We start from the raw sequence: 144,179 nt of genomic DNA, 5'->3' as shown, positions 1-144,179 counted from the left end.
ACGCGACACGGATAGTCTGTAGTAGTAAGTAGTAAGGGTTTCCCCCTTCATTCCACCATCATTTCAAGGACTTGCCAGTGTATGTGGGTAGACTTACCCAAGTAACACACAAAACAAGTTAGAAAATAATATTCGTGGAAATTAGTCGCTTAAGCGTACTATAAACGTACTTTGAAAACATATGTCGTTATTATTAAGGTTTTGAGATGTTTTGGGATAACATGAATTTATTTGACAGCTCATATCTAATGTATAATGTTTGTTTTGTCAACATGTCAACATGAAGTTTTTATTACGTCACCATTACTAAATTTAAACTACTGGAAGAACAAGTTGTAGCTTATGCTATAATAACGTTTTAAATTGGTATGAAATAACCTGATACATACTTCTTTCAATTCTTGTTTCATTAGACTTAGTTTTTTGCGCTTTTCAGGTAATAGAGAAGTTCTGATATATGTAATATTATACTATTCGATAACAAGCTGTGTTGCTTGGGTACAGTAGATCCAAATTTGATTATCATATGAATATCACACTAATGCTGTTATAGAAGGACTAAAAGGGGTTGGGCGGACCCACAAGCAGAGACACTTGTGCGCATTCCGGGGTTTTAAGATTTTCCTTCCAGTATTAGGATCCTTCCATGTAATAATCAATTTCGCTGCACCAGCTTTAACCCACGTGATGGTTTGTTTGTGAGAAGAAGAACTTGGCATAACTGTTCTAGACCTTAAGGACTCTGGTTGGCAATCCGCTCCATCACCAGCCTTCCACAATTATGCTGTTCATGGTAATGATATTTATATTATAGTATATAGTAACGTTATAATAATATTCTGGTAATAGTTCAATGTCATACCTTCATGTTTGAGTTTTACCTACATCCCGTTAAGTAACTTCCCCTTTTGTAGTCCTCTATGGCCCTCATCCTCATCATAGTTCTTTCCACTCCACTTGAGCTAAGCACTAATCTTACAGAATTCCGAACGCGACAGAACGCGAGAACGCGACACAGATAGTCTGGGACTCTTATTCTATGGAGCGCTGCTGCGATGGCTTCCCAGCTGGCGCTGTTGAATGCATTCTTAACATCGATAGTGACCACTGCGCAGTAGCGGTTTCCTCTACGTTTCTGCATGGACGCCTTCTGTGCTGTCTCGACGACAGTCGACGATGCGATCCGTATCTAGTGTGGACCTTACCTTCCGGAACCCAAACTGCCTTTGTGTCAGTCCGTACTTGCCCTCCGTGTATATGGAAAGCCTGTTCAGGATAATCCTTTCTAGCAGCTTTCCCAGTGTGTCCAGCAGGCAGATTGGTCGATATGATGCTGGATCCCCCGGCGGTTTTCCTGGTTTTGGCAACAATACCAACTTCTGGATTTTCCACGTGTCTGGAAAGTGTCCCTCGTTAAGACAGTTTTGCATCACCGTGCGGAATATGTCTGGAAATGCATGAATTGCCTGCTTAAGAGCTGCATTGGGGATCCGGGCCCGGCGCCTTCTTCATCTTCAGGTCTTTCACGATTCTAACAAGTTCGTCATTGGAGACTCTTCTCTCGTCAGCGTTCTCATTCTCTAGCGCCCGGTAAGGGGTAGGGGCCAGGACGTTGGCTCGTGTTCCGGGTAGAGCCCTTTAATTATCATTTTTAGCTTATCTGGGCATCCTTCGGCTGGTATTGCTCTTGAGGAGATCGGCATACGTCGTCTTCTCGCCCTTCACTCCAACAATCAGAGCTCTGCTCCGGATCCGGCGAGGTTGGGGTCCCTCCCTATTCTTCGCCTTTTTTCTTTCATCTTTTTCTTTTTCTCACTCTCCTCCTTCTGCTTAGTTATTTATATATTCGTCAAGCATTTGTAGACTACATACAATAATATTAGGAATGGTTCGCCAGCCGCTAGCCTCACCCTGCTCCGTGTCGCACTCCTCCTCCGCTCTGTTTTCATTTTGCTCTTCGTGATCGCCGTTCAGCTCATCCTTCCGCTTTTTTTGAGCTTACCTTATCTCCTGGCGATTCCGGATCACGCTTTTCTGTGCGCGGGGCTCTCGACGCCACCAGTTCCAGGGTCGTCGCTGCCAGGGCCTCCTCCGCAATTACAGGCCTCCCTGTTAAGGCCGCATGCTTCACCTCCTTCTCAGCCAGGGCCTCCTCGGCGACTACAGCCCTCTTAATTAAGGCCTCCTGCTCCACTTCTGCCTCTATTACCGCCGTTAAGGTCCGTGCCGCTTGCTTCTTGATCTCACCATGGATGTTACTTCTCTCCTTCATGAACTCAAGCAGTTTCAGAAGTTTTTCTTTGGCAGCTCGCAGCTTGTTCGTCTATTGGCTGTCCTCCTTTGACTTCGAGGTGGGCGTAGTGAAGTTTAGCATGGAGCCTTGCCCTTTTGGGTTTTTTGTATGCCAGAAGAGCATTGGGTTAAAAGGCCACTGCGACAGTCTTAATGATCGTCTTTTGTGGCAGGTCCCGATTGCTGTACACAGTTTACGGACCGCTTATACCCATTGATGGAGTTGAGCGGGATAGTTGTAATCCTGTGCCCCAATTCGGTACTACATGGTTTATAAAGCCAATGACCGTTTTGGGATTTAGGCTCCATAGCTGATATGGAGTAAGAAGGAAACTTCCTAAGAAGTTGTGCCTTGATAATGCAAGAGCTCCACAATTGCAGAGCAGATACGCTGAACTTTCAGGTACAGAGTTACAAAAACGGCAGGTGTCGAATGATACCTTGCCGATATTCTTTAAATGATAAAGAGCGGGGCTGTGTCCTGTTAGGTGTCCCGAGATTGTGCGTAGTTCACTACGAGTTAAATGGAGTAGTTTTTTAGCTACTGCAGAGTTTGCGTAGATAAACTGTTTGGCTTGTCTACAACCCTGTGTTTGATTCCAACGGGATGCTATTTCTAGCTTTTCCCATGTCATCAGTTCGCCTTTCACGGCGGATGTGGAGGTGCCCAGAAACGGTTCAGGACCAATAAATTGCTGAGCTGATCCTTGTCTTGCTAGGTTGTCAGCAAATTCATTGCCCTCGATTCCGCAGTGACCGGGCACCCAAAGTAATAAAACTTTGTTTTGGCGGGAGAGCTCCCTCAATGCTGTGCTGCTCTCCCAAACTAATTTGGACACGCATTTGGCGGACTTGAGTACCAGTAGTGCTGCTTGCCTGTCCGTGAAGCTACCGATTTTTGCATGCCTGTACTTTCGTTTCAAGCATATTGTTGCACAGATGTATATTGCATATACTTCTACTTGAAAAACGGTGGGCCACTTTCCTAATGAGATAGTTTCCCTGATGCCGGGTCCATAGACTCTGGAGCCTGTGCAGGCCCCCATTTTTGAACCATCTGTAAAAAAGCAGATAGTTCCAGATGGAAGATCACACCCTCCATTATTCCACATTGAGCGATCTGTTTCAATCACCTCATATGGAACGTCCATATTGGACCTGGCTTCCATGCAGTCAGAGACTGAAGTTACTAAGGGTGTCAGATTGAACTCCCGAAGTATGCGAAGATGGCCGATTTGGTCACCTTCGAGAATAGTTTTACTCCTTTGCAACCGTAGTGCGCCGAGCTCTGCTTCCTTCTTCACATGAAGATGCAAAGGCAGTAAGCATAGCATTGCCCCCATGGCTGCAGTAGGTGTTGTACGCATGGTACTGGTAACTGTAAGACAGGCCAGGCGCTGAACTTTTTTTAAGTTTGGTTTGGGCTGTCACCTTATTCACCTTTGGCCACCATACGACTGCAGTATAGGTTATCCTAGGCCGTGCAATAGTAGTATATGACCAAAAGGCTAGTTGAGGTTTCAATCCCCAGGTTTTGCCAAACAGTGAGCTGCATGCCCAGATAGCCGAAGTTGCTTTCTTAACAGCATAATCTAGGTGGGAAGCCCAGTTCAGTTTTTCATCGAGAATTATTCCGACGTGTTTGACTTCATTACTGAAGCCCAATCTGACACCATTCAGAATAGGGGGAGTAATGGTATGTTTCCTTCGCCTAGTGAATGGTATAACGACTGTTTTGGTGGGGTTAATATTAAGTCCCTCTTGTGAGCATAACATGGTGGTGTTTAGAGCTCCTTGCAAGCGACTTGACAATACTGCGTCAAACTTTCCTCTGACTATATGTACATCGTCGTCGGCGTAAGCAATGGTCTCATAACCAAGCTGTGATAGCTTGTGAAGGAGTGCGTCGGCCACCAGTGACCAGAGCAGGGGAGAGAGAACTCCTCCCTGTAGACATCCTTTGATCACCGAAATCGTGACCGACGTATCTCCCAATGATGCTGCAATTTGTCTACTCGAGAGCATTGCTTGAATCCACCTCATTATAGTGTGTCGATTCTCTTTTGACAGAGAGCCGTATTAATTGACGCGAAGGACGTGTTATCGAAAGCGCCTTCAATATCAAGAAAAGCACAAAGTGCCGTCTCTTCTCTTGATATTTGAGCGATTTTTCAATTAACGTCACTAAGCAGTGCAGTGCGGTTTCCGTAGATTTACCGTGTTGGTATGCATTTTGATTTACATGTAACGGAGAGTTTTTAAAAAACTCATTGCGGATATAGTTATCCGTGATTTTCTCCATCAGCTTAAGAAGCGTTGAAGTCAGACTTATCGGTCTGAAAGCCTTAGGCATGGTTTTGTCTTTTTCTCCAGCCTTAGTAGGTATGAACACCACCCTTACTTTCCGCCAATTCTCCGGGATATACCCCAAAGTGAAACTGGCTCAAATGAGGTTGATGAGCTCGGCCATTATAACACCGTCCGTTTTTTGTAAGAAAATGGGTAGAATACCATCCGGACCTGGAGATTTCATTGGTTCAAAAGAACTGAGTGCCCAATTGATCGAAGCCTCCGTAAACAACCGGCGTGCAAGTAGAACCGAATTATTTGGCACATTGTGTAATGACCCATTCCACTGTTGCCCGCCTATGGTGCGTGCCTATGGACCAGGGAAGTGCGTGTTCATCAGAACTTCCAGAGTTTCCCTGGTGGCAGCAGTGAGACTCCCATCCTCTTTTTTCAATTGCCCTAGACCATTGCAATGGTCCTTAGACATCGCTTTCTGCAGACGCGTAGCCTCTGGCAGAGTTTGAATGCTTTCACAAAATTTAACTCGTGATTTCCTTTTGGCTTTGCATGGCTCAGCGTTGTATTTGGTAAGGGGGAGCTCTGTAGTCTTCCCAGTTAGACGTGATTTTGACCCTGTTGAATAGACGCCTTGCCTTCCGACGGAGATTGCTAAGCATCTCATTCCACCAGGGCACATCACGGCAAACTGTTCGCGTGTTTACGGGACAGTTTCTGTTATACGCGTCTGTGATCCTACATTGCAGGTCACTAACGGCGATATCCAGCTCAACTGCAGTTCGTATATTATTGTGACAGGAATTACGTGAGGCAATCAGATGATCCCTAAAGGAACTCCAATTGGTTTTCCTCGGATTCCTGAATTGTTCTCTCTTTAGAGGATTAGCCTCGATGTCGAAAATGATATGTCTGTGGTCTGATAAACTTGGTTTATCAGAGACATGCCAATTATTGACTTTCTCAACTATAGTGGCGCTACATAGAGTAAGGTCTACTTAGGACCTCTTGTCTGATAGCGTTTATAAAGGTGGGGTCATTTCCTACATTGATTACATTGACATCGTTAGAAGTAAGATATTCAAGTAAGTATCACCCCTGTTATTTGTGTCCGAGCTGCTCCATATCGTGTGGTGCGCATTTGCGTCGCAGCCTATCACGCACGGCTTGTAGACTGCCATGCAGTACCGCACAACTCCAGCAACCTCGGGCCCTTTTGGGGTTATCTGCTGCTGTGTGTTGCCGCTAAACATTTGTGCGACTACCTCCTTCAATATTGGCGATCTACACAGCTTCTCCTTCCTATCGAACATGTTGGCATCGCTGGTCTGCGTATCCATCGCGCAATCGCTATCTTCTCCTGTATTTAATTTTGTATTTAATTCTTGAAAACTCATTTTGGATCCCACGAGCAGCTAGGGAAATATGTAGTCCGCTGCGCCAGTGCCCTGCCGTAACGCAGTAAGGGCTTCGAACTGGTCGGATGCGCCCCGGTGTCCTACAGGCTCCGTTCGCGGTGAGGTAATTTTGATTTTGACCCCCCTCACCATGCATCCCTCGACACGGGTCGCATCACATCTTGGATTCGAGGTCCGTAGTGATGTTTATGTATCATCCTCATGAAGAACGTGGGTGGCTATACCAGATAGCGCCGAAGCGGGGGACGAAGGGTCCCATTCTTCTACCCCTATGTATGTATGAATGCATGTATGTATGTTTTTTTACGAGTTGGGAAATCTGCTGAGCACCTTAGAAGATACGGTACTATCAGACACCTGAGAAGACAACTCAGGGAGTGGGGTTTAGGTATCCCGACCCCCCTAATGGGGCGTGAGGATCCAGACCCACTAAAACCCTACTCGAGTCTCCAGCCTCAATCCCTCCTGGCACCACCTTATCGGTATTACTTCAGGGAGGGGCTATTGTGCTTAACGCACTCACTTAGATAACTACTGGACTATAGTAGTTAGGCTGTTTATACACCGTTGATCGGCTCTCCAGCGGTTTTGTAGCTCAAGTACAATCTGGGTAGCAGCCGCATTGACCGCACCCCAGACATCCGAGCTGGAACACATCCTTTGGACTAAGTTATCCGGGGTAGTGTCCTGTTCGCTCACTGCCATCATGCTGCCTCTAGCGCCCGCGAAACGAGGGCATAGGAAGAAAGCATGTTCTGCAGTTTCCTCATCATCCACGCATTCGGGACACGCGGGGGACTCCGCATGCCCAAACTTGTGCAGATACCGTCTGAAACAACCATGCCCTGACAGAATCGTGGCAGGTGGAAGTTGACTTCGCCGTGACGCCTGTTGACCCGCCCGGATAGTTCCGGGATAACTCGATGTGTCCACCAACCTTTTGTGGAATCAGACCATGCCCGCTGTCATGTGGTCATCGAGGTCGATCTTGTGGTACTCCGTATGCCTCTAGTTTCACGTTGGTTGAAGCACTCTACGTCTTCGCTGATGATGATGCCAATAGACATCATACCTGCTAAGACGCAGATTGCGTCATGTAAAACTGTGCGATACGCACTCGCCACTCTTAAGCACATGAGACGATAGGTGCTTTCCAACGTGATAGATGGCTAGATAGCTTTTGGTACCTAACGCCGATGACCACACCGGTCCGCCATACCTAAGTATGGACTGGACCACGTTGGCTAATAGCCTTCGCTTTCTGCCATGTACCGCAGAGCTATCAGACATCATACTAGACAATGTCGGAATAGCTGTGGAAGCCTTCTTGCAGGCATAGTCGACGTGGCTCCCGAACTTGAGCTTGTCGTCGACCATGACTCCCAGAAGTTTTAAGGACCGCGTTGACGAAATAGTGGAGTCCCCGACGCTGATATTTGCTTGCTGTACCGACTTGCGGTTGTTCACCACGATAACCTCCGTTTTATGATGCGCTAGCTCCAGTTTCCTGGATCGCATCCAATCTTCAACAATGCCTATAGATTGGCAGCCGTCAACTCAACCTCTCTGATAGATTCACCATAGACTTCCAAGGTTATATCGTCCGCAAAGCCAACTATCACCACCCCTACCGGGAACCGTCATACATGACGTTCCACAACACCGGGCCCAGTATGGAACCTTGCGGGACCCCTGCGGTGATTGGAACGCACTTCTGACCCTCCTCCGTGTTGTAGCATAGCACACACACGGACCGGCACTTGGACGTTCCGAAGCGAGTTGGCTATGGAGTCCCAGCTAGCGCTATTAAACGCATTTCTCACGTCAAGCGTGACAACTGTGCAATAGCGGATACCTATCCTCTTGCGCTGGATTGCCACCTCGGCTGTCTTAGTGACAGACAAGATGGCATCCACCGTAGATGTGCCTTTTCGGAAGCCGAATTGGTTCCTTGACAGACCGTTTGTAGCCTCAGTGTACTGTACGAGTCTGTTAAGGATAACCCTTTCCAGCACCTTGCCGGCAGTATCGAGCAGACAGATCGGCCTATATGACGAGGGGACACCCGGAGGTTTTCCCGGCTTCGGCAATAGGACCAGGTTCTGTCACTTCCATCTGTCCGGGAAGTGGCCAGCTTCCAGGCATCTATTCATTACTGCCCCGAATAACTCGGGAGCCTCTAACATAGCCGCTTTAATGGCCATATTCGGGATTCCGTCTGGCCCCGGTGCTTTGCGCACCTTTAGGGATTTAGCGATTTCAATGAGTGCCTCGTTCGTAACCGTCACTTCGTCCCCGACCGCCAAATCGCCGTCGCCCACGTTACTTTGGATGTTCGGCTGGGAGGCCGGCCATCCTACGCTATGGTCTGAGATACTGGAACGTCGGCCGTGGGACGACTCAGCGGCCTGGGACCAAGGCCTTGGCTCGTGGCGCGGCCCTCGATGATCCGCTCCATCATCTCTGGCGATTGCTCTGTGGGCGCCATCACTCCCTTGGTTTTTGCCATTATGACCCTGTAGGCATCACCCCACAGGTTCGCATTGGCACTAGCACATAACCTTTCAAAGCAGGCTCGTTTACTAGCTTTTATCCCGCTCTTAAGCGCTGCGCGTGCAGCAACACGTGCTACTCGACATTCAGCCCTGCCTTCATCCGAACGAGCTCTTTGCATAATTCTCCTCGCACGAAAGCACGCTCCGCGGAGTTCCGCAATTTCATCTGTCCACCAGTAAGCCGGTGACCTGCCATACCTAGGTCGACCTTTCCTAGGCATGGTAGCGCCACATGCTCGCGACAGTACATCAACCAAATAATCAGCGTTCGGATTGGGCATACCACGATCACCGCACTCTCTTCGGATTGCTTCCACAAATACTTCGGGATCGAAGTATGATGTCTTCCATCCACGGGTGGTTGGAGTGTCGGCTCTACTCGCCGCCTGCCGCCTCGTTATCTGACCGACACCATAGCGGACCGCCTGATGGTGACTGTGAGTGTAGCCATTGTCTACCCTCTAGTCTCCTATCAGACCAGGACTGCCGAATGCCACGTCGATGATAGACTCCGCACTCTGCTCTGCGACTCTGCTGGGCCGCGTGGCAGTGGTTCAAGTTCAGTTGCGTTACCTGCACTATGCCCGTGTTTTAGTCGCAGGCGCGCCTGCCGGGCACTTCGGGCCTCCTGTTGTGTGCTTAGCGTCCCGTTGGCCGGTACATATCAGGCACTTGGGTGGCGCAGTACAGTCCCTCGCTATATGGCCCGTACCGCCACATCTCCTACACAAGAGGCTTCAGTCTGGTTCCTTACAGCTCCAGGACCTGTGCCTTCTTTCAAAGCATCGGAAGGAGGCCTCCGGCTGCTGGAACACGCTCAGTGGGCATACGGACCATCCCACCTTCAGCTTAGCCACTTTTAGGGCTGCATTTCGTCTACCAGTGGAAGTCTTATAGTTGCTACCTGGGTTCCCGCCGGTCCCTTACGCAGACGAACTGCCTCGGTAGTCACCACCACTTTACATTGCTCGTTGAGAGCTCGTACTAGTTCGCCCGCCAGGTTTTTAAGCTGGAGAGTCATCTTGGGCGTTAGTGCGCGGATCTGCACGCTGTCGCCAAGGACCTTTTCAGCCAGCACTTTGTAAGCAGAACCCTTTTCAGTGGCATTCTTTTTGAATTCAAGGATCATGTCGTCTGTGCGAGAGCGGCGGATACTCCGCACATACGCGCCAACACCCTTCAGCTGATCATGCCCTCTCATAGCCTTTAAAACTTCCAAATATTTCGGCCCCTCAGTTTTGAGGATAAGGGCATCGCCTTTGCTCCTCTTTTTCCTGACCACTTTCGGTGGAGCTCGATTCTCCTCTTTCTTCCTGGCCTTCTTCTTTTTGACCAACTCCCACTGGTTGTCGGACGCTAACAGCGTCTTGTTACCCTCAATGGGTTCTTCGGTTGGCTTACGACCCTCTGCTATCAGGCGCTTCTTCGGACCCGTGGGGGTTTCTTCCCCTGGGTACTGCCTTGCGCGTTTGGCGGATGCCTTGTCGTTAGACTGCTCCGTAGTCGCGAGTGCCACGGAATGGTCAGCCATTGACGGGCAGGCATCCGTTTGTGCAGACCTTGATACAAGCGTCTTCTCTTTCTCTGCCACTTTTACTAGCGCTTCTAGTTTGCTGTGCTCCTTCGTCGCAGCACGCATGGTGCTCCGAAGCATGAGCAGACTTTGTTTCAGGTCCTTCGCTAAGGTGATGCGACCTGCCACGAACTCGATAATGGCATCAAGTTGATGAGACGCCGCTACCACTCTTGGTAGCATGTCTCTCTTGCCTGCCACTGCTTTTATTAGCGACGGGCCGTTCATTGCCGCGTCCGGCGTAGATGCAGTTGGAGCAACAGGTGTGCCGTTTCCCTTTCCGCTTACGCTGGCGCTTCTACTGGTATCCATCGGCGGAGACCTCTGGATACCACTTCTTGCGAACGGATTATCTAATCCGTCTAATCCGCTCATTGAAGTTAATGTTTTATTTTGATTGTTCATATAGAATCCCACGAGTTGAGGGGAAAGAAGAGTCCGCCGGGCTGATTACTGTTGAGGGCGCTCTGGTACTCCACAGGCTCCGTTTGAGGCTGAGTATTTATGGACCCCCCCCCACCATTCATATCCCTCTGCACGGGTCGCATGACACCTTGGATTAAGGGTTTATCCATTCTTGTTTTTACTTTTAGCCATGGATAACAGCTATTAAAACCATCCTCCTTTGGGGGCTTTGGACCCTCTGCTCAGGTTCTCAGTATTTTCAGGTTCATCGAACATGCTTCTACCGAGATCCGTCATTTGCAGGCGAAGAGTTTACACTCAACCTTCGCATGAGTACCCCCTTCTCTGTCCGCATACGACCCTAGTTTCCACCGGTTGTCCGATTTCCACTAAGGAACGTATCCCGGATGGTACCACGAGGAAGTAGAGATAGGAGTTGCTAAATATGAGGCTGCGGAGCTTCGTGGTAGCTCTGGAGCGCATTATTCAACCATTTACCATCCTGTATGTATGCATGTATGTATGTATGTTTTAACGAGTAGGGAAATCTGCTATCAGACACCTGAGAAGACAACTCAGGGAGTTGGGTTTGGTATCCCGACCCCCCTACTGGGGCGTGAGGATCCAGACCCACTAAAACCCTACTCGAGTCTCCAGCCTCAATCCCCCCTGGAACCACCTTATCGGTATTACTTCAGGGAGGGGCTATTGTGCTTAACGCACACTCTTAGATAACTACTGGACTATGATAGTTTGGCTGTTTATTCGCTGTTGATCGGCTTTCCAGCGGTTTTGTAGCTCAAGTACGATCTGGGTAGCAGCCGCATTGACCGCACCCCAGACGTTCGAGCTAGAACACATCCTTTGGACTAAGTTATCCGGAGTAGTGTCCTGTCCGCTAACTGCCATCATGTTGCTTCTCACGCTCGCGAAACGAGGGCATATGAAGAAAGCATGTTCTGCAGTTTCCTCAACGTCCACGCATTCGGGACACTCGGGAGACTCCGCATGCCCAAACTTGTGAAGATACTGTCTAAAACAGCCATGCCCTGACAGAATCTGTGTCAGGTGGAAGTTGACTTCGCCGTGGCGCCTGTTGACCCATCCGGATAGTTCCGGGATAAGTCGATGTGTCCACCGGCCTTTTGTGGAATCAGACCATGCCCGCTGCCATGTGGCCATCGAGGCCGATCTTGTGGTACTCCGTATGCCTCTAGTTCCACGTTGATTGATGCACTCCACGTCCTCGCTGATGATGATACCAATAGGCATCATACCTGCTAAGACGCAGATTGCATCATGTGAAAATGCGCGATACGCACTCGCCACTCTTAAGCACATGAGACGATAGGTGCTTTCCAGCTTGGCTAGATGGCTTGGGTCGACGTAGCTCTCCAACTTGAGATTGTCGTCGACCTTAGCTCTCAGAAGTTTCAAGAACCGCGTTGACGAAATAGTGCAGTCCCCGACGCTGATATTTGCTTGCTGCACCGACTTGCGTTTGTTAACCACGATAACCTCCGATTTATGATGCGCTAGCTCCAGTTCCCTGGATCGCATCCAATCTTCAACAATGCGTATAGAGTGGGCAGCCGTCAACTCAACCTCTCTGATAGATTCAGCATAGGCTTCCAAGGTGATGTCATCCGCAAAGCCGACTATCACCACCCCTACCGGGAGCCTTAGCTTCAACACCTCGTCATGCATGACGTTCCACAACACCGGGCCCAGCATGGAACCTTGCGGAACCCCTGCGGTGATTGGAATGCACTTCTGACTCCTCTGTGTTGTAGCATAGCACACGATTCTGGGAAGTGGCCAGCTTCCAGGCATCTCCTCATTACTGCCCCGAATAACTCGGGCGCCTTGAACATAGCCGCTTTAATGGCCATTCCGTCTGGCCCCGGTGCTTTGCTCACCTTTAGGGATTTAGCGATCTCAATGAGTTCCTCGTTCGTAACCGTCACTTCCTTCCCGACCTCTAAACCGCCGTCGCCCACGTTACTTTGGATGTTCGGCTGGGAGGCCGGCCATCCTACGCTATGGTCTGAGATACTGGAACGTCGGCCGTGGGACGACTCAGCGGTCGGGGGCTAGGGCAATAGCACATAACCTTTCAAAGCAGGCTCGTTTACTAGCTTTTATTCCAATCTTAAGCGCTGCGCATGCAGCAGCAAGTGCTACTTGACATTCAGTCCTGCCTTCGACCGAACGAGCTCTTTGCATAATTCTCCTCGTACGAAAGCACGCTCCGCGGATTTCCGCAATTGCATCTGTCCACCAGTAAGCCGGTGACCTGCCATACCTTGGACGACCGTTCCAAGGCATGGTAGCGTCACATGCTCGCTACAATACCTCAACCAAATGATCAGCGTTCGGATCGGGCATACGGCGATCACCGCAGTCTTTTCGGATCGCTACCACAAATACTTCGGGATCGAAGTATGATGTCTTCCGTCCACGGGTGGTTGGAGTGTCGGCGCGACTCGCCGCCTGCCGCCTCGTCATCTGACCGACACCATAGCGGACCGCCTGATGGTCACTGTGAGTGTAGCCATTGTCTACCCTCCTCAGTCTCCTATCAGACCAGGACTGCCGAATGTCACGTCGATTATAGACTCCGCACCGTTCCTACTGAAGGTACTTGTGGTGCCGACGTTGGCCAGATCTACGTTGAGCTTTGCCAGAGCTTCAAGCAGAATCCGACCCCTATGGTTCGTGCGACGACTTCCCCACTCTACCGCCCAAGCGTTAAAGTCGCCCGCCACAACCAACGGCCTTAAACCAGTCAGTACAACTGATAAGGCCCAGACACAATGAATACGGATTTTACTACTTTGCGGATATTTGACAGAAAACCCATGGAAAAACTGTCAAATTGCTGCAACCTAGTAAAATCCGTAGGCATTGTGTTTGGACCTATACTCGGTCTACCATCCGCGTAAACTGCTCGATAGACCAACTCGGCGGAGCATAACAACTGCAGTAGAACACTCCACCCACTTTGGCAACCGCAAATCCCTTGTCTGCAGTTGACACAACCTCTTGAACCGGGAACCTCCTTGTCGTCCATATAGCCGCCGTCCCGGACCTCTCCGACACCCAGTTGTCGTTTCCGGCAGGAATGCGGTATGGGTCCGAACTTATTGCAATGTCCGTCAACGACTCAGTAACTGCTTGGTACAACAGCTGCCGGGCCGCGTAGCAGTGATTCAAGTTCAGTTGCGTTACCTGCACTACGCCCGTGTTTTAGTCGCCGGCGCGCCTGCCGAGCACTTCGGGCCAGGTTTTTAAGCTGGAGAGTCATCTCGGGCGTTAGTGCGCGGATCTGTACGCTATCACCAAGGACCTTTTCTGCCAGCACTTTGTAAGCAGAACCCTTTTCAGTGGCATTCTTTTTGACGTAGGACGTCTTTGTTTACTATACTGGGATTGGGTAGCACTTTGTGAAAACGAAAATAGAAGTGTAACGTTTAAATGAAAGATTTCAAATGCTAATAACTACTAAACTACTGAATGAAACAGAACAATTTATATGTCGTTGGATAGATAAAATGGTCAGCAATTTTATTAAGGGGAATAGAGAGCAATTTTATGAAGGACGTAAGAGAGGGGGCTCCCATACAAATAACACACAAATTTCCACAAAATTCGAGAACGAATCAAGCAAATGGAACCAAATTTGACATGTGAGAGTTTCAGAAGGCAAGAACTTCCCTCTTTAGGAGGAGGGCTCCCATACAAATAATACACATATTTCCACATAACTCGAGAACTAATCAAGCAAATGGAACCAAATTTGGCAGATGGGGTTTTTGGAGGCATGAATTTATTTTATGATGGTTTGAGACCCCTCATCGCTGTGGTAGGAGGATGAGGACTCTCATACAAATAAAATAGAAATTTTTGCGTATTTGCCATATTTTCTGCTATGTAACAAGTGGTAAGCTGTGAAAGTAAACTAGTGAAACCTTCTCGGAGCAAAAGGCGGTGAATCGACGTCGCTAACTTACGTGCCTGTTGCCATTCATATTCATAGTTTGCATTAGTCTTTACTCTAATGATCTGACATAGTCCTACGTCACCCTTTCGTACAACCCTTAGGGCTGTATGCCTTGTAGTTTTGAGTTCAAGGATCATGTCGCCTGTGCGAGAGCGACGGATACTCCGCGCATCCGCGCCAAAACCCTTTAGCTGATCATGCCCTCTCATAGCCTTTAAAACTTCCAAATATTTCGGCCCCACAGTTTTGAGGATAAGGGCATCGTCTTTGCTCCTCTTTTTCCTGGCCACTTTTGGTGGAGCTCGATCCTTCTCTTTCTTCCTGGCCTTCTTCTTTCTAACCAACCCACTGGTTGTCGGACGCTAACAGCGTCGTGTATGTAGGTATGTATGTATGTATGATGTATGTGTGTACAATTAGCAGTTTTGTAATTTGCATTGAAATACAGGAAAAGTGATGAAGTGCGATTCCAGCTCAACTAACAAAACAGTATAATCAATATATATAGAATGCCATGGCAGTGTCGCTGCAGTGCGCGTGGTAAACATCATACATATTCAGATAATGTATTTACATTATATATGCATATGTGTGTGTGCCTGAGATTCATCAAAAGGGGAATCTCATTATCAAACTTTGACAACCAGCTTAAAATTTCGAATATGGCTGCCAAGTAATGTGATTGTAAACTTCGCTTGCTTCAAATTTCTGAAAAAATCGGTGCAAAAGGGCGCAGTTGTGGGATTCTATTCATCCGGACGAAAAGAAAAAGAACGTTTAAAACCATTTCACTGGCATAAAAACACAGCGGAGAACGCACTAATGACAGCACCAACCAGCGCACAGATATAGAACAGATATATAACAATGAGCAACTTTGACAACGAAGTTCCCGATTCACAGACTCATATAGGACAATGAGTCCTATAGAAAAACAGCGACACTGGAATTCTATATATATATTGATTCTACTGTTTACCACCATAAGTCCTGTAGAAAAACAGCGACACTGGCATTCTATATATATATTGATTCTACTTGTTTACCACAATGAGCCCTGTAGAAAAACAGCGACACTGGCATTATATATTGTGCATTGCAAGAAATCTTTTCATTCTCGGAAAGTTCATAGCAAGCTGTCAAAATAATTCTGTATTGAGCGAAGCTGACGAATTTTCGTTATTTGAATATCGATATTTTTCACATATCGATACGTATACTCAGCTGAAAGCATAATCAGCTAAATTGCTCGCATCACGTGACGATCTGCATTTTACATTTATTTTTAACACTCCGTATAACGTGTTAACATTTACAAAGCTGTTATATGCATGCCGAAATTAACTATTTCGAAAAAAAACTATATCGAGATTTCGTCCACGAATATCGATACCAGTTATATCGATACATTATCACCCAATGCTGACCTCGCCAAATATTGAAGGATGTGCTTTTGTCCAGAGCTGCCATACAAATAGATTAATTTTTATTGTTTAGATATTTGCAACCCCTTTCCGTACTTCTTAAATTGTGTTACTATTTACACATATTTTTATACTTATGATATTCAATGGATTTATATAATACATATTTTTGAATGTAAAAGGTTAAAAGACGTTTTTTTTATGTATTTTTAGTTGCTAAAGCATCAGTAACAATTGCACATATAAACCAAAAAATATTTGGCCACCTTTCCTTGTTCTCTTTGCGGTGATTGACGATGCGGGTTACCGCCGCAACAGGATGAAAATTTATGTAAATAACCGCAATATATATATTGATTCTACTAACAAAACGGTTTGATTCGACTATTGACGATTGAAATGAAATTTTTCTGATTACCACGCAAGTATTCATTTTCCATGAAACATATTTTTTTCCGTCAAGCGTAATTTTTCAAACGGACGTATTTTGAAATGAGGTTATTATGTTTTTAAAAATTCGTATCTCTAAACTTACTTGTTCAAAATGACGTCAAAGAAAAAAATGTCGAAAATTAAGTGTATTTTCAATAAAAAATTACACTGAATGAAAAAACCTCAAAATTTCATGAAAAACCATGATAAAAATCATAAAATGAGAATTATCTCAAAACATGTTCCTTCAGATTTGTCTCATATTTTTTTAAAGAAGCCTAAATTATACTCTAAAATCTGGTGAAGAGCTATCGAAAAGAAATTTGGTTTTCAAATCGAAATAAAAAGTATTTCTAGATAGAATTAACAAAAGGGCGAATGTCGCAAATGTAAACAAAACGGGTGAGAGTTATTTTTTGCTGGACCATCATTCGCGTTGACGGCATTAAACGATCTCTTGCACCCTCATAAAAATGCCCGTTCGATTAATCGAATTATTGCAAAAAATATTCGAATATTTCTAATCGAATACCACTAGCACGTATAGTTGAATTAATCGATTAGTGCAGACAACGCTCGCCGATTAATCGGTAAATTGAAAATTTTGGACATCACTACTCTTGCGCTCTTTAAGAAATTCCTATTCCGCTTCACCCCTACAGTAAACTTTTGGAGGTGGCAGCAGCTTACGTTCGTCAACGCGAATAGGAAAATCAACCCTCACTCGGTTTGTTTACGCTTGCGACATTCGCCCTTTTGTTAATTCTATTGTGCATTTACTTGATCGATGGATTCCGAGGGGAGTTCAGGTACTGTTTCAAACGTTCCAAAGGTAAAAAAATGACTAAATTGGCAACACAGTTCGTAATGTTTTATCGCCATAACTGGCAACACAGGCTCATTGCGTTTCTGTCGCAACCACCCCATCGGAAGGCAACCATGTTTTCGCCGCCAACATCTCGTGTGTGCGAAAATGAGATAGCATGTCATCATTGCGTTTCACTCAACTGCCAGCAATCTGATTTGGGCCCGCTGTCAAATTTTGAGCCCAGGACATGCTGTCGCTGACGTTCACTGCAGCTCTATATAGAGATGTCGATGGGCTGGTCGCAACCTTAATCGTGACTTCGTGTTAATCATACACGGAGAATAAAAATGTAGTTTCAACCATATTTATGGTTGTTTTACGCACAAACAAAAATTTCGTTTTGTTTCAAACTGAAATGTATGATTGAAATGAAAATATTTATTGTCACATCAATGTCAACTTCAAAATTGAAAATACTTTACTTTTAATTCAAAACTGTTATTTAATTGATTCAAACAGAATCTCGTTTGGAAACAACAATATTTTCAGGTTGTTATAAAAATATTTTATTGAGGCTTAAAACAACAATCATTTTGTTTGAAACAAACTGGAGCTTTTTCGCTCCGTGTACAAAAGCATTAAACAAATTGTTTCCGAATACGAACGTTATTGCTTTGTTATTGTTTGTTTGGATAATGAAGGATAAACTACGCTTTATTCACTATGAAATTTCGGCAAACCGGCGTTGAAAATACAAATTCATTTCATGCTGAATTTCAATTCCGTTTCTTCTGATAGAACGGTAATTCCTAGGTTTATTTACTTTGCTCGATTGGTTCCAATAATGAAACAGCGATGATGACACAATTTGACATTTTATCTGTCAAAAGCTAAAAACGACCCTTTTTACGACCGTTCAGAAACACGACTGTTTCAACCGTCGTGTCCAGTAAGGGAATGCGCGCACAATTGGCCTTGCCAGCGTTGCTGATATTGTTCAGGGTTTTGCGTGAGAAAAAAAGAAAGGGAAGTATTTTTGCTTTTGTCAACACTCACGCGTTGACAGTTCGGCACGAGATTTCCTGTAAGTGCGAGCAGCCTACGAAATCTCTTTCAACGCTGGCAATGCCAATATCTTCATTTGGTAGCTGTAGACTGACTATATACAGAGTGGCGACAAGTCATCCCAAATGTATGCAATGCGGTTTTTCCAAGGTTTTGACGTAGGACTACGTCTTACGGCAAGTTTTGAGATAGGGTGTCATTCCAAAAAATCAAAAAATGCGAGCGTCACGAAAAATGAAAGGTTTTGAGCGCTAATAGCTCAGCGGTTTTCCGACCGATTTTCAATATTCTTACACCAATCGATCGGAAAATCTACTAAGAATTGACCCAAATGAAGAATAGTATAAATTCTTGATGTTGAACTATTGAAAAATTGAAAATAATGAACCTATGTTTTACCAGAATTCTCGCTTTGTGATTGGTTGGAAGATTCTTTACGATGATCTAAACCTATACCAATTTGATATCTGTGCTTGGGAAGTAAGCCAAAACAAGTGACAAAGTTTCCTCATTTAGCATTGGGCGATACTGTATCTGTATCGAAAAAATCGATACTTTTGGGCCGATACATCGATATTTTTGATCGATACTGAGCGTCCCGATACCGGCCAGTATCGATGCTAAAACGCCGATATTTGTATCGATACCTTTATATAGTAAAAGCTAGAGAAACTAAAATACTTATCCTAATTAATAACCTTGCTTATCCTAATGCAATGTCCATTAGGATTTCACCTGCATAACAATGTTCCGCCAACAAACTCGGTCCATGGCTGCCCGTCTCCAATTTCTCGAATGTCCCACACTTTCCAGGACTTGCTCCATTAAATGGAGTCCATTTGGTCTAACCGTCGAGCACGCTGCGTACCTCTGCGCCTGGAACCAATCGAATTCGAGGCAAACATCATTTTTACGGGATTGTTTTCCGGCATGTCTCGCCCATTGTACCCTTCCAGCCTCAGCAACTTTCTGAATACTGGGTTCGCCGAAAAGCTGCGCCAGCTTGTGGTTTGTTTTTTCTCCATACACCGTACTCACATACACCACCAAAGATGATCCTAAGCACACAACGTCCAAACGTTGCCATGGCCGTTGCAGCGCTTTCAAGTCTCCGTCGAGCATTGTCCACATTTCGTGCCCGTAGACTATCGGTCTTATTTGCGCTTTGTACATGGTACATTTGATACAGGGTTGAAGTTGGTCAAATTTTATGGTCTTGTAGAATCCGTAGTAAGCACGACTTCCGGCAAGAATGGTGAGGTGTGTTTCTCTGCTGCAGTTGTTATCCGACGTCATCAACGACCCGAAGTATATAAACTAGTTTACCACCTCGAACTCGTAGAAATTAAAATATGAGGTGTACCTAATTAAAAGTACGGCGGCTATTTTTATCGATAAATATACTAACGCTGCAAAAATAGATGCATTCCTAGTTCCAGTCTTAAATCAAATTTTAAATAAAACTTTAATTTCAATTTGAAATCCAATTTCAAGTCGGATTTCTTGGGCGATGTAAAAATTAAATTAAATTTCAAATCCTATTTCAAGTCCAATTCGAAGTTCCTTTTTAAGTCCGATTTAACTCCAATTTCTGGCGAAGTTGTAAGTAAATTTTCTAGTATAATTTTACATCCAATTCAGGTTAGTTTCAAGTTAAATTTCAAGTTCAATTTCATGTCTCATTAAGTCCTATTTCATGTGTAATTTCAAGTCCTATTTATATATTCTAGTCTGAATTAGTCCAAACTTAAGTTTAACTTCGCGTCCAATTTTAAGTGTAATTTGAAGTCCAAATTCAAGTTCCACTTTTAGTTTAATTTTAAGGACAATTTAAAGTCTTACTTCCAGCTCAATTTAAAGTAAATATTTAAGTTGAAATTGATTCAAACTGTCCAATATCATTTGATCATCAATATCAATTTAAAGTTCAATTTTTAGCATAATGCCATGCTTAATTCTAAGTTAAATTTCATTTTCTATTTCAAGTTCAATTTTTAGTAAAATTTCAAGTGCAATTCCAGCTCCGATTTTAAAATAATCTTCAAATGCGATCATTTAGACAGCTCGCAAGTTGCTGAGAACTACGCTCACTTGCTGAGTGAAGCTTTGCTTTCCTCAATGGAGCTAGCTGTCTTGCCACTCGAAAATTTATGTGGTTGGATACGCTAGGCCGTCAATGAGGCCGCAACCGCGTTGTTAAGTGAAGAAACCCTGCATGGAATGACTTTTGACGGAGATGAACTGGAAGGGGTTGAACTGGAATTTATAAATTAGGGATCTCTGGCAACCGCCGTCAATAATACGAGTAAGCAGATTCAACGACACATTCTAGCTATGTCAGGTCTACTTTTGCCTTCGTAAGTGATTTCGATCAAGGAGCATAAACCGTACGCAAAATTTAAGTGCATTTGCCGTATTTGAACGCAAGGTGTTGGTAACTGGAAGCAGAGAGCGGTCCAGGCATATAAACCGCGAGCTGCAGGCACTACTTTGAAAGATTCCCATCGTACACGCATTGGCGTAGCTAGAGGGGGTGCCTGGGGTACCAGGCCCCCTCCAGAATTTTGCAGGCCCCCTCCAGAAATTTTCCCCATTGTAATTGAAAAACCGGAAAAACATTCAGTGTATATATTCCCACCGCGTTGATGTTTTCCTTTTTTGCTAGGTATCGCAAACGCGTAGTTGTTGTCATCGTTAGTAGCCGTCAGTAACCTGATAGCCACCCCGGCTCATGCTGTTATAAACAGTCGTCTCCATTCAACTCGATCTTGGGCCACTCGTCGCCAATTTTCCAGTCTCAGAAGTCTCAAATCATTTTCGACTTGGTCGTGCCATCTTCGCACGTTAAGCCTCCCTGTTCCTGGTGCTGATGTAGCTGTTGAAAAGAGCTGTTTCCGTCACACTGCCGTCCGGTATCTTTACGAAATGTCCGGCCCACGATAGCCTACTGACTTTCGCCAGATGACAATGAGAATCTCTCCAAACAGTTTCTGTAGCTCGTGATTCATTCGTCTCTGCCACTCTCCGCTTTCAGTTTGTTCTCCGCCAAATATTGTCCGGTGTGCCTCCCGCTTCCGGCAAGCGACGCTGTGAACAGTTACCGTCCGTGTGAGGCACGTGTTTGATTTATCGAGCCTCTTTCTTTCATGTATTTGGGCTTCGACGCACTTACGTTTAACCCAATCCTCCTAGACTTCGCTTACGTCGGACCACCCCCTCAAGAGCGAAGTTGAATAGTATGTAAAAAGGATTCGAAAGTGTTCCCGAGTTACACACGAAATACATCTCTCGATACAATGTAGCTCTGATCATTTGCCCCAGTTTATCCGGAAAACCGTGCTCTTGCATTATCTGTCATAGCTAGCCTCGATCGAGTGCATCGTATCTGCTTTGAAATTAATAAAGATGTGGTGCATGAGCACGTTGTACTCCCGATATTTCTGCAAGATCTGTCGGATGATAAACATCTGGTCCGTAATTGCGCAGGCTCTCATGAAGCCCGTCTGGTATTTCCCTACAAAACCCTGTGCTATCGCTGACAGCCGGCGTAACTGGATCATAATGAAATTTTTTTTCGGAAGGCACCCCCTGGGCCCCCTCCAGGGAAATTACCTAGCTACGCCAATGTGTACACGGCTGGCATGTTGTACGAATGCACCATTGGCACCAGGATGAAACTGACTTGGGAGTTCTTGATATAGCACAATCCACCCCGGGTCGCTACAACGTAGCATTTTTTTTCTTGTCTCTCTTGCTGATAGCGCCATCACTGGTCTGCAACATGCATTCAACCAAATTTCAGCAGTGTTTGACTTTCATCTGTCTCAGCAAGTGTTACGCTCTACAGTTATTTCAATGTTTCGATGTTTACTGTATTAGGTGTTAAGGGCCATTAGGAGCATTGTTACCTGTTGGTGTTACCACTTGTAGAGCAAAGTGTTTAATTTAGTTATCTGTATGATTGTAGAGGTACATTCTCACGGTCATCATTATTGTTCAGTTTTGTAGCGTAAACAGAGGTGGAAGGGGGTTAAATTAATTGGTTTGTCGAATCTAAATCTTCATCCGCATGTTTGGGCAGAAAATGTTCTGATTTTTCAGTTCGACCGATATGGTCACCTCGCTTTTATTCATAGGTTCCATTTCTAGCATTTTTGTCTGTAAGGTTGCTGAGTGCTCGATTTATGGCCGGCCCGGCCGGTTTTTCACTTGCAAAGCTGGTGACCGGTCAATCTGGCAAAAAGTCGGTTTACCGACTTAAGAAAACGGATTTGCTGAAAAAACGGATGAAAATTAAGCTAAATAATAAACAAAAGTATGGTTTTCGTTGTGGTTGCGTACACCCTGTCAGTGTACCGATACCGATATCGATACTACTGGTATCGATACTTGCTGCCCGATATTTCAGCCGGATCGATACTTTTAAAAAATTTGTATCGATATTCGAATATCGATGCTTCTCGCAGTATCGCCCAATGCTATCCTCATTTCAACAAAATTTCTTAACACCGCGGTTCAACCTAGACCATTTTGATGTCCTTGCTTGGGAAGTACGCCAGAGAGAGTGACAAAGCCCCCTCGTGCCAACAGATTTCTTACGAACGCGATTAAACCTAGTCCAATCTGATGTCTGTGTTAGGGAAGTGTGCCAGAAAAAAATGACACAAGCTCGTTGTCCCAACAGATCGCAAATTCTTTACTGCGTGACGATTAAACCTCGGCGAATTTGATATCTGTGTTGGAAAAATGTGCTACAGCTGTACACTGAGAAAACTTTTCGTATAGTTTCTATGTGCCCCACACATAGATTTTTGCAATGTGCCCAGTTAATGAACTTTATATGCCAAACAGTTATAATTTATGGGTACGCGAAACTTTTGCACATACTATTCATATGCGTATATTTTTTATGTGTATAATTGCACATACTATTCATACCCGTATAATTTTTATGTGTATTTCTAGGCGGATTGTGCTTATATGTGGCACATGATAATTATCTGGAATTTTATATGGAAATTTACCATTAGTTATGTGCAGAATATTTTGAGTGTAGTGTTCGGTTATAATACGGCTCTGTATGAATACGCATGCTTGCCGTTTCATTAGAAGTGTAGTGAAAAGATGTGCTGTTGATAAAATAGGATTGAATTGGTAAAATCCTTTCATCGTGGGAAACCATGGATAATAAAAACAATCTTTAATTTCAGTAAGGTAGCAGGAAAGCAATAGTTTGTGTTCTTGATTTTGTTAAATTGTTTTCAAATGCACAATATTTTGAGAATTGAACGTATGCAATGTTACTACTTTGATAAATGTTACATACAACGCATGTAGCATGTATATATGTTGCATATAGCATGTATACATGAAGAATCGAATGATTACAAGCATGAATACATGCTACTACCGTGGACCCCCGTTCGTTTGACCGTTTTTAATCTGAACACTTTTTAATTTGAACCCCGCTGGTTTGCACGACGTGTAAATTAAAAATGGTTCAAATGTCATTCTCAACATGGCATCATTTGCCTTCGCAGATAATGCACATAAACACGATTTGTTTGTACTGATCTAGTGTTTTAATCCTAGTTTAATCAGTTTCACATTTCGTTTCCCAACGATTACGATAGAAATCCGATCGGAGAATAACATATTCGCTGCTTGCAACTAGCAACTAAACGAGACTAAAGCAAACCACTAAAACAATAACAAAGAGCAGGGCGGCCAGTTCTTACAAGTTTCAGCATATTTAGGGTTGCTAGTTGTTCAAATTAAAAACGAACCCCGTTAGTTTGCATGAGGAATCGTTCAAACGAACGGGGGTCCTCTGTATCGCTACAAAGAGACTTACGTAGTCCTGCGTCACCTATATATGCGGTCGTGTCTTGTACACAACCCCTCTGATTTTTTCTTTCTCTTTCCTGCATACGCGTTGGATAGGTCGTCTGCTCGATTGGAATGACACTGACAGATAATTATCATTCCAATTTTGACATTGTCGCCACTCTGTATATAGTCACTCTACCATCAGTAAATATCAGTAAATATATCCTTCGCAGTTCTCTGTGGTCAAAGTACTTTTAACAACAGGTAATGCGCTACACACTAAAAGAGTTCTATGTAATAGAGTGACTATATACAGAGTGGCGACAATGTCAAAATTGGAATGATAATTATCTGTCAGTGTCATTCCAATCGAGCAGACAACCTATCCAACTTAAACCATTTACGTTTAAAACCGTTTACGGGTTAACAGCCATTGCTCTTGCAATTCAGCTACCGTTGTTACTTGGGGCAATAACGGTCGTATTCGAAAACAATTTGTTTAATGCTTTTGTATGATAAACATGAAGTCACGATTAAGGTTGCGACAGAAACGCGATGAGCCTGTGTTGCCAGTTATGGCGATAAAACATTACGAACTGTGTTGCCAATTTAGTCATTTTTTTACCTTTGGAACGTTTGAAACAGTACCTGAACTCCCCTCGGAATCCATCGATCAAGTAAATGCACAATACTCATTCCAACTAAATGGAAAGGGTAAATGGTGCTCCTTATAACTGCGTTCAATTTTGCCAGGAGCTCCATTTTTCATCACTCTTCTCAAAAGATTGACGTTCTTGCGCTCATTTCTAAGCTAAACAAGAATTTAAAAGTATTTTATACAATAAATTGAGCATTTCTTAGTACAACACAAATTTATTGCGTATTTGCAACATTTTTTTTCGGAAATTTCCGGAGTTTATGTCTGGATGTAAACAACACGACATCTCAAAACACCGCTGACGTTAGTTTGACTGCCGGATTATCGAGTCAAAATTCGTTAATCCGGCCATGAATTTGTCGGATTAGCGGGGCGGTACTGTACAAAAGTAATCTCTGATTACTACGCACTTATACGCCTTACTGGAAACCCCTTGAGTTTCCAACAGCAATGATTACTATACGCACCTTTGAAAAAAATCAGAGGGGTTGTGTACAAGACACGACCGCATATATAGGCGACGCAGGACTACGTAAGTCTCTTTGTAGTGATAGTGGCATGTATTCATGCTTGTAGTCATGTTTCGATTCTTCATGTATACATGCTATATGCAACATATATACATGCTACATGCGTTGTATGTAACATTTATCAAAGTAGTAACATTGCATACGTTCAATTCTCAAAAGATTGTGCATTTGAAAACAATTTAACAAAATCAAGAACACAAACTATTGCTTCCCTGCTACCTTACTGAAATTAAAGATTGTTTTTATTACCCATGGTTTCCCACGTTGAAGGGATTTTACCACTTCAATCCTATTTTATCAACAGCACATCTTTCCACTACACTTCTAATAAAACGGCAAACATGCGTATTCATACAGAGTCGTATTATTGCAAATTGCATTGAAAATGCGAAATGCAAAAATCTTGTGAACAGTTTACAAGTAAAATGCCTGCAGCTAGCTGTCAAATATTTATGTTAACTTATTGCGCGTGTCAATCCCAATAAATTGACATGAATAATTGATAGCTCGCTGCTGGGATTTGGCTTGCAAAATGTCTGCAAGTTTCTTGCATTTCGCGTTTTTGATGCAATTTGCAATATAACCGAACACTACAGCTGTAGCACATTTTTCCAATACTGATATCAAGCTCGCCGAGGTTTAATCGTCTCGCAGTAAAAAATTTGCGATCTGTTGGGACAACGAACTTGTCATTTTTTCTGGCCCACTTCCCTAACACAGACATCAAAATGGTCTAGGTTTAATCGCGGTCGCGGTGTTAAGAAATCTTGTTGAAATGGGGAAACTATGTCTCTTGTTTTGGCTTACTTCCCAAGCACAGATATCAAGTTGGTATAGGTTTAGATCATCGTAAAGAATCTTCCAACCAATCACGAAGCGAGAATTCTGGTAAAACATAAGTTCATTATTTTCAATTTTTCAATAGTTCAACATCAAGAATCCATACTTTTCTTCATTTGGGTCAATTCTTAGAAGATTTTCCGATCGATTGGTGTAAGAATATTGAAAATCGAGCGGAAAACCGCTGAGCTATTAGCGCTCAAAACCTTTCATTTTTCGTGACGCTCGCATTTTTCGATTTTTTGGAATGACACCCTATCTCAAAACTTGCCGTAAGACGTAGTCCTACGTCAAAAGTTACTTTGAGATTGATTACTGGCAAGGGCATGGTGTGTTGCTATCTCTTTCTCATGTAGGAGTGAAGATAGCAACTTTCAAATGTTCCACGGTAACGGGGAATTCCCAGCAAATTTTTTGGTTCCTGTCAAGATTAACATTTTGGTACCTATGCGTGAGACATCGAAAATGTATGAATTTGACAGCCACTTCACCCCGTAGATTACTGGTACAGCACTCGTGCGCTAATTGCACGTCTTCTAACTGCACCGTCTTTTAATTGCACGTTCGCTAATTGCACGATCGTGCAACTAAAAAACAGTTATCTGACAAACTACACGTGGTTTTCCAGGTGGTTGCTATGAACAAAAATGCAGCGTTGCCGAATGCAAACTCTCTATCTCTGCATTACGTAGATACATTACAAACAAATTCATGCAAATTTGACTAAACTTTGACTAATTGAAACACATATTCATGAAGCTTTTAGTTCGTTTGTAAAAATTTAGATGTTCTTCCCAAAATTTAGCGTACGTGTGAATGCATGTGAAGAGTTCTTTACAGTGATAACGCATCACGTTTTACAATAAATATTGGCAACTATCGTGCAATTAAAAAACGAAATTCGCTAATCGCATCGCCTCATTCGTGCAATTAGCGAACGAGTGCTGTAATCAGAGGTACCTTGTACCACAGAGAACAGACATCCAAGCTAGAACAAATTTTTCGTAATTTTCTGTGTAAAAATTCAAACGAAAAACCGTTAAAATTACAACAGTTATCAAACGCCGCCTAGCCTACGAATCGCCAAACTAAATTGACTGTCAATCACCGTCAAGTATTTCCGTCAATTAACGATGAGAGATAACACTTGAAATAACTATCGATATTACGGGGCTATTTATCGATGATTTGACGGATACTATTTCGAACAAAACTAGTCAAACATCAACAGAAATAATAATGATAATTAGCATAACAATACGATAACATCAGAAGGAGACGGAATTTTGCCACGTGAGTATCACAAATCGCAAATCATTTCTAACAATGAAGTTTGACGATACTATCGATACCACACTATAGTTTCGATAGTATCAACAAACCTTTGTACCATTCCCATCGTTCGGTTTGTTTACTGATGATCTTTTAATGTTTTTTGGTTTTTGCATAAGTAAAAAAGGGAAAGAAATATATTGGATTTCAGTTTTGACAGATGCTTGCGGGTGGCGCCGCCATCAAACGAATCGCCAAACTAACAAATGTGAGGGGTAACTTCGGGTAACTTTAACGTGAACGAGGGGTTATTTCGAAATGGCCGTTACAAAAATTTACCACTACCTACTACCAGGTAATTGACAAAAAGTGATGTGTAAAGGGTTTTTATCAAGGGTAAGTCGCTTAGAACATTGAGGCAGGCTCAATTTAGGGAACAGCTGACCTCATTGATTGCAATTGCGGTACACTCATTTCACAGTTTATGGCACACTGTGGCCCACATTTTTGACATTTAAATTTTGAAATGTTAGAAATTGGCAGCCCTGCCAATGTTTGTTAATGTCAAAACGATCAAACGGTCAATCTGAGCGCTGGCGAATTTGACAGGTTTCACATGATCAGCACCTCGGCAGCACAGTAAGGCACAGACTGAACAAAATTTCCATGAAAGAGGTGAACGGAATGTTCTCAGTGACTTACCCTTGGTTTTTATGTAATCTACAAGTAATCCTTCAATAGAGCACCCCTCGAGCAGTAAGTGGCAAACTAAATCTTGATCACAGAGAACAGACTACCAGGTAATTGACAAAAAGTGTGTAAAATGTTTTTATGTAATCTACGAGTAATCCTTCAATAGAGCACCCCTCGAGCAGTAAGTGGCAAACTAAATCTTGATGTCGCTGCCATCGCTACTATGTAACTCCAGCACAAAGAATTATTGATAAAGGTACATGAATATTTTTTGATGCGTTTGGCAAACTATAGCCCCAAACACAATGCATACGGATTTTACTACGTTGCGGCAATTTGGCAGTTTTTCCATGGGTTTTCTGTCAAATTTCCGCAACGTAGTAAAATCCGTATGCATTGTGTCTGGGCCTTATTTCTGGAGGGCGCTACCGACAGATTTTACACACAAAAAATCGATTACTTCCTTCGAGCCTGTTAATCTGTTCTCTGTGCTTGTACCCCCGTTGGTATGACCTTCTTTAATCTGAACAGTTTTAATGATACAACAAAAATGTTACTTGGGCGGTGGAATGAATGCGTTCACATTAAAAACCGATCGAGCGTCATACACAATTGACGTTAAAGTTGACCGGGTAAATTGAAAAAAAAGCAAAAAATCTTAATGCGTTTCCTCTTGCTCAAGAGCTTTGGCAATATTGCTCATATGGAACTACCTCTCTCCAGCACTTAAAATAGACCATTTTAGTCGAAACTGCCGAGTCAATTACCTCTTCTACAAACCCGACGTTTAGAATTCGCGCATGTTTGAAATGTTTTCAAAACGTTTGTTTTCGTCAAATCAAAACAACAAGTTCACAGGGTGCGCGTATGTGAAAGTAAATAGAGTTTCCAAATATTCAGATTAAAAATAAACTAGCCCAATCTGAACGAGATGCTTTTTATATAAGGTTTTGCAGGGTGACGTCACGAATGAACCGGAATGAACGCAATTCACCCATTTGACATCCACTCGTGGTTTGTTTACTATTTGTTAGGTGAACGCGATATGCATAAATTGAAGTTAAACGCTTTAAAAACGTATTATCCAGCAGTGTCGCCCTCCAAACTACTCGGAATGGCAGTTTTTGTGCTTTTCTGACTTGCCATTAAGGCCTTAAGCAACATTCACTTTCAACATGTTAACCCACGTTCTAAGTACATGTAAACAAACCACTGCACAGTGGTTCAAACAGCGAAATACGTGATCGTGTGTAATTGTGCCGAAACGTGAAGTTTTTCGCATGTAGTGTCTTTAGGAACATTTCTCGGTATAACAGGCCCCTTCTTGTGAGAGAAATCTTTGGGTGATTAATTCCCTTAAAAGTGAGATACGAAATTTATTTTCCCGTATATTCGGGATACAGGTGTGGTACTTTCGGCAAAGTTGTAGTAAATATTATTACAAACAACTTTGTCAAAGACACCATACTTGTATCTCTTCATGGAAATTATCTATTAAGCGTTATTCGTGGACAAACCCTTTAAAACAGTTTTTAATCCCCAACTTATTCTGGTCAATTTTTACGTGTTCATAGTGTTATAGAAAGTTGTTTATCTTGCTAAAATCAACGTTTCTGTAGAACATTATTATATGTTATTTTCCAAAGTTTCGGAGATTTTGAGCTTTTTTGGTGAAAAATAGCACTTCTTTGAGCTTAAATATTTCCCAAGGTGGCAAATGGTGGCAGATCAAACAACTCCTACCTAAAAGTACAACAAAAAACCTATAAAAACAAGTGTCAACTGACTGTATCTGTTTGTATCCAAAAAAGTTATTGTGCTTCCCGAGAAAATATTTCGTTTTCCAGTTTAATATAGTTGTGCGCAAAGGTAAATCATATATTATTGACAGTGTAAGCACGTGTAAGTTTTTTATGTTTATGCTCTTATTCTTTGCTTAGATAACATTTGTTTTGTCCTATTACGTACAGACATACAAACAACACAGTTACAATGTCTTACGTTAACCGAAAATGATAAAATTTAAATGCTGATTGCGTTTGTGAAAAATTTGTCCATGTTTGAACGGGCAAACACGAAGCAAGCTACCCTAGCATTCAGCTGATGAGCGAGAGAGAAATATTGTTGTTTTTCTCATCACTCTTGCGTTGACAGTTTCTTACGAGATTTCGTAAGAGTGTAAAAGAGATACTTTGACTGCGAGCAACCAGAACAGAGCTGCGCGCAACTGTTAGGCGCACAACTAAACCGACGAAAGAAAAATTTTAGATAATAATCGCAATATAGTTGTTTTAAAAATCCATCTCAGTCATGTTTACCTAACAATTAAACTGTACTTCGGATGCAATAAACGCCATTTTGTTTACGTTGACAATCTCTTTCTAACAAGTTAAGTTACCAGCCATTTTTCGCCTATTTTCGAGTCGAAAATGAATGTAGACTTAAAATTATTTAACGCAATTAATAAGAGAAAAGCTTCCAAATAACTTACTTATGCCTATTTTGTTTAATTCCTTCGATTGATGTCTTTTCAAAAGAACACACTCTGGCTGGTACCGAATGGCCAAAACATAAATGGTCGAATCACGAATGGCTGAAATCCAAATGACTAACTTTCAACAACAGTCACAAAAGGCCGAGTCAAGAAAGACCGAATTTTCTCAGAATGACTAAGTAAGCAGTACGTCATATATAGTTAATTATGTTAAATAAAGGTGTAGGTGAGATAACTGGCAGATATTGACGCCCTTGTTTACAAACAGACCGCAGAATCCAAAAAAGTTTCAGCTGTTAAACGGCAAGTTTGTTGTTTTAAACAGCATTAGGATAAATTTAAAACGCCATTATGCCTTTAAAATGTTAAAACACACGATACATTCGCTATAAACGAAAAGGAAAATTTTCCAAAATGTAAACAAGGGCGTCAGTATATGTCAATTGACGGTATGATGATTTGGTCTATTTCTGGAGGGCGCCACCGACAGATTTTACACACAAAAAATCGATTACTTCCTTCAAGCCTGTTAATCTGTTCTGTGCAAGGGTAAGTCGCTTAGAACATTGAGGCAGGCTCAATTTAGGGAACAGCTGACCTCATTGATTGCAATTGCGGTACACTCATTTCACAGTTTATGGCACACTGTGGCCCACATTTTTGACATTTAAATTTTGAAATGTTAGAAATTGGCAGCCCTGCCAATGTTTGTTAATGTCAAAACGATCAAACGGTCAATCTGAGCGCTGGCGAATTTGACAGGTTTCACATGATCAGCACCTCGGCAGCACAGTAAGGCACAGACTGAACAAAATTTCCATGAAAGAGGTGAACGGAATGTTCTCAGTGACTTACCCTTGGTTCTGTGTGATTAGTTCGTAAGTGATTACAAAAATAATCTCTGATTACTACGCACTTTTACGCCTTACTGGACACCCCTTGCGAATTGATTACTTTCATCATTTTACTCAGTTTAAAGTAAAAATTAATAAGCATGTAGATAGATGCTAAAAAGATTTTGAAGTCTTCTCGCACTTCCATGAAATTTCCCAAGAAACTGTCAATATGTGCGTGATAACAAAAGCAAAAAAAATATTAATATTCATTTTTCTCCAAACAGTCCTGAATTGCTTTGTACACAAATTTTTTGTTATCAAAATCATCATAAAGTTATAAAAAAGCAATTTTCTATTATATCTAAGTGTTGCAGTTACACTTTTTAATATAGTTATCAACTGTTGAGTACAGCCTGCACTATTAGCTAAGAATCGCTAATGTTAATATTGTTTTGGCTAAACTGCAATGTGCAAAACAAATAATGGCAAAGGAAGTAACTGCAGAGAAAGTTAATCAAGGAATTTTAGGTAATCGTAAAAAATACGTAAAGAAATCAAAACCATTAATTTAAATTTCATACAGCAACCGAAAAAGTGCATACAGATTTCGACCAATTGTTGCAGCAAATAGACGACCAAATTAAGCAGTTTGCTGGAGCTGACGCTGGTAAATAGTATACAGCGCATATTCTACTACAACTTTTAAAATGCAATTTTTCTTCCAGTCCTGATTGGAAACTGTCCCGATACAACTACCAAAAAAGATTTGGATGGTTTTTTTCATGGATTTGCCACGATTGTTAAATTGCTCAAAATAGATTGCGCTCTTATAAAAACAACACTGTTTGTCGCCAAGTTTGATTCCGTAGAATCGGCGTCACGCTCAAAAGTTTTGCACACGCTATCATTAAACGGAAAGAAAATTTTGCTGGTCAAGGCTGATGAAAAGCAGTTATTTGATAAAAATAATGTAGTTGAGCTCAACGGACTTCAAGGTTAGTCAATCTCCCTGTATCTTTTGTTTGAGGCTACCTGTTATTACATAATTATGCATATAATTGGCTTCATATCTATGCTTATGCGCTCGAGTCGATAGTCCTAGTGTTCCAACAGTTTAGTGCATTAAGGTTCTATTGTAATTGAGTTCAAACATGCAAAATGTGATACACATACTAAGTAAAGCCTTAGATTTAGTTTGAGCAAACCGAATTCGCTTTTCATCTTATGTTTGCAATTTACGAATCCCTAATCAAATTCCATTTGATTACGACGCCTAGGTAATTTCAATTTTTTGATGTAAGGATTAATATTTTATTTTTAATGCTTTTTACTAAATTTGGGAATTTTTCCGAAAATCTTTTGTGATTCCTTAAGATCGTGGTCATATGTAACTTGATCCAAGGGATTTTCCGATGTTGCTTGGGGGACCGTAACATGACTTTGAGATAATGTGAAACTTTTGAAAGTTGTTTGAAATATGCTGAATTATCAAATTATTCATCATCGGCTGTGTCACTTAGCTTGCTGCCGTTTGGAATCCGGACTGACTTATAATCCAAGGTAATCTAGCGGGGGGGGCCGTAGCCGCAAGGTTACCGAGTCTGCTTTGACAAGCGCGTGGTCGTGACTTTCGTGAGTTCGAATCTTAGTAGAATCAAGCCATTCGATGTCAAGTGACTTTAGCATGGGTTTATTCTCAAGCCCCTCCACATACCCTTCCTTCATGCTGAATTCTATATATTTACCCACTGAAGCCTCCTGACAGTGCAAATGTCCCTCCTATAGTTAAGTGTACTGGTCAGAGGTATACAAATGAGTCCTCGCCAGGGACGGCTATAATATGGGATAGTGCTGGCAGCGACGAATAAGTGGGTAAAGTAGATCAAGCTTTGAAGGAAGGGTAAACCCCAATACACACAAGCACGCATAAATTTAATAAGCATATCGCTCACTCAATAGCGATTATAGCAAGAAGAAATGCAGTGCAGGTCATACAGCAAACACCCGGGCGATATTACAATAGATCAACTATACTGGTCGCAGTAATGAGTTTACACATGAAAAAAAGGTAATATGGCCGATTTTGGGTCTCTGAATAGTTTCAAATTTAGGTATATCCAATTGAATGGTATTATTTAAGCGTTAGCTCACGCGATTGTGTAGGTGAAAGTTTTTGTTAAAAAAATTAGGGAGGAAGCATCACCTACAAAGTACAAATCTACAATTAGTACAATTAGCTTAAAAGTTCTACTTTGTATTGCAATAGCTAAATATGTTCTAGGAAAAGTAGTTTGCTATATTTGTAGATATTACGCCACCCTATTTGAAGCAGAATATCAGTTGAATGTTTACTTACTCGTAATACAATATACAGATATGTCTTTAAAAAACCGAAATACTTCTAAATGGCCTTGTAGGGTAGGACTGCGTAAAGTGTGTCGTGAAGTTTTCTATGACCTAAGACATTATTCCAAATTTGAAATATTTTTCTGTCAAATATCTTAGCAATAAGGACATCTGCCGCAGGTAAGTACTAATTTTGTTTTCGATCCATAAAACTTAAGCGACAGGTAATGATACCAATGTGGCAATGTTTATTTAACCGTCTACTCAGTATAAAGTATAAAAATGCACAAAACATGTTGTAAACAACTTCAACTTAGTGATGAATGACCCCCTTGGTTAAAACCACTCTAATAAAAAAACTTATATAGCAGTTTTCAATCATAAAAATGGATAAAACGCTGCAAAAAAAATTTCGACCTGCAAAAATTTGGATTTCTTAACTTGCAGGCTGACTGTGCTCAGCCCATATTAACATAACAACTTTTTATTACTTCACAATCAATTCCGCCGTGACGTTCCAACGTTTTGACTCTTTTTTGCACAGCATTTGTGATTTGGCTTGAAAAATCATTGAGGAATCCTCAATATTAGGCCTATAGCGGCCGACAACCCATCTGGCGGGCCAACGAATCTGAAATATACTTACCTTGATGGTCAACCACGTTGATTGACCAACGCATAGCACCAATCAGACGCCCGATCAGATGGGCATCCTAGAACAGATTTCAATATCAAACCGCTATCAAACGGCGATCAGATAGATCGCTTTGTCTATTACTTGCTATAAAATTCATCCGATCAGGCGATTTCCCATTTGGGGAGACACAATAAGACACCCAACAATCGAATCAATAGTCTATTGTCAAAAACTATTAGGCTGTGTGCTGTACGTTATTCGGCAGCACGAATCTGTTGGGATTTGCACACGGCACTACAATAAGCTGACCTATAAATAAGGCCAGCAGTTCGATCCCGAGGATCAGTATTGGAGATAATCTCCCGCGTTTTTCTAATCGTTATTTTGAACCACGTGGTTCACGCGAAAACAATATTACATATTTGGAAAGAGCATAAAATTTTTATGGAGTCAGTTCCGGTGTAGTGGCTAGCATTCACGCCTCTCACGCAGAAGACCCGGGTTCAAATCCCAACCCCGCTGAAGTCACGAATGACCCAAAACTGGTTAACCGTTATGTGTTCGGCTGGGTACCCGGGCACCTTTTCAGACTTATTGCCCAGGAAAACAAGGTTTAGCTCAACTCAGCCAGCTAAAACTCAAAGAATGCTCCTAACTAGTGGAAATAAACCATTTGCCATCATCAGAGCGCTTGTAGCAGCAAGAGGGGTCGAATGGGGGAGCTTCGAATTTTTTTACCCCATAAGTGTTCGGATGGGTACCCGGGTACCAATCGAAATGAAATGCTTCTAACTTAATCAATTCTTGACCGATTTTGGATCTTGAACTGTCAAAAGATGGGAAAATTTGTCTATCTTTAGAATGCAAGACATACCAGGCTTGAGACCACGTCTGGTTCCCGTAAATCCGGATCTCCGGGACCATGTTCCAGATCCAAGACAAATTTGTACAATTGTCAATAAAACCACACAATATTGGTATCAGATTTCATGAAATTACTCCAGGAGTTGATGTTTATCCATTTTGAGTCCATTCAACGAGTTGTCTTCGGAATGGCCACTCCAGAGCAGGTTCCTGTGGGGCCCTGTGAGACCGGTAACATGCTTGGATGAAAAACCCTAGCAATATGTATATCAAAATTCGTGAAATCACTCTAGAACTTGAGTTTTAACCATTTTGAGTCCATTTGATGATATGTCCTCAGAATGGCCGTTCCGCAGCAGGTTCCTGTGGGGCCCTATGACACTTAACCCTCCGGAGCAGATTCCCATTTGGTCCTATAAGGCCACTAGCATGTTTGGATAGAAACCCTAGCAATATGTATGTCAAAATTCATGAAATCACGCCAGGAGTTCATGTTTATCCATTTTGAGTCCATCTGACAAGTTGTCCCCGGAGTGGCCATTTCGAGGACAAATGGACTCAAAATGGATAAAAATCAACTTTTGGAGTGACTTCATGAAGTTATATTACATACATATTACATACATGTTACATACATATTGCCGAGCTTTCTTTTTATATCAAACAAGTTAGGGGCCATATCGGGCCCCTCGGGAACTTACTCCGGAATGGTTATTCCTAGGACAACTCGTTAAATCGACCTAAAATAGATAAAAATCAATTCCTGGAGGGATTTCATGAATTTTGACGTGCATATTGCTGAGGTTTCTGCCCAAACATGTTAGTGGCCTGATATGGCCCCACGGGAATCTGTTCCGGAGTGATCATTCCAGGGACAACTCATCGAATGCACTCATAACAGATAAAAATCGACTCCTGCAGTGATTTCACGGATTTTGACATACATATTGCTGGGGTTTCTGCCGAAACATAGTTTGTGGTCATATAGGGCCCCACGGGAATCTGCTCCGGACTGGCCATTCCGGGAACAACTTACAAAATGTACTGAAAATGGATAAAAATCAACTCCTGGAGTGATTTCATAAAGTCTGACATACATACTGCTGGGGTTTCTATCTAAACATGTTCATGTTAAAACTCAACTCCCAGAGTGATTTCGTCAATTTTGATATACATATTGCTAGGGTTTCTATCCAAACATGTTAATGGTCTCATATGGCCCCACAGGAACCTGCTGCGGAGTGGCCATTCCGAAGACTACTCGTTGAATGGACTCAAAATGGATGATAATAGACTCCTGGAGTGATTTCTTGAATTTTGATACCAATATTGTGTGGTTTTATTGACAATTGTACAAATTTGTCTTGGATCTGGGAGATGGTCCCGGAGATCCAGATTTACGGAAACCAGACGTAGTCCCAGGCCTGGTATGCATCGCATTCTAAAAATAGACAAATTTTCCAATCTTTTGACGGTACAAGATCCAAAATCGGTCAAGAATTGATAAAGTTACAAGCATTTCATTTCGGTGGGTACCCGGGTACCCATCCGAACACTTATGGGTGTTAAATTTCCCGTACACATAACGGTTAAAGTGACTATAATCTAAAACAAAAAAAATTAAATTTTTGTATTAAAGGTGAATTTTGTAGATGCAACAAAAAAACGACATTTTCCGAAATTATAATACGCGTTTATTTCGCGTGACGCGATTAAAATTTTCCTGCAATAACAATTTGCCACTAATTTATGTAATAGAACAATTTTATGAGAACTTACATTTGTGCGCTTTTAGCGTTTACTATACAGTGGACTCTCGGAAAAGTTGACTCTCCAAAAAACTAATTGTTCAGAAAAGTTAAGCGTATATCAGCTCTCATGAAACACTCTAAAAGTTAATTTTTGCCCTAACTTTTCCGAGAGTTTGAATTTATTGGTTGTCCAAGCCTTTCTTCACACACGTGTGTTTACCTTCTATCCTTATTTATCATTTTTCGGTTTATTGTCGCCTTTCCACAGTTTCACACAGAGTCGTATCATAACTGGGATCAAATTAAACTCTTGTAGCGGACTCGTGTCCTTCCAGTTGACCTCGAGGTATGACGCTGGTCTAATAAGCCAGTCGCCGTATGCATATTACATACATGTTACATACATATTGCCGAGCTTTCTTTTTATATCAAACAAGTTAGGGGCCATATCGGGCCCCTCGGGAACTTACTCCGGAATGGTTATTCCTAGGACAACTCGTTAAATCGACCTAAAATAGATAAAAATTAATTCCTGGAGGTATTTCATGAATTTTGACGTGCATATTGCTGAGGTTTCTGCCCAAACATGTTAGTGGCCTGATATGGCCCCACGAGAATCTGTTCCGGAGTGACCATTCCAGGGACAACTCATCGAATGCACTGATAACAGATAAAAATCGACTCCTGGAGTTATTTCACGGATTTTGACATACATATTGCTGGGGTTTCTGCCGAAACATAGTTTGTGGTCATATAGGGCCCCACGGGAATCTGCTCCGGACTGGCCATTCCGGGAACAACTTACAAAATGTACTGAAAATGGATAAAAATCAACTCCTGGAGTGATTTCATAAAGTCTGACATACATACTGCTGGGGTTTCTATCTAAACATGTTCATGTTCTCATGGGGCCCCACAGGAACCTGCTGTGGAATGGGCATTCTGAGGACATATCATCAAATGGACTCAAAATGGTTAAAACTCAACTCCCAGAGTGATTTCGTCAATTTTGATATACATATTGCTAGGGTTTCTATCCAAACATGTTAATGGTCTCATATGGCCCCACAGGAACCTGCTGCGGAGTGGCCATTCCGAAGACTACTCGTTGAATGGACTCAAAATGGATGATAATAGACTCCTGGAGTGATTTCTTGAATTTTGATACCCATATTGTGTGGTTTTATTGACAATTGTACAAATTTGTCTTGGATCTGGGAGATGGTCCCGGAGATCCAGATTTACGGAAACCAGACGTAGTCCCAGGCCTGGTATGCATCGCATTCTAAAAATAGACCAATTTTCCAATCTTTTGACGGTACAAGATCCAAAATCGGTCAAGAATTGATAAAGTTACAAGCATTTCATTTCGGTGGGTACCCGGGTACCCATCCGAACACTTATGGGTGTTAAATTTCCCGTACACATAACGGTTAAAGTGACTATAATCTAAAACAAAAAAAATTAAATTTTTGTATTAAAGGTGAATTTTGTAGATGCAACAAAAAAACGACATTTTCCGAAATTATAATACGCGTTTATTTCGCGTGACGCGATTAAAATTTTCCTGCAATAACAATTTGCCACTAATTTATGTAATAGAACAATTTTGTGAGAACTTACATTTGTGCGCTTTTAGCGTTTACTATACAGTGGACTCTCGGAAAAGTTAACTCTCCAAAAAACTAATTGTTCAGAAAAGTTAAGCGTATATCAGCTCTCATGAAACACTCTAAAAGTTAATTTTTGCCCTAACTTTTCCGAGAGTTTGAATTTATTGGTTGTCCAAGCGTTTCTTCACATACGTGTGTTTACCTTCTATCCTTATTTATCATTTTACGGTTTATTGTCGCCTTTCCACAGTTTCACACAGAGTCGTATCATAACTGGTGTTATGATAGCTTATACCAATACATACATACATCTGAAATATTACCACCTGTTTATATACATGATCTTGATGTTGGTCAATAAAAGTAAATAACTTGACGTTGTAAGCACGCGACTCGTCTACTTATTACAACTGGGATTAAATTAAACTCTTGTAGCGGACTCGTGTCCTTCCAGTTGACCTCGAGGTATGACGCTGGTCTAATAAGCCAGTCGCCGTATGTTCGAATCCCGACTGGGAGAAGCTGTTTGAGTCAACAGGATCGTAGCAACTGGCCCTGCAATTGTACTGCACTCTAACAGCTGGCTTATCGAAGTCTGTCGTACAAAAACAGAAGGTCAAGCTTCGATAGCGGAATGTAGCACCTTGGCTTTGCTTTGTTACGGGACAGTTGCAACAATAGTTCAATACGGGCATATAGTTATAGTACTTCAGGATTTTTAATAACATACTGGAAAAGCGCAAACTCAGGTTATATTTTAAATGCAAAAGAACTCTTTCAATGTTGGCATATACTAAACCCAAGTTGAATCGAAGTCATTTTTTTTTTGATTCACGTTCAACTCAAACTTGCCTCATCGCAGCGTTTAAAGTTTTTTGCGGACCGCATACTCTGATCAAATGGTTCACACTTTGGTACGATACATTGGTAACATCATGCGATGTTACCAATGGTTTAAAGGTCCGCGACTCTTGTTTGCTGACGACCTCAAGTTATACTCAAAAGTCGAAAATCTATCCGACGCCGCTGTCCTTCAGGAGGAACTATCGACCTTTGACAAATGGTGTGTCGACAACCGAATGCTGCTTAACCCCAACAAGTGTGAAGTCATCACGTTTTCCAGAAAGCTGAGCCCGTTCGCTTTTGACTACAAGCTGTCAAATACGCCATTACGTCGTGAAAACTGCGTCAAGGATCTGGGGATACTGCTCGACTCTAAACTTACATTCAAACAGCACAGCAAACTGTGCTCCAGTTTGGAGCCCATACTATCAAAATGGAGTTAGCCGAATCGAGTCTGTGCAGCGGAGATTCATTCGTTTTGCTCTTCGGAAACTTCCGTGGAATAACTCTTTCCAGCTGCCAAGCTACGAACAACGCTGTAGGCTCATCGACCTAGACCCCCTTCATGTTCGTCGCGATGTAAATAGAGCAACAATTGTCTCCGATTTATTGACCTCACGGGTGGATTGCCCGTATATTTTGCAAAACCTTGATATTCACGTCCGGAGTCGTACATTACGCAATAGCCACTTTTTACAAGTGCCGAATCGACGGACTAACTACAGCAACTTCAGCACGATTATCGGTCTCCAACGCCAATTTAACCGCTTTTACTCCAGCTTCGAATTTGACGTCAGCCGTAACGTGCTGAAAAATCGCTTTTTTCAATAGCGCGTAGTTTTTAGGTTAAATTATCATTTTATATCATCATAACTTCGATATAAAGTATTCGATATAACGCAATTTTTGCTTCGATATAACATAACTTGTTTAGAAAGTCTGAAAATTAATAAACAAAAACTAAAATAGTCCCTCTTGCGATGTGCCCCACCTTTCTACTGGGCAACAAGCATTACTTTGTTTTAAATTTTCAAGTATACGCTATAATGGTGTGTAACTTCGTTATTTAGATTTTCAATTTAATTAACAAAATCTTCACACAATGCTAAGAAGCGAAGGCGTCGGTGTTAAGTCGGTCGGTGTTAAGTCAGACCAAACCAAGTGACAAAATTATGATTTCAAGAAAAACGCGTTCAAATTTTGCTACTCTGTATGGTCAATAGCTATTAATCGTTCGAACTCATCTAATAACTCTGTGTTTTCCAACATTTATGTAATCTGATTAGAGTAAAATGTAGCTTAGAAAATTCTTGTTCGTTAGCTGTCATTAATTCATTTTTTAAATTTTGCGACTTGGTCCGCTCTGATTAACACCGACCATTTAGGATTCAATATTAAATCATTAAGCTATACCCTGTGCTTGGCATAACCTTGATTAAAGGCACGGCTGATCAATATCTTTACACAAATGAAAGATGCACACTAGTGATGCCAAATGTATGAAGTATTTTTAAGGTGAAATTAGCAGTCATCGATTCTGCCAATTTCAAAAGCAGTTTTTTTTTGTTTGAAACAAAAATTCTGTTTATAAAAATATATTCGCTGTGTTCAGATTGGCAAGAAGGATGCAGTATTTACAATTTTACAAACAGAACCCCGCTTTTGGGCCCAAAAACTGCTTCCGAAATTGGGTTCTCCGACGAAAAGGTAATGATTACTAATTTCCCGTTAAATCCATTCAATGTAGCAAAGCTTTTAAAGATTCGACTTATGAATCATGATTTAATTCTTTTCTATTTATTCAGGGCTTTGGGTTAAAAGGCCACTCCGACAGTTTTAATGATTGTCTGTTGTGGCAAGCCATGGTTGCTGTACACAGTTTATGGACTGCTAATACCTATTGATGGAGTTGAGCCGGATAGTTGTAATCCTGTGCTCCAATCGGGTACTACATGGTTAATAAAGCCAATGGCCATTTTGGGACTTAGGCTCCATACTTGATCATGCGAGAGCCCCGCAATTGCAGAGCAGATGCGCTGAACTTTCACGTTCACAGTTACAAAAGCTGCAGATGTCGGATGTTACCTTGCTAATATTCTTCATATGATAAAGAGCGAGGCTATGTCCTGTTAGGAGTCTCGAGATTGTGCGTAGTTTACTACGAGTCTAATTCAGTAGTTTTTTAGCTACTGCACAATTTGGGTAGATAAAGTGTTTTGCTTGTCTACAGTCCTGTGTTTCATTCCAACGGGATGCTATTTCTAGCTTTTCCCGTGTCAGTAATTCGCCTTTTACGGCTTTAGTTTTTTAAGATAGTTCATCTCCGTTTCTCGAATTAGCATAAGCATAAACATAGGATACCGCCCGTGTGCTGCTACTACTTGGGTTGTACTTGGTACAGTACAGTATTCCTCATTGTGCAACCTTATCAGATCTCTGCATGCTTATCAATACCGACGTCGGTCACGTCCGAATGCGGGTCCTAGTAGGAAGGAATGTTAGTTCAATAATATGTTCGTATTAGCTGGGGGTCGCGTTTTCGAATTGGCTAGCTGCATTAGTGTAGTGATTTTTTTGACCAACATTACTAATTCTGGTTTTATTGATGGTGTTTTGGTCATCTGGTTACTAGTAAACTAGTTTGTAGTTTATTTGCTGTCTAGGCCAACGTTTCAAGGATTTATTTCCTCTTCATCAGGGCAACTACGAAAATACAGTTTACAATTATTTGAGTTACAAAATCAATTTTTCACACGTAACACCGTACTGTGTGTGTACAGGAATGGACTATGTAAGTTGCTCGTTGGTTTTCAAATTTAAATGTTCAAAGTTAGACCAACCTAGTTGTTTATAATAAATTGTAATGTTTCTTTATAGTGTAGTTCGACTAATACAAGAAAAACCCACCTAAACAAACTTGACAAAAATTAGTTTAAAATATTTGTAGGTGTTACGTGTGAAAAATTGATTTTTAACTCAATGTAATTGTAAACTGTATTTTCGTAGTTTCTAATTTGTTTGCGTAACTGTCGTTTCGGCTGCTAGAACACGTTGGCATTCATCATTCAGCATTGCTTCAAACTGATCCTCTTGCGCAATTTAATGTGTCTCGCTCCTATCTACTTGTGTTATCATTACCGGAGAGCTCTTAATGATATTCCAAATGTTGGCGACTTTCAAGATATACCGCCATCCGGGGTGAGATTGTGCCACGGGGGTGAGATTGGGCCAAAAACCAAAAATGTTTATTTGTGAAAATTTATTATATCTATAGAAACTGGTGACCTAAATTCAAACTGATGATGAACATAACATATTTATTCATAACTTAGAGTGGAACACAGATAATATCAGCAAACTATTTAGCCCAAACAGGGCTTCAAAGTTCGCGAATAAAAATACTCGGAAATAACGCTTGTAAAAAATGTCCCCCATAAACCAACCCAAACAAGAATTCGCATCAACTTGCTATTTTGAAGGTATATAAACTAATCATTTACATTGTATTGAAAGGTTATTATGCGTTGGATAAGTTTTGATTACGAAAATAATATTTTTCGAAACTGTACTTTTCGAGCTTCATGGGGGTGAGATTGTGCCAAGCCATAATGATCGATCCTTTTTGTGGATTTCACATACACAACAAAAATACGTCAGTATACACCAGTACACTCACATTCCTTACAATTAAGCACAATATTTTGACAGATTAGATTGCATCATCCATTTTCTGCTATGTCTGCTGAATAATTTAAACTAATTTTTACTTTTTCTCTGGAAATTTCAGATACTTTGAATAAACACTCTAATATAAGACGAATATATTATACCGTGTATAAACTGCAAATTTTAAGGAGGGGGAGGGGCGTGGGATGTTGTGCGGCTGCGGGTTCTCGAACGAAGTAATGGTTACTGTTGTTAAATGATCAAATAGGTATGCCCCCTTGGGATACACCCCTTCATATATCTCCCCTTTGATAACCCTCGAAACGCTACTGGCTATATAAAGGCTGTCCATTGAGTACGAACTCATTTTTAGTTATTTCAGACCTCCCCGGGTTATTTTCGTTCATACTTTTTGTATGATGCGTTGTTTTTGGCCGACCCCCTGCCCCTAATAGTTCGCTTAGTTCATGGACGGTCCCATATGAACTACTTTATACTGATATTTATGTGTATTGTTTATAAACATGCTAATGTTCACTGTTTAGATTTTTAGCCTAACTTTATCTTTTTGGCACAATGTCACCCCCTAGAAGGGGTGAGATTGTGCCAAAGTTCCCTACGATAAAACTGAACCTTGTCGTGGTGTAGGGCTTTTTAACTAATCAGTAAATGAACAGCGGTCACGTTTACTTCTGAATGTGGGTATATATCAAAATACTTTTGTGATTTCAAGTGGGACTCGGGGTAAAAATTTACCAAATGTGATTGTTGCGTTGTTCAGAAAGTGCTTTTATTCCGTTTAAGAATAAGGCCAGTATGGGGATCTCTGACAATAGATGAAGTTTTCTGGGATTCATCCCTATTTATCACAACTGTCACAAATCTCCGAAAAATGTTGGATTGATTGAGTTGGTCGGGGGCTTAGGGTTAACAAGGGTATGTAAGCGGGATACCAGATCCGATTGGATGCCGAAGGACCACTCTGTAATGATTACGGGTAATAGCACTTTTTTTGGTAGCAGATGGGAAAATTAAGTCAATTCGTGTCGCGTGTTCGAGTTTCGGCTAGGCTGTGCTGCTAGATAGAGTAGGATTTTTGCACTGGCCTCGTGGCTGTCCTGAGCTCTGATGGCCGCTGTTTAAGCCCAGAGCTTTACAGCACTTTGGTCTCGAGGGTTGGAAGGCGGGCGAGTCTCTATATTTTGAAGCTTCTGTCGACTACCGCGAACGTCCAGCTTGTGCTGCGCTCAATTTGCTTTGTATCGTGGGAATGCACTGTGAATGCTAAGGGGATGAAAGATTAAATTTGCCCTGATAAGTTGATAACCACTAATGCTCCGAAATTTGTCTTACCTATTGGTTCATTTGTGGTTGTTTGTGTTGGAAAACTGAAAGCGGGCGCGCGGTTGAAGACCGGTGTCAGGCGGGGCTGACGAATCCTCCACTTCTTCACTATACCACATATTGCAATTCGAGTAGTACAAAAAGTCCAAAGCACATTTACAAATTCGATCTACTATTTTTCTTATCATCATCATTATCATCATCATCATTATCATCATCATCGTCATCATCATCATTATATTTAAAATATGACATTCCGGCCTTTGGCAGAGAGATCTTAGAGTCAGTTCGTGGAGTCCGCGCAGGGCCGAAACGCCTCCGCCTGCGGGTATAGGCGTGACGGCTATGCTTGGGGCTCTACCTGTGTTTTAGTGGGCGCCAGTGCCTGTCTCGTCAGGTAGAACTGATGTTTGAGGTCTCCCTGACACTTTGTTGACATCACAAAAGGGCCCAGCGCAGAGTTTTATACGCTATTAAGCGACCAGTTGGATAACCCGAAAAAAAGGAAAAAAAACTTTATCTTTTTGGCACAATGTCACCCCCTAGAAGGGGTGAGATTGTGCCAAAGTTCATGCACTTCCAGTAAAATAAGGTTTCATTGTAACTAAACCATCTCTACGGTAGTTGTTAATTGAACAATTTAGTGTAATTCGACAGGTTTGAAATCAACTTAGTTCCTAAATTGCGTGTATACTGAGCTAAAGAACAAAAACATATGCTTTTTTGGCACAATCTCGCCCCGGATGACGGTACTCCTATAGAAAACATCTAAAAAAGTTACAATCAAATCGTGATAAAACCATATTCTGCAGAAATAAATATACCTAGTTAATCAATTTTCATCTGTACCATAGGCAGGCAGGTTTTGCTTGCAATGCCTGCTGTTTCGATTTTCACAGCGCGCATCCAGTCCGACCGTCAAACATCGCCTGATTCATCGCAAACATACCGTGAAAGCACCAGTCGCCGCGCACTTAGTACGTTGGTTGATACATAAATGCATGTATAAAAATATTTCTTTTACATATTTTTATGCAATATTCATTTTCGGTTAGTGTTTTTATTACGCTTTCAGACAAAAATATTAAAAACGTCGTTTTGTTGCCTCTAACCAGCGAAACACGGCTTCGAGTGCATCATGTACATGTACCAATCCCCGCGCACATAATTTTGCTCCGTTTCCATTGCAGTGAACCAATGGTTCAATCGCCGCGGACTTTTCGTACTCATTTATTTCAATAAACATTTATATTATATTCAACTGCTAATATGTTGTTATAAATTTTACTATCTTAAACATGTTTTTCAATAGTTCTTTTCTATTATTTGTCTTTTAAAGCAAAATCATATAAAATATATGAAAAATACTTCTATATACATCTTCTTCTTCAGCAGCATAGAGCCGGGGTGGCTCGTGCTGTTTCAAGCACTCGTCTCCATTCAACTCGGTCTTGGGCCACTCGTCGCCAATTTCCTAGTCGTCTCAGAAGTCGCAAATCGCTTTCGACCTGGTCGAGCCATCGTGCACGTTGGGCCCCCCTGTTCCTGGTGCCGGTGGGGTTGTTGAAGAGAACCGTTTTCGTCGCACTGTCGTCCGGCATCCTTAGGACGTGTCCGGCCCACCGTAGCCTGCTAACTTTCGCTAGATGTACGATGGGAGCCTCCCCAAGCAGTGCCTGTAGCTCGTGATTCATACGCCTCCGCCACTCTCCGCTTGCAGTTTGTACTCCGCCAAATATCGTCCGCAGCACTTTCCGCTCAAACACGGCAAGGGCGCGTATGTCCTCCGTAAGCAGCGTCACGGCTTCAAGTCCATAAAGAACTACCGGTCTAATAATGGTTTTGTACATTGTTAGCTTCGTGCGGCGGCGTATGCTTCCTGATCGCAGCGTTTTACGAAGGGCAAAGTAGGCCCGATTTCCCGCTTGGATGCGCCGCTGGATCTCCTTACTAGTGTTGTTGTCCGCGGTCACCAGCGATCCCAAATACACGAACTCTTCTACCACTTCTAGTTCGTCGCCGTCAACGGTTACCGTCCGTGGGAGGCGCGCATTTGTTTCCTTTGAGCCTCTTCCTTTCATGTATTTGGTCTTCGACGCATTTATTTTTAGCACAATTCTCCTAGACTCCGCTTTGATATCGAAGTCATCTGCAAAGCCTAGAAGTTGGCTACTCTTGATAAAAATCGTGCCTCTCGTTTCAATGCCCGCTCGTCGGATCACCCCCTCAAGAGCGATGTTGAACAGCATGCAGGATAGACCGTCACCTTGTCTCAACCCTCGTCGCGTCTCGAAGGGACTCGAGAGTGTCCCAGAGATGCGTACGAAACACATCACTCGATCCAATGTAGCTCTGATCAGTCGCGTCAGTTTGTCCGGAAAACCGTATTCGTGCATTATCTGCCATAGCTTGTCTCGATCGACTGTATCGTATGCTGCTTTGAAATCGATAAAGATGTGATGCGTGGGCACGTTGTACTCCCGACATTTCTGCAAGATCTGTCGGATAGTAAACATTTGGTCCGTAGTTGCGCGAGCCCCCATGAAACCCGCCTGATAATTCCCTACGAAACCTTGTGCTATCGGTGACAGCCGGCGTAACAGGATCTGGAAGAGTACCTTGTAGGCGGCGTTTACCAGCGTAATACCACGATAGTTGCAGCAGTCTAGCCGATCACCCTTTTTGTAGATGGGACAAACCACTCCTTCCATCCATTCCTCCGGTAGCTTTTCCTCCTCCCAAATCCTCGAAATAACCCAGTGTAGAGCCTTTGCTAGCGTTTCCCCGCCATGTTTATAAAGCTCTGCCGGTAGGCGGTCCTTCCCAGCGGCTTTATTGGTCTTCAGCAGCCTGATTTCTCGTTTGACTTCTTGGAGATCAGGTGCTAGGACATCACTATCTTCCATGGGCGCTCCTAGGTTAATTTCCGTTCCGCCTCCTTCTGCGACTTCGCCATTGAGGTGTTCATCGAAGAACTGCTTCCACCTGTCGACCACCTCGCGCTCGTTTGTAATTAGATTCCCTCCCTCGTCCCTACACATGTCAGGTTTCGGTGTGTAGCCCTTCCGAGTTTGGTTCACCTTCTCATAAAACTCGCGCGTGTCATTAGCTCGGAATAGTTGCTCTAATTCTTCACGATCTCTGTCCTCCTTTTGGCGCTTTTTTCTCCTCAGGATCGTGGTCAACTGGTTCCTAGCTCGTCGGTACTTGGCCAGGTTCTCTCTAGTGGCAATACTTAGATAATTTTTCCAAGCATTTTTTTTCTCCTCCACCGCTTGTTGGCATTCCCCATCAAACCAATCATTTTGTGTACTCCGAGGCTCAATACCTAGTGCCGCGGTAGCGGCCTCTCCGATGGCCGAGCGTATTCTGCCCCAACCGTCTTCGAGGTTTGAAGCACCTAACTCCTCGGAAGAAGGCAGTGCCTCATTCAGTACTCGCGCGTAGTTCTCGGCAGCTTGTGGGTTATCTAGCTGCCTGATGTTCAGCCGAGGAGGGCGGCTTTGACGTGTCCGGTATACGGTGGACAGCTTTGAGCGCACATGTACTGCTACTAGGTAATGGTCAGAATCAATATCCGCACCCCGACGGGAGCGTACGTTCGTGATGTTAGAGAAGAACCGGCCCTCTATGAGAACGTGGTCAATTTGGTTCATTGTACGTTGGTCAAGTGATCTCCAGGTGGCTTTGTGGATATCCTTGCGCGGGAAAAAGGTACTTCGGATCACCAGGCCTCGGGAAGCTGCGAAGTTTATACATCGTTGGCCGTTATCGTTTGTGTCGGTGTGCAGGCTATGGGGTCCTACCACCGGTCTATACATTTCTTCCCTACCGACCTGGGCGTTCATATCCCCGATGACGATCTTGATGTCCCGTGACGAGCAGCTGTCGTACGTTGCCTCCAGCCTCGCGTAGAACGCTTCTTTCTCATCGTCGGGTCTACCTTCGTGCGGGCAGTGCACGTTAATGAAGCTATAATTGAAGAAACGGCCCTTTATCCTCAATACACACATTCTCTCGTTGATCGCCTTCCAATCTATCACGCGATCCTGCATTCCGCCCAGCACTACAAAGCCCGTTCCCAGTTCGTTGGTAGCGCCACCGCTCTGGTAAAACTGGGCCTTTCCGCCACGGATCTTCCATACCTTCTCTCCTTTGCGACAGATTTCCTGCAGAGCTACGATGCCGAGTTTGCGGGGTTCCAGCTGTTCAATCAGCACCCGCTCGCAACCTGCGAAATTTAGCGATCTGCAGTTCCAAGTCCCGAGTCTCCATTCGTCGTCCTTATTTCGTCGCCTAGGTCGATGCCGAATATTCCGCTCCGAATATGCTTGAATGTTGTTAGTTTAAGTTTAGTTTAGGTGTGTAGCCGTACTGGGGCAACACTACCGAGTCTCGCGATGGGGCTGCCATCTCATAGTGCCGAGACGCACTATACCTCCTTCCCGGTTAGTATACGACCTTAGTTTCCACCGGGGTTGGTTACCCGATCTCCGCTAAGGTTGCTCGTATTCCGGCTGGTACCACGAGGAGGTCGGGATCGGAGTTGCTGGATAAGAGGCTAACGACCACTATGGGGTCTATATTCCGCATTATCTAGCCGTTTACCAAATCTATATACATCCATATGCAAAACAATCCCTCTCTTTAGAAAAACTGTTGTACAATAGAACATTCTCCATAATCTTTTCCTGGTTCTATAAGTAGATGCTATCTTCCAAAGACCCATGCGCGGCGATAGGATAAGGTAATATTTTAGCTGTACCAATGGCCGCACACTCGAAAATATTAGCAAAAATGCAACAACGATCAAAATATGCAGCATTTCATATGAAGAAATGTTTAGTTCACTTCTCGTTTCCGTTTTTGTGGAATATTTTTGCTACGCGTCCCAAGAAACTCCTGAATTCAAGAATGCACTTTTTTAGTTTGTCAGCTAATCAATTTGCAAAGATGGCGTCTTGTAGGTGCTTGTAGTATCACTCGCTTGAATTTATTTTTTCTTTGCTTCTTCAAGCGTCGCCTGGTTGTCTATTTTGCTTTAACATACACAGAAAAAGTGTAACAGCAGAACTGTATGCATAAAATTATATGTTTTCATCTTAATTTTATGTAATTAATGAAAATATGGCCGGGTGTGCGGCCATTGGAACTGCGCGGCGATTGATGCTTTCACGGTATACCAAGTACGAATCGATGCGCAGGATCCGCACACAAAACTTACAAATGAGTTCGGGCACAGCCTGTTAGGTTTTGGCACAACCTCAGAATGAAAGTTCAAGCATTCTTGTAAACTTGCTTGGATGCGTATGCAGAGTCACACTGCAAACATTGCTTATTTTCAATCAAAACATAATCGCAGATTACGAAAAATAAAAGTAAACTAGTGTAACCGACTATTTTAAACTTACTGAAAGGAACTAAGTATTATTTCATGAAGATCTTGCTACATATTTCTTTCCATTACAACTTCCAAATACATAAAAATGTGTATCTTATATCCCGGAATGCATTCTTCGCTTTTGTATTTATCATTTTCAATTATTTTTAGGACTAGGTACTCGGAAAAGTTAATATTTCGGAAAAGTTAATCGACCCATTTTTTTTTTTTTTTTTTTTTTTCCTGTATGGACTCATCACTGCGACCAGTAAGTTAGATCTATTGTGATATCGCCCGGGTGTTTGTTGTATAACCCGCACTGCATTTATTTTAGCTATAGTCGCTATTGAGTGAGCGATATGCTTATTGAATTTCTTTTTTTTTTTTTTTTATGCGTGCTTGTGTGTAATTGGGTACCCTTCTTTCAATGCTTTACTCTACTTTATCCACCTCGTTCCACATGACAGCGCACAGTCCCCAATTATAGTCATCCCTGGCGTAGCAAACCAGTGCATTTTTACTATAAGGGTCTCATTTTTGCACTGTCAATAGGCCATATCGGGATAATATAGAACTCAGCATGAAGGAAGGGCGATGAGGGGCCTGAGAATAAACCCATGCTAAAGTCACTTTGACATCGAATGGCCTGATTCTACTAAGATTCGAACCCATGACCATTCGCTTGTCAAAGCAGACTCGGTAACCTTGCGGCTACAGAGCCCCCCAAGCGACCCATTCCCTAATCGATTAACTTTTCCGAGAGTCTACTGTATTTGATCGTTGTGGAGCAGCGTAGAGTAAGACTGTAGCAATATCTAGTTTATAAGCATCAATATGATTATTTTTTAATTTAGCATGTAGTTTAATTGCCTTACGTATAGAGTAGACTAAGTTAGTTTTAATCCTTTCCGTTCAAATTTTCTTTCAAACTTTCTAGGTTAGCTGTATAAATTCAAGTTAAGCACTCCATAGCACGTAAGTTCAATTTAGTTTTAAGTATATAAGAACTAAGCTTTTAAGTGTAATTTTAGCTAAATTAAGTTTAATCACAATTTCGCCTCTGATGACACGTTTTGCTCGATCCGTGATTTGTTTTATATTTTCTCGGTGACAAACTGGCACTGACAAGCTAACCGTCTCTGACAGCACGGTTAAGCGCCGCGTTATCAACGTAATGTATGCGCAGGTGCGGCATAGCACGGAGGGCGTGCGCAATAGTCTCCCCCCCCCCAGTAGTTGGACCCTGGTCCGGCTCACTCCCATTCGTACCTACGTCCAACACGACAAGCTTGGTTGCAGGTCTCTCGTATAATTTCGTAACAGTCTGGACGATTGCGGAGCGCACTTGTCCATCTGCGGACATCTTCACCAACATCACCCGACCTTTGGGCCAACAATTCTTTGGTAAACTCGGATCGACGAGGATGACGATCTCTCCTACCGCAATTGGTCGTACCGGGTAGAACCATTTGGTTCGACGGGTAAGCGTGGGCAGGTATTCCGTTACCAACCGCTTCCAAAATAAGTTGGCAAGAGCCTGTGATGCCTTTCACGAGCGCTGCAGCAATGCCAATGCACAGTGGGGAATCGCTGGCCAGCAGCCAAAAAATGAAAGTTCATTTCGACTCCGTTGTATTTTTCCTGTGATTCTATACTATTGAAGTGTTCAAATCCAAAATTTTAGATCAATATGACAAAATTTGAATTTTCTATGAATCTTGAAAGTATGCTTTCAAGCATGTTATATCAGCATGTTTTAGCGTTTTTTTGAAAAATAACCCAATATTTCAAAACATGCTAGAGGTCTAATGGTAGCTAAGATTTCAACGGTGTCTAAGGAAAAGTTCTTCAAAAAATAGTACTGAATAAAGCCCATTAATTGAGTATGCAGTAATTTTATCATAGTATGCCACAATTTTAATTTTCATTAAAAAAGTGCCATATTTTCGCGTAAAACACGCTTAAAAATTTTGAAGCCAAGGTTCGCCACTATTGACACTACCGGTAAAAGTTAGCGTAAAATATGAGCTTTCAAATGGATATAGTCTCATTTAGCGCAGAGTAGCGCAGAGCACAGATGTTACGCTTGTAAGGCTACTATATCAGTCAAAGTAAACGTAGTACGTAGGATATCTTAATTATGGGATATCTCCTTTACATGGTTGGATAAGCTGCTTCGAATGTATGGTCCATATTGCATAATGACTAGATTTTAGAGGTTGGAGGAAATCTGGAGGATACAGCGATAGTAATGACGGAAATACAGCTGGAAGATCTTATGCCAATCCTGATATTAGTTCTGAAATCACGGGTATAGATATGAAATTAATTAAAAGGTTGAGAAATTTTCTTATAGCAAGTTCTTGAATTGAACATTATTTCAAAAAAAATCGAAACTTATTGTTTGTATACCAAAAACCTTTATGTCAGGGTATAGTCCTCATATAATACGTCCACTGCAATGCAAAGAATTTGAACTCGCGGTCATAAATGAATCTAGACAACTATATTGCTGACAGGACGAATGACAGACGAAGCACAAAAATAAGTTTTTTTGTTTAATTATAGTCACTTTAACAACTCGGGTCATTCGTGACTTCTGCGGTGTTGGGAATAGAACTATGGTCCTCGGTGTGAGAGGCGTGAATGCTAGCCACTACATCGGCATTGATCCTCACGAAAATAAGGTGATTGCCTTATGCTAAAAATAGTGATAAATATACAAGACAATATTTTGCATGCAAAAATGAGTATGAAAATACAAATCGTGATAGAATTATTCGTCTTCTTATTTATCCGGATAAAGCTAATAGCTTCTTCGAAACGGAAAAAAGTAATTCGAAAAATCTTTCTGAGAACGCTATATGTATTACTATTGAAGACGAAACGTGAAACGAGTGATTCTGCAGAAGGAGAAGAAGAAGAAGAAAAAGAAAAACCTGATTTAATCCACCTAGTGGTGAAAGGAACCTTTGTTATACGATCTTACTTGCTATTTGAGATAGAAATCGACACGTTTGGCTTACATGAAATTTTTGGAAATTGAATAAGTTTACAAAATTAGAACCAAATAGAAGCACTTATACATTTTGATAGTTCCTTTTCTCATGAAATTGCTGAGTAAGTTGTTACTAATGAGGGTAAGTCCAAGTAAAAGTGAGTTGTAAGATGAAATATTATTCTTTAACATATGCATTGCGTAGTAAAGGTCTAGTTTATAAGTTTTTGAACTATGCATAATTTCCTGTAATGCCATTCTATTTGATTCACAACAATAAAGTTTTCTTGAATAAATTTCATCAATTTTTATTAACCTTCGGTTACTCACGCTGTTGTATTTTGTACAACATGTGTAGGTTTTTGAATGCCATATTGTTATAAAGTTACAAATCGTATATTACGTATATACTAACGTATATTCTTCAGTAAACTTGTTATGATCAAAACGTCAGAATTATTCAATGCATTAAGGGGGCATAGTACTTTTTCAATTTAAAAAAATCGAAATTTTTTTTATTGATTATTTCGAAAGATTAACATTTTGACCATATGTGTTTCAAGTCATTTCGATGAATTCCAAAAATTGACAAAGTTACAGCTATTTGTACCGCGCATGTCTGGAGCGATTACACAGCGAATAAAAACTTCAACGTCGTTTTTCTCGAAACCAGGTTTTGAAAGTCGGTACCATGAATATCTCAAGAACGGCTGAAGCAATTCTCATGATTCTTTTTTTGTTTCAAAGCTAACAAAATTATCTAGTGTTTGACCCATCCTTTTTTCGATATTACAATTTTTGTATTTTTTAGAAATGTTTAAAGTCAATTTTTTCGGCTAAAAACCTTACTTTTATGTTTGAATGTCCGCCATTTTATTATGCGTTCGAATTTTAAATAAAGGATGGGTCAAACACGAGATAATTTAATATTCTTTCATGTGGTTTTGGAATTTTTCAATTCGGATAAGCCCCCCAGCGCCAATCCATGGTACCGCAAATCATGTTTTTTTCGAATGATCATGTTCAAGGAGCCGTAGGGGAGAGGGGAAGAGGTTCACATATGCAAACAAAACTGCAAATGTTAGTATAAAGTGCAATGTATAGCAAGCAATAAACCCGAATCGATTCGCTTTTCGCGTTATCGAGAAAAAAATATTTGAAATAAGGCAAAAAATATGGTGTAAAAAGTACTATGCCCCCTTAATACTTTAAATTGTTAGGAAACAAGATTAGCATAAACCGAGATCACAGAAACGAAGCAAGTAGCATGTGAGGTGTACCGCAATTGGCCCCAACTGGAATTTTCTTTCGTTTCTTCATATGGAAAAATGGTGTCTGTGTGCAGCAAAACTACCAGCAAATGTAAAATGTTTAAAATGTATCCGTCTGTTGGTAGTCGAGTAATTCGGGGTCAAAATCAGGGTATTTTTTATAATCAAAGTTCTACAGTTCGTGAACAAGGAAACATAAAGGTATACTATGTTCAGCAAAGTTGTGTATTTTTATTATTTATACATATTACAATTACAAAAAGAGCTAAAATAGAAAAACTGATTTTTCAAATTCATATACAATAAATAAGATCTCTTCGTTGAAGAGATAGAAGGTTACTGTCTTCAGCAAAATTTCTTATAATAATATGCTCTAAAACTTTGCAGAACACATCAATGTGTTATATTGGAACTGAAGGAAAATAATTTTTTTATTTCACTTTTAGGGGGATTAATCAAAATTCAAATTCTACCAGACGATAGAGCATTCAATTTCAAGAAACTCTTCCAAAGGTTCGATAAACTTAAAACCAAGTTTTCCTAGTCAAAATTCTAGTGCGCACGTTTTCTTTGGTTTTGGGCTATTGTGCGCGCGAATAACTGTGTTTTAAAAGTTGGCGCGAGTGTTCGAGGGTTAATATCTTTTGACCGGTAAAACCAATTCTTATGAAATTTTGCATATATATTCGTAGTGTGAAAACCTCTCGTTTGATATTAAAATAATTGAAATTAGGTTATTTTTCTTGGTTAAAATCATTATAAATTATTGTTAATTTTGGTGTGGTGTATTGAATTACTCATAACTTTCAAATTAAACGTCCAATCAAAAAACCATTCAATAGTGATCTATCCGGCTATATTACCTGCCAAATGAAACTAATAGCACGTAAATCGGTTTGGGCATCTCTGAGAAACAGGCGATCATTTGAACCTTGTCAAAACTGGTTTTTTAAGCATAACTTTTAAACCACTTGTTTGTTTTCAATAAAAATTGGTGTGAACTTTAGCAATAGTAAGAGCTTTTATTTGGTACTAAGATCGATGAAATCGGTTATGTGGTTCCGGAGAAAATCGTGTCACGTAATTTTCACATTTTTGCTTATAACTTTTAAACTAAAAGTCAGACCACGAAACCATTTAATAGTGATATACTAGGTAAAAATACCTTTCAAATAAAAGTTATAGTAGACGAATCGGTTCAGCCATCTCCGAGAAATAGGCGATTGAAAATTGAAGCGCACACACATACACACATACACACACACACACACACACAGACATTGCTCATTCGTCGAACCTGACCGATTGGTATATGTGACACGGCCCTCCGGGCCTCAGATCGACTTCGTGTTTTTCGACCAATTCCTAAACCTTTGTTATATTGTATAACAAAGGTAAAAAGGTGGAGATAAAGAAGATTAAAAAAACTAATAAGGGGAAAAGTTTTGATTTTTGATTAATATTAACTTATATGGATTTTGTGTTGATTATTAAAGATCATACTTGCTTTTTATTGTTTTATACAATTTATACAATATTACAGGGTTATAATACAAATGACCCTCATTTCTTATACGTCATTATACTTAAAAAATACTTGAAAAATAGTTGAAAATTCTCCCTGACACAAAAAATATACGTTCTAATGCAAAATAAACCTGAAATTCGGGCTCAACACCCCAAAATTACTTAAGGACCACATATTATCCTTCATTTAAAGAGATTTTTTTGCTTGGCCAGCATTTGTATGGAGTCGCCCCACTGTGCGCCGGTTTCAATCCTAGTCAGTGTAGCAAATATAAATTTTTATCTTTACTGTAGAAAAAAAAGTAAAAGGGAATAGATAACCCGGCAAACTCTCCAGCATAATATTCAACACATAAAAACTTGTATTTTTCCATTCTTGATGCTAATTTTGTGTTATATTCAAAGCCAGGAATTTTTTTAAATCGACCAGGAAAACCGGGAAAAACCAGGAATTTGAAATCACAGATTGAGTTGCCACCCTGCAAACAGTACGGTACCGAAAAACGAAATATAGTCGCACAACTGAGACAGTGAAGATAAAACTAAAATAAAAGTCTAAGCTGAGTGTATGTAGCTACGTATCATCAGAAATTCTTAGTGAATGACCGCAACAAATACACAAAGTTTTAAAGGTAGACTAAAAAGACGTGCGAAAAGAAGCAAACAACAGGTATAGCTATCAGAGAATTCTTACGGCATATTCCCGACCATGATCGCTCCAAAACTCGACGCTAAACAAACCATCTCGCTCTTAGGACCCCTGAGTTTTCTGCGTTTACCTGACGGTTACCAACGTGATCCGAAACTGTACCTAAGTTGTACCGAATTTGGTCCTCACGTCCGACCACATCCGTCAATCCTGAAGCTGAAGGAGCGTTCCTGCCAACGACGCCATCGCAGTCACGCCGCGTCGTAGTCGCCTTCGCGCTTATTTAGCGCCCCAAATGCGCCCGCAGTCGGAACGCCAGGAGTAGGCCATCAAGCTCCGTGCCAAAAGTCATCGACCTGACCGCAAACGGATCCCGGTCAGCATATCCGCCGGAAGTGAAACCCGTAGATACCAAAAGGTAGGAGTTACCGAGGGAAATCCGTTAATAAAAGGAACAGTTTAAGCAGATGGTTTTCAGGTGTTTTCTTGACAACAAGTCGTGAACGTTTGCAGTCCCTGGGGCTTGTTTTAGGTCGTAAGTGCTGGGTAGTTACGACCCCATCAGTTACAACTCGGAGTTTTCGGAATACGAGTACTAAGAACGATCTTCGGCGGCGTACAGGAAAACGGAGTATGGAGATGGAGGATGAGCAATGGATGAATGATGAACCATCAACCAATCGATGAACTTTCACAGCTCTATGGCGAATCCAATATGTCAAAAGGTGGCTAAAGCTGGACGGATACGATAGGCAGGGCATACTGCAAGAATGCCGGACAACGACCCTGCAAAGATGTACCAGGTAAGACCTGGTTCACCATTAACAGCCCTATACCAGCTAACGACTGTGCATTGATGAGGGAGAGTGTATTTAAATGTTTCGCGAACGTGCTCGTAGGCTTTCGCCGAATATAAATTGAGTGTAGTGGCAAATTTCTTCATTGCGTAACTATATGGCCTTCCATGCCGTCCGTAGAGAAGTTCTTTAGAAAGTTCGTCTTTATTATTAAGCCTAAAGTTGTTTAAAATAAAAAGGACAATTATGGTTTATCAACTCATCATGTGTACCTCACGTGCCATTTTGTTTATTGCAGTTAGTTCCTTCAGCTTTGCCTTAATGGCTGAAAAATCGGACAATCTGTTCTGGAGCCGCAAGTTCTGTTTTCTTAACCGTGCTTCTCGCTTTTTGGTTCGACGTAGCTGATTTTGCGTTATGGAAAGTGCTCGCAGTGCTTGCTCTGGAGACAATGATGACACATTTTTTACATCTCCTGCATATCTGATCCTGAAAGCAAATTGCTAAGATCAGTAAACACCCGGATAACACAAGATCGTAATCGAAAGTTCACATGAAATCGGATGCATGTCAATTTTACATTAGAATTGTACAATGATTAGTGTAAGTCAAAACAAAGTGAACAATAAGTTGTTTTGCAGTCGTACGTGTCATCGTATACATCTCATGACTGTGAATTATAAAACAGTATAGTTGATTGTAATATTTAGTTATATCTTAATATATTCATATATATTCAGGAGTATTAAGTTGCGTGTTCTAAAACCACGCAAGATAGAATTACAAACGGTTGCCAAAATTTTCGCATGAATATTGCCTCCACTTTGGTACATATATGTTCTTATGTGATGTGAAATATGAGTTGCAATCGAGATATACAAACTAAATTGTTTACTGGGGCAGAAACAATATTAAAGAACCACACCAACCGTTGAGTTATTGGCAAAGCTTTGTCAATTTGCACTACGGAATCTAAATTCGAATTCGATCCATTATTTGCCTCGTGCGTGACTTCTGGATTTTTTCCAATAGACGTCGTTGGAGCTAACAGACCAGCCTCACTCGAGCAAACTGGCACAGCAAGCTCAGCATCAAATCCGCGTTCACCTTTCACTTTGCGAGGATCTCGAATGGCACTGGTGGGAAGGAATTCTCTGAACCTCAAATTGCTCAAATCAAATTGCTAAAATGAATAAACGCTAACTAAATAAAAAATCGTACAAACCGTTTAGCTTCGAACAGTTTATCACAGGATCTACAGGATCTAAAACCATATTCGACCCGGCACTTATCTCAAGCGTCTCCAAAGTTTTTTCTCCAGTTGATGTCATTGGAGCTTTCAGACCAGGCTGACTCGGACAACCTGACTCACCAAGAACAGCATTAAATCCGCGTTCACTTTCTACTTTGCGATCTCGAATGTAACTGACGAAAAGGTACTCTCTGACCCTGATGCGAATTACTGATATCAGTACGCGTAAGCTAACTAAAAAATCGTACAAACCGTTTAGCTTCGAACAGCTCATCGTTTGTCTCTACGGGACTCAAAGACGTATTCAATTCCACACTTGTCTCGTGCGTGACCTTCAAATTTTTCTCAGCCGACGTCATTGGAGCTAACAGACCAACCAGACTCGGGTAACCTGACTTAGCAAGCGCCCCAAGTAACCAGTGAGCACATGAGCAGAAATCTAACTTTTTATTAGCCTATGGTGCACACCATATCGTGCAGCACTGATCTATATGCTTATAAAACGCTATTAAGGGGACATGAACGACCAAAAATTTTGAAAAAATCATTCTTTTTTTCAGATTTTGATTCTGCAGTCTTTTCCGCTTATTTTGATACCAAATTTGTAATGATCCGGCCACGGGAAGTGGCTGAAAAACGATCATACACATAAGCATTCCAGTGCGGCGGGGACAACTTCGGCGGAATAAACCGCCGCTCCTGGAAAACCACGATTTTTAAACTCTATGTACCTTTTTCTCAGAAACTACACAACGTATTGGAACAAACTTTTTTTGTTTTGTTGATAGTAGCTTGGCAAAGACTTTTATAACTTTTGATTTTCGTAAACAAAACACAGCTTGAGAAAAACGAAAAAGAAGAAAAGATGCCTGAAAAAATAAAATTTTGTCTTCTTTTTCTTTTTTCTCTGGCTGTGTTTCGTACCCTTTTTTTTAACGAGTAGGGAAATTTGCTATCAGACACCTGAGAAGACAACTCAGGGAGTGGGGTTTGGTATCCCGACCCCCCTACTGGGGCGTGAGGATCCAGACCCACTAAAACCCTACTCGAATCTCCAGCCTCAATCTCCCCTGGCACCACCTTATCGGTATTACTTCAGGGAGGGGCTATTGTGCTTAACGCACACTCTTAGTTAACTACTGGTCTATGGTAGTTAGACTGTTTATTCGCCGTTGATCGGCTTTCCAGCGGTTTTGTAGCTCAAGTAAGATCTGGGTAACAGCCGCATTGACCGCTCCCCAGACTTCCGAGCTAGAACACATCCTTTGGACTAAGTTATCCGGCGTAGTGTCCTGTCTGCTCACTGCCATCATGCTGCTTCTCACGCCCACGAAACGAGGGCATATGAAGAAAGCATGTTCTGCAGTTTCCTCAACTTCCACGCATTCGGGACACGCGGGGGACTCCGTATGCCCAAACTTGTGCAGATACTGTCTAAAACAACCATGCTCTGACAGAATTTGTGTCAGGTGGAAGTTGACTTCGCCGTGGCGCCTGTTGACCCACCCGGATAGTTCCGGGATAAATCGATGTATCCACCGGCCTTTTGTGGAATTAGACTATGCCCGCTGCCATGTGGTCATCGAGGTCGATCTTGTGGTACTCCGTATGCCTCTAGTTCCACGTTGGTGGAAGCACTCTACGTCCTTGCTGATGATGATACCAATCACACTTAGTTTTTATTCAGATCTTCGGTAATTTATTTTGCGGATTAAATCAGCACATTTGGAAAAATGCTGAGCAATTCGGTAATTTTTCAAGGAATGCTGAGTATCGTCACTACTTGACATTTCTTAATACAGATCTTCATCAGCCGGTGGCGAGTTCGTTAATATTTTTCGCTGTATTTTTTCGCAAAGCGATTCCATTTCGTAACTGTCAATAGTTCAGCAATTGTTTAACGAACTATCAGTATTTATTACGGGATAGCCCGCAAAAGCTATGCTGAGATCAGAAAAAATTGCGGAAGTTGTCATCAAGCATTTATTAGCTGTCAAAATGACACGCAATCAAGAAAATACTTTATTGCGTGTTTAAAGTGTGTGGAAATTGTTCAAAATATGAACAATTATAGTTCTTCTTAAGATATGAGTGGCGCATAGCAGAGCTTCGCTACGTTATTTAACCTTCTTTATATAAGGTATGCCAATTTATTATGTAATTTGTGTTTTAAATATATATCCCTCCATCTCTCATTCAGTTAATATTGATTTAAATTGTAAATCTTCATTTTCCTTCTCATTCAAAATTTTGTCATCAGAAAACAAAGCAGCAAATGCTAATTAGTGCTTCGGTGCAGACTTCGCAGGTAGCTGCAGAACTAGATGACGGTTGCGGGGCTGGTGCTACAGATAGGTTAACTCGGAACAACCTCTTTTAGTCCAGATTCGAACATGCGGCGGCTGGCAGAGCCATACCTCGAGACCAAGTTAGAACCATATCTGTGCATCATCGATTCTATATAATTAATTGTATTTATTTTTAAGACATGATTTCAATAAAAATATTTTTTTAATTTATGACGACAATTCAGTACACATTACCGAAGTATCAGCACTATAATTACGGCTTTCAGCAATGATTTTTGCTGAGAGATTTGTTAATTTATACTGAACAGTCCGCAAGTTTTGACATTTCATAAAAATATTTTCATTGCCGAGTGTTCGTCAAGCAAATTAATTACCGAACTGACCACCGAACGTTCAGCAGTTCTAATTTCGTCAAAAAATTACGGTGTTCGGTAAATTTTTTTAAGTGTGATAGGCATCATACCCGCTAAGACGCAGATTGCGTCATGTGAAACTGTGCGATACGCACTCGCCACTCTTAAGCACATGAGACAATAGGTGCTTTCCAGCTTGGCTAGATAACTTTTGGTACCTAACGCCGATGACCAAACCGGCCCACCATACCTGAGTATGGACTGGACCACGTTGGCTAATAGCCTTCGCTTGCTGCCATATACCGCAGAGCTGTTAGACATCATACGAGACAATGCCAAAATAGCTGTGGAAGCCTTCTTGCAGGCATAGTCAACGTGGCTACCGAACTTGAGCTTGTCATCGACCATGACTCCCAGGAGTTTTAAGGACCGCGTTGACGAAATAATGCAGTCCCCGACGCTGATGTTTGCTTGCTGCATCGACTTGCGGTTATTCACCACGATAACCTCCGTTTTATGATGCGCTAGGTCCAGTTTCCTGGATCGCATCCAATCTTCAACAATGCTTATAGAGTGGGCAGCCGTCAACTCTACCTCTCTGATAGATTCACCATAGACTTTCAAGGTGATGTCATCCGCAAAGCCGACAATCACCACCCCTACCGGGAACTTTAGCTTCAACACCTCGTCATACATGACGTTCCACAACACCGGGCCCAATATGGAACCTTGCGGAACCCCTGCGGTGTTTGGAACGCACTTCTGACCCTCCTCCGTGCTGTAGCATAGCACACGATTCTGGAAATAATTTTCCAGGATCCTGTACAGCGACACCGACACTTGGACGTTCCGAAGCGAGTTGGCTATGGAGTCCCAGCTAGCGCTATTAAACGCATGTCTCACGTCGAGCGTGACAACTGCGCAATAGCGAATACCTGTCCTCTTGCGCTGGATCACCATCTCAGCTGTCTTAGTGACAGACAAGATGGCATCCACCGTAGATTTGCCTTTTCGGAAGCCGAATTGGTTCCTTGACAGACCGTTTGTAGCCTCAGTGTACTGTACGAGTCTGTTAAGGATAACCCTTTCCAGCACCTTGCCGGCAGTATCGAGCAGACAGATCGGCCTATATGACGAGGGGACACCCGGAGGTTTTCCCGGCTTCGGCAATAGGACCAGGTTCTGTCACTTCCATCTGTCCGGGAAGTGGCCAGCTTCCAGATATCTACTCATTACTGCCCCGAATAATTCGGGAGCCTCCAGAATAGCCGCTTTAATTGCCATATTCGGGATTCCGTCCGGTCCCGGCGCCTTGCTTACCTTTAGGGATTTAGCGATCTCAATGAGTTCCTCGTTCGTAACCGTTACTTCCTCCCCGACCTCTAAACCGCCGTCGCCCACGTTACTTTGGATGTTCGGCACGGAGGCCGACCATCCTACGCTATGGTCTGAGATACTGGAACGTCGGCCGTGGGACGACTCAGCGGCCTGAGGCCAGGGCCTTGGCTCGTGGCGCGTAAAGAGGCCCTCTATGATCCGCTCCAGCATCTCTGGCGATCGCTCTGTGGGCGCCGTCACGCTCTTCGTCTTTGCCATTACGACCCTGTAGGCATCACCCCACGGGTTCGCATTAGCACTGGCACACAACCTTTCAAAGCAGGCTCGCTTGCTAGCTATTATCCCACTCTTAAGCGCTGCGCGTGCAGCAACTGGTGCTACTCGACATTGTGCTCTGCCCTCGTCCGAACGAGCTCTTTGCATAATTCTCCTTGCACGAAAGCAGGCTCCGCGGAGTTCCGCAATTTCTTCTGTCCACCAGTAAACCGGTGACCTACCATACCTAGGTCGGCTTTTCCTAGGCATGGTGGCGTCACACGCTCGCGACAGCACCTCAACCAAATGATCAGCGTTCGGATCGGGCATATCGCGATCACCGCACTCTCTTCGGATCGCTTCCACAAATACTTCGGGATCGAAGTATGATGTCTTCCATCCACGAGTGGTTGGAGTGTTGGCTCTACCCGTCGCCTGCCGCCTCGTTATCTGACCAACACCATAGCGGCCATAGTGAAAGAGCAGACGAGTTAGCCACATCTGGATCTGCAATGGAATTTATAGGTCCCGAAGCTTTCTGTGGGGTATCCAATAGTACGTGCAAGATGGAACTGAAAAAATCAGGTCATATTGAACTAGAATAATACTCTATCAGCCCGTCATGCAAAACGGTTTATTAAGCCAAATGCCTCAATCACGCAAAAGCTATTGAATCTTTCAAAAAAAGATTTGAGTACTTTTAGCGGAGTGGTTACTGGTCATTGTCCAAGCAAATATCATCTGAAGGTAATAGGAAAGCTTAATGATGATAGATGTCGTTTCTGCAATCTAGAGTGTGAAAGTGCTCATCATATACTGTGCGAATGCATTATTCAATAAAAGGCGCAAATTTCTTGATAAAGGACTGTTGGAGCCTTCGGAAATATGGGCTAGTTCTCCTCAGAAAGTAATACAATTTATTCTCAACATATTACCGTATTGGGATGATGCCTTCAATTAAAATAACAATTACTAAACAACATAGTAGCTGTTCATAAGTAAAGGCATACAGCAAAAGAGGACACACCACAATAGATCAAAGAACTGGTCGCAGTGGTCCAAGGTCCCCAACAAGGAAAAAAAACACCATAGCGGACTGTCTGATGGTCACTGTGAGTGTAGCCATTGTCTGCCCTCCAGTCTCCTATCAGACCAGGACTGCCAAATGTTACGTCGATGATAGACTCTGCACCATTCCTACTGAAGGTACTTGTGGTGCCGACGTTGGCCCGATCTACGTTGAGCTTTGCCAGAGCTTCAAGCAGAATCCGATCCCTATGGTTCGTGCGACGACTTCCCTACTCTACCGCCCAAGCGTTAAAGTCGCCCGCCACAACCACCGGCTTTAGACCAGTCAGCACAACTGATACTCGGTCTACCATCCGCGTAAACTGCTCGATCGACCAACCCGGCGGAGCATAACAGATGCAGTAGAACATTCCACCCACTTTGGCAACCGCAAATCCCTCGTCTGCAGTCGACACAACCTCGTGAACCGGGAACCTGCTTGTCGTCCATATAGCCGCCATCCCGGACCTATCCGAGACCCAGTTACCGTTTCCGGCAGGGATGCGGTATGGGTCCGAGATGATGGCAATGCTTGGTATAACACTGCTGGGCCGCGTGGCAGTGGTTCAAGTTTAGTTGCGTTATCTGCACTACGCCCGTGTTTTAGTCGCCGGCGTAACTGCCGGCCACGTTGGCCCTCCTGTTATGTGCTTAGCGTCCCGTTGGCCTGTACATATCAGGCACTTGGGCGGCGCAGAACAGTCCTTCGCTATATGGACCGCACCGCCACATCTTCTACACAGGTGGCTTCTGTCAGGCCCCTTACAGCTCCAGGACTTGTGCCCTCGCTCAAAGCACCGGAACCAAGCCCCCGGCTGCTGGAACACGCTCAGTGGGCATACGGACCATCCCACCTTCAGCTTGGCCGCCTTGTGTTTCGTACCTCAAAAGCTATAAAAGTCACAAACCTCATATAGTTATAAAAGTCTTTGCCTAGCTACTACCAACAAAAAAAAAAGTTTGTTCCAATATGTTGTGTAGTTTCTGAGAAAAAGGTACATAAAGTTTGAAAATCGTGGTTGTCCAGAAGCGGCGTTTTATTTCGCCGAAGTTGTTCCACGCCGCACAGGAATGCTTATGTGAGCTTGGAGTGACAGGAACTAGTTGCAAGTGGTTTAGAAATTTCCTCAGTAATCGTAAACAATATCTTTGTGATAAAGGTATTAGTAGCTCTCAATATGTTATTGACTTTGGAGTCGTGCAAGGTAGTACCTTAGGTCCAACGTTGTTTAACTGCTATGTAAATAACCTGAAAGATCTCCCGCTGCGTGGAGTGCTGTACATGTATGCTGATGACATAGTGCTCATAGTGACATTGATTATCTTTCATAAGTGGATGAATCAGCATAAACTTACGGTAAACATCTCGAAAACCAAATATATGCTGTTCAATATACCGAAAACAAGTAGCATCGTGGTTTCTTATGATGGCAATATTATTGAAAGAGTAGCGTTATACAAATATTTGGGAATGTTCCTAGATGAACAACTCAAATGGTATGAGCACATCAGCAAGTTGAGCTCGAAACTTGCTCAGGTCGCTGGCGTTTTCAGAAGGATTTTGGATCTCGTCCCTGAAGAAACGAAGAGGAATCTATATTTCACTTTGTTTCATAGTCATCTTACATACGATATGGCAGTATGGGGAACAGCTAGTACTACACCAATGAAGTCCTTGCAAACAATCCAGAATAAGGCAATCAAGAACCTATTTGGCTCTCATCGGAGAACATCTACTGCGTTCATACACTCGAAGCATAAAATCCTGTCCGTTAAAAGTATGTATGCTTGTGCAGCATGCACACACATGCATCGCATTCTACAAGGTACTGTTCATACAAACACAACACTCAATCGATCATATGAGCAACATAATCATAATACAAGAGGAAGGGATCATTTGGTATCCTACAAACGATATACAAAGACATTTGGTCAGAATTCTGCAATTAATAGAGCAACTGCTCTATACAACAATCTCCATCACGAAATAACAGTGCTTCCAGAAAATAGTTTTAAAATTAAATTAAAAGCTTTGCTACTATCTGAACAGTTTAGTCTTTTGCGCATAAATATGTTTCTACCATCATATGTTGTCTGTTTGCTGAAAGTAATGTTTTATGTTTCTTGTACTTTTATAATGTAAATTAAAATCTACGATTATGTTTAGTTTTAGTTAGTCTCTAAGAGCAATATGCTCAAAGACAAATGAATAAATTTTAAATTTTAAAAAAGATTAAATTATGTGTATGATCATTACAAATTTAGTATCAAAATAAGTGGAACAGACTGCAGAATCAAAATCTGAAATAAAAAAATTATGATTTTTTCAAAATTTTTAGTCGTTCATGTCCCGTTAAAAAGCCGGTTTGGCGAAATATCGGGCTGCATTACTGCTTGGAGACTTACAATTGTTATTATAAAACGTAACGCCTGTTGCGTAACGATAAATCGTTCAACATAAAAAATGGGAAAAATATATGTTATATTTATCCTCTGTAAGGTTTTGCACGGGCGAGCATAACCTCACTTCTTTGACGTCTATCAATGGTTTGTTTACATGGACTTAGAACATGCGTTAACTAGAGTGACTATATACAGAGTGGCGACATGTCATCCCAAATGTATGCAATGCGGTTTTCCAAGGTTTTTCTTTCTCTTTCCTGCATACGCGATGGATAGGTCGTCTGCTCGATTGGAATGACACTGACAGATAATTATCATTCCAATTTTGACATTGTCGCACTCTGTATACAGTCACTCTAGGGTTAACATGTTAAAACTGAATAGTGCTTAAAGGCCTTAACGGCGGTCAGAAAAGCACAAAAACTGCCATTCCGAGTAGTTTGGAGGGGACGCTGCTGGATAATACGCTTTTGAAACATTTAACTTCAATTTATGCAAATCGCGTTCGTCTAACAAATAGTAAACAAACCAGGGGGGATCTATTGCTGTCAAATTCCATACATGTGTGCGTTACCGCAGATGGTGTTTGGTCCATGACGTTTGTACTGTCATGGACCAAACGACGTGTGATTGATTTCGAGCCAAGGGACTCGCAACTCTATTTTTGTCTGCTGCAGTTGACAGAAACTCAAGCCCAAACACGCAGCGCAGTTGTCGTTTGTATTGTTTTGATCCCGATAATGCATTTATCTGATTTTTAGCGTAAATAAAACAAACTAAGAAACTTTTCGGAAGCTACATATGCAGGCAAGAGCAGCAAATCGGTGAGAAAAAAAGTAGCAAGAGCGGCATTGAAAATTATGGTCGCCTGCCTGCCCCTTCAAATGGGAGTTTCACAATTCCTTACCGATAGATCCCCCCTGAAACAAACCACGAGTGGATGTCAAATGGGTGAATTGCGTTCATTCCGGTTCATTTGTGACGTCACCTTGCAAAACCTTGTTGACGTTTTAATATTGTTTTTTTATAACATTTACCTTCATCGGTGAGAATATTGAACCCGCCGCCAGCCGCTATAGATCATTACACGGGAGCTCCTAACCACACTTTTTTGACAGAACTTGGTGGTTTGTTTACATGGTGTTAAAGTTTGAATTGAGTTTTCTATCTTTGACCGGCAGATAATAATAAAAAATTATAGTTTTTATTTAAGTGAAAGCACCTTACATGTATTTTAAAGCACCTGATGCAGTAATCCTTCACGAAATTTCAAATTGAAACCGCTGGATGTGACAAAAAACATGTAAACAAACCACCAAGTGGTGTAATTTGACGGCAAAATGACGTCATCGCAAAATTATCTATAGACCAAATCAAGGTGACGTCATCTGGCAGATACTGGCGCCCTTGTTTACAAACAGACCGCAGAGTCCAAAAAAGTTTCAGCTCTTAAACGGCAAGTTTGTTGTTTTAAACAGCATTAGGATAAATTTAAAACGCCATTATGCCTTTAAAATGTTAAAACAAACGCTACATTCGCTATAAACGAAAAGGAAAATTTTCCAAAATGTAAACAAGGGTGCCAGTATCTGTCAATTGACGGTATGATGATTTGGTCTATAGATAATTTTGCGATGACGTCATTTTGCCGTCAAATGACACCACTTGGTGGTTTGTTTACATGTTTTTGTCACATCCAGCAGTTTCGATTTGAAATTTCGTGAAGGATTACTGCATCAATTTCTGTAAAATGCATGTAAGGCACTTTCTCTTCAATAAAAACTATAAATTTCTATCATTATCTGCCGGACAAAGATAGAAAACTCAATTCAAAATTTAACACCACGTAAACAAACCACCAAGTGCTGTCAAAAAAGTGTTGTTAGGAGCTCCCGTGTAATGATCTATAGGTAAAAAAAAGCTTCATTCGACAAGTAGTTGGCGCCGCGGTAAAAATGATGATATTGTTATTTCAAGCTGTCAAAACACATATAAAACTAAAATCTTCAGAAGCGAATTTGAATTTTTTTAAAATACGCGCTTGGAATCAATCAAATGTTATGGTTGGGTTAGAAAGTAACATATATACTTACTATAATTTTTATTTGCCTGCATTTTATTTAAAACTATTGAAATTTTATTACACAATTGTTGCAGCCGAAAGAAAGGCAATTTATTTGGTAGCAAATTGTGTAATAGGCTTCAAATCTGTAGATATTAATTACATTACATTTTATCATCGTTTGTATAATAGTTGCTTACTTTTTAGTGTCCTTTATGCCTGTCGGGCTGCTCTAGCACGTTACTGCGCGCTGCACGTGGTGCACTGTATTCTAGGTTAGGCATGGATATTAGAATAGGTAAGTGTAAGCAATAGGCTAGTATTAATATTAAGCTTTACCTGGATAAGAAACTAGTTTTAAGTATAATCTAATCTAGTTTAGTTTCTCTTTAGTTTTAACTAGGGTTTGGGTGGGTATTTCCAGCCCATTAAGCGGTAGCCTGAACAATATTCAGGAACTACGTTGAAACGATATTTATTCGAGACAAGATTTTTAAACCAGCTGATAGAATAATATTTACTGAATATCGGCGTGTATTTTGGTCTTAATAAACTTACTTATGTGTCCATTGTCCATGTCCGCCGGTCCGGCAGAACAAAGGGATGAAATCAGAGATCTCCACTGCTGACGGTTACCCGCCATGGCTTTTACCTGTCGCCAGGACAGGTTCTCGTCTACAGCCCGGATGTCGTTGGCTAAGCTCCGTCTCCATGAGCCTCTGGGTCTGCCTCTTCTACGCTGTCCTTGTGGATTCCAGTCGAGTGTTGCTCTGCAAACCTCGTTCGCTCCTTTCCTCAAGGTGTGTCCGATCCACTTCCACCTACGCTCACGAATTTCTGTGGCTATCGGCCGTTGATGACACCGACGATGGAGTTCCTCATTGGATATCCAATTATCAGGCCACCAGGCACGAATAATATATCGCAGGCACCGGTTAATGAATACCTGCAGTTTTTGCGTTGTCTCCGCTGAGACGCACCACGTTTCGCAGGCATACAGCAGTACGGATTTAACGTTTGAATTAAAGATTCGGGTTTTCGTATGTAGAGTGATCTGGTTTGAGCGCCAAATGTTTCGCAGACCTGCAAAGGCACCCCTGGCCTTCCTGATCCGTGTGGTTATATCAGTCTTGGTACCACCATCGGGCGTTGTTTGGCTACCAAGATATTGAAAGACGGCTACCTGCTCAACTTGTTGTTCCGCTACTGTAAAGTTGGTGGAATTGTCAGTGTTCACTACCATAGACTTAGTTTTCGCTACATTGACTGTGAGACCTGCTGCCTGGGAGCTCTCGGAGAGGTCGTCTAACTTGCTCTGCATATCGTTTCGGCGTTGTGCGAGCAAGACAATGTCATCGGCTAGGTCGAGGTCATTTAGCTGCTCCATCGTTAGAGGATTCCAAGGCAATCCTCGATTTGGTCTACTGTCAATTGCTCCAACTAATATCTCATCCATAACGATGAGAAACAGAAGCGGTGATAAAATGCAGCCATGTCTCACGCCAGCACCCAGGTAACCAATAAGCATTAAAATAAGCAGTAAATCAGTCGTTTATTAGCATCCCTGGCGTTTTATACTGCAGGTTGTTGTTTATCAGCTTTTTGACTGCATAACTGTTGTAAATTGGCATCCACAATTCTATTTAAATTCTTCTTGTTGGAAACTAGCTGCAAATAAGCATTGTCAGCACTATAAGAGGGCTAGCAGTAAAGTAGCCGCATATTTTGCCAAAATAGCATTTAAGTAGCATTTATGGCAACTTAAATGCTTATTGGTTTGCTTTTAAATTGCATTGGAAATGCTTATTGGTTACCTGGGCAGTAACCCTTATGGGGTCGGACAAGACGCCGTCGTGCAAAACCTTGCACGAGAACGCCTCGTACTGAGCCTCGATGAGATGGACTAGCTTATCTGGAACTCCTCTACGCCTAAGTGCGCCCCAGATGTTTTCGTGATTGAGTCGGTCGAACGTCTTTTCGAAGTCAACGAACATCAGCAGAAGAGAGTCCTGGAATTCGTTGATCTGCTTCAGTATAATGCGGAGCGTTGTGATATGGTCTACACATGATCGGCCAGCACGGAATCCAGCTTGCTGCCGCCGGAGAGTAGCGTCGATCTTCTCCTGGATCCGGTTGAGGATTACCTTACAGAGTACTTTGAGAGTAATACAGAGCAACGTGATGCCACGCCAGTTACCGCATTCCGTTAGGTCTCCTTTCTTAGGGACTTTGACCAATATGCCCTGCATCCAGTCCACCGGAAAAGTTGCGGTTTCCCAAATATTGCTGAAAAGCTGATGCATCATCTGGGCTGACAAAGATGGGTCAGCTTTGAGCATTTCGGCTGAAATACGATCGATCCCTGGCGCTCTATTGGATTTCATACTCTTGATGGCTGCTACAATTTCATCCAGCGATGGCGCCTCCGAGTTCACGCGATTTATTCGACGAACTGTAGGCGTCGTACGCTGCTGGTTTTGTTGGTCTCTGACATTTGAAACTCGGAAGAGTTGTTCAAAATGTTCAGTCCATCGCTTAAGCTGTTCTGTACGGTCAGTCAATAGCTGACCAGCTTTGTCCTTTAGCGGCATCTTTGTATTCATCCTGGCACCACTAAGGCGGCGAGAAATATCGTACAACAAACGGATATCACCATTGGCGGCGGCGGTTTCTCCTTGTTCGGCTAGGGAGGTAGTCCAGGCTCTCTTGTCCCGCCTACAAGCACGTTTAACAGCCCTCTCCAGTTCGGCGTATCGTTGACGGGCAGCTGTCTTAGCCGATCTGGTCCGCGCTCGCTCAATGCCGGCTTTCGCCTCTCTCCGCTCGTCGATCTTCCTCCAAGTTTCATCCGAAATCCACTCCCTCCGCCCACTGCGCGCTTTGCCGAGGGTTTCATCACTGGTCGTGATGAAGGCGTTCTTGATGCCGGTCCATTGCTCTTCGACGGTTCCACCAGATGACAACTCCGAGGCTCGAGATTCAAGTTGTTCAACAAAGGCCCTTTTCACCTCAGGATTCTCCAATCGGCGGACGTCGTAGCGGCACCCAACTTTCTCCTCCCGTCGTTGGACACGTGCGACGCGCAGACGTATCTCAGCGATAACAAGATGATGGTCGGATGCAATGTCAGCGCTGCGTTTGTTGCGTACATCAAGAAGGCTCCTTCTCCATTTCCGGCTGATGCAGATGTGGTCGATTTGGTTTTCTGTTCGGCCGTCGCGGGAAACCCACGTGACTTTATGTACTGGTCTATAGGGGAAGAGCGATCCACCAATGACCATGTCGTTATTACCACAGAATTCTGTAAACAGCTCCCCGTTTTCGCTCATCTCTCCTAGGCCATGGCGTCCCATGACGCGTTCAAGGTCCGCGTTGTTTGAACCAATCTTCGCGTTGAAGTCGCCCATGTGAATTTGGATGTCCCCCTTCGGGATTTTCTCAACCACGCTGTTCAGCTGGCTGTAAAAGCTCTCTCCTGCAGGTCGGCAGCATCTGTTGGCGCATAGCACTGGATTGCCGTAAGGTTCCTAACCCGTGTTCTAAATCTGGCAACGATTATTCGCTCATTTATTGGTTCCCACTTCATCAGGGCCGCACGTGCCCCTGGGCTCAGTAGGAATCCAACTCCTCTTTCTCGAGTAGCATTTTCACCTCGTATGCCAGAGTAGAGCAAGACTTGCCCGGATGATGTCCTGTGTTCGCCAGTACCCGGCCAGCGGACCTCGCTCAGCCCCAGGATTTCAAGCTTCAGGCGGCTAGCTTCCCTTGCAAGTTGAGCCAGCTTGCCCTGCTGGGCAAGGGTCAGTATATTCCATGTTCCGATTCGTGTCCGTGTTTTCATGCTAAAGGTCGTTGCCAATAATCCGGAGATTTCTTCTTTCATTTTCATTAACTTTTTGTGTGTTCTGGTACAGTAGGCTGTTTACCTAAGGTCCTTATCCCGCTGATGGGGCTGCCATCATAATGTGGGCGGGAGCCACTGTGCCCCCTTTCCTGTTAGCATACGACAACCGAAGTTGCTTACCCCAGCCGGCACCTCGTGGAGGTAGGAATAGGAGTTAATGAACAGAGGTTATGGAATACACATGTTCACCCTTTGCCAGCCGGTCTTAATAAAACGCTACTGAATTTGAGTTATAGTCGCAAGAAATGATGAAGTCGCTGCGGCTAAATTGAGTCCATTTTCTATAGTGGTGTCCGTGTTTTTAAAATCCGACAGGCCGAAATAGCTAGCACAGTAATTAAATGCTTTTCAAAAACAGATCAAAAGAGACAAGAAAAGAGAGACCGATAAATAACTCCTCACTAAAGACCAAATCAAGGTGACGTCATCTGGCAGATACTGGCGCCCTTGTTTACAAACAGACCGCAGAGTCCAAAAAAGTTTCAGCTGTTAAACGGCAAGTTTGTTGTTTAAACAGCATTAGGACTAAATTTATAACACCATTGAGATTACTGACAGCTACCGTACGCACACTATGCCGCGTATACCGTGGACCCCCGTTCGTTTGACCGTTTTTAATCTGAACACTTTTTAATTTGAACCCCGTTGGTTTGCACGACGTGCAAATTAAAAATGGTTCAAACGTCATACTCAATATGACATCATTTGCTTATGCAGACAATGCACATAAACACGATTTATTTGTGCTGATCTCGCGTGTTTAATCTGTTTCAAATTGCGTTTTCCCAACGATAATGGTAGAAATCTGAACGGAGAATGAATATTCGCTGCTTGCAACTGCCAACTGAATCAAATCACCAAAACAATAACAAAGAGCAGGGCAGCCAGTTCACACAAGTTCCAGCATATTTAGGGTAGCCAGTTGTTCAAATTAAAAACTAACCCCGTTAGTTTGCATGAGGAATCGTTCAAACGAACGGGGGTCCACTGTACGTACACGCGATTTGTAGCTGCTGCTGTTGGTTTTTCCATGACGTTTTTCAAACTGGGGGAAAACAAACCACCAACACTACTGCAGATTAGCAAGCTCTATTATGCCTGTAAAATGTTAAAACACACGTTACATTCGCTATAAACGAAAAGGAAAATTTTCAAAAATGTAAACAAGTGCGCCAGTATCTGTCAATTGACGGTATGATGATTTGGTCTATTGCCTACATTCCGGGCTCACTGAAGATAATTAGTTTTGCAGTGACAACTGCTTGCTGCTAGCGCTAGTGTATCATTGAATCGGTCATATACACTAGCGCCAGTTGTCACTCAAATACCAGATATGTCAGCACATATATTGGTAGTAGTGTAAAGGCCCGCGCAGAATTGGTACTTTACGGTTGCGTTTGCGTTAATCTGACAGTTCTCCCATACAATTTGACAGATAATCTGTCAAATCTACGCAAACGCTACCATAAAGTACTAATTCTGCGCGGGCCTTAAGTAACGCACCATACGCTGGAATTAAAAACAAAATGCTGCTAATGGCTAGTGAATGAAAATTGATTTATATTTACATATCAGAGGGGAATTTTTGTGTTCTTCCGTGATAAAAAGAAGTAGAATTGTTCTGTGATAGCATATTCACAGCTGTTTAGTTTCTAGAATAAGTAAACGTGATCATAATTGTGTGTTTTCCAAACCATCATCAAGAGCGGATACGCGTAAGTGATTGCTGCTAGTGTTTTCAGCCTGGTTACGTGCTAGTGGAAAAACAGTGGTTTTGATGTTTTTTGAATAAAATTAAGCAAACTGCTTACATTTTTATGAAAATAGTTATAACACATTAAAGCCTATGAGTGCTACATTCGTTTCAGTATTGTTATATAGCGGCAAAGTTTTTATTTGGGAAAGTGTAGCCAAAAAAGGTAATGTATGCCGAAATTAGTACCGTGATGGGAATACCCTCCCGTACCCTAGTTATAAGTTCTAATTCACTTTAGTATAAGTTTAGTATAAGTTACATAAGTATCACTTGTAGCGTAAGTTTGAGCGTCTGCTCTCGATCACTAATGCACAGAAAAGAAATGATCAGCAGCCGGTTCGCCACACGCTGTCACTTTCTCGCCGCTCCGCTTTGCACGTCACTTTGACGCTCCGCTTTGACACGTCGCTACGTCGCCGCTTGGGCTCCCTTCGGAAATGGGTTACCTCGGGTGACCAGGTGACCGCTCCCTGCGGTGACAGTCTCCCCCGGGTGTAGTCCGCAGATCTCCGGGTCTTCACGTCTTCCTTTAACCTCAAGCAACGCCAGCCTGGAGACTGGTCGCACCGCGATCTTGTTCGCGATTTTAACAAGAGTTTGTCTATTCGTCCATCCTGCGAATTCTGAATCATGCGAGTGACTTGACCCCGTTTCCTGCCGGTCCAGTGACTCGACTCGGTAATCATCCGCAAGATTCCCTGCTTAAGCGTTCGTGGCTTATCGAACCATGAATGCTCGGATTCCAACGGCGAGTACATCGGTGGCCTCAGTTTTATGATTCCTTCAGCCTGCACGACCAATAATGTCTGCAATCCGTCATTAAGGAGACATCGAAAGTGGCTCAAGTTATTGTATTAGAGTGACAAACACTGTACTGTACATCTCATGTGTTCGTTGAAAACCTAAACGTTTATTTGAATGTTGCATCAGTATTAGTAATATATGTCAAATAGTAGAGTTTGCAAATGTAAACACAACTGATCCGCAGCCAACCGCACCGATTACGAACGTCCCGAAATATGGTTTGTTTTCTTTATCCAGACATTCCGATTCATTTAAGATTTCCAGCAGCAACTGAGTTATGCATAGGATCAATAGGATAGTTAATTAATCCGTTTGCATTGAAGACCAGTTCCGTGTGTTTACTTTACTCAAAGCGTATCTATGCGGCAAAAGCTGAAAGCTCTTTAAAAGCTCATTGATGTGGCGAAACTTTGAGTCCGTGGTGCTGTTTTTTCGGAAATCGCTAGTGCAACGAAATATGTGCGTAACCAAATATCTATTAACTAATTCCAGATTATACGTTTTATGAACACGTAATAATCTATATGATCAGTTGAATTTATTTTCCATTAGATATTATGTTTTGCTGAGCGTTTGTTGATATATAGCGGATCGATAAATGAAATGACAAGTTTTAGGAAATTATAACAGCACTGGAAGCACTGATTATGTGGCGAAAGCGTGCTCTGCCAATACAGATGCATTTTTAAGGCACAAAACAATACTTGCATCAAACGGTAGCCATTTATCCTGCCATCTTTGAGCCATTTTCGGTTTCCCCTTAAACTTCTCTTCACAATGCTCTTTACCTATGACTGTCTTAGCTGATTGTATTGGCTGTTCCCATGGTCCATTGGTAACTGCTTCGGGTAGTTTCTGGTCTATCTGGTGGTTCTTCGATGCACGTGAGTTCTCCTTACAGGTGCATTTACACACATGAAAGTTGTATGATTCACGTCTGTCGTTTTCCCCTGGTCTATAAACACACCAGCCAAGCCTAGTTTCCACTGCTACTAGACCGGTCCCATTACCTTCTTTAACTTGTAACGGTAGCGCTAAACGTAAGTTGTCGATGCCGATCAGTATTCGCGGTTTAACGTTTTGATAGCTTTGAATAGGTATACCCCGCAGATGGGCGTATTGCTTCGCTGCTTCTTGCGCGTGAAAGCTTTGGCTGGGAAGACTTAGGTTTTTCACTGTCCTGGCATCTACCAGTTTGTATTGTTTCTCGTTCCGCATTCCGCTAACCCCTAGAGAAATGTGCTGAGAATCGTTTTCCATGCGTGTTGCATTGCCTGTCAACCTGAGACAGAGAGGCTGAGAGCTACCGTTTACGCCTAGCGATGCTGCCAAATCACTTTCTACTAGCGTCAGGTCTGATCCTTCATCAAGGAAGGCGAACGTGTTAATCGAGCGACGGGTCCCATGAAGGGTCACCGGAATAATACGAAACAGCGTTGACGAGCTTACAAGTCGATGAGTATGAATGTCCGCGATCTGTGTCGATGGTGGCCCTGCCGGAGAAAGTAAGAGTGTATGATGGCGGAACCGACAACTTGCAATGTCGCACAAATTTCGCTTCCGACAAGCCCTGCGGCCGTGATGGTATAAACAATTTTTGCAAAGTCCCAGCGCCCGAGCACTTCTCCAACGATCGTCCACGGTCAGGGTTTTGAAACTAACGCAATCCTGTACTCGATGCTCAGGCTTATTGCAGTACTCACAATTGTAATATGCTGTACTGCACAATTGTAATATGCTGCACTGCTGTAATATCTCTACTCACAGCATAGTTCTCTACTCTATGGGAATTAACAAAGCCTCTATCTTTTGGATAGTCACGGGCGCTGTTCTGCCTGCGCTCCGCATCAATGCTCACCACACTAGATGCGTCCTGCACAACCGACGCCATGTAATCACCAAATGTTTTCAAATCGACGTATTGAAATCTTCGTTTGTATCCTGCCCACAACATTTTTTCATCCGCGGGTAACTTTCCAATCAGTTCCTGCAGAAGTGAAGGGTTTGACAAGTGAGCGTATTCATTCGCTGCTACTATGTGGTCGCATAAGGCTTGCACCGCCATACCGTAATCGATCAGTCCTTCTAGCCGATCCGACCTTGGAGCTGGCATTTCGCGCACTTTGCGAAGAAAGGCATTCAGTAATTCCGGACGCCCGTACCGCATGCGTAATGTTTCAAGCACCTGAGGGACCGCTGCTGGTAAAACTAATCTATTGCGTACCGCTTCAAATGCTGGACCCGATAAGCACCGCTGCAACCGTAGCATATTTTCAAAAACCACACGCTTTCGTTGTATAGTCGAAGCACGAGATAAATATTGGCCAGTCGGCCGGGTCACCGCAGAATCGCGGTAAATCTTTAGCCAGGGACTGCCTTGCAGCTAGTTGTTGCGTAGGGAGGCCTGGATGCAATGGGAAATTCTCTTGGTTTCTGTTTACATTAGGCGACAGACGACGGGGCTGAGACACTTCATTAAACCCAAACGTGTGCGCGGGGTTATTTTGCGTTTGTTTAATGATCGCGCTTTGTTTAATGATCGCGCTTTGTTGAGTTCGAGCGTTCAATAAATTTGGGTTATTCGTTTCACCCGGGCGCGCGTATTGGTGTCGCGACTGCTCGCGGGAATCATATTCCAAGCATGCGTCAACTCGCAATTGTTCACGGACAGAATTATAAATGGTCGTGGGACAATAATCTGACGTATGTTTCTTCGATGCTTCCATACAATTCGAGGCATGACGCTTACCTGACGGTTCCGATTGAGTTTTACACCTATCAACAGGTTGAATCAACTCACTTACCGACCTCAGACCGGCTTTTCGTCTTACCGGATTCCCGAAAGATTGGTGGTTATCAGCTACTGCTGGCGAATTACACTCGAGCGGGTACCGATTTTCGGTCCGGCTCGCATTGGGAATGGCACCGGTAGACTTCTTTTGGATCAGTTGGCTAGCTTCTGGCACGTGCGTATCCTCTAGACGGGGTGAACCGGAAGCTTCCGGTCGTCGAGTCAATCCACTCGCACTAGCACCGAACTGGAACGTTTCCAAAAGCTTGCGGCAATATTTCAATTGTGTCTGCAACGCTGATAGCTGGTCTTCCGTTGGTCGCACCTGCGCTTCACATTGCTCAACTCGATTCTTGAGCTCAAGAAGGGCTCCCTGGGGGTTATTCGCACTCCGCTGGGGCCTCAAGGCGGATTGTTCTAGCACTGCTATTGGAATCGATACCATCGACGATATGGTTAATCCAGACACGTTTGCTGGCGGCGCTGAGCGACGATCAGCTTTTGAGGTGTGTATTCGTTGAGGAGTCGAAAGGTGCATTTCGGACGCAGACGATAACGATGCGGCTGGAGATTCGTTGCCGCTACGCGCTATAGCACCACTATGATGAACGCGCGATTCATTTTCTCCCATCGCACTATCTATTAGTTGCTGCTGCTCCTCGTGAGGACGCCGGTGCAGCTCGCGTTCAATGCTGTCCCGCTCTAGTCTTTGCCGCTCGACGAGTTGCCCCAAACTAGCGGACAGTGCTGATGGCGAACTAGATGCACTGTGTTCGCTCCGCGCTAGTGCCTCACCACAATCGTTATTCTGTCCGTCGGCACAATTAGCACACATCCACGATCGATCTGCCACGGTGTCATTAACTGCAGCGCATGTAAAATGTTGCCAACTATCGCAACGGTCACATTGGACCATGTCTTCCACATTGTCCGGACGTTGGCATAGTCGGCAATTGTACTCCTTTGCCGGTCCCGGTCCTGTTTCAGATGCCACCATCGTTGGAGTTAAAAAATTTGAAGAATGTTGCAGCCGAAAGGAAAGGCAATTTATTTGGTAGCAAATTGTGTAATAGGCTTCAAATCTGTAGATATTAATTACATTACATTTTATCATCGTTTGTATAATAGTTGCTTACTTTTTAGTGTCCTTTATGCTTGTCGGGCTGCTCTGGCACGTTACTGCGCGCTGCACGTGGTGCACTGTATTCTAGGTTAGGCATGGATGTTAGAATAGGTAAGTGTAAGCAATAGGCTAGTATTAATATTAAGCTTTACCTGGATAAGAAACTAGTTTTAAGTATGATCTAATCTAGTTTAGTTTCACTTTAGTTTTAACTAGTTATAAGTTCTAATTCACTTTAGTATAAGTTACATAAGTATCACTTGTAGCGTAAGTTTGAGCGGCTGCTCTCGATCACTAATGCACAGAAAAAAAATGATCAGCAGCCGGTTCGCCACACGCTATCACTCTCTCGCCGCTCCGCTTTGCACGTCACTTTGACGCTCCGCTTTGACACGTCGCTACGTCGCCGCTTGGGCTCCCTTCGGGAATGGGTTAACTCGGGTGACCAGGTGACCGCTCCCTGCGGTGACAACAATAAATACTAAACAATAAGGACATTGATTCAGCATGCCTTGGATGAAATATTGTTATAATTTTGCCGAAAACCATTAAAATTACCTTAAACAATTAAGTAGAACACTTTCATGAATATATGAAGATAGAATTAACAAAAGGGCGACTGTCGCAAGCGTAAACAAACCGAATGAGGGTTGATTTTCCTATGCTAGCCCAGCAAAAAATAACTCTCACCCGCTTTGTTTACATTTGCGACATTCGCCCTTTTGTTAATTCTATCTAGATATCTGGATCTAAATTTTTCGGTTCCGCACAGGGGCTTGCGATGGGTGCCATGTTTTTGTTGCCAACATCTCAGCACATCTCGACAAGGTTGGCAGCAAATTTACCTGTAAGACGGGCGCTTTTCTTGCAATAGCGCCCTTCGTTAAGTCGATTGTCAAACACCGTTCGTTAAGATAGGGATAGCACCCCGCTGGTTCCGCATCTATAAACATAACCATACACACCTAAACTAAATCCGGATCTCAATTTACTTGTCCTAAGTACACATTTCATTTGCAACCACCAGTGCGCTAGCTAGTAAATAAGATTTCTAACCCGCTGCAGAAAATTTTATGTTAGCAATATTCATTTTACTGAGATTTAAATAAAAAATGTTTTGATTTGTATATCCATCCAGCGAAAAAAACTGATTATCATTTTCCTAGTTCGGACAGCTAAATGTAGGAGTCGCATGGACTTCATTAGTTTTGCGTTTATTCGCCTATTGGACCTTTCGAAAAGTGACGCGAGAATTGATGTTTTTAGTAAATAATATTTAGCGTGTGATGTTTTTGATATTCTCTATTCTCTTATTCTATCAATTTCGTATCAAACTGCAATTTTTGCTTTTTCAAAAAACGCGAAAAGTAAGCAATAAAGGTCTTTAAACAGAGTTAGTTTTTCTCTTTTAACAGTTTGGTTGATTGCCTGTACAGTCGACTAATATTGCAACAAATAAAATAAAATAAAAATGGTTTCAGTCAATTGCAAATTAACCGGTTTCGAGGGTTTTAAGTTATTGATCTTAACCTAAATTCTAATTTATGTATTCTTTTTTTTTTATTTTTAGATCATGCGGAAGAAGTTATCTACGACCACATGATAACATTTGGAAACATCAATTTTATTCTAAAAACTTCCACGGTTGCTTATATTGCCTTTGAGGAAACCACCGCGGTTAAAGTAAGCTGTCAATGCGATTATCTGGATAAATACCCGGTGACAATACGCCCAGTGCTGAATTGTGCAGATAACAGCACATCTATCGAGAACTGCATATTGGATCAGATAATTCAAAGTGATAATCCAGTAGAAGAAGAAGTTCAAATCAACACATTCATGCGATTGCTTGATATGGAAAATCTAGATGACTATATAGAAATAGATGATCCATCTAAAACTGCAAATTTGTCGGAGAAAGCATTACTGGAGATTGGCAATGAAGAAATTATTGCAGCAGAAGATGATTTGTTAGATTCGTCTGAAGAAGGGGCCGATGTTGATGCGATTGAAAAACAAGCATTAAATAAAAAGTATCATGGAAAAAGAAAACAACAAGCATTTGTAACGGTAGATGGGCAGACGGCACGACTCTTGAAGCTGAGCGGTAGAACTCTGGGGCTATCAAAATTACCACAGTTACAAATTGTAGTTCGAGATTGTAGAAATGAAAAATTGGGCTTATTACGCAATAAATTAGAGTTCCAGAAAACAATAAAAGATAATACATTCTTTCAGCAAGGAAAAATTATCAATCTGAAACATTGTGCAAATCATCAAACAAAAAATGATGTGAAGAAAGGATGTAACTCTGTATACATCGAAAAAACAGAACATGATGCACCAATTGCGAATTGCGAAACTTTAGTAAACCCAGTTATGTTAGAACCCATATCCAGAATCAAAGAAATAAGCAACAAAAATTTTAAAAATATGACAGATGCAGAACACAATAGTGGTCGAGTAGAGTTATGTCAAGAATCCAAAAAAAAATCAAGAATTGTAAAGGATACCCCTTTGCAACGGAAAAATCTTGAAATAAAGCATCTCGATTTAATACCTTGCTCCGATGTTGTGAGCTCGAAATATAACAAGCGTGTTCCTTATGTAGGATTGGTTAAGCTTCAACAAAAAGAAATTGAAAAGCTGTCTAATTGTAAAACTTTCGATGATGCAAACAGCGCAGAATGGGAAGATAACTACTTAAAAAATGTGGGCAATAGAAGAGAAGCAGTAAAAGAGAAAGAAGAAGTACATAATAAAATGAAGCAACTAGATTTTAAAACTGAACGTAAAAAATATTCTGGACCATCAACAATTCCAGCGATCACAAGAAATGACTGTTTTCCTGAAATGGTATCTGACCAACTTGAAAACGATTGTGTTTGTGAACATACCACAAAAAATGCTCTGCTAGACGCAGTTAGAAGCGAAGACATTAATGATGTAAGCAAAGAATCAAATTATATGAAGACAGGGACAGATACTATTAAACATAAAGAAAATATGTGTAATGTTTCAAGCATCACTATCACTGAATCTGTTCCTGACATTTGGGATACGGTAGAAATTGGACCAGACCTGTCTGCAAACAGTATTCAATCAGATGAAGAAGGTCCTTTGGTTATCGATCTTCCTGCAGAACAGACAAAACATGATCTGGAAAAACCTCAAGGTAAAGCAAATCAGTCTTTTGTATTCGTCGATTCGAAAAGTGCTGCTTTACTGAGCAAACTCTTGCGACATGATAATCGACTATATCTTGCAGACTTACCTTGCTTGAAAATCAAAGTTAAGCGCTTGCTTGTATCCGAATATAAGTACATCAAATGTAATGAGATTACTCGGAAGTCGAAACCATTATCAAATAGAGTATCTGTTTCTACGTCAGTTAAAAAAAGGGAAATGGTTCAAGATAGACCTCGGAAAACCGATTTAGAAAAAATAGATAACAAATTTCTTCCAGCAGGATCAAAACTTAAAGCACAGGCGAAGGCTAAATATAGACCAGAAAACTCAAACAAAAATAAGCATGTTCCGGTTCCACAGCTTCCTATCGAATTAAAAGCACATCTCAATACAAGTTTCAAAATACCCAAAAAACACGTCACAGTAAAACCACAATCAATTGAGCGGAATCCCAGTGAACTGAATTGTTTACATAAAGATCAAACAGAGGCCTATCGAAAACGCTTCCAGAAGGAACGAAGACAGTGGGAAGACCGATCGAAAAAACCAGGTCCATGTGAGAAGAAACTAAAACGCGTGGAACATAACACAGATTCAGCTGCTCCGGACTATTCAAATTTGTTTTACGAGAACTGCGATTCTCAGAATAAAGCGAGGTTTTCTCATAACGTGAAGTCAGACGCGTTGTGTAATCAGTTTCCTCCAAAAGCTCCTGCTTATGAGGATATTTGGGATATACCCACTGTGAGGTCTAAAGTATGTACCAATGAGTCGATTGATCTTCTGTCGGTTTCCGGTCCTCGCAACACTTTATTGGATTCCAATGAGACAGACGTTATGAGCTGGGGCAATGATAAAAAAATGCGAATCAATTCAGAAGCGAATTCCTCTGCAGAAAACAGGACTAATAACAAACATTACGAGGCAAGAAATGCGATAAATTCAGATAGATTTCACTCGTCAACTAGTTTAAGCAAACAACATAAAACTCTTGACGACGGAGAATCTTGGTCACCGGAAGCAAATCTAACGATTGATCAAGAGAGAACACAAACAAAGTTCAACTTAGAACCAGAGTGTCAACCAGTACGCCGAGTTCCTGAGGATATTCAATATAATCCCAATACCACGATGGATGTAACCGATATGTGGGATTCAGAGTCACCACCAAGTCAACAACAGATATCACCAAGGGCAAAAATTACTGATGCTAAACATCTTACTGGTGAAATGTGGGATGAAGAGATGCACTATGAAAATATTCCGAAAAAAAGTGAGCGACATCTAATGCAAAACGAATTCTGTGGAAAAACATCTCCTATAATGCGGAATAAAGAAGCTCCAAAACAGCACATCCAATCTCAAGATCGATATAGAAAATCGCCTGTTAGATCATCAGTACACACGGGTCGTAGTCGTTCCCCACACTTTGATAGACGGCAACACAGTGTCGATAGATCTCTACATAGCCGATCCCCTGTTTGGCGCAGAGACAGTTCTTTTAACAACAGACGAAGTCGTTCACGGTCACCACGAAATGATAACAGATCACCTATTCAACAACAATGGAAAAATAATGATCGCTCACGAAATCAACGACCCACTTGGAGTCATTCTAATTCAAGATCTAGAGATCGATCACCTCTGAACAGCAGACACAGTATAAATCGTGCGCCTCTGAGGGAAGGACGCAGTGATGGCCGATTGAAATCAGATGATAGACGCAGTGATCGTTCATCTATAGCTCGAAATTCACCATCGTTTAAAGATGAATACAATCGTAACTTAGAACGAATCATGCCCCCTCAAAATAGACAACACTCACCTGCTTGGGATAGTCCACGACGTACAGCGTCATCTTCACATCGACAGTCATTTTCTTACGCTTCTCCGGAAACACGATATTCCCCTCAAAATAGACAAAACTCACCTGATTCCTGTTGGGATAGTCCACAACGGACAACGCCAATTTCATACCAACAGTCATGGTCCTACGGCTCTCCGAAAACAAGTTGTTCACCTTCTGAACGCCAGAACTTGCATCAAACGTCTGAATGGGAATGTTTATGGGATGACGATACATTGAATAGTAGTGCAACGAAAAAACCTTATGCATCGTCACCTTTATTAGAACGCGAAAGTTCCGTTTCGAAATATATTACTGCATCGATTCAAAAAAACGAAAATCAGTCTGGGATTAGTCAGCATGAGTTAGATTGTGCTGCATATAGCCCATCTAATGCTTGGGATGCTATCAGTTCGGACGAAGACGGTGATTTTACTACATCCAGAGTAAGTCGGAATATTAAATCGGAAACAATACCACTGCTCTTGCCAAAAACTGCGAAATCAGCTCAAATTGCGGTAGAAAGTTGTACATCAGAATCAACATTTTCAGAACATTCGAAAGATCCCGAAGCAATGCCATCGTTTGATTGTAATTTTAACAGAAAAGGTGAGAGCAAACCATCTCTCGTTGCTAATCAAAACGAAGTGATGAAAGAATCTAGTGAGCTGGAAGTTACACCAGAAAATTCGGAATCAGTATATCTACAATCAGTAACTCTACAGGGAGAGGATTCGTCGAAGACGAAAAATGTTCTAGAACATTTAAAACAACGAGCGGAAAGACTCAAACAACTGGAAGAAATGAAGCTTGCCAGACAGAAATTATTGGCCCAAATTAAACTGAAGAATGACAAAGTTTTGCATATTGAGCCAAATATCACTGACGACATGATACCTTCAAACAAAAGTGTACAAATCTCGAATGTAGTACAAGAAAAAAATAGTGGTATAAAAACGATCGTAGAAGAAACTACAGTGGCGTCCAGTCCGATAGCTCCAACACTATTATTTGAAACAGCTGGTACCCTTCTAAGCCATCTCGATTCAATGCTAAGCCGACCGGCACCTAAAGTTTCTTCGGCACTCAGTATCCCAAGTACTCCTACAGTGTCTTCTGGACAAATGCCCTCTATTCCACCGTTACCCAGGGAAGCACCGCCACCACCTCCACCGGCTGACCCACTAGAAAATGTACTGGAACGACCCAACTGCATGCTACCTGCTACTCAATGGCATACACCCGATAAACGTTCTATATCAATTCCAAATATCAATTTAAGCCTACCGCCACCCCATGTGAATCCATTGCTAAATTTACAAAATACGCAACAGACTCAATTCGTCAGTACCAGTAGTAACTGGCAACCACATTCTCAACCTAACAATGTGTGGAATAATTTTCGTGATACTGATGGCTTTTCAGCTCCACGTAGATCCAATTTTGATAACAGGTTACAAGAAGAATTAATTCAGCTTCGTCCGCCAGAAGAGATTCGGCAAAACAAATTCAACCCTCGACAGCGACGCTATACACAAGAACAAGGAACAATACGAGATCCACGGCAAAATACCGAAGACAGTGGTCTTGGTATTTATTCTCGCCATAATAACAGTCATAATTTTAACAGAAACAGTCAATTTCAACGGTTTGGGACGCATCAATCGAATAAGCGATTCCAGCAAAACAACTTCAATAGAAATATGTCACAATTTTCGGGAAGTAACTTTCGACGCAACAACTTTCGAAATTTTGAAGAGGACTGTTCTAACATGAATGTTCCTGGTCAGTGGTTCGATTGAATTTAACTAACGAATTAATAGAATTGACCAGGTGAGTTGAAATATTTTATGTCGTTCAAAGGGAAATCATGTCAATTCGTATGACTATTAAAGAAATAGTGTTAATTGGGAAATTATTGTAAAACTCAACAATTGTTAAGCTAACAAAAATAAAAAAACATCTCCATGCATTACTGTGTGGCTTTTTACGTGGTTTCACACGAATTCACGCGACTTTTCTTATGCGAATTTTAGGGTTATATGTTTTTACGCTAATTTTGGAATTCACATAAAATTTTTATATAAATTTTGGTTTTATGCGATGTTTACGCCAACTTTAGATTCACGCGATATAGTTATAGAAGTCATTGACAAGAAAGGAAAAAACCTGGGGGTTTTGTTGAAGCTCTTACTTCACTTTTTGCGCTAACCGAAGAACTGACGACACTATTAACACGGGGCACAGCACCCAGCACGTATGGTTCTTATAAATAGCTGAAGCACTTTTAGTTTGTAGGGTTGAGAGTTGAGAGTGATGTGAAGACTGCTTTATATTGTTGATATTATTCCTATCTATAGTACAGTACAGCTTCAGCGGTGTCTCCAGCTTATGTTAAAATTTATTGTTATGTGGGAGACATCAATTTTGGACATATACGGCAAAATCAAATAAAAGTGTCCAAAATATTATGTGCAATACAATATCTTTAAAATTGGGTTATTGGCAATCCAACAAATAAATTTCAAATACTGCATCATAACCTAGCTAACATAAAATCTTTTTTTTTTAGATAATGGATATTTGTAGATGGATGTTCTTGTGAAGGAAGAATTTCTTGTGTATCACGCAAGTTGTACAGAATAAACAAATGATTTACATTTTCTCTCACATGTAGGCTTTTGTGCGAATATTTGCACGATGATAAGAAGTGAACTAGAAATGACTTAAATCGAGATAATACAATCCTTGTATTTCATTGTAAAAATATATAAACCATGTTATCCAATTTAGTGTGTTTTCATTTACCATTTACTCTATTGCCCGACAATTTTAAAGCTAGCAGTTTTTTCTTTCGTTCCGCTTTCGTTCTTAGTTTCTGCTTCGAACTTCCGTTGGCTTTCGTTAAATTTCCGTGAAAATTACTTAATGTATTCCTTTTGGTAAGTGTACGATCACTGTGTACGATGTTAACATTTTTAATAGATTCAATGGACTTTATATCACTATCCACACTAGCATTTTTCTTAACCAAATTGCCTTTTTTGTTTTTTCGAGTACTTTGTTTTTGATGATCGACCTTCATAATCCGTAATGGACGTCCGTTAAGCAATTGCTGATTAAGCTTTAGTGCTTTTGCTATAGAAACGCCTTTTTTAAAACATACGTAACCAATGTATTTGCCCGAAATCTGACGTACATATTCGATGTCGCCAACTGTACTAAAGAAATCGTATAATTCATTGTCAGTAGTGTCTACAACGGAAAGAATTTCAATATAAAACATCATACTATTACATTCATTTTCATACCACGGTGGATATTGCCAACGAAAACTGTTGAAGCATGATGTCCGATCTGTTTTTGTGATTGTAAAGACACTCTAAGATGATGGCCATCAAAAATATGTCCGTTCATGGCACACGCTGCTAGAGCTTCGTCCTTAGTTTGAAAGCGAATATAACAGTTTAAGGCTTTTGCTGTTTCGCGATCTTTTTTCTTTAACAGTACTTCACCGTCTAGCGTGCGAAATCGAATGGTCAATATTTTACCAAAAGATTTAAACATTTGTTTCAGCGTAGATTTCTTAGCGGTTTTAGGAAGATTACCTACGAAAACAGAATGTTCAGTACCTAAAACAAAACAAAATTGCCAACATATGAACGAAATCAATTATATAAAAAAAAAACCTTCAACACGTTTTTCCTGTCGATTTTCAACTGCATTATTTGATTTTGGTAACGAAACCTTAGTGCAACCGTCCACGTTCTTGGGTGACATAACTTCTTTATCTGCTTTCAATTCCGTACCGGCTTTGTTTTGCATCTCGGTATTGATTACAAGAGCCTTAGTTTTTCGAAAATTTTTCATCTTAGGAAGTATTCTAAACTGCTTCCTTTGCAATTCATCGCTTTTATTCAGAGAATGATTATTATGATTTTTACCGTCAGTAACAGCGAACATTAAGTCAGCTTTAGACTTATATTGTTTCGTAGGAATCACGTTAGATTTGTATGCATTTTTTTTTACTTTTTGTAGTAAATTTTCAGGAGCTCCTGTTTTATTTTGTTTTCCCATGCTATTATCTTATAGAAATTTGTTAAACGTATATTTACTGTATTTAAACCATTTCAACCTAAACTATTGCACGAGACAAATTCCGAGCTAGCCTCACTTCTACAGAGGTGAGAAAACGAACGTCAAATCTCAAATGCATTATATGCATATGAGATTTGCTGTGTAACCGTTTTTTCTGACGTTTCCGACGTTTCGATCCGAGTGACGGCTTTAAGCTGGAATCACACGGACCATCAGCGAACATCATCGTTCATCGGCAACGTCCCCATAAAAAGTTTGCCAGATGCCATTTTACGCGTCTACTCTGAAACAAAAACCATGGTATCTCGCACAATTTTGCAGAAAACGCATGCTTTTTGTAAGTACCATGAAAAAGCTATTCAAATTTACCATGATTCTTGTACAAGTAATATGTTTTCAGATAATTTTACCACCTTTCATGGTAATGTCTAGTAATTTTGTCTACGATTCTAGTATTTTTGTTATGTATCGGGGTAACGCCGAAAGTAACGCATAGTAGTTTTGATCAGAACACTGCTTAAGCTAAACAGAAATCTTTTCTGCAAAAATTCACTGGTGTGTCGTCTTAATTTTACCCTCTAAAATGGTAACAATTACCATGATTCTTGTTTCAATGTACCGACGAAATAGGGTGCTTAAGACATCAACCTACACTGAGAAAACTTTTCGTATAATTTCTATGTGTCCCACACATCCAGCTTTCCACGAGCGATAATGGCGGTTATTGATAGGGTTGCCAAGTGGCCGGTTTTTGGCCGGCCCAACCGGTTTTTCACTTGCAAAGCCGGTGGCCGGTCAATCCGGCAAAAAGGCCGGTTTTCCGACGTACGAAGCCGGATTTGTACTTTTTGCCTGGTTTGTTAAATTTTCTGATAAATTTATTAGCAATCCTGAACAGGGTTGCCACAAGCACAGATTATTCTGCGTTTAACAGATATTTGAAAGAAATCGCCTGCACAGAATCTGTATGCATAGAATACAGATTTTCGCCAAATTACACAGATTAAACAGATTTTTGAGCTTTTACATGAGAGTGAAAGAGACGGAAAATGACTCTATCTCTTTCACTCTTATTGTTGTACATTGGACAGATTTTTGCACAGATATTTTTCCTCGCCGTACAGACTGCCAGATTTTTCCAACAAAAAACACAGAATTATATGTGGCATCCCTGATCCTGAACAGTGGATCATTGACGATAGCTAGTTTTGCAGTGATAATACCTTGTTTCTGGCGGTAATATACATTAAACTGTCCACCAGCGCCAGAAGCAGCTAGTTGTCACTCAAAAACTAGCTATCTTCAATAACTTACACGGGAAACTGTCAAGCGGCTCCCACTTTCTCTCTATGCCGGTTACATGCTACCGGCGACTGTAATGCACACATTACACATTACAGACAAATCCTCTGAAATGCTGCCACAACACCCCTCCCCCCCCCCCCCCCGCCGCATTTTTTGAAGGCAGGACCGACCGGCCGGTTTTTGTAATTATCAGACTTGGCAACCCTAGTTATTGAGCACAAGTGGGCACAATCTTTTGACATTCATTGGAGGAGCGTCGAGTTCGCCCTGACGGAGTTACTATGGAAACATCCATGATTGTTTGTTGTTCGAATGTATAAATGTAAACATTGTTAAATTTTGCAGATCAACTAAAGAGGAACATAATTGAACGGACTACAAGTTTTATGGATTCTGGCTTCGCAGTTTTCGGATATTTCAGGGAGGATGGCCAAATACGCAGCGGAAAGTTTCTTATCAAAACGAGACGCTGTTCGAGAGCAAACTTGACCACGGCTCGACCAATATAAAGTTCAATGTTCACGTTTGCCTCTGAGTGCACTCGAATGTTTAATTCGCACGATTGTAAAAAGTATCCTGAGCCGGTGCTTTCAGGAAATTATGGCCACAAACCACTACAAAAGCTTGAATCCGCTCAATTATGTTCCACTTCAGCTGATCTGCAAAATGAAACAATGTTTATATTTTTACACTCGAACAACAGACAATCATGGATGTTTCCATAGTAACGACGTCAGGGCGAACTCGACGCTCCTCCAATGAATGTCAAAAGATTTTGCCCACTTGTGCTCAATATCCGCCATTATCGTTCGTAGAAAGCTGGATAGATTTTTGCAATGTGCCCAGTCAATGAACTTTATATGCCAAACAGTTATAATTTATGGGTACGCGAAACTTTTGCACATACTATTCATATGCGTATATTTTTTATGTGTATAATTGCACATACTATTCATATCCGTATAATTTTTATGTGCATTTCTAGGCGGATTGTGCTTAAATGCGGCACATGATAATCATCTGGAATTTCATATGGAAAATTACCATTAGTTATGTGCAGAATATTTTGAGTGTATACTGATCAACCTACATCGTCGGGTTTCGCAGGTAGGTTCATTTCGTCACCCGACTTATATAAGGTTTTGCAAGGTGACGTCACGAATGAACCGGAATGAACGCAATTCATCCGTTTGACATCCACTCGTGGTTTGTTTACTATTTGTTAGACAAACGCGATATGCATAAATTGGAGTTAAACGTTTTAAAAGCATATTATCCAGCAGTGTCGCCCTCCAAACTACTCGGAATGGCAGTTTTTGTGCTTTTCTGACTTGCCGTTAAGGCCTTAAGCAATATTCAGTTTCAACTTGTTAACCCATGTTCCAAGTCCATGTAAACAAACCACTGATAGACGTCAAAGAAGTGAGGTTATGCTCGTCCGTGCAAAACTATAGTTACTATATATATAGTTCGGCGGATAGAAAACCAGGCGAATTGGCATCCCTGATTTATGAAATTAAATTTGAAATTATGGTGAAATGTGCAGGTTTTTACAAAAAATAATCACTGGCAGGTGTTGAAAATGACTTGTTCTATGAAAATAAAGTGTGTTTTTTTAACATTACTCCTGCATTTTGGATTTTGAAAAGCTTTTGGCTCCGCTTTTGACGTTTATTTGGCTCCCGATTTTCTATCCGCCGAACTATATATATAGTAACTATATGCAAAACCTTATAGATCATTACACGGGAGCTCCGAACCACACTTTTTTGACAGCACTTGGTGGTTTGTTTACATGGTGTTAAATTTTGAATTGAGTTTTCTATCTTTGTCCGGCAGATAATGATAAAAATTTATAGTTTTTATTTAAGATAAAGTGCCGTACATGCATTTTACAAAAACTTATGCAGTAATCCTTCACGAAATTTCAAATCGAAACTGCTGAATGTGACAAAAAATATGTAAACAAACCACCATGTGGTGTCATTTGACGGAAAAATGATGTCATCGCAAAATGATCTATTGGCGAATTTAATCTGTTTTCGTAGGGTATCAATTAAATCGGTCAAAGAGTCGGTACATGTTGCAAGGATTAGTTTGCCAATTAAGTACACCGATCAATCATCAAACGGGATCGGGTTTCGTCACCCGAGCCGTCACCCGATTTATTGGCGAATTTCAAGGCGAATTTAATCTGTTATCGCAGGGTATCGATTAAATCGGTCAAAGAGTCGGTTAAGGCTGCAAGGATTAGTTTGCCAATTAAGTGCACCGATCAATCATCAAACGGGATCGGTTTTCGTCATCCGAGCCGTCGCCAGATTTATTGGCGTATTTAATCTGTTATCGTAGGGTCTATTAAATCAATCGAAAAATCGAATAAGGTATAAATACCTGTATATACCTGTTGACACATCTGAGTATCGAGAAAATGGCGCTACGGGATGATGTTCGTGGAGTTTGCATCAATATTGGTGAGTTTACTATTTTCGAGTGTAATTATTTAGTTTATTTAAATAAAGTGTCTTCGTAGGTACGTGCGGTTTGAATTGTGTTTTATTTGTAATTGAAAGTGACGGTACCATCGGAGGCCATTGCAAAAGATAAAACGCAGGCCGAGGAGTTATAAGGTATTGGGTATTGCGATGACTCACGGGGCGAATCACTTCAAATTTAATAAATATATTAAATATATTTATGCATATTTACATACTTTTACCCGGGTGCTAAATATATTTACCGGTATTGATGAACATTTTACGAAAGTTTCCACCTTTTTCATACGATCTTGAGCTGTCAAGTCCCGTACACTCAAAAAAATCAGCACGTCAAGTTTACGTGAAAACATAGGTAATTCTCATCCATCACACTTTTCATGTAACATTCACATGAATTGTTGGTAACTCGCACTCATACTAACCAGTTTACGTGCAATCCTGGTAAATTTTATCAATTTTCCCATTAACTAGTACATGAAGTTCACGTATAAGTTGCTGTACAGAATTTTACATGATTGTTCACGTGGATGCGACGTGTCGATTTTTTTGAGTGTAACAGTATGTGGCAAGAGTTGTTATGATGAGGAGGATACATTTAAATAGTAAATATTGCGACATTTGCCCCTATTTATACTACCCCGATTTACACGATTATTACAGTCGAATCTCGCACACGATTTCGCTCAAAGAAAATGAAGTGAAAAAGAAGGGGAAGAAGGAAAAAGAAGTCAAACTCATTAGTAGATCAAACTAAAAGCCACTCTAGTGTCAGATTAACAGTGCAAAATGCGGTACGTTGCATTAAATGATTATCACAGTCAGGGATGGTTCCTCCTCAGAAGAAAAAAAGAGAAGAGAAAAATTCAAACTGTGCTCAGTCTTCAACGCAATTTATTCTGCTCCGTTTCATTTTAACTTTTCTCTTTCTTGCTGAACGCAGTTGTATGAGCAACCGCACACTGTGCTACTCATTGAGGAGAATGTTAATACACTTTGAATACGTTGATGCGATGCGCTGACGTATGACAACTACGGGTAGTTTTAATATGGGTTGTGCGTTGAGAAAAAACGACGATTGTAAATAGCGGTCATTGCCACCAGAAAAATATTAATCCGTTAATGCAGTTGAATCATGATTCTTACATTTAGCATATTCAGTTGAGTTTGGCTTCCCGTGAACGCAACTGCATCTATATGTTCAGGCATGTCACAACGGCAACAGTGCGGAAAATGTTATCTACACACAGAAAAATTTCATGGTAAATTCTACCATTTTAGGGGTAAGCTTGACCAGAAAAGTATGGTGGTTTTCAACCGACTGGGAAAACTGGTCTAGACAACATTTTCATGGTTATTTCGACAATAAGCTTGAACAATGGACGCATGGTACGGTTGACCACGCATAGTAGGCATAACTATAATCTGTATACCATAAAATTGTCATCATTACAATGCTTTAGTTATCTTAACCACTTTTTGTATAGTTTTACTGACAAGAAAATAGTCATCTTGGACAAAAAAATAAACGGAACTAGCTGGTTGCAGTGACAATTTTATGGTAAAAATGACCATGTATGGTTGGGACTACTATAATTTAAAACTATACAATTGTCATCATGACAATGGTTTTGTTATCATGACCAGGTTTTGTATGATATTGCTGACAAGAAAATAGTCATCTTAAACACGCAATGAACGGGACGAGTTGGTTGTCGTGACAATTTCGTGGTAAAAATGACGTTATTAACTATTGTTGAAATAACCATGAACGTAGTCATCTCAACTATAAATTTTATAGTTTTTATGATCATTCACGTTATACTTACTCCGAATGAATCAAACGAATCTTTTGCAATAAATGAATGTGGTGCACCTGCAGGTATACTTGCAGAGAAACTTTCAAGTATACTTGCAGATGCACCACATTCAATTATTGCAAAAGATTCATATGATTCTTTCGAAGTAAGCATAATGTGAACGGTAATATATAAATAAATTAGACGGATTTCTCATTATTTCACAATCCAAATAACAAACAATCGGTTATGTCTATACATATATATCGTAGATTACTATAATTTTAACAGGAATTTTACGTACGTTTTTGGTGTGGCTCTGCAGTGTAGGTTTGCTGACTGTGGTTACCTGCATTCCGAGTATAGATTCATCCGCGGCTAAAACCACAATTTGCGATGTTCAGCCTGCAGCAGAGCCGGTCAGATCTGGCATATTTAGCTGGAATATACTGAAGTGAAACCACTGGCTACCTATTAGTTTGAACTGCCTGAACATTAATCGAATGTGGCATAGACTTCACGTTATCCTATTTGGGATGGGAAGCGGTTTTAGACGTGTGCTAAACTAACACATACCAATATTTACCTCAAAGTTGTCGAGCCCGTGTAGCTACTACTCTAAAAATCCTTATCATGATGGCACATCCAATGACGATCATCGATTATTGGGACTTCGAATAAATTGGAAACATCTCCCGGGGGCATTATGCAGCAGAATCCTGTACGGATGGGAAAATCGATAATCCTGGAAATAGTTTTCTGGACATATGCCGTATTCTTGACTGCAGACAACACGTCTAACTTAAGCCTATCCATGATGCCAATTAACTACAGGATAAGATTCTCCACCGTGCACCATGCATTGAAAATATTGTTATTTCAACTGTTATAAACGGCAAGCAAAGGTGATCTCCGTCAAGTGATTTAACAATTGGTTTCTGATCAATTTCATCAGAACAGGTTGGTACAACCGACATAATTAGCATTTTATATATGTTCGGTTCTAAGGGAAAGTCTGTCATACGGCAATCTAATCATGCCGGCTGTCTTTCGTTGTCTAATGCAGATAAAGAGTGCAATAGGTCTGAAGCAGGCAACAGTAATTCAACTAGCGGAGCATCCATAAAATCAAACTGCAGGAAATCGTTAATTCCCAGCTGAAATATCATTGTGGTCAAATCGGTACGCTAAATTTTTGGAACCAGCATCGGAAGCGTTTTACGTTCCATTCTAGTTTTTGAAATGAAGACTTTTTGCTCAACAAATCCTGGATTAACCACATAATAAATACCATCGACTGTGAGCGATGTTTTCGTTATGTCCGTTCGTAGTGTGTCAGCAACTTGAATAACAGACGACTGAAATGAACAAAATTGAATAAACATTGAAATACGACAAAAGTTAAATACTCACTTCGTTCGTTCGTTGGATATGCCGTAGTTTCGGGGTAGTTTAAAGGCCGGCCGAAATCTTCCGATCAAGTAGGACGTCATAACTGCTGGTAGAAGTAGATTTAAAGATTGAAATATTTCAAAGTCTCGGAGTTGCTAATTGTGACTCTGATCGGTTTTAGAAGTCTATTGTGCTCCAGTGTCTGCTGACGGAAATAGTTTGACGATGGTCTAGCTCAGTGGTGGCCACGGTACAAGCATATTGCGGGCTAAATCAGATCTCCCCAATAGATCCGCGGCCCTAAATGACTTCTGACATTAATAAATTCAACCTATAGTGTCCGTCCGCCATCTATCAAACCAGTTCGCGGGCCGCAAAGGCCAAATTCAAGAGCCGCAGTTTGGCCATCACTGGTCTAGCTGGTGTTACATAGGATGTCATTTTGAATTATTCGACTGAAGGTACCGAAAGTGTAATCCTCAATTCCCGACACGAATCAGCCATCGTTGGCAGTTCCAGAACCTGCTTTTTGTTTGTACGTGTGGCAGGATGTTCGAACTGGTTTGTCTGATCATCTGGATGCTACGCTTGTTCCGCACCTGCCACTCTATCGGTCAGGAAAAATATGTACTAACTTTTGATTCCTGTCGGTCTACTATATTGCCGCTTTCCTCTGTCGAAACGTATTTACTTCTGTTTTTTTTTGCTGAAATATCCAGTAAAACACTGTACCTGGAAAACAACATATTAGCCTCAACCGTTTGAAACAGTCCTAATCGAGTTCATTGCTGGTCCTAAAAAGAGTTATTATGGTGTATTTGAAGATAATAAAAGATGATTTTTCTATTTCTTTACCTAAAGCACAAATGGTGCTTCCTGTAGTCCGTACGGTATGGAGTTATGATGACGGCGATTAAAACTTTGGATTGATTCTTTTTTTTTCACTGGCCTAATAAAATAAAAAGTTTCACTGGCCTGTGGATTCCGATATAAAACATCTGTTGGTGAGCAAACCGTGATCATTGTATTGTATTTACGACGAATTAAGAAGATCTATGACGTGGATCTTGGACCCGGCAACAATACCGTTCGCACAATAGAGGCTAAATGTTGTGATTGCTGGATGGTGTTGGCTCATTCCTAGTTTTTGTAAAGAGCTGCAATCCGGTTATGTTCGATATTTCGGAAGCAAGTAACAGATGCAAATTTCCTTAAAAATATGTTGCGGAAAATATAAAGAAAAAGAAAATATTGTACCCAACAAATATTTTTGTTATATAACAACTTATCAGGTGTTTGCTACTCGGTATTAGCTATCCAATGGTTTTAATAAGGTATACTATTAAACAAAAATGTTTGTTGGGTATACAGAAAAATGAATTTTGTCTGTTCTGCATGTGCCTTATAGACTAGGAAACTACTAAACCGATCGGAGTGAAAATTTGTATGCGGTTTTTAGGGCCAGGGAAGGTTCTTATTGTACTAGCTAGTGCTGCTAATGAAAATACGTCTGTGCCGCCCAGTTGTAAAGTTTGTACTTCCCAGTATGTATATTAAATAGCATATCCAAGAATCTATGTTTACTAGATCAACGGATAATAGAGTTTATAAATATTTTACTATACTACACAGGGTGGCTCCCATACAAATAAAACCCAAATTTTACATATCTCGAGAACCAATCAAGCAAATTGAACCAAATTTTGGATGAGGTGGGGTTTTCCCTTCTCTGGAAGGGGTTGTACTCACACAAATAAAGCGGATATTTTTGCAAAACTCAAAAACTAATTGAACTCGAGAAAAATTCTTCCATAAACATTAGTCAATATCAAGATCACTAAAAACTGCTTATATACACTAGATGATTCAGGGCGAGAAGGCCGCAGGTCGCGAGTACTGCCGGCGGAAGCGCTGACCACTACGAGGGGGGGCAGTCCCCAGAGAAAACACCTCTGTCTAGGTTTATTTGTTTTCCTAGGTCTACTGCCCTCTATTACTTTCCTTCAGTTGGGTCCGAACGAGCGACGGCGGGTAAGTGAGGATCGCACCCGCGAAATAGTACTTTTCGCTAAAAGGGTTTTCGCGAAATGGTATTCCGCTAACACTATATTCCGCATTATGGTCAACTGAGAATTGGTTTTCCGTGAAAATTCGGCGAAATGTTATATAATCACGGTGAATATTTAAATACTATTAGCTTTATTTTATCTGCCGTAATAATAATGGTGGGAGCAGCCACGTAGCCAGGGGGGCCTGGCGGCCTTGGCCCATCCCCCGAAATATTTTGGCTCACATTTTTATCGCGGCACTGCAAGAGATCTGTCACAAAGGCGAGAAGGTGTGGAGGATCCGTGGCGGTAAAGCCAAATTTTTCCAGAGCGGTGGAGCGATCGACGAGCTGGGAACGGGCTTCGTAGTATTGGGAAAAATGCAGGATCACGTAATGGACTGGAAAGCGATCAACGAGAGGATGTGTGTTGAGGATAAAAGGCCGTTTCTTCAACTACACCATCATAAACGAGCATTGTCCATACGAAGGTAGACCCGACGACGAGAAGGAAGCGTTCTATGTGCAGCTGCAGGCAACGTACGACAGCTGCACACGACAGGACATCAAGATCGTCATCGGCGATATGAACGCCCAGGTCGGCAGGGAAGCAATGTATAGACCGGTGATCGGGTCTCATAGCCTGCACACCGATACGAACGACAACGGCCAGCGATGCATGATCACCAGCGATGCATGATCACCAGCGATGGTGATCAGAAGCACTTTCTTTTCCCACAAAGATATCCAAAAAGCCACCTGGAGATCACCTGACCAATGAACTTCGAACCAAATCGACCATATTCACATCGAGGGCCGGTTTTTCTCGAATATCACCAACGTACACTCCCTACGGGGTACGGATACCGACTCGGACAATTACCTAATAGCAGTACACGTGCGCTTAAAGCTAGATGCTTCGACCCTCGAAAACGGGTGGAGTATGATACGCTCGGCCGTCAACGGGGTCGCAACCTCGGCGCTAGGAGTGGAAACCTCGAGCGGAACCAAAAAAGTGGTCTCTAGGAAACTCCGGTAATATACGTGGGAAAGGCGAGACCACACGAAGCCAGCTCCCCCTCGATCCAAAGTGTGTTCGGCTACTGGTAGTAAGAAAACTACGGCCTCCATGAGGCCAAACCTCCGGTAATTCCGTCTCTCCTAAATGCCAGTGAGCGGAAAAATCACAAAAATACAGTGCAGATAAACCTTCCACTTGCGAAAGCTGTTTCGGGGGTAATTTTCAGGAGGTTTATCGAACACGGTGTGGACCTGGCCCTGGGGTGACATTGCGATTCTCGTTTCGAGTAATTTTGGTTCGTTTCGACCACGTTAAATGAATGGGCGAAACGAACTAAAATCACTCGAAACGAAAATCGCAATACCACCCCTGATTCAAGAGCCCTGGGTCTACAAAGGAAGAATACAAGGTATTCAAACAAGAACATGTAAGTTCTTCTATGATGACAAATATGATCCTCCGAGAGCTGCTGTCTTGGCCAACGCAAACATTAATTGTTTGCCCATTACAGAGTTCATCAAACGAGACATAGTGGCGATCAGAGTTGAGGTATCAATCGCCAAGGGAAATCCGATATTATCGTAGCATCGCCCCCTTTTCCTGGAGACGTTCCTAAGGTTGCAACTCAAGAGGTTGCGGCGTTCGTCAAATTCTGCATAGAAGTCAACAAAGACTGTATTATTGGCTGCGATGCCAACGCTATCGCACCGACCAGGGGTGTGAAATTGTCAAAATTTTGCGGACTAAACATCCATGAATGGCGACAATTTGGAACCAGCCAGCGTATCGAAAATAACAACTAATAATAGTTAAATTATAACTAAAAGGCTACGTTTAACTGCTTTCTAATTAATTTCAGTTGTTTTAAAACGAATCAACCTTTAAGTAGGTCCCAGCACCAAAGGTATTAAAACCAATGAGTGGGACATGGACAATGTATGTGATTTGACAGCCACACCACCTCGCTGGCACCGATCTGGTAACAATCGAGATGAGTGCCTTTTAGAATTTCTCTCGTTAAACAATATCGACATTGCTAATAAAAACAATGAACCTACATTCATGAATGCTATGAGGCAGGAAGTCTTGGACCTGATCTTGTGAGAAGCTAAGAGGCAAAAGGTTTCGAATTTGTGGGTTTTGCTGATGATTTGGTCATCATGGTTCTTTGAAAATTCGACGACGTGATATCGGATAGAATGCAGAGGGCCTTGGTGTAGTAAAGAAGGCCTGGGCATCAATCCCTCTATAACAACAATTGTTTGTGTTGTTTCACTAGGAAGAAGAAATTGAAATTACAATCTCTACACCTTAAGGAAGAAATTAAATGTAGAGTCTCGTCTCAGGAGTAATCCTATACGCTAAACTATCTTGGCACGCACACTTAGATTTAATAATTAGCAAGGCAGACTGCCTTATGGGTATGTTCTAGACTGGTAGGAAAAAAATGGGTCCTCAAACCAAAAATGGTGATGTGGGTCTATACCGCCGTTGTGAGACCTAAGATAGCTTATGCCTCGTAGGTATGGTGGCCAAAAACTAATAAAAGCCACAGCTATTGAAAATTTGAACAAACTTCAACGATTATCATGCATGGCCGTAACTGGAGCAATGAAAAGCACACTTTCAAAGGTTCTAGAAGCTATCCTCCACTTACTACCCCTGAACCAACATGTTCAGTTAGAGGCTAAGAAAAGTGTCCTAACACTTAAACGATTGAAGACAATACTCGACGGAGATAAAACCGGTCACTTGAGTATCCTGAATCTTCTACCTGTTTGTCGGTCCAGCTGCGGAAATTAATAGTGATTGGATGGAAGCTAGAACCAACTATGACATCCCATACACATTAAACGAACCCTCACGTTCGGTATGAGTTGGGGAGGGACCTAGCCTCCATAGTGGTTCAATCAAGTTCTATACCGACAGGTCAAAAATGGAAGTCAAAATGGGTGCTGGAGTGTACGGTCCCAGAACAAGAATATCTGTAGCTATGGGAGACTGGCCCACAGTCGTCCAGGCAGCGATAACAGCTATAATAGAATATAGGGTCAGGTGGAGCAAGACGGGTCACCTAAGGAAAGTACCCGATGCGTTTTTCTACGAATTCAATTTTAAGCAGCTTATCATTTATTTAGATAAATCACTAATAATATAAATCCAAAAATAACCAAAATAAATAAAACGAAACAAAATAAAAGTTATATCAGACAAAAAGTGAAATGTCGGAAAACTACCCTTTTGCCGCATTAACTGTTTTGTGGATAAAATATATGCCGGGCCAGCTAAAAACTTATTTAATAACAACAATAAATAAACTCAAAAATATAGATATATGGACAAACATAGAGTGCCACACAAGTCTTTTTCAGTCTAACCCATCTTGCCCCTATTGAGCTGGTAGAACAAAATACATGTTTATTTAAAACTTTGTAGTATATAACAAACTAGCTGACCCGACAAACTTCCCCCATTGCTTAGCCTGATAAAATAAAGCGGATAGCATTTAGATATTCGCCATCATTGCAAACCATTTAGCCGAATACCATTTTGCGGAATACCAATTCTCGGTTGACTATAACGCGGAATATAGAGTTTCGCAAAATACTATTTCGCGAAAAACCTTACGCGGGATGTACCATTTCACGGAAAATCTTTTCGTAGAAAGTACCATTTCGCAGGGGTGACCCAACTGAAGGAAAGTAATAGAGGTCAGTAGATCTAGGAAAATAAATAAACCTAGATAGAGGTAATCTCTACGGGGGGCTGCCCCTCACAGTGGCCGGCGCTTCCGACTGCAGGTCGCCGGCAACACTCGCGGCGTGTGGCCGTCGCACGCTGAATTATCTAATGTTACTATTGATAGTTTTTGGTGGTTAATCAATAACAAGATTAATGTTTTATGAAAGAATCTAAAATTGCTCGAATTCGATTAGTTTTTGAGTTACGCAAAAATTTCTGTTTTATTTGTATGAGAGTCCTTATCCCCCTACCACAGGGGTGAGGGGTCTCAAACCATCATTAAAAGAATGCTGGCTCCAAAACCCCCCCACATGCCAAATTTGGTTCCATTTGCTTGATTACTTCTCGAGTTATAAGGAAATTTGTATTTCATTTGCATGGGAGCCCCCCCCCCCTCCTAAAAACCGAGAGGGGTCCAATTTCATCATAGAAAAAATTCATGCCTCCAAAAACACCCACATGCCAAATATGGTTCCATTTGATTAACTAGTTCTCGAGTTATAAGGAAATTTGTATTTCATTTGTATAGGAGCCCCCTCTCCTGAAGCGGGGAAAGGTTTCAATTCATCATAGAAAACATTCTTGTCTCCAAAAACACCCATATGTCCCATATGTTCCACTTGCTTGATTAGTTCACGAGTTACGGGGAAATTTGTGTTTCATTGGTATGGGAGCGGCACTAAAAGCCTTTAAAGTTTTTAAGTGCTCCTCAAAAATTGTCTGGGATTGCAATTGCTTCTTACGGCAACTAAGCCAAGTGAACTCGGTAAAATTGTACTAGGTTCCTGGTCATTGCGCTATAGAGTGGAATGAACTTGCAGACGAACCAGCCAGATGTGGATCTAACCCTCCATTCACGGTTCCAAATCCATTTCGCTGCATCCCTGACTGTGTGCTGAAAAGTGAGCTGACACAACGGGAGAGCCGAACAGGCATGGCCAATTGGATGGCCGTATAATCCCTCAAACAATCAAAAAAATTATAACGCCGTGTATTAGGGTTACTCAAAAGTTGACATCAAGAAATCTCAGCACGCTTACCGGTCTTGTGACAGGACATTGTGCGAGTAAATACCATCTTCGGAATCTCGGTTTCGTACAAGATAACATTTGTCGCTTGTGTAATGCCGAGCGTGATACCTCGGAACACTTGCTCTGCAATTGTGGAGCACTAATAGGACGTAGAGTGCAGTATCCCAAAAATGGTCTACCAGAGCCAAGGGAGATCTGCTTTGCGTCGCCGATCAAGGTAACAACGTTCAAAAACCAAGTCATCCCTGATTGGTACCTGTCTCGCTCCAGCTACGAGCCTATTACTTACTTAACAAGTGATAGGTAAGCTTGAAGCGTACAGTAAAAGAAATAAACGGGGCATAGCACAATAGTTCAAAATAATGGACGCAGTGGTAAGAGTACTCAACAGAAGAGGGAGTTTCATAACGCAATTCTTGACAGTTATTCAAGATCAGTGTTATCGCTCAGAAGTACGAAAAATCGAGCAGATATAGTATAATGGGGACATGGCAATCGTTCGCATTATTCCAATTTTTCTCGGTGACGGTAATTGCGGCTTTTAAAAGTAGACAGTGTTGGTTATTGGGTTATTAGGTTAGGTTACATGCTATACATGAAACTAAAACTGGCGGTTGCTGAAGGACTCAACAAACCACCTACTCATGGAAGAGAAATTAATGTATCTAAAGTAATTGCTCAGATTGAGTAATTTTTATAAAAGAGAATTTGACATCAAAGCATATTAATAGCTAATACAATAAAAACATTAAATGCATACCTGTCTGCAAGATTCTTGTGTTTCGCAACTTTTGATGCAATTTGCAATCTATGTTCAGTAATGATTCTCTGCTCAATCGCTTGCGATAGTGCTTTTCCACTCGCGCCTCCACATATTGCGATCTCTCTAAGGCCTAACTCAAGAGCATGTTTGTCGCTTAAGGATTACTCGATCTGTATAAAACATTTCAATTAAATTATGACTATTAAATTTTCAACCGTTACTCACCAGGTCATTGACTAATTCACAAGGGTATATTTTACGCTCAAGGATTGCAATTGGCAATCGTAAAGCCATAGCTTAGCCAGTACATTTCCTAAAAAAGTTATTTATCACAATTTGCTCCTAGTAGTTTGCGTCTCATGTGTAGTAATCCAAATATACCTGACGAATATTAAAGAAAAGATAATACCAATAATTCATACAATCAAAAAATATCGAATACTACCTATAGATGATGGTCTGCATGCAGATAGGATATATAAATTGCCTTTATTACAGTTCCAAATATACGTTTCCAACAGTCTATCCCGCAGCTCCCTCGCCGCAGTCAAGTTAAATGGAAATATTTGGACATCATTTCGCGTTTTATCCAAAAACACTTCACGGACACGTCTAAACCACCGATTGAACTGTTTAGAGCGGAAGTCCAGCACCATCCGCAATTAAAAAAATAAAACAGACAAGCTATAAATAACACCGATTACACCATAACAGTTTAGCAGTTTGTTTTTGTTAGTACACTACACAGTAAAATAATTCAACCTGTTTTCACGTACACAGAAAATAATTTAATACAATTTGTCACTTAAAGATTAGATTTTTTTTTTATTTGTTTTGCACTAACAAACTGTTCATAATATCAAAAATTTTTTAATAAAAACAAAAAAACTCACAACTAAGCACATCACTCGTGACTCAAATTTTTCGTAATGGCGGTGCGGTTTCAAATGACAGAAAGAAAAAGGGCAAAATAAACATAAAATTGTCATCAAGAAACGCGTTTCCATAGTCGGTTGAAAAGCACTAAACTTATACTGTTACGATAACCCATAAAAATGTTAAAACTACCATGATATTCTTACAGTTAGTAAGTTACCAATTTTATGGTCCTGTTGACAATTCAATATTGTTATATCAAGCTGTAAAAATATTGTCATTAGAAGTATGAGAGAAAAGTCAATTTAACCACGGAAATAGTCAGCGATTTGCTTGTTGTCATAGTAGTTTTAACCACGAAACTCCTCAAGTTGACAATAATCATGGTAAGCGCTACAATATTGCAATATAGTTAAGATGACCATGCATACATGTTTCGCATTACCATGGTTTTTTTCTCAGTGTAGATATGACAACATTTGAATTCCCATGCATTTGCTTCTTGACGCGCACCAACAGGAAAGTCCCATTATAAACAAAGATAATTCTCCGCTAAGATTCAAAATTTAACGACTTTTGATTGTCTTGACGCCTCTGAGTCTATAGTTGCTGTACGCGCACCGGTTGTTTTGTTTTCACGTCTACTGCTGTAGCTACCAAGAGGACCGGGAGCAAAACCGAAAGTTGCTCATTTAAAGAGCGCATTAAGAAGTTTTTCTGCGCGTCAGTTTTTCTCATTGTGTTTAGTCTGTTTCTCATTGTGTGGATTTATTTCTCATTTCTGAAAGCAGTTCTGCTCATTGTGTTGAACAAAAAAAGTTGCACTTTTTGCACAATGAGTGAGGAAATAACAAGCCTGATCACAGTAGTCTAAATAGTCATAAAAGGGGCAATATATTTATCAATATTTATCACATATTGAATATTTATGCAGGAAGTGATTTACCCCATGCGATGACTAGGGTAACCAACCTATTTTGGACCCCCTCAGCAGCTGTACATAATTTGGACACTTGCATTTGATTTTGCTGTAAGTGTCCAAATTATGTACAGCTGCTGAGGGGGTCCAAAATACGTTGGTTACCCTAATTCTAACGCTTTATTAAATTCACGCTTATAAAGATCTGTGTTTCAGGACAAAGAAAAGTCTACCTGCTAAAGCCATTAGACGAGGAGATACGGCTTGAGCAGAATAGTAGTGGCAGAGACTGACAGCCAGGTTTAGTGCTGGCCGGTAGTGATGTCCGAAATTTTCAGTTCTAGATAGAATTAACAAAAGGGCGAATGTCGCAAATGTAAACAAAACGGGTGAGTTATTTTTTGCTGGACCAGCATAGGAAAATCAACCCTCACTCGGTTTGTTTACGCTTGCGACATTCGCCCTTTTGTTAATTCTATCTTCAATTATTCGATTACCGATTAATCGGCGAGCGTTGTCTGCACTAATCGATTAATTCAACTATTCGTACTAGTGGTATTCGATTAGAAATATGCGTATACTTTTTTATTAATTTGATTAATCGAACGATTATGAACGATTAGCGGCCATTATTCGGGGATAATTCGCATTCTTATTATTTCCTTTGAACTATTCGATTAATTCAACTACTCGTGCTGGCAGTATTCGATTAAAAATTAATCGAATATTTTAATATTGCCCGTTTCTTTGGTAACAAAACGCGCTGCTCACTTTTTTGATAGCTTGAAATCGTCGCAGAAAGAATCTGCTTGGCTGTATGTAAGTTATAAGTATATATTATGCTTGTCAAGCACGTAAGCTATTGATTTACTTGACAAAATAAACGATATTTGCCCCCGCGACGATTCCGGCGATGGTTTCGCCCGCGACGGTTATAATTCATCGCGTACGAAAGGGTGGGAAATTGATAATAGTTATTCGATTAGTTGAATTAATCGAACGATTCAGTTAAACTAAAACAAAACTTTCCAGGAAGTTCCAGCTTGATATCTTTGCTGCAAAAAGCATGGGGTTAAGGAGATAATTCCCCAAAGATTTTTGGTACAAAAATGTGCGTTTTGCTGGCTTCGAGGTACGGCAAAACTTTAGCTAGATATATTATTGGAAAATGTCCAAATGGCAAATATTTTAACCCTCAATGGTGGACAGTTAAGACTAAAGCTGTGTGTCATGATTTTGGATTGCAACTATCGAGGCTTGAAAGCAACATTGACTCGAAGGTAGTTCGGTGGCCGGCCGTTCGGTCCGATGACCGTATATGGGTGTTGAGAATTAAGGCAAATTCTTCAACTACAGTTTAATCAACGTATAGTCACCATCAAATCATAAATTCGATGGTACTAGGGACGAATTGAGCCGCCCAGTTAGCTTCGAGGTACGATGCTGATCTAACAAGCCAGTTGTGTTCGAATCTCGGCTAGCTGGTTTTTGTTAGACGGAATCAGTAGGATCGTTGCACTGACCCCGTAATTTTCCTGTACTCTAACAGTAGGCTGCGAAGTCTGTCGATAAAGAAGGATAATATCTAGTGACGGTTAATGCTCAAGACTTTGCTTTGCTTTGCTAGGGACGAATTCTATGACAGGTTCGAAAGGATTTATGGGGTGCGCACGACTTGAAAATTCAAGACTCTAGCTCCCAGATCGATCGTGTTTAACGGTCAAAACTGTTTGGAAGTCACAATATACAGTCTTTTCTTAGCGACTTTGACCACTATCTCGACGTAAGATCCACGCAAGGTTATCGAAATTGGCGAAGGCTCGCACTGAGAGGATGTTGCATTTCAACATCTAGCGGCTTACGGCATATGACGTTGCAGTGGAGTACACCAGAAAGCTTGATCAACGAATCGCAGAACAGCAGGACGAAAGGGAATAAGACGTAAGTAGGCTGTGGAGGATCCGCCATGGCGCCAACAACTACGAGGGAAGTGATAGGCACGACGTGGGGAAGACAATCACCCTTATTCCGCGAGTCACGTGACTCAATACGACAATTGTCACTCGCCGTGACTCGCCACGGCGAGTCGAATTGAGTGCTGTCACCTAGGTGACAACCGTGTCACCTAGGTAACAACCCCGTGTCACCTAAGTGACAAACCGTGTCACCTAGGCGACAATTGTCACCTCATTCGCGATGACTTCAAATTAGTTACGTCACTCGCCTCGCAGAATAAGGGTGAGTGTTGTCGTGTCCGTCGGTTATTTTCAACCGAGTCCTCCGAAACACGGAACAACGTCCGTCAAAGTCTACGTTTGTCCAAAAACTGACTCTTGTTCAGAGCATGCTATATCATGCTACAGTATGCGTAAGTCTCATATTGAACGATTCATTTCTCTCCTTGTCTCTTATCGTTCGTATGACGGTATTCTTCCTATGCAAGGGGTTTCAGTTACACTCAAGTAAATAATTCAGTTTCATTAGATTTATTTTACGCTGATTCATCTAACTCGGCTCGTTCCCTACAAGTGTAACAGCTTGTTTGATGTTTGATGCTCCCGGTAACCCTTAACGGACATGAATCATGGACACTGAAGGAAGATGATCAATGCTTGGGACTTCTGAGTGTAAAATTCTGCAATTGGTGAAAACGCTGTAGATCGCGTGTAAATAACAGTATGTATCCCGCTATGTGCTCTTGATGTCTGCACCGTGAAGTGCGTGAGGCCTGCCATTGCCGATTTCGAGCACTACAGCGAGTGAAGTCTGACAATTGTACGGCGCAAAACAAATAAAAAATTTACGGCAAACTGAAAGATAATCGAATCGCCACTAGATATGTAACAAGTTTTAATTCAACCGATCAATCTGCGTATATTTTACACGAAAATTGATTTGATTCGAAAGTTGATCAACAATATTGCCAGGTAAACAAAATTTCCCTGATTGAATTTCGAAATTCCCTGATATTCCCTGATTTCCCTGATCCAAAAACGAATTCCCTGATATTCCCTGATTTTCCAGGTTTTTCCAGGAAATCGACACCCTGAGTGCAGCTATTTCGCCTGGTTCCGTAGGTTGCATAACTTTCTGCCTCGATTCATTCGCCTATTTAGTTTGATTTACTTATTTCATCATCCGATTCCTCCTCCGATTTGATCGATTTACGTAGGGAGCCCAATTGCTTGCACCAATCAATCCACGTATTTCGTCTGTATCGATCAATTTTATCTCCCGAATAATCAGCCTATTTCGTCTTGTTCCGTAGGTCGGCTCTAAATGATCACCCTACTAAACAGCCAACGCAGTCGGTTCTAGTCGGAAGATTCTGTATACATGCGAATCGGTATATCCCCCTGTAAAACTCGTAAAACTCCCATAAGGGTAGGCTGGTAAATGTTGCAAGAATCGGCCGATTCGTATAGGAAGTGAAATAGGGCGATTCACCCTACGCGAACCTACTAAACAGGGGAAAAAGTAGGAGGAATTTTTTATGGGGCAGATGGCACGTTCTGTCATAGGAAGATAGAACAAAAGGGCGAATGTCGCAAGCGTAAACAAACCGAGTGAGAGTTGATTTTCCTATGCTGGCCCAGCAAAAAATAACTCTCACTCGTTTTGTTTACATTTGCGACATTCGGCCTTTTGTTAATTCTATCTAGATAGGAGGAATAAACAACGTCAAGAGCGCAAATTTACTAATAGACCAAATCATCATACCGTCAATTGACAGATACTGGCGCCCTTGTTTACATTTTGGAAAATTTTCCTTTTCATTTATAGCGAATGTAGCGTGTGTTTTAACATTTTAAAGACATAATGGCGTTTTAAATTTATCCTAATGCTGTTTAAAACAACAAACTTGCCGTTTAACAGCTGAAACTTTTTTGGACTCTGCGGTCTGTTTGTAAACAAGGGCGCCAGTATCTGCCAGATGACGTCACCTTGATTTGGTCTATAGACCAAATCATCATACCGTCAATTGACAGATACTGGCGCCCTTGTTTACATTTTGGAAAACTTTCTTTTCCGTTTATAGGGAATGTAGCGTGTATTTTAACATTTTACAGGCATAATGGTTTTTAAATTTAGTCCCAATGCTGTTTAAACTCGACTTAAACAACAAACTTGCCGTTTAAACAGCTGAAACTTTTTTGGACTCTACGGTCTGTTTGTAAACAAGGGCGCCAGTATCTGCCAGATGACGTCACCTTGATTTGGTCTATACACTCTTAAATGATTCTACCTGTAAATAGGTCGAATTTAGTTAAAGCTAGGTTGAAACTACTCAAAATGCCCTTAAAGTGTACAAACTCAAACTTTGGGTAAAAATTTCAACCAATTTTGGCTAATTGCTACCGATAATTGAATTATTCTCTATGACATATAACGTACTTTCAAGGTCCTACTACCAATTTTTTGGTTGAAAAACTACTCAAAATCTGAGTTTGTACACTTTAAGGGCATTTTGAGTAGTTTCAACCTAGCTTTAACTAAATCCGACCAATTTACAGGTAGAATCATTTAAGAGTGTACTATAAGCAAAGAAAGGAATATCATCTTTGATTCGAAAACTGGTTACAACTCAGTGCATTTTTGACTGCCATCTAGTGGTAACGGGAACGCTTTTTACACGGAAAAGATTATACCACTTTCAATAGACCTGTCAAATACACTGGTATAAATTAACGATGTGGAAAACAACAGGTGAACCCTTATAAAGCGACTGGTCTTTTATTTGGCAATTTTTGTATTGCGATTATTTTCTAAAATTTTTTATTAGGTTAGTTACTCCCCTACCAGTTGCGTAGGCAACGTATATCTTTTGCACTCACACGAAATATCGTAAGAGACTGTCAACGCAAAAATGATGACAAAAGCAACAATATTTTTCTCATAATAATAATGTATGCTTGTATATAAAGGTCTAAAACTATGTATGCAAGGGTGTATATGTAAAGGTGAGAAACGAAATATTTTCTATTTAGAATTTAGAATTCTGCTGAAAATACCCTCCCGTACCACGGGGTAAATCACTTTCTGCATAAATATTCAATATGTGATAAATATATTTACTATTTTAAATGTGTCCACCTCATCATAACAACTCTGGCCACATACTGTTATGGGACTTGACAGCTCAAGATCATACTGAAAAAGGTGGAAACTTTCGTAAAATATTCATTAATACCTGAGAGACAGGCGCCAGCTCAGTGACAGATCGATTGTTGTCGTCGTCGTCTTCTTCTTCTCATATTAGATGCAAAAATTCAAATACAGCAAAGTTTCGTTAATTGGTGGTTCGTTAATTGGGCGGTTCGTTAATTGGGTGTTCGCTAATTGGGCTATGTGACAACTTGAATGTCAAAATTGTATGGAATTTTCGAGTTTAGAAATTTCTAACAACTGTCAGTCGGCCCAATTAGCGAATCAGCTGGAGTGCAGTCGTGGCCCAATTAACGAATTCAGGCTGTACTACAATTTAAATAAAGACAGCATGCTCCGGTTTACGAGGAGTTTGAAATTTCAGCGCAAATAAATACTTCCCCGTTTTATTCAATCAAGCTAGCCCGGTTCACACTGACATTTCTTACCAGGTTTCCACTGACAGTTCAATGCACAATAACAATCCCAGCTGGCTTCTCTCTCTCTCAGATCAATACCGGTAAATATATTTAGCACCCGGGTAAAAGTATGTAAATATGCATAAATATATTTAATAAATTTGAAGTGATTCGCCCCGTGTCCCTTACCCAATATACTTATTGCTTACATACAGCCAAGCAGATTCTTTTGCGATGATTTCAAGCAGTCAAAAAAATGAGCAGCTCGTTTTTTTACCAAAGAAACGGGCAATACTATGAAACACCAAACACCCGTATCCTCTCTTCCACTCTTTGTTGTCCTCTTACATAAACGAGCACCTGCTAATGTTATTCTCGTTAGTGACGAAACCGCAAATTATTTCATATCTCTTCAATTTGTTAACGGCTGCCAAGTTCCAAATCATTTCCGTTGCAAAAAAAAAACCATACAGGTAATAAACGTTGTTTCTGATTTCAAAACCCCAAAATCTTTATTACGCTGCAGCTCTTTTCTAATCCAATTATAATTTCTCAACAATGTATGCTTGAAGTTTTTATTAGAATCCGTGTTAAACAGGTCGAACTGTAAAGCTAACGGTCAATTCAAAACACAGAAAATTATTATACCACTTTATACCACAGTCAAGGTGGTATAAATGTACACGGTCCAAGAAACTTACTCGAAGTAAGAAAAAAATGTTGAGGATTTTTGCATCCTTTTTGTGGTCACTTTCTGGATTCGCTTTCGCTTGAAGTTGATCTTCCGTTCTGTGCTATAAGTATAAGTGGAAGTTACGGACTTCTGTGAATTTGCCTACCCCTCCACGGACCTACCAAAACTAATGAAATAATTCATTCTGGTAGGCAGCCAAGTGAGGTAGCTGAATTCCGCTTCTTATATTATGTAGAGTGACTATATACAGAGTGGCGCCAAGTCATCCCAAATGTATGCAATGCGGCTTATCCTAGGTTTTTCTTTCTCTTTCCTGCATACGCGTTGGATAGGTTGTCTGCTCGATTGGAATGACACTGACAGATAATTATCATTCCAATTTTGACATTGTCGCCACTCTGTATATAGTCACTCTAATATTATGTTGCGTGAATCCACCTACCTCGGTCCACCCTACCACGGACCTACCAAAATGGAATATTTCGATGTTTGAAATATTTCACTAACTAACTCATATGACATCGCTAAGCTATGATGCGGCGGCCACTGAAACTAAAATCCGGAACTTACCTACCAAACTGGTTTCCTGCAAGAGAGGCTGAATTTCACTACGATTTATTGCTCATGTCTCCCATTTGATATGGAAAATCAATGAATTGGAAATGCTAGCTGGGTCATTGGCCAAGCAGGAAAATATTAACTTGCTCGGCCCAAATGATATATGTGACTACAGGAGCATAAATGCGAAAATTTAAGATTTTCCATACACCAGGTACTTGAGTCACACTAAGACTTACTGCGCGACTCCCACAACTGATAATGAAATTCGACAAATTGGAAATGATAGCTGGAACATTGACCAAGCATGAAAATATTAACTTGCTCGGCCCAAATGATATATGTGACTACAGGAGAACATATGCGAAAATTTAAGATTTTCCATATATCAGGTACTTGAGTCACACTAAGACTTACTGCGCGACTCCCACAACTGATAATGAAATTCGGCAAATTGGAAATGATAGCTGGGACATTGACCAAGCCGGAAAATATTAATTTGCTCGGCCCAAATGATATATGTGACTACAGGAGAACATATGCGAAAATTTAAGATTTTCCATATATCGGGGCACTTGAGTCACACTAAGACTTATTGCGCGACTCCCACAACTGATAATGAAATTCGGCAAATTGGAAATGATAGCTGGGACATTGACCAAGCCGGAAAATATTAACTTGCTCGGCCCAAATGATATATGTTACTACAGGAGCACATATGCGAAAATCTAGGATTTTCCATATACTGGGTACTTGAGTCACACTAAGACTTATTGCGCGACTCCCACAACTGATAATGAAATTCGGCAAATTGGAAATGGTAGCTGGGACATTGGCCAAGCAGGAAAATGTTAACTTGCTCGGCCCAAATGATATATGTGACTACAGGAGCACATATGCGAAAATTTAGGATTTTTCATATACTGGGTACTTGAGTCACACTAAGACTTATTGCGCGACTCCCACAACTGATAATGAAATTCGGCAAATTGGAAATGATAGCTGGGACATTGACCAAGCCGGAAAATATTAACTTGCTCGGCCCAAATGATATATGTGACTACAGGAGCACATATGCGAAAATCTAGGATTTTTCATATACTGGGTACTTGAGTCACACTAAGACTTATTGCGCGACTCCCACAACTGATAATGAAATTCGGCAAATTGGAAATGGTAGCTGGGATATTGGCCAAGCAGGAAAATATTAACTTGCTCGGCCCAAATGATATATGTGACTACAGGAGCACATATGCGAAAATTTAGGATTTTTCATATATTGGGTACTTGAGTCACACTAAGACTTATTGCGCGACTCCCACAACTGATAATGAAATTCGGCAAATTGGAAATGATAGCTGGGACATTGGCCAAGCATGAAAATATTAAGTTGTCAGGCCAGCGTGCTGTATATGTGAGGAAAATCGTGGAAATATAGACGATTTTGGATGGATAAATATAGTAGCGCTAATTATTATCGTGGCAAACACAGAAACTAAAATCCGGAACTTACCTACCAAACTGGTTTCCTCCAAGAAAGGCTGAATTTCACTGCGATTTATTGCTCATGTCTTAGTGTGACTTAAGTACCCAATATATGGAAAATCCTAAATTTTCGCATATGTACTCCTGTAGTCACATATATCATTTAGGCCGAGCAAGTTAATATTTTCCTGCTTGGCCAATGTCCCAGCTACCATTTCCAATTTGCCGAATTTCATTATCAGTTGTGGGAGTCGCGCAATAGGTTTTAGTGTGACTCAAGTACCCAATATATGGAAAATCCTAAATTTTCGCATATGTGCTCCTGTAGTCACATATATCATTTAGGCCGAGCAAGTTAATATTTTCCTGCTTGGCCAATGTCTCAGCTATCATTTCCAATTTGCCGAATTTCATTATCAGTTGTGGGAGTCGCGCAATAGGTCTTAGTGTGACTCAAGTACCCAATATATGGAAAATCCTAAATTTTCGCATATGTGCTCCTGTAGTCACATATATTATTTAGGCCGAGCAAGTTAATATTTTCCTGCTTGGCCAATGTCCCAGCTACCATTTCCAATTTGCCGAATTTCATTATCAGTTGTGGGAGTCGCGCAATAGGTCTTAGTGTGACTCAAGTACCCAATATATGGAAAATCCTAAATTTTCGCATATGTGCTCCTGTAGTCACATATAACATTTAGGCCGAGCAAGTTAATATTTTCATGCTTGGCCAATGTCCCAGCTATCATTTCCAATTTGCCGAATTTCATTATCAGTTGTGGGAGTCGCGCAATAAGTCTTAGTGTGACTCAAGTACCCAGTATATGGAAAATCCTAGATTTTCGCATATGTGCTCCTGTAGTCACATATATCATTTGGGCCGAGCAAGTTAATATTTTCCGGCTTGGTCAATGTCCCAGCTATCATTTCCAATTTGCCGAATTTCATTAGCAGTTGTGGGAGTCGCGCAGTAAGTCTTAGTGTGACTCAAGTACCCAATATATGGAAAATCTTAAATTTTCGCATATGTTCTCCTGTAGTCACATATATAATTTGGGCCGAGTAAATTAATATTTTCCTGCTTGGCCAATGTCCCAGTTACCATTTCCAATTTGCCGAATTTCATTATCAGTTGTGGGAGTCGAGCAATAAGCCTTAGCGTGACTCAAGTGCCTCCGATATATGGAAAATCTTAAATTTTCGCATTTATGCTCCTGTAGTCACATATATCATTTGGGCCGAGCAAGTTAATATTTTCCGGCTTGGTCAATGTCCCAGCTATCATTTCCAATTTGCCGAATTTCATTATCAGTTGTGGGAGTCGCGCAATAAGTCTTAGTGTGACTCAAGTACCCAATATATGGAAAATCCTAAATTTTCGCATATGTGCTCCTGTAGTCACATATATCATTTAGGCCGAGCAAGTTAATATTTTCCGGCTTGGCCAATGTCCCAGCTACCATTTCCAATTTGCTGAATTCCATTATCAGTTGTGGGAGTCGCGCAATAAGTCTTAGTGTGACTCAAGTACCCAATATATGGAAAATCCTCAATTTTCGCATATGTGCTCCTGTAGTCACATATATCATTTAGGCCGAGCAAGTTAATATTTTCCTGCTTGGCCAATGTCCCAGCTACCATTTCCAATTTGCCGAATTTCATTATCAGTTGTGGGAGTCGCGCAATAAGTCTTAGTGTGACTCAAGTACCCAATATATGGAAAAAACTAAGTTTTCGCATATGTGCTCCTGTAGTCACATATATCTTTTAGGCCGAGCAAGTTAATATTTTCCTGCTTGGCCAATGTCCCAGCTATTATTTCCAATTTGCCAAATTTCATTATCGGTTGTGGGAAATTTCGTTTGAGGTGGACAGTCTTGCATATTTGGTTTAGTTATTTGTACTCTTTCTTTGAGAAAATCATTTTGGTAGGTAAGTTCCGGATTTTAGTTTTTGTGTCCGCCACATCAAAGATTAGCGCTGTCAAATTAGTTCGTTTGTGAAATATTTCAACCCGCGAAATATTCCATTTTGGTAGGTCCGTGGTTGGGTAGGTAGTTTCCCTCAAGTAAGTTACGGCTAGATGGATCAACCATGGTCTTAGCTAGAGTGACTATATACAGAGTGGCGACAAGTCATCCCAAATGTAGAGTGACTATATACAGAGTGGCGACAATGTCAAAATTGGAATGATAATTATCTGTCAGTGTCATTCCAATCGAGCAGACGACCTATCCAACGCGTATGCAGGAAAGAGAAAGAAAGACCTTGGAAAAACCGCATTGCATACATTTGGGATGACTTGTCGCCACTCTGTATATAGTCACTCTACCCAAATGTATGCAATGCGGGTTTTCCAAGGTTTTTCTTTCTCTTTCCTGCACACGCGTTGGATAGGTCGTCTGCTCGATTGGAATGACACTGACAGATAATTATCATTCCAATTTTGACATTGTCGCCACTCTGTATGTAGTCACTCTAGTCTTAGCCCAAAGTAAATTGATATATACCAGGTATATGACAATGCGAGCTGTCATATACACTTTGCACTAACACATCTACACTAGTTCTGAGATTTCGAGCATTTTGTATGGAAAATTAGTTAATTTTTTAAAAAAATCGTTGGATACGCAAGATTTGTCTTTTTTTTCTTACAGCTTTTATGTTTATGCTTAGAACATTATTTCTAGTATGTGTTTTCATGAATACAATGAAGTGCAACATTCCAAATTGCAAGCGGAAATTTTTTCGTCAGAGCGGTATCAAGATCTCAAAGAAATGTCGTTATATCGCTTTCCTACAAGTAGTAAAACAAAAAAGATTTTTTTTAAAATGCTCGGAGATGATTGTTCAATAAGCAGCATGAGCAACATTGTTATCCGCCCGCGATATTTTTCGTCTGATTTCTGGTAAGCTTTTAAAGTGTTAATTATCTTCTAAGACCGTTTTGTAGCAATCTAAGATTACTTTTTATGGTTTTCTACGTAGTGTTGAGACGGGTAAATTTATGATAAAAAGGTATCATCTTGGAACAGTGACTTTTCAAGCAGTAGCACAAGCATCTATTCGAATAAGACTATTTTTTAAAAGAAGACATCAAAGGCAGATATTCAAGAGCATCATGCAAGCAAAATGTTGGATGGAACGTGTTTTAATTCAAGCAACCGTATACCGTATTGATCGTGAAGTATTACATTAACATTAATTCATTTTTCAATTGCACATCGAAATAGTTAGTCACCCATGTTCTCAAATTTTTTACGCATAATAAAGAAGGCTACAAGTGCAAATGACTTTAAAATATATTCCTTACATTTCATTGTAAATGTTCAAATATTTGTCTGGAATAATATAGCTGCATTCATTAATTACAATTAATTTAGTTTTAATTTTCATGCAAGTTCCATCATATTTCAGAACTATTTCTTCTTCTTTCTACACACACTAATGCAACCCTCGATGGTCACATACCTGGTATATATCAATTTACTTTGGTCTTAGCCAAGTCAAATGACAGCACAAAGAAAAAAAAAAATAAGTAGAAGTTTTTATTATTAAAAATTGCTCGAGACTTTGAATTTTAGAGATGGATACCGTTTCGTCAAGTACAGATAAAAGTCTCCAGCAAAATGCGGCCGTTCGACGACGTCAAATGCGTCAGAAAGTTTTAAACCGTATAAGGAAAGTGAATATCAAGAACAAAAGCTCAAAGAATTTTTATTACTTTACTTACGAAACTGCTACGGACGAAACAAGTAAAAGATCAGACTTGTCGAGTTATTTTTTCAATGGAGAACCTTGTGAGGGTGATGAACAGTTTCTAAAACAGAGTATTTAACATAAGATCCAAGCGTTATTCACTTATCTAATTGTATTACGTTTTAGTGAAGCGCAGCGTGTTTGTTGGGAACTTGGCTGCCGGAACGCGAAAATCGGAAATCAAAGAGCTTTTCGATAGTTATGGTAGAGTGGTGAGCGTGCAATTAAAAACTAAAAATGGAAAGTCTATTGTCGGTCGGCAACATATCTCACTGTACAGTCCTATTGTTGTTATCCTTCAATATAGCAAAAAAGAGGAAGCGACACAAGTTTGTGAGATGAAGGATGGAAAATTTCCCGCAAAACTGACGGAATGTAGTCTGCAATACGGTAAGATAATATTTGTCAAATACAAGATGACAATACAATACAATACATTATCATTATTTTGATTTATACTGATATTGTTCAACCGATGAATAATTGTTTAAGTGTCATCTTCATTCCGCTAATAATGTGCTGAGAATGTATACGAATATACGAATCCAACCGTTGTCTTATTTGCGTTGACATGTAGATCAGTGCTGTAGCGTGCCGCTAGTTAGTCTCGTCCTCGCCAAGGACACCAAAAAGGCCTGAACTTCAGCAAGGCTTTGGTAATAATTAGGGTAGGACGGGGCAAAGTGTGTCAACGAAGCTTTCTATGTCCTATGGCATGATTCCAAGTTTAAATATTTTTCTTTCACACATCTTATCAGAACCTTTTTCTAATACAATAACCAGCAAGTTATGAGTTTCTACTTAAAAATCATTGAAATTTTTGGCACCGTCGCTTACGCGATACTTCAAAATAGAAAACTAGTTATCGTTTGAAAATTCAATGTCTTTAACCCATATAGATAAATTATTGATTTAATTACTACATAGAAAATTGATTTACAGGCTATTTATTTGCAAGCAAGGGTAAATTTTCATATACATTCAAATAACGTGCTTTGGGGCAAAGTATGTCACATCCTGGAGCGAGGGATGTAAATGTAAAGTTAGAAAAATATTGCTTTGAATACGTTTTAAACATCTATCGTTTAATCTAGATTTCCTATATGACATAAGTGTGCATAAAATTACAACGATAGAGAAAAGAATTCATGAGGTGCTAAATAGACCAAGCCATAAAATGCTCAAAACAACGTGTTGAAAATAATGAATACACGTTGCGGAAAACTGCAAAACTTGCACTGATTGACCTAAACATGCAACTACAATTGTTTTTCACTATTTTAAATAACTTTGCTAGATCCTACAAATTTAAACCATATTATATAAGAACGTGACACTCTTTGCCACATTAATTGACGCACTTTTAGCGTTTTTGTTTTTTAACCTGAGTTTATTCCAACCTACCACTGAATAAACGAACATTTTCACGAGCATAAACAAACGTTTTCGGGTTGTCGGGTTGCTTATTGCGAGGTTCAAACTGTGAAAAATCTCAGTGCGAACCCGTCGTCTAAAAAGTGCAACCCAGAGCGAAACTAAGTTCAACCTGAGTGAAAAAACACGTTTTGACAGCCGTTCGATTGGAACTAGAGCGAACCTAGATTGGACCTAAGCAAAAACAAAAACGGTATTGCGCCGGTGTTTTTTTTACTACAGTGGGATTTCGAATTTGGCATGGTTCGATTTTGGCATGGCTCGTTTTTGGCATGCCTCGATTTTGGCAACAAAAGTATCCGTTTTTGGCAACACAAAATATTTTACTTCCATAAATATGCTTAAATATCAGTCAGTTTCTGCATACATACTTTAACTGACGAAAAAATATTGCTCCAAGTGTGTTCATGAAAAAAAGTTTGCGGTTTCGAACAATGATATTTTTGTTGCCGTAGGACTACGTCTTGCTGCAGGTCGCCAAAAACTTACTTGCACCGCACGGATAGCTCTTGGCAGATTTTGTAAACATAAAAAGGTTGCAAACGTTGATTAATAATATTTACTCAAGTTCTAACGCACTTACATTCAATTTTTTCATATTAAAAAAGGGTCTCGATTTTGGCACGGTTTCGATTTTGGCAACATAGGCGACAGGCATTTGTTGCCAAATTCGAAATCCAACTGTATAGGGCGTAAATTAAATACAATCATAAGGAAGATTAACCCATACCCATAGCTCATCTCGTATATATTTCTGTAATCCGTGCTAGGAAAGCACTGACGTGGGAAGGCAAACAAATGCAAATAATGATATATTACTCATATTTTCTCAATTATTAAACGTCTGTTGAGTTATAAGCGTGCAAACTATAACCACTTTTCGTTACATGTTCCCTTTTCGTTTTTCTAAAGTGCACCCCAATATAGAAATCAAAGAAGTAGTCCTACTTCAAAATTAAATTAATAATGGAAGCAGTCATGCATACTCAAATGATGCAACTCTATTCCGTTCGACGGACTGCTGGTGAGATTGTTCTGTTTTTGTCTATACTGCCGTGAATCGCATAACAGTCCCATTTAAATAGAATCCATAGAAAATGGGACTGATGCGATTCACGGCAGTATATATCTTCATATAATGTATATTCATCATTGGCGTAACTAGGGGGGGCTAAGCCCCCCCTAGAAGACATTTAGCCCCCCCTAGAAAAATTAAGCTGGACTTTTAAATTTAAGAAAAAACTATAGTTAGATAACTTTACATGATAAAAACTTGAGAGTAATTTTTATATGCATCACAACTTAAAGTTCCTATGCGTCAATGTACATTTAATTTTAATATGCCAAGGAAATAAAATGGTCGAAAAAATGCCGGGGGCTATAGCCCCCCCTAGAAATGAGCGCTAGTTCCGCCAATGATATTCATATAACACATATTTTATTACATTGCCATATACCATCACTAGTTGAGCCCGAATCTTACGATCCGGAAATATGTCTGTTCAGAATTCCGAAGACTGCGGATACATTCCATTGGCCAGTGTTTGCATAATATAGCTCTAAGGCCGTTCCCAACGCAAAGTTTCAATTATGTTATAAACTGCTCGGCAGTTTTATGATTTGCAACTGTCAAAAATAAAACTGCATCATGTCATACGCAATGCATGTTTTAAATACTTCGGCGCCCACGCCGACTTTTATGTGTGTGTGTAACATAAACATTGTTTTACTTTCCCCGTGATCTCGCTTTCCAATTTTGCAATTAATTTTTGGTCGATGATGATGCAGCGTTTCTTAGTTCAATTTCTGTAAGTTAATGTCAGAAAGCGGCATTTTCCATACATATTCAGTTTAAAGTTTTGTGGCAGTATTTCTGGATTATTAACAATCCCATATCAGCGACTGTTTCATTAAAGCCGCAACGATAGATCGCGCGCAATAATGGGTGCTTCGTTTATATTTGCCTGTTTCAAGGGGTCGGTCACTCGGCACAACTGTTTTTATGCTAGGCGATTTGAAACGAGCCGAACTGTGCCGATGCTGTACCGAAAGTGCCGAACTGGAAGATTTGTTAAATTCGTTATAATCTGATAGATCTGGCAACCGTGCGAGATGATTTTGACAACTGGCAGTGCTCCCATTTCATATGTAAAATTGAACCGGAGGTGTGCCGCTTGATATCTCTGGAGTGCCGCGGCACAATGTGCTGAGTGTCCGACCCCTTGGCCTCATTACTATTTACTTTCAGGAATCGCATACGTTTTAATCAATCATGAATAGCGGTTGATTCCGTTTTTGCAAGTCGTCTAACGCCCGTGGCCCTTGTTCTCATAGCTCTTTGTAATTTGTCAGGCCTAGTGAATAAGTTGGATTTGTACTGGTTGTCGGAAAGCCCAAAATTTGACCTGCACCACGGCAAGCACTATCAGCAGTTCACACCCATGGCAACTCCATGTAAAATGCCTCGGACACGCGAGCAAGGACAACATCATAATTCAAATTTCACTCAATAATTTTCACACCATAGAAAAAAAAATCTGGTTTCAGAAACCCCTACATGCCAAATTTGGTTCCATTTGCTTGATTAGTTCTCGAGGTTGGGTCTCTAACCATCTAACCTTCCCTGGCCCCAAAAACCCGTGCACATAAATTTTCTAAGTTTCCTCACCACTCGGTTCAGTAGTAACGTCAAGCTCTCTTAAATACAGGTTATGTACAAAATCGATGTCTCGGTTACCGCCCAGTTAATTTCGAGGTAGGATGCTTTTCTAACAAGCCAATCATCGTATGTTCGAATTCCGGTAAGGCGGTGATGCTAGATAGAATTAGTAGGATTTTGACGTAGGACTACGTCTTACGGCAAGTTTGAGATAGGGTGTCATTCCAAAAAATCGAAAAATGCGAGTGTCACGAAAAATGAAAGGTTTTGAGCGCTAATAGCTCAGCGGTTTTCCGATCGATTTTCAATATTCTTCCACCAATCGATTGGAAAATATTCTTGGAATTGACCCAAATAAAGAAAAGTGTGAATTCTTGATGTTGAACTATTGAAAAATTGAAAATAATGAACCTATATTTTACCAGAATTCTCGCTTCGTGATTGGTTGTAGGAAATGACGTCATCAAAGTAGAAACGCGTTTTCACGCTTCGGCTTATAATTCAGTCAATTTTCAATAGATTTCCAAGATATTTACACCAATTGATCGGAAAATCGGTTGAAAATATTGAAAATACGGAAAACTATTGATTTTGTTTTTGGAATTGAATTTGAAAAATTTTTGTTTATGAATTGATTTTGAAAATTTGCATTATTATTTTTATATTTTTGCCTTCCCTCGTCAGTGCTTCGCTAGCACGGATGACAGAAATATATAGGATATAAGCTATGGGTTAAGCTTCCTTATGATTGTATTTCATTTACGCCCTATAGAATCCGATCGAAAATTGTTGAGCTTCAGCTGTTGCTACTTCCCACGGATAAGGCAACGAAGACATGCAAATAGTGATGTCCGAAATTTTCAATTATTCGATTACCGATTAATCGGTGAGCATTGTCTGCACTAATTGATTAATTCAACTATTCGTGCTAGTGGTGTTCGATTAAAAATATTCGAATATTTCTTTGAATTATTCGATTAACCGAACGATTAACGAGCATTATTCGGGGATTATTCGTACTGATTGAACTATTCGATTAATTAAACTACTCGTGCTGGCAGTATTCGATTAAAAATTATTCGAATATTCTTTGTGTTATTCGATTAGTTGAATTAATCGAACGATTAACGGACATCACTACATGCAAATTCACCAAGCGAGGTGTTGGAGCTGGAGCACTCGTTTCGCTGCCGTGAAGGAATATCTGGCTGCTGAAGTTCTCGAAGTGGCAGGAAATATGCTGCTCGCGACAACGAAACGATCAGAATTATCGCCACTTGCAGCTGGCCATCCGCAACAACGAAGAGTTGAACAAATTACTGTCCCGCGTCACCACTGCTATGAAAAGTGTCTTTCCTAGATGTTCGAACTGTTTTGTTGCTGCCCAAGAAGACGGAAAAGAAGGCTTAAATTTCCAGCATATCACGTCGAAAAACCATTCTTTTAAGAACGAAACATATGTTCTCGAAGATTTAAGGAATTTTCACTCACTGATTTTAATTCTATTTAATTTAGATTGATCTAATTGTTCGCTTCTTCTCAAATAATTTTAACCGATCTCCTCTCGCGCTTCTGTTCGCTTGTTGCTGCTGGACGCAGGTTGAGTTGGCCGTCTCGGAAGGTAAGAAGCAGCCAACAAATATACCAGCTCCAAGTAAATGTGTTCGGTCAAGCGTTAAAATAAATGAAACCATGGATTTAATCAAATGAAAGAGTTTTAGTAACATCTTTTGCATCTTAGCATCCTAGCAACACAAATTTATCCATCACCAATGCTACAGTAATAATACGTAGCGTAATTTTTCTTTGGCAGCAAAAGGCGAACGGCTCACTGGTAACTTTGCTCTTTTGTTCAGACTGAAATTGAAATGCTCTATTTTATTTAACGTAGATGATAGAATGAAGGACCATGAAAAATGGGTGTGACCGTTTCTTGTCGCTTGCCCTTGTACATAACACGAGGTAAGCCGGCGAACAGCATTATTCAAACGCTAGATGAGCTACTGCCAACATCGTTTGCCAGGGCAAACGAAAGCCACGCTCGACTCGTGCACTCTTACAGTGTGTGTGCAGTGCAGTGTGTAGGAGCTGGAGCACTCATTTTGCTGCCGTGATGAAATATCTGGCTGCTGAAGTTCTGGAATTGGCAGGAAATATGCTGCACGCGACAACAAATCGACCAGAAGCATCCCACGTCACTTGGAGTGGTATTTCATCGTGATTCAGGACCATACACGAAAGGCTTCGTTGATCGCATAGCTGCTGAAGCTTTCCGGCTGGTCCGTTGCAACAAGCCGTGCCTGGTTAGTGGTTATTATCGGTACTCCAATTTACCGAACAGAGAATTATGTTAAGTGCGTTAGTGCAAGTTTATTGCAAGCTGGAGTTATGATAATCAAACAATCGGTCCTTTCAAGGGCCAAACAACGATCGAAGAATTTATTATATTTTCTTGCCCAGTTAATACCATAATAACACAGGCAACGAGGGAAAAGTTGAGTTTTTCACCATTGCGGACGACCAACAAATGACGGAAATAAGTTTTCTGGTCACGGGCGTCATTTTCTGCGACTTCCAAAACGTCTGCAGGTTGTAAATGCTTTATCAGTGTTCTTTTGTAAGCCGCAGAAAAGTTGCGCAAAATTTTCAACTTTTTGAAAACTCGCGCGTACCGTCTACTGATTACCCGAGGAAAAGCACTATTCAACGTAGAAACATCATAAAAATTTACTGTTTGGTTGAGTTACTGACTTGGTATCGTTTTAATAAAATATATTCAATCAATTCATGGATATAACTCCAAAATCGGTTGAGGATTGAATGTATACAATGTTTCTACTTTGATAAACGTTACGTATATAGCTTGTATACATGAAGAATCGTATTATTACATCATACATGGATACATCTTACTATCGCTACAAAGAGACTTACGTGGTCCTACGTCACCTATGCGGTTGTGTCTTGTGCACAACCCCTCTGATTTTTGCACTAGCCCCGTAACTGCCCTGTATTCTAACAGCCGGCCGCGAAGTCTGTCGATAGAGAAGGATCAAGTCTTAGAAAGACATTAAAGCCCAAGACTTTGCTTTTTTAATAGGTATCTCGGTTGTGCGGGCAGTAAACGACCCGAGCTCTATATTCGGTAGACTCCACAGAACACTGCTAGTGTACAGAGACCGGTCCCAAATTCACTCTCTTTAAAAGAAAAACCCAATAAAGTGATACACAGCGACAGACTTGCCTTGCAATATTAACGGAATATGAGCAGTCATTAATTTTTCATCAGAAAGCTCAATTTCGGAAGCAGTTTTGAGGTCCAAAACAGGGGCTCTGTTTTCAAAAATGTATACATTGGATTCTTCTTGTCAATCTGAACACAGTGAATATATTTGCATGAACTGAATTTATATTTCAAACCTAAAACTGCTTTTGAAATTTACAATAATGACTCATTTCACTTTAATGCAATGTGATGCTCCAAAGTGATGTATTTAATGTGCGAAAGAACTTCATCCTTCCGTTGGTTAACAAAGGCTCCCATACAAAAAATAACAGGAAGTTCTGAAAACTAAATGCAAGTTTCAAAACATTTTCTTATTTTCGCTTTTTGACAGTACTTAACCTGTCATTGGGATGATATGTCGCACATATACTGACCAAAATATTTAAAACAGAGTTATATCCGTGTTTCAGATTCGGTCGAAAGTAGAACAGAACTGTCGAGCAGTTGTAAATTCGTTTCTAAAAAGAGCTCGTAAGGTAGAACTGCAACTCAGCATTGCGAATGACCAGTTTTAGTTCTAGTTGTAAAATAGACCAGCCCATACAAAATACAACAGCGTTGGCAACGGCCTAAGAAGTTGTACCTAAAAGAGTCATAGCCGGAAACTGAAACCAATAGTGTTTATGGCCGTATTGGATTTTATTTAATTGAATAAAAACTTCTGGCTGTTTGCAACATTTATGTAGTTTGATTAGAGTAAAATGCTGCTTAGAAAATTTTGATCGTTTGCTATCATTAACTTAATTGTTAAAATTTTGCGACTTGGTTCGGTCTGATTTAACACCGACCATATGATATCGCGACTAGCAATCGAGTTGAGCAGGCGAGTCAAGCAATTGAGTCAAGCAGTTGGGCCGAGCAGTCGAGTCGAACAGTCAAGTCGAGTAGCCAAATCGAGCAGTCTAGTCGAGCAGTTAAATCAAGCTATTCAGTCAAGCAGTCCGGACGAGCAGTTGAATCGATTGGTCGAGTCGAGCAGTCAAGTCGAGCAGTTTAATCTAGCAATTAAGTCGAGTAGTCCAGTCGAGCAGTTGAAACGAGTATTCTAGTCGAGCAGTCGAATCGAATGGTTTAGTCAAGCAGTCGGGTCAAGCGGTTAAGTTGAACAGTTGAGTCGAGCAGTTCATTCGAGCAGTCGAGTCGATCAGTCCATTCGAGTAGTCGAGTCGAGCAGTTCATTCGAGCAGTCGAGTCGATCAGTTCATTCGAGCAGGCGAGTCGAGCAGTTGAGTCGATCAGTTGAGTCGAGTAGTCCAGTCGAACGGTTTATTCGCGCAGTCGAGTCGAGTAGTCCAGCCGAACGGTTTATTTGAATGGTTTATTCGAGCAGTTGAGTCGAGCAGTCGAGTCGAGTAGTCTCGTCGAGCAGTTGAATCGAGTAGTTCCGTCGAGCAGTTGAGTTGAGCAGTTGAGTTTAGCAGTCTAGTCGGGCAGTTGGGTCAACCGGTTCAGTCGAGCAGTTAAGTCGAACAGTTGAGTTGAGCAGTTCAGTTGAGTAGTCCAGTCAAGCAGTTGAATCGAGCAGTTAAGTCGAGCTGTCGAATCAAACACTTAAGTCAAGCAGTTGAGTTAAGCAGTCGGGTTGAGTGGCTAAGTCGAGCAGTCTAGTCGAGCTGTAGAATTAAGCTGTCAGTTGAGTCGAGAAGTCGAATCGAACAGTTCAGTAGAGCAGTTCAGTTGAGCAGTCCAGTCGAGCAATCAAATCGAGCATTCTAATCGACCAGTCCAGTCGAGCAGTCTAGTCAACCAGTTGAGCAATCGAGCAGTCCAGCGGTCTGTCAGGGACCTGGTTTTAGCTACCGATAAGCCTCTTATGACGTCCCGTCAGAGACCTGGTTTTCGGTACAGACATAAGCCTCTTATATAAATAGATTATATAAATAGATAGTTGTAACCCGCGCGCGTCGCCTCGCGTCTAATGGATCATTGTAGGTAGCTTTTGCTCATGCTTACCGCTAGATGGACACTAAAGCCCCACGTGGCATATTTACACTCAAAATAAATTTCACGTCGAAATCATAGGAAAAGTTATGTGAATATTTTCCATCCAGCTTTTCCTGTACTATTTACGTGATTTTCAGGTAGTTCGCACGCATACTAATGCGTTAACGTGAAAATCAGATAGATGCAAATATTTTTTTCCAATAAAACAGTCATCTGAAAATCACATATTGCAGATTGCAAGAAAAATCCTCACATTGCGGTTATCTTGACAACTGAACCAAACCACCAAGAGATAACCGCATGATTTTTTATAGTAATTAAGTATTTGAAAATTTGCCAAATCAATTATTTTCCACCACAAACACGTTACACAACTGATCTTTTGTCGAACCACAAACCAGGAAACCTACATTTTAATTTTGCGGTTGTCTCGCGGTTAACTCCTAAGCGCGTTACCACCGCCGCAGCAGGAGAATTTATTATAAGCGCCGCAATAACTGCCTGTAGAGAAATTTACGTGATTTTTCACGTGGAAAGGACATGGATTATTTTAAGTGTAGAGTAAACTTTAAGGCTGATACAGATTACACGTCATAATTTCTTGCCGTTCCCTTGTTGTTGACGGTTGATAACGGTTAATCTGAACCGGTCTTTTTAGGTGGACCAATCAGATTGCAAGGCAGTTTGACGGTCGGTCATAGACGTTCGTTGAGAGTGTTTGACAGAACATGTCTATGCTAGAGCCATCTGTGAAATTTTTTAGCTTTTTCAATGATCCATTGAGAGCAAATAGGAGGTACGCTATGTAACTCTGTGAGGTGCAACCACAGAGAACAGATTACCAGGTAATTGACAAAAAGTGTGTAAAAGGTTTTCATGTAATCTACGAGTAATCCTTCAATAGAGCACCCCTCGAGCAGTAAGTGGCAAACTAAATCTTGATGTCGCTGCCATCGCTACTATGTAACTCCAGCACAAAGAAATATTGATAAAGGTACATGAATATTTTTTGATGCGTTTGGCAAACTATTTCTGGAGGGCGCTACCGACAGATTTTACACACAAAAAATCGATTACTTCCTTCGAGCCTGTTAATCTGTTCTCTGTGGTGCAACTACATTACTTTTGCTCGTCTTGTATGTAATCTGGTATGATTGATTTGAGTCTTTGCTTAATGGGGGCGATTATTACCACGAAAATACATATCGTGCCTCTCGTTTTGGCGACAGACGTAAGCCTCTTATATAAATAGATTATATAAAAAGATTATCGTAAAGGGGAAGTAGCATCAGGGTATCGCATGAATCGAAGACTGGATGAGGGATGTGGTGACCAGCCCAAGTCATATAAGGTCAGAGAGGATTTTGACGCGCCCTTCTAGCACACAAATCATCATGCAAGATAAGTTTGCACGGCGAAGTTATGTATCTAGAAACTATGCTGGAAGAAGTGTCAGTCTTATATTCCCGTGGAATCATATAAGCGAAATTGCTTATAGATCCACCCAACCCCTTTTGGTCCTACACGAACAGCATTGACATGAAAGTTGCTAAGTAGATAAATTTGATTCTGCAGTAATTCTACTTGCATACAATGGGAAACCCTTGAAGTGATGGTGGCTACCCGCATACATACATATATTCACAAAACTTTGCGTTTGGTAGTTAAATCGGTCCAGGCATTTCCTAAAAGCACATGTTTATTGTTATATTTTCACTACTGAAACTGTTATGCGTTTTTTTGTAACTTGTGACTGACATAGTTTGATATTTTTTTCAATATTTTGAGAACAAACATAACATTACTGTTTGAAATATTGAAAGCATGAACAATTTAAAGAAACAATTTTCCCAGGCTTATCTCAAAAGTGGTGGAAATCACATGGCACTGTTTTGCATTTATGGGCAGTAATGGTAGTTATCATATTAATATACATACTTCTAAATTAATATACTGATATTGTAGAATATTTGAAAGCAATCAAAAACTTAATCGATTTGACTGAATTTTTTTTGACGTGTAAAAACTAATTATCTAAATTGTGACGTAGCCGCTTTTCGATATCTCAATTTTTCAATTTTCGATGCATGTTTAAAAACATCGTTACACTTCGCAATCAGTAAGAGATAGATAGTTACTATGTACAGCAAAGTTGCTTATTTTATTGTGTTCTACAACTTTTGTGGAGACACTGTACTTTTTTGGACGCATTTAAAAAAATAAAAATTTGTATCACCCTAATGGGTAAATTTACGGTCACCCTAATAGTGTACAAAGCTGCGCCATATTTTTTAAATAAACTTTTCCAAAGACACACCACCTGGAAAATTAGGCATTTTTACGCTAGAGCAAATGATCGCGTTGTTTTCTATTTGGTTTTGGTTCTGGTTGGTGGATGTTCAATTGCTATCGACGGCCCCCGTTAGTAAGTCGAAAATAAAAAATCTTCGCGACAATACTCTTCTTTCTCCTAGCGCAATAAGTCTTATTAACCGGCAACGACTTTCGTAAGCAGGAAGGTGGGTTCTGCCATGGCAAACGGCGCAGTGCATACCGGACGAATGCACGTTGAACGCTTTCAATTTTATTGGCGTGAGTTAGAGGAACTGTGGGTAAAATGAACAAGGGAGGTAAAATGAACAGGCTGCCAAATTCCCAGTAAACCAATTAAAATCTATTCCAGATCAATAGGTATCTTCTCCTAGAAGTATTTCAAGCTGTTTGAGACAATATGTGGTGATCATAAGCTTTGCAATGTGAAAAAAATGGAAAAAGTAAAAAATATTTGCAGAAATCTGACGCGGATGGTAATTTCCACTATTAGTAAATAAGCTATTTTGGCGAAACAAATTAAATTTCGACTATTGGTATCATTCAGTGTTGTTTGCTTATCACTATCCTACGGATCTGTCGAAAATTCCAAATATTTTTATCAACTGTTTGTTTATAATAAACACTTGAAAACAATTGGTGTTTTGCGGGTAAAATGAACACCTCACTATGGGGGCAAAATGAACAGTGTGTATCATGATGTTTTACTTTCCATTTATCAGCAGCTACGAAATAATTACAATTCAAGCAACAAAAATGATCGAGTCTCTCGAAAAATGACGGAAAATGACCGAGTGCTGGAAAATCCTGCGAGCTAAAAGTCAAGCATTGTATGAACGTGGCGAAGATACATTATGTTAACTTTGTGGACTCCCATTTTAATTCCAACAGCCTTGTTGAATACCTACGGCTTATGTAGAACTTATAATAATGTAAAATAATGTTTAATTTATCCAAACTGCATGTTAACTTTAGTTTTCTATGACATGTTCATTTTGCCCTCACTGCATGTTCATTTTACCCACATGAAAAAAATCAGGCTCGAATGTGACGCTTTCGAAAAAAAGGAATTTTTCATGACAAATAGTCCTTTTTTAAACCTCTATATATATTGCTACGTGGAATATGAATCCAGCTTTCAATTCATGTAGTGCGATCAGCATTTGGATGGTTCCTGGGGAAGAAAATGGCGAAGTTGCTAAGGGTGTTCATTTTCCCCCCAGTTCCCCTATATTATATGGTGATCATAGCGGTGCGGCATACTCCAGGATACTGCGAGCGAGAGAGCAATATAGCGTTTTCAAGGCATAAATATCTTCAAAATCAGGGGCAATCCGACGGATGAAACCAAGAATCGCGTTCGCTTTGGACGAAATCGTGTTAACCCATTTCCTCCCAGCGTTGCGAAAACGCAACGCACTTTCATTTGATTCTAGAGAAGGCCTGGTTTAAGATATCAACTTGGACCCTGAGAAACAAAGAAAGATTGGAAAAAAATCTAATCGACCTGTTTTTGCCCAAAGATCAGATGTTACATGTAACATAATTACAGCTGTGCAAAACAACAGGTTTTGATATTTTTTAGACAGTTAAGGTAAAATGCTCATAAAACTCGATTTTACCTCCATTAACGCCTGACCTATTAATCAGTGTTAGTAAGAATCGGTTGCTTGCCAAAAAAAACTTTGTTTCATAATTTTGATTATTTTTGTAACTTTCAGATAGGTTTTAAGCTTTGCGTTGCGAAAACGCAACGCTAGGAGGAAACGATATTCAAAATTTGCAACGGGAACGTTTGTTTTCGTTCGTTCGGTACGGTGTTTCATTTGCTATCGTTGCGTTTTAGTAAACAAATGAATGTAAATCTTATCTTTCGTTTGTACAAAATATCCCGGAAACATTATAAAAGTTTACATAACATAGAATTCGCAGCTTCAAATACTGTTGGCAGATGGAGCAGCCGTTGTGATAAGAGCGTAATAAAATCGTTAAAGCAACTTTGCCTCCGGAATATCTGCAGGAATTGAGTGACAGTAACACCAGTTTCATGGACCCTAATTTAATGTTACAACCTTTCCGGAACGTGTTGGTAGGCATTTAATCATCTGAGATGATATGCATTTAGCATTCAAACTGCATACTATGCGTCTAGTGCAAAGATGGTCTCCAACCTAAATGTTTCGATACCTATCATAAAACATAACATGTAATACTCTTACTCGTTCATTTAATCTTTATTAATACTCAAAATCCCAAAAAAAATCCCAAGTTTGTTTCAACGGTAAAAAAGTATGAAGTATTTATATGCATAATAATGAAGGTATGCAAAAACGGTATACCCTTAACGCCCAGCGTTGCGTTTTCGCAACGTAGCGTTGCGGGACACAGGGTCAAAATTAAAAATACATGTCAGCGGTTTTTTCTTAGTTGACCTAAAAGAGAATTTTCCTGAAAGTTTCAACTTTCTATCCCTGCTGGGAAAAGTGTGGGGCTTAATGGGTTAATGTGCTCGTCGAATTTTATCTTGCTGTCGATTGTAACCCCCAGATCCTTGATGGAGCTGCAGCGTGTTATGTCGTGTGCGTGTATGCAGTACAGTTGGATTTCGATTTTGGCATGGTTCGATTTTGGCATTCCTCGATTTTGGCAACAAAAGTATTCAATCAGTTTCTGCATACATGCTTTAAATGACGAAGAAATGATGCTCTCAGTATGTTCATGAAAAAAGTTATGTGGTTTCGAACAATAATATTTTTATTGCCGTAGGACTACGTCTTACCGCAGGGTAACTTGTTTGCAGCGGACGGACCTTTTTCATATCAAAAAAAGGTCTCGATGTTGCAACATAGGCGACACGCATTTGTTGCCAAATTCGAAATCCTACTGTATGTAAATCCAATCCAATCGCAAATATCATTCACAAAAAGTACAAAGATGAATGGTCCTAGAATTCGGCCTTGGGGTACCCCGGACGGAATAGGAAAGCAATATAACTTAATTCCTTGAACATTCACGGAAGCCGTCCGGCCAGTTAAATTAGAGGTATCCTAGGGTTTTCCTTACTTAGGGGAATGTCCCCGGTTATGAAACAGGTTTTGTTTTTTGGTCATAGCATTTGATGGGATCGTCCAATTTCAAATCTTTTTGAAGCATTGGAAAGTTTTAATATATATCTATCTTTTTGCCAAAGCAAGTATATGGTTTTTGTTTTTAAGGTTACCTTAGCCTGGGTCCCTTCTCATTGCTCCATTCCGGGTAATGAGAAGGTTGATTCTTTAGCTAAGGTGGGTGCAATTGATGGCATTATTTTCGATAGACCAATTGCTTATAACGAATTTTATAGTACCTTGCGTCAGAGGTCGCTCATTAGTTGGCAAACATCATGGAATATAGATGAGTTGGGACGATGGCTACATTCCATCATTCCTAAGGTATCGACGAAAGCATGGTTCAAGGGATTGAATGTGAGTAGAGATTTCATTCGCGTGATGTCTAGACTTATGTCCAATCACTACACGTTAAACACGCATCTCTTTCGTATTGGGCTTGCAGAGAGTAACCACTGTGTTTGTGGCGATGGCTTCCACGACATCGAGCATGTTGTTTGGTCGTGTGCCGAATTCTGTGATGCTAGGTCTAAGCTAACTGATTCCCTTCGGGCCCGAGGAAGACAACCTAACGTCCCTGTATGAGATATTCTGGGTAGCCGAGATCTCCAGTATATGAATCTCATATACGCATTCCTAAAAAATGCTGACATAAAGATTTAAAATAAAATTCTACATTAAATTCCCAGACTACTCGTCCTACACCCCAATGTGACAGTAACATGTACTGGAGACAGCAGACATGGTCCGAAGACAGTAAAACGCCAGTATCAAACAACGCCAGTACGACTGCGATACCACACACTGCAATGTAGTTGCACCTTTGCAAACGCCACAAGTACAAATGAAATCGCTAATCCATCCCTCCTAGCTCTTATATATTAAGAAAACTGTGTAAACCTACTAACCCCAGTAAATCGGGTGTATCGATCATACCTCCTAACATAGGTTACAAGCAATGCTCACAATTATACCATTTCTATAAAAGACTTACGGCTCCTCTAAGCTACCGCAAACGAGCCAAATCAAATAAACGAGTTAAAAAAAAACAAAGGTAATTATAGTATAACAAAGGTAAAAATGAACATTTAATTCATTCGTTTATCATAAACATGAATTAAACCATAGATTATAAAATCATAGACATGAATTAAACCATTTTCCATGCTGGTCAACGAGGCATAAACCATGCAAGAAGAGTAATTAGAATAAATGTTCTGGTATATGAATCTCAGCCGTTTTGAATTCCGAGGAAAACTATGATTAAGCAGACGTCGTTGGCTTCGAGACAGTTCGTTGTCGCATCCCACTACCGCGCAAAACGCATGCATCTTAATAGAATAGTTTAGGCTTGCTTACAAATTTTATTACAGTGTTACGTACCTTTCCGTAAAACAAATAAAATATTTCAGCATCGACCATTCAAGTGATTTGTTTGTTGCTACTGCAGTAAACAATCAGTAGCAACGCATCGTTGCTAGGGTTGCAGTTTATAAAACCAAAGCAATGAAAAAAGCTACGAACTGCCTACGTCACAGAGCGCCGTGTCGTCTCCTGTCCTGCACACCGAAAGCTTTTACTCCACTTTGCCTACTGTTTGTCATTTTCGTTTCACCATGTCTACTCACCATAATTAAAACATGGTTCAGTTAGTTTGGTAGAAAAATAATATTAAAAAGTAGAAGGGTCTGTGCCTATGGGCACGAACGCAGACTTGGTGTAGGACTACGTAAAATAAGTATCCACGTTGAGTTGAAGAGAAGCTGCTTCTATCATTGTGCTGGTTTCGCTTCTGTTCTGGGCGATTCATTCGGAAGCTTAATGTGGACGAATATTCCCCATTTGCGTATGTAGGGTTCAACTAATCCGACTCAGGTCGAAATGCTATCCGTGACGTTCCGGACAATGTGCTAAACCTTAGAAGCATCCGCTTTTCAGACGAAGATATCTTTGCTGCACTGAAGAAATTGAAGTCTTCAACATCAGCAGGGCCTAATGGAATTCCGTCGATAGTGTTAATAAACTGTGCGAACGCCCTATGTGCTCCGTTGAAAATACTTTTTAATCAGTCACTGGCGTAGGCGCTGGAAAAAATCGATTGTTTCCTATTCTTAAAAAAGGCGATAAACGAAACATAGCAAATTATCGAGGAATTACGTCTCTTTGTGTGGGCTCAAAGCTGTTTGAAATTCTAATTGGTGGAGTGCTATTCCGAGAAGCTAAAGCATACATCTCAACAGACCAACATGGATTTTCCAGGCAGATCAACTACGACAAATTTAGCACAGTTTACTTCGCACTGCATTAAGGCTATGGAAAGCGGAGCTCAAGTAGATGCCGTGTATATGGATATAAAAGCAGCATTTGATCGCGTAGACCACCTCATCCTATTGGCGAAAATCGAGCGCTTTGGAGCCTCTTCCAACATAATTAAATGGCTGAAATCATACCTAATTGGCCGCACCTTATCTGTAAAAATAGGCGGTCACGAATCACAATGCTTCACAAACTTGTCGGGCGTACCACAAGGAAGTAATCTGGGACCATTTCTCTTTTTATTATATTTTAACGACGTCTGTAAGATAATTCCATCAGGTCGATATTTAATTTATGCTGACGACCTAAAGCTTTACCTTGTTGTACGCTCGACAACTGATTGCATCGAACTTCAGCAACATCTGGACGACTTTAGCGATTGGTGTGCTCGAAATTTGCTCACCCTAAGTGTGTCCAAGTGCTCTGTGATATCTTTCTCACGCAAAAAGAACCCAATTCACTGGAATTATTCCATATCTGGAGAACCAGTCAGTAGATTAACGGTATTCAAAGATCTAGGTGTTCTTCTGGATGATCAAATGTCCTTCAGAAATAACTATTCCCATGTCGTTTCAAAGGCGAATAGAAATTTGGAGTTTATTATTAGACTCGCCAAAGAATTCACTGATCCGTACTGTTTACGAGCATTATACTATTCCCTTGTTCGTTCCGTATTAGAAGCCTTAGCTGCCATTTGGAGCCCATACACAGCTGTTTGGTCAAACAGGATTGTTGCAAATGGCAACACGGACGGGGGATTTCTTCCGTAAATGTAATATCAGAATCCAAGTTGAGATTCGTAGAGATATTATTATTTTCCTATGGGACATATACGTATATAATTTGTATTACATATTAGTTATAAGATTTCTTAATTTTAACGTGTTTCATTGTGTAGCATTTAGGCATTAATTGTTTATGTATAGTGTTCGATTTTAATTGCATGTGCATGATAATCTCTGTTGTATGTTCTTGTAAATTTGTTGTAAGTTTAGAAATATGTTAGTCAACTCACGTTTAATCCCCTCAAGTATATTTTAATTGTAAAAACGCATAATTTAATTGGGAGTTGAATCTATGGTTCAGCTTTTTCTAGGCTTAGTTGTAGGTTAGAGATTCCCTTGCAGATCAGCCGATGGCAAACCTACAACGTCACCGCTGACGACTGTACATAACGTCGATGTCGATGCAGGGTTGATCGCGTTGCGTTGTCGATCTTGCTTGACTAACCGAGGGTGTGACTGGGCAGTAAAGATGCGAGGCCAACTAGGGATGGCCAACAAGGATCGAAGCTATTCAAGCAAAGTTCCTGCGTTACGCGTTAAGAAATCTACCCTGGAGAAACCCTCTGGAATTACCTCGATACGTTGAGCGCTGCCGCCTGCTTGACATGAATACCTTGGCTAAAAGAAGAGATATTTATTTATTTATTTATTTATTTTTATTCATATTTTGTAACTTAAGACCTACGTCTTTTTCATGTTACATTGATAATATATGTAGAGCAGTTTTTGTGGCAAAGCTGCTTATAGGCGAAATTGACTCTCCTCTTATCCTTTCTAAAATCGACATCAACACTCCATCCAGAAACTTTAGGTCATGGAATTTTTTAAGACTGCAAAATCAGCGCACTGATTACGGCAAAAACGAGCCCATAAGGACAATGTGTGACGTGTTCAATAAATACTACGTGCATTTTGACTTTTCTATGTCCATTGATGTGTTTAAAAATAATTTAAAGAGATTACCCTAGAACGTAAGATTTCTATTAATTGTTTAAAGTAGTCGTAAGTTAAATTGTGTGTGATCCAAAATGTATTGTAAGCTCTGTAAACATGTACTATGTATTGATAGTTAAAGATGATGGGGCTTTTACGCCTGCTTGAACCGATCGGCGTGAAAATTTGCATGTAGGGGGTTTTGGGGTTAGGGAAGGTTCTTATGATGGTTAGAGACCCCTACTCCCACTAAGAGAGGGGCTCCCATACAAATGAAACACCAATTTCTGCATAACTCGAGAATTAATCAAGCAAATGGAACAAAATTTTACGTGTGGGTATTTGTATAGGAGCTCCCCACTTTAGGAGGGGGGCTCCAATACAAATGAAATACAAATTTCCTCATAACTAGAAAACTATTCAATCAAATGGAACCATATGTGGCATGTGGGTGTTGTTGGAGGCATGAATTTTTTCTATGATGAATTGAGACCCCTTACCTTTTTAGGAGGGGGGGGGCTCCCATACAAATGAAATACAAATTTCCTCATAACTCGAGAACTAATCAAGCAAATGGAACAAAATATGACATGTGGGTGTTTGTGGATACAAGAATGTTTTCTATGATGAATTGAAACCTCTCCCCACTTCAGGAGGGGGGGCTCCTATACAAATGAAATACAAATTTCCTCATAACTCGAGAACTAATTAATCAAATGGAACCATATTTGGCATGTGGGTGTTTTTGGAGGCATGATTTTTTTCTATGATGAATTGAGACCCCTCTACCTTTTTAGGAGGGGGGGGGGGCTTCCATATAAATGAAATACAAATTACCTCATTATTCGAGAAGTAATCAAGCAAATGGAGCCAAATTTGGCATGTGGGGGGTTTTGGAGGCAGGATTTTTTTAATGATGGTTTGAGACCCCTCATCCTGTGGTAGGGGAATAAGGACTCTCACACAAATAAAACAGAAATTTTTGCGTAACTCAAAAACTAATCGAACTCGAGAAATTTTAGACACTTTCATGAAACATTAATCAATAACAAGACCACCAAAAACTATTAATAGTAACATTAGATAATTCAGCGCAAGACGGCCACAGGCCGCGAGTGTTGCCGACGACCTGCTGTCGGAAGCGCCGGCCACTGTGGGGGGCAGCCCCCCGTAAAGATCACCTCTATCTAGGATTATTTATTTTCCTAGATCTGCTGACCTCTATTACTTGAAGGAAAGTTGGGTCACCCCTGCGAAATGGTGCTTTCTGCGAAAAGATTTTCATGCCCGTCATGGTCGCGCAGTTTGCTGACGCGACTGTTGAGCATTCCGGCGCATCTGTTATGCTGTTAAATTCACTCGCTGCTATTGTTGCTGCCGCCGCTCCTGGGTGGTGTGCTCCAGCTGAAAACTGAATGGAAAACAAACTGTTCGTGTTCCAGCTAAAGTTGCTCGCTGCTACCGCCGCTCCTATGTGGTGTGGTCCCTCCAAAGGTTAAGTTGAAAAGAAGCTGCTTTCAGCCTTGTGATGGTATTACAGTGATACAAATCCATATTCGTATGGCACCTTGCTTATTTCGTTTTTCTACATTCGAAAGTTTAACAGAAATTTTAGGGATATGTTATTCAAGTAAAATCATAGTGTCAGATGTTAATTTGAAGGTATGATATCTGGTTTTGGAAAAATGGTTTTTATTTATCAGAAAAAAATATTATACATTAGCGTATGAAAAAATCCACTCAAATCCATATTCGTACGGGCTTCAAATTAACAGTTTTCATTTCGCAGATGTGGCTTAATTTCAAAGATTAGCATTTAGTATGGTATCCCTTGGTCATTGCAACTGCCTTTAGTCGTTTTGGAATGCTGTCTACCAGTTTTTTCGTGTATTCGGTGGGAATTTGGTCCCATTCGTCCATTAAGTGCTTTCTAAGATCGTTTTTGTTAGAAATTTGATGGTTTCTAACTTTTTTGTAGAAATATTCCAAAAGGTTTTCAATGGGATTGATATCTGGAGATATTGTGGTAGAGTATCAATAAGTTTTGAGCAGTTGTAAAGTAACCGTGTGGGTTTCTTAAGTGCTTTGTGCTATGGGTCACTGTCTCGGTAAAACTTGAACCTCTGACTAAATCCCAATTTGTTGGCACTTGGCTTCAAATTTTGCTTTAAAATGTCTAAATATACATTTTGATACATTATGCCATCGATGGAGACTAAATTGCCAACACCTTTAGCCGTAATTCACTCGCTTACCACCACTCCACCCCAGCCGTGTTTAACCATCGCTTTCAGATTTTTTACATTCAGTTCATCGTTTAGCTTTTCCCAATACAAAACGGCGACCATCTGAACTAAAGACGTTAAATTTGAACTTATCTGCAAAAATAATATCTTACTGGGAAGAAATCTATCATCTTTGACTCAGATGGTCGTCGTTTTGTATAGGAAAATCCAAACGATTAACTAAATGTAAAAAATCTCAAAGCGATGGTTAATCACGGCTGGGGTGGAGTGGTGGTAAGCGGGTGGATTACGGCTAAAAAAGGTGTTGGCAATTTAGTTTCCTTACTTACTTACTTATTTAGCCGAGAGCCGGGGTGGTTCTTGCCGTATCAAGAATTCCTCTCCATTGTACTCGGTCCTGGGCTACTCGTCGCCAATTCGTTGCGCGTCTCGACACACGCAAGTCGGCTTCAACCTGGTCGAGCCATCTAGCACGTTGAGCCCCTCTATTCCTGGTGCCGGTGGGATTCTTGAAGAGAACGGACTTCACTACACAGTCGTCCGGCATCCTTGCGACGTGGCCGGCCCACCGTAGTCTCCCAACTTTCGTCAGGTGTACGATGGGAATCTCTCCAAGCAGTGCCTGTAGCTCGTGATTTATACGTCCCCGCCACTCTCCGATTTCCGTCTGTACTCCGCCAAAAATAGTCCGCAACACCTTCCGTTCAAAAACGGCAAGTGCACGTATGTCTTCCGTAAGTATAGTTACTGTCTCAAGTCCGTAGAGGACTACCGGTCTGATTAGCGTTTTGTACATCGTCAGCTTTGTGCGGCGGCGTATGCTCCTTGATCGCAACGTCTTGCGATGGGAAAACTAGGCTCGATTTCCAGTTTGAATGCGTCGTTGGATCTCCTTACTCGTATTATTGTCGGCGATGACCAGAGATCCCAAATATACGAACTCATTAACCACTTCCAGCTCATCGCCGTCAATAGTCACTGTCCGTGGGAGGCAAACGTTACTATCTCGGGAGCCTCTTCCTACCATATATTTGGTTTACGCATATACGCATTAATTTCAAACCCTATCCTCCTAGCCTATGTTTTTAGTCTGGCGTAGATTACCTCCGCCGTCCCACGGTTTCTAGTAATGATGTCGAGGTCGTCTGCAAAGGCTAGGAGTTGGCTACTCTTACTAAAGATCGTTCCCCTCGTTTCAATGCCCGCTCGCCGGATCACACCTTCAATAGCGATATTGAACAACATACAGGACAGTCTATCCCCTTGCCGTAACCCTCTGCGCGATTCGAAAGCACATCACTCGTTCCAGAGTAGCTTTGATCAGCCGCGTAAGTTTGTCCGGAAAACCGTACTCGTGCATTATCTGCCATAGCTGTTCGCGTTCAACGGTGTCGTATGCTGCTCTGAAATCCACGAAAATATGATGCGTGGGCACGTTGTACTCTCGTCGGTCCTTCCCGGCGGCTCTATTATTCTTCAGCAGACCGATTTCTTGTCGGATCTCTTCGAGATCGGGAGCCGGAACGCTGTTGTCGTTTGTAGGTATTCCGAGGTTAACTTCCATTGCGTCTCCTGCTGCTATATCGCCGTTGAGGTGTTCATCGAAGAACTGCTTCCACCTGTCGACCACCTCGCGCTCGTTTGTGATAAGATCGCCTCCCTCGTCCCTACACATGTCAGGATTTGGTGTGTGGGCCTTGCGAGTTTGGTTCACCTTCTCGTAAAACTTGCGGGTATCATTAGCCCGGAATAGTTGTTCAAGCTCCTCACGATCTCTATCCTCCTTCTGGCGCTTTTTCCTTCTCAGGATCGTGGTCAACTCATTCCTCGCAATTTAGTTTCCATCGATGGTATAATGTATCAAAATGTCTATTTAGACATTTTAAAGCTAAATTTGAAGCCAAGTGCCAACAAAATGGGATTTAATCAGAGGTTCAAGTTTTACCAAGACCCATAGCACAAAGCACTTAAGAAACCCACATCTGCGAAATCAAAACTGTTAATTCGAAGCACGTACGAATATGGATTTGAGTGGATTTTTTCATACGCTAATTTATAATATTTTTATCTGATAAATAAAAACCATTTTTCCAAAACCAGATATCATACCTTCAAATTAACATCTGACACTATGATTTTACTTGAATAACATGTCCCTAAAACTTCTGTTAAACTTTCGAATGTAGAAAAATGAAATCGAAAATTAAAAAGGAAGAAAACTTATCCAATTTAATTCTACTATGTATATTTTATTCACGACAGATACGTATTTCTCCTACGACTTGCAGGCTTCCTCAGTGTCTGTTTTCGAACGAAATCTGCAAGGTGCCGTACGAATACGGATTTGTATCACTGTATACCAATTCGGCTTCTGTTTTAGTCAACTCACTTGGCAGTTTTAATGGGTGTTGCGATTCGTTGTTGTTCTTTTTCTTGTTCCTCCTAAATATTTTTACAATTGGCTTTTAGCGTATTGCAGGTGTATCTGATAGTCGTCCGTGCCTGGGGAGCAAAACGATCGCATGGAAAATGTATGGGAAAATTTTGCCTCAAAAGCTTTGGTTAATTTTTATAACAATTAAAGAACAATTTAATAGTAACCAGACAATTGCTGCATCTTTTATGAATCGAATGGTATGCGTATCTTCAAAATCCGTTTTATATTAGAAGAGCTAGAGCGTTCAAAATCTTTCACTCTTTCGTGACGCTGGTCCCATTCTAAATTTTGGAATGGCACCCTGCGGTAAGACGTAATCCTAACGTCGAAAAAAGCACGCATTAACGGGAAATTGGCAGTCATTGACATTTCGTCGGAGAGCCCAATTTCGGAAGCAGTTTTTGGGCCTAAAAACGGGATTCTGTTAATAAAAATGTAAATTCTGCATTCTCCTTGCCAAACTGAACATAGCAAATATATTTTCATGAGCAGAATTTTTGTTTCAACAAAAAAAACTGCTTTTGAAATTTGGCAGAATCGATGACGACTAATTTCACTCTAAGATTCAAACACGAATCGCCTATTTCTGGAATTTCAAATGCGATTTTTATGCTCAAAACAACATATGTTCACGAAAATTTTATATTGTGTTCTGACAGATGCAAAGAACACAATAAAAAATGTTCAAGAACATATCTGTTTTCAGCATAAAAACTGCATTTGAAATTCTAGAAATCAACGATTCGTGTTTGCACCTTAATGATACATTTTATTTATGTTCATTGATGGTTTATCTTGTCTTATCTTGTTTCGCAAATGTAGGCTCTCCATATTCCTTTGCTGTTCCGCTTCTATTACGTTAAAGTTAATTTAAAGTTTTTGTATACATATTTTGTTGAGTGGCGTTTTACATGAATTTGATTCTGTTTCATTTCAGAAAAAGAAAACTGCGTTAGAATAGATAATGTTGACCCAAAATTAACCAAACTTGAGTTGCTGGAATACTTCAGACGCTATGGAACTGTTCTCAATATATCATTAGAAACGAATAACGGTTCTTTGATACTTACGGACATTGAGTATCAACAATTAGCTTGTGTTTGCTGCTATGTACGCTTTAGTCGTAGATTTGAAGCAAAAGCAGCTAAGGAGATGAATGGTTTAATTTTTAGTAATCGCAAACTACGGGTAGAATTAGCTTATCAAAAACATTGCGACCCTAATAGTTAGTATGATACCAATACTATGCCGCTATTTACATATTTTAACAAGTGCTAATCTAATCTTTACAGAAATGAGCAATAACATGCTGCGAATGTTTTTCCAGTCCGTTGGAGATGTTATTGCTTTGGACCAAATTCCACATCAGCACATGGGATACGTATGTTATAAACTTCCTCTGCCGGTGGAAACCACAAAACGACTTACCCAGCATATTTTTCGCAACAAAAAAATACAATTCGAAAAGCTTGATATAGGAAATATCATTAAAGGCCAGAAGCAAAACAAGTCTATAAATGAATCAGAGTACACCGGCATTGGTAATATTAGTAACATAACAGAAAATATTAATAAGCTGATACCATCACCATCACTAATGGGCGCCTCCGGATCAGCTACTAAGAAAACTAAGGAAAGAACTGTTCCAAAAAAAGTTGGAAACGCTGGTGGAGGAAAATTAAAATCTAGCAGCATGGTGAAAAAGAAACTCCCTCGGAAAAATGCACCTACTTCAAAATTAAAATCAGCTAATGAAAAAAATGTATTTGCGCAGGAAACTTTATAATCGATAATTCTTAGTTATTAAAACTTTACCCTCATTCATCACCAAGTACTGTGTTTCAATCTTGTTGATATTTTTTTGATATTCCCAAAAAGCCATAGGGGGAAGCCCCCCAACGCCGGACAGCTCCTAATACCGAACACTTCTGATTTTCATAGTTCAAATGGCGCATCTTTGTTGAAGTACGCAATTTTTTATTCATGTAACACAATCAATGTAAATACACTACAATACACTGACTGTAACGCTAGATCCAAGCAAGCTTTTGAATAAAAAAAATTCTAGACTCCACCACGCGTAGTGGCATAATTCGATACTGATTTTAACGAGTCCTACGGGGGAACAAAAAAATTGGTATTAAAACAATATTTGAAGCAAATGTCAACCGCTTGAGATTGATGAAGCATTCTCAACATGTAATTTGGCATGTGATAAAAGGATAGCCTACGATTTAATTAAGTTAAAATTGATAGTCAGAAGCTGCCAAAGTAGCGCATACTCAATATAAAGCGCGAAAATGCATATCCCGTTGAGTATGTGGGATGAAGAAATGTTCCGGCGAGCGAACGTGATACGACCGGAAGGAATATGAATGACCGAAATAAACGCGTTGAATACGATTACTTAACTTCACACTTTATTGCGTCAGCCTTTTCTCTACAATGATCGAGCACAGAATGAACATGGTTGTTCTTGGATTTTCAGGTAGTACTCTCGCTCTCATGGGCAGTGTTGCCACAAGTATGCTTATACCTACATTTACTTCTTCCTGAGTTCTTTACGAGAATGGTAGCTAAAGCCCTTCCCGAGTCAGGTGTGGGATAATATCTGAATCACACAGCGGTGATGTTGCGTGTTTTCTTAAAGAGTCATTAAAGAGTATATGTCGGTTTCTTGATAAACCTTCAAAAACGAAAAAGTTATTTTCATATTTCCTGTTACTTCAGAAACTTCGTCCTCATACCTTGCTACTTCATCGAAGATGAACCTGCTGATTGCGGATTCTGAAGAGATTCGAAAATATCTCCCGAAAAATCAATGTCACTTTCCCACCACGTTTATCTCAGTGTTTTGATTGTTGTGTTTTGTTGCGAATAGATTTTCATCAGAAGGAGGTGGAGCGCAAACGGAAAGCGAAGAATGGCGTAGGCATATGAACCATGCACTGCAGGCACTACTTGAAATGATTCTCAAAGTACACTTGTCGAAAGTTGGGAGAGTACAATGGGTCGGTCACGTCGCAAGAATACCGGATGACCGTGCAGTGAATCTGTTCTCTTCTAGACCTTCATCGGCCTTAAGGGCCTCATACACGTACGCATATGTCAGGCTGGAAACAATTAAAATGGTGGCGGGTCATTCAGGTCGAGTGACAAGCCCAACATCTTCTTTTGCTTGCTTGGTTCGTGGCGCTCATGCACAGGCGTGAGTGTTGACCGAACAACACTCATAAACAACATGTTCGTACGCGTATGAGGGCCTTTGGAAAAAGAGAAACCCAACTTACTAGATGGCTCGGCCAGGTTGAAGCCGATTTGCTTGTGTCGAGATGCTCAACGAATTGGCGCAAATAGCCCAGGACCCAATAGAGCGAATGGTAACTCTAGTTACACCACTTGCCATCCCGGCTTTATGCTGCTAAAGGAGAGGAAAGAAAGTTTATTATTAACCACTTATTTATTTAATGCTACAGTTTTTTTTTATGTAAGCGAAATGGCGCCCCCTCGAAGTGGCACCCCAAGCAGCTGCTTGTTCTGCTTAAGGGAAGCGCCGGCCCTGTTCACCTACTAATGGGCCAACCTTCTGGAAAATTTCATGTCTGGTAAATTCCTTAAATCGGAGCAATCTTCGTACAAGTGACCTAAGTCATGCATATATCGCCAGTACTGAGGAAAACTTTCGATTTTCCCAGAACTGCCGGGTTCTGGGAAAATTCTGAGTACAAGCGAATGTTTACCTACTAATGGGCCAACTTTCAGGAAAATTTCTAAAAAAAAAATATTAAATGTGATGTTTTTATTAATTTCTAATTTTCCCGATATTTCGTTTTTGGTTTTCCGCCTGGGAATTTCCTCAATTTTCTTGCATACAAGCTGCCGAGTTAATTTTACCCGCGTTTTCCGTTTGCAGCTTGCATACAAGTTTCCCTCACAAAACTTGCATGCAAATTACTCGCGACGCTTATGATAAATCCTCTGGCTGCTGCGGTGGTAGCGCGCTCATGAAATTTAGGTTTTCTGGTTTGTGGTTCAACAAAATATCAGTTTTGTAACATGCAACATTTTGTAACAACCGCAATGTGAGGATTTTGCTTGCAATCTGCAATATAACAGATATTTGAAAGAAATCGCCTGTACAGAATCTGTATGCATAGAATACAGATTTTCGCCAATTACACAGATTAAACAGATTTTTGAACTTTTACAATAAGAGTGAAAGAGACGGAAATAGTCAGCAACATGATTCTGTCTCTTTCACTCTTATTGTTTTGCATTGGACAGATTTTCGTACAGATTTTTTTCCCCACTGTACAGATGGCCAGATTTCTCCAACGAAAAACACAGAATTATATGTGGCATTCCTGTCCAAGACACGAACCAGCAACATGTTTGCCACCAAAAATCCATGAAACTGAAACACCAGCGACACTGGCATTCTATATGTATTGATTATTCTGTTAAAACCCCACAACAATATAGTCACACACATTTTGCTTGAATACTAGCATCATCTGTGATCAGGGATGCCACATATGATTCTGTGTTTTTTGTTGGAAAGTTCTGGCCATCTGTACAGT

At 40.9% G+C, this 144,179-nt stretch overlaps 4 protein-coding genes across 5 annotated transcripts; 3 read left to right on the top strand and 1 right to left on the bottom strand.

Annotated features, from left to right (window-relative positions):
- Positions 1-31,793: 31,793 nt before the first annotated feature.
- Positions 31,794-78,626, top strand: LOC128745796 (uncharacterized). The gene is made up of 4 exons (XM_053842871.1): positions 31,794-31,959; positions 32,015-32,098; positions 32,157-32,426; positions 78,559-78,626. The coding sequence occupies exons 1-4, from the start codon at positions 31,914-31,916 to the stop codon at positions 78,624-78,626; spliced, it is 468 nt and encodes a 155-aa protein (XP_053698846.1). The 5' UTR covers positions 31,794-31,913.
- A 1,267-nt stretch (positions 78,627-79,893) lies between these two features.
- On the top strand, positions 79,894-86,352 carry LOC128736693 (uncharacterized). The gene is made up of 3 exons (XM_053831184.1): positions 79,894-79,905; positions 80,109-85,406; positions 86,146-86,352. The coding sequence occupies exon 2, from the start codon at positions 80,138-80,140 to the stop codon at positions 85,373-85,375; it is 5,238 nt and encodes a 1,745-aa protein (XP_053687159.1). The 5' UTR covers positions 79,894-79,905; positions 80,109-80,137; the 3' UTR covers positions 85,376-85,406; positions 86,146-86,352.
- LOC128736703 (RNA-binding protein 34-like) lies at positions 86,305-87,745 on the bottom strand. Its single transcript, XM_053831194.1, has 3 exons — positions 87,263-87,745; positions 86,885-87,205; positions 86,305-86,828 (listed from the first exon to the last, which is right to left on the bottom strand). Exons 1-3 carry the CDS (start codon positions 87,648-87,650, stop codon positions 86,374-86,376), a joined length of 1,164 nt encoding a protein of 387 aa, XP_053687169.1. The 5' UTR covers positions 87,651-87,745; the 3' UTR covers positions 86,305-86,373.
- A 28,184-nt stretch (positions 87,746-115,929) lies between these two features.
- Positions 115,930-141,420, top strand: LOC128744148 (uncharacterized). Of its 2 annotated transcripts, none has more exons than XM_053840960.1 (4): positions 115,930-116,168; positions 116,248-116,511; positions 140,537-140,824; positions 140,892-141,420. In XM_053840960.1, the coding sequence occupies exons 1-4, from the start codon at positions 115,949-115,951 to the stop codon at positions 141,383-141,385; spliced, it is 1,266 nt and encodes a 421-aa protein (XP_053696935.1). In that variant the 5' UTR covers positions 115,930-115,948; the 3' UTR covers positions 141,386-141,420. The 2 variants fall into 2 exon arrangements, with proteins under 2 accessions (XP_053696935.1, XP_053696928.1); XM_053840953.1 differs by having other exon boundaries at positions 115,930-116,192.
- The last annotated feature ends 2,759 nt before the right edge of the window (positions 141,421-144,179 follow it).

Source organism: Sabethes cyaneus, chromosome 1, assembly GCF_943734655.1.
Source record: "Sabethes cyaneus chromosome 1, idSabCyanKW18_F2, whole genome shotgun sequence".
NCBI classification, from domain to species: Eukaryota; Metazoa; Arthropoda; class Insecta; order Diptera; family Culicidae; genus Sabethes; species Sabethes cyaneus.
The sequence above is the reverse complement of the archived record's forward strand: the minus strand, read 5'-3'. Positions and strand labels throughout refer to the sequence as shown.

Excerpts from the sequence above, each read along its gene's own strand:
- LOC128744148 (XM_053840953.1), top strand. The coding sequence starts at position 115,949 with ATGGATACCGTTTCGTCAAGTACAGATAAAAGTCTCCAGCAAAATGCG. Across the intron at positions 116,193-116,247 it reads TGAACAGTTTCTAAAACAGA|TGAAGCGCAGCGTGTTTGTT; the intron begins GTATTTAACATA and ends ATTACGTTTTAG. Across the intron at positions 116,512-140,536 it reads GGAATGTAGTCTGCAATACG|AAAAAGAAAACTGCGTTAGA; the intron begins GTAAGATAATAT and ends GTTTCATTTCAG.
- LOC128736693 (XM_053831184.1), top strand. The coding sequence starts at position 80,138 with ATGATAACATTTGGAAACATCAATTTTATTCTAAAAACTTCCACGGTT.
- LOC128745796 (XM_053842871.1), top strand. The coding sequence starts at position 31,914 with ATGGCAAAGGAAGTAACTGCAGAGAAAGTTAATCAAGGAATTTTAG. Across the intron at positions 32,099-32,156 it reads GTTTGCTGGAGCTGACGCTG|TCCTGATTGGAAACTGTCCC; the intron begins GTAAATAGTATA and ends TTTTTCTTCCAG. Across the intron at positions 32,427-78,558 it reads TGAGCTCAACGGACTTCAAG|TGTCCTTTATGCTTGTCGGG; the intron begins GTTAGTCAATCT and ends CTTACTTTTTAG.
- LOC128736703 (XM_053831194.1), bottom strand. The coding sequence starts at position 87,650 with ATGGGAAAACAAAATAAAACAGGAGCTCCTGAAAATTTACTACAAAAA. Across the intron at positions 87,206-87,262 it reads ACAGGAAAAACGTGTTGAAG|GTACTGAACATTCTGTTTTC; the intron begins GTTTTTTTTTTA and ends GTTTTGTTTTAG. Across the intron at positions 86,829-86,884 it reads CGTTGGCAATATCCACCGTG|ACACTACTGACAATGAATTA; the intron begins GTATGAAAATGA and ends TTTCCGTTGTAG.